The sequence below is a fragment of the Phyllobates terribilis genome, unplaced genomic scaffold (assembly GCF_046119375.1).
Source record: "Phyllobates terribilis strain yellow unplaced genomic scaffold, ASM4611937v1 Scaffold_9__5_contigs__length_417890890, whole genome shotgun sequence".
Classification (NCBI taxonomy): domain Eukaryota; kingdom Metazoa; phylum Chordata; class Amphibia; order Anura; family Dendrobatidae; genus Phyllobates; species Phyllobates terribilis.
Window position 1 is genome coordinate 335,309,005 of NW_027362769.1, and position 144,179 is coordinate 335,453,183.

A 144,179-nucleotide genomic window follows, 5' to 3' on the forward strand; every position below is an offset into this window, starting at 1 on the left:
CTATTTCTATCAGCCACAAATCCTGTTAATATCTGTTATGTACAGTTAATGTATTTGTCAGTCACTGACGTGACATCTGCTAATAGCTGAGGGTGATTAGGTTCAATTAAACTCTGTCTAGACAGTATTGATGTGACAGATCGCACACCGCCATCCACTTGACTTACACTCGAAAACAGACTCTTAATATAACAGAGTGCTGACAAAGTCAGAATGAAGGGCATAGAGTCAAGAAGTCTTGAAAATATTGGAAAACATGTGGTTAGTGAACACGTAAAGTGTATTTTCAAAACGAGAATCTTGGGTACAGTATATGCTCATTCACACATATGGACCTTCCAGTTACAGACAGAGCTCTCATCACAAACCCCTTTAGAAATTATAAAGACCTCAGCCTCCAAAAATCAGTCAAAATCTTAGAACCAATCAGTGAATGCAAATTAACTCTCTAAAAGGAAGAAAGTTGGCTCTCTTATTCCCAAAATTGGAGGTAGCTACCCAATAAGGCATATGTGTCAAACTCTGGCCCACAGGGTGGTTATATTTGGTCCGCGATACAAGAACAGCCACCCCTATGTGGGGTCCATAATTCTGTATGGAGGACTATGTGGGGCCCATTATACTGTATGGAGGACTATGTGGTGCCCATTATACTGTATGGAGGACTATGTGGGGCCCATTATTTTGTATGGAGGACTATGTGGGGTTCATTATACTGTATGGAGGATTATGTGGGGTCCATTATTCTGTATGGAGGACTATGTGGGGTCCATTATTCTGTATGGAGGACTATGTGGGGCCCATAATTCTGTATGGAGGACTATGTGGGGCCCATTATACTGTATGGAGGACTATGAAGTGCCCATTATACTGTATGGAGGACTATGTGGGGCCCATTTTTCTGTATGGAGGACTATGTGGGATTCATTATTCTGTATGGAGGACCATGTGGGGTCCATTATTCTGTATGGAGGACTATGTGGGGTCCATTATTTTGTATGGAGGACTATGTGGGTTCCATTATTCTGTATGGAGGACTATGTGGGGCCCATAATTCTGAATGGAGGACTATGTGGGCCCATTATACTGTATGGAGGACTATGTGGGGCCATTATTCTGTATGTAGGACTATGTGGGGTCAATTATCCTGTAAAATGGACTATGTGGGACCAATATTCTGTATGGAGGACTATGTCGGGCCCATCATACTGTATACTGGTTGGCCTGCGACTTTGTCCAAGTTTTTCATTTTGGCCTTCTGTGTATCTGAGTTTGACATCCCTGCAATAAATCAATATCCAACTCTTTCTCATGACTTTGAATATTTAGCCAATGCAGAGTATTTTCCAAAAAGTAAGTACCTTCGTCTGTATACAGCAGTTTCTATAGTCTCACCACTTGTTAATGTAGAGCATGATACTGATGAGATGCCTTTGACACAGGTCTACTTTTTCTCCTTGTTGAGACCACAGAGCTGATATAGAGATGAGTCTTAAAGGCCAGCCAATGGAAATTATCATCCAAGAGGAACAAATCTGGTTCTCCGATACTACCTAACAGACAGGCCAGAACCCTGAAACAGCAGTTTACAGATGGATGCCTTTTCCTTTTATAGAAGACTTCGATTTGCCTAAATATCCTAAATAATCAGGTAAGCTTATTAAAGAGTCGCTCATTGACTTGTAGGTAAGATACCTTCAATAGGTGCCACTAAACTGTCTTCTTCCTTCTCAGATGAAAGAGTTAGAGTAGGCAAGGGGTTAATGTCTTCAGGCCTGCAAAATCTCACAGGGTGTGGTAACCCTGCCATATCAATCATGTCACTCTCCACAAGGAGAAATTTTTCCTCTTCAACCCCAGTCAGAAGCCTCTCATACAGCCAAATCAGATCTCATGCTTAGCACTGACGAGGGGCAACACCCCAAAACACGTGGCATCAAATTGAGATTCTAGCTTGGATTTTATCCTAAGTCACGTGGCAAGGCTCGTTAAAGGGTCAGTATTGTCTTTTAGGATCGCTTTCATTAGGTGGCACTAGAGTTCAAGTCCACTTTCTGAAGAGACAATCTGCATATCTAATTCTCATGAAAGCACACTGAAATAAAGAAGCGATGAGGGGTGTAACGAAGGAGTGTAGACAAAGGGAGTATCTTCTACTTATTATGCAACTAAAAATGTTGCTATTTGCTATCATGTAATAAACACCTACATTAATGCATGGAACGCCTATATTCATAAAGGGTATAAATTTAATGAACACTCTGACATGCTTTGGAGATCATTGCAAATCACAAGCAGTGCATTTCTTATTCTCACCGGCTGTACTTTGAATCCTAGAGACTTCTGAGTTGGAGTAATGGCCGCTCAAATAAAAACTAACTGAAGTAGACAGGGTCGGACTGGGGTGTCTGGGGCCCACAGGGAGAACTGACTCTAGGGGCCCACCTACAGCAATATGCAAATATCTGTTATCCGCTATCTCTGTTATAGTGGAGCATTGACTGGCGGCTCCTGCACATCTACTGTGCGACTCTAACTGGGATGCACAGTTACGGTAGTTTGCATTAAATGGGTTATTTGGTTAAAACAAGTTATCACTAGTGTTGAGCATTCCGATACTGAAATATCGGGTATCGGCCGATATTCGCGGCATCGGAGTTCCGATACTGAGTTCCGATACTTTTACAATATCGAATACCGGAATCGGAAGTTCCCATAATGCCTGCGCTCTGCAGTGTCTCTGAAGGATGACAAGCTGGATGGCAGCGCTCAGCTGCGATCCAGCCTGTCATCAGAATGCCATCCCAGCGTGGGAGAATTCTCCTGCTCAAGCGCTGACATTACATTATCTCCCTTACATTACAATTAAATGGAATAGCAGGAATTAATATTTTTTTAAGACGTTAATGCCACAGCCATTGTGGTTGTGGCATTACAGTGGTTGCCCAAATCGATGGGAACAGTGCTCACGGTGAAACATGAAAAGCCGGCAATTCATCAGCGGCATATACCAGTACCCGACAATTTAGAACAGAAAGAATAGAGCTTCACACATAGATTAGATAGATAGAAACATGTCAGTCACATATATAAGAAGTACAGTGACAGTATTGGTTACTGTACTTGTCATTTAGTGTTAAAGGATTTATTTAAAAAAATAATAGTGTTTTCTTGCACCGTCTCTTTAAAAAAGCCGGCCGGCAATTCAACATCGGTACCCGACAATTTAGAACAGAAATATAGAGCATTACACATAGATTAGATAGATAGAAACATGTCAGTCACATATATAATAAGTACAGTGACAGTGTTGGTCACTGTACTTGTCATTTAGTGTTAAAATAAAGAATTTATTAAAAAAAAAATTGGCGTGGGGTTCCCAGTAATTTTAGTCTCTAGCGGAGGTTAAGCAGACGGCTGGGGCTGATGTTTGAAGCCTGGGAAGGGGGTAATACCCACGAAGCTTCCCAGGCTACTAATATCAGCCCCCAGCTGAATACCTAGCCTTTACTAGCTATTAAAATGGGGGACCCCAAAAGAAATGACGTGGGGTCCCCCCTATTTTAATAGCTAGCAAAGGCTAGGCAGACAGCTGGAGGCTGATATTAATAGCCCAGGAAGGGTGCCATGAATATTGGCCCCCTCCCAGGCTAGAAGCACCAGCCGTTAGCAGCGCCAGAAAAGGCGCATCCATAGGATGCGCCAATTCTGGCACTTAGCCTCGTTCTTCCCACTGCCCTGTAGCAGTGGCAGTGGGGTAATAGGGCTGGGGTTGATGTCAGCTTATAATGCCAGCTGACATCAAGCCCAGGTTAGTAATGGAGAGGCGTCTATAAGACACCCCCATTACTAACCCCATAGTCAAAGTTAAAAAAACCCATAAACACCCAGAATAAAGTCCTTTAATTGAAATAAACACACAATTCTTTATTGTTCTAAATTAAACCATACTTACGCCCATTCCAGCTGAAGCCAACGATCTCCTGCAATAAAAGTAAAATAATAAAGCAACATCATCCTTACCTTTCCATGGTTCCCAGGATGGCTTCAGTTCTGCTACATTCACATGACTGGCTGGATCGCAGCAGAAAGCTGTCATCCAGCCTGTCATGCCGCAGACACTGAGAAGCGCAGGCATGCTTGCGATCCTCAGTGTCTGGCTGTGACGGCATCCAGATGAGCCGACAATGAACTCAGCTCACCTCATGCACGTCACTGACAGCGTGGGAGAATTCTCCTGCGCATGCGGTGAGCGTGAGAGACTCGGCTCATCTGGATGCCGTCACAGCCTGACACTGAGGAGCGCAAGCATGCCTGCGCTTCTCAGTGTCTGCGGGATGACAGGCTGGATGGCAGCTTTCTGCTGCGATCCAGCCTGTCATCTCGATGTAGCAGAGCTGGAGCTGTCCTGGGAACCATCGAAAGGTAAGGATGATGTTGGTTTATTATTTTTCTTTTATTGCAGGAGATCGTTGGCTTCAGCTGGAATGGGCGTGATGGTAGGTATGGTATAATTTAGAACAATAAAGAATTGTGTGTTTATTTCAATTAAAGGACTTTTTTCTGGGTGTTTTTTTTTTTTAAATACTTTACTAGAAATTCATGGCGGTCATGTCTAATATTGGCGTGACCCCATGAATTTCGGGCTTAGGGCCAGCTGATAATGCCAAGCTGGCCCTAACCCCTTTATTACCCAGTGAGCCACCGCACCAGGGCCCTGGATGAGTTGGGTACAGCGCCAGAAGATGGCACTTCTATGAACGCGCCATTTTCCGGGGTGGCTGCGGACTGCAATTTGCAGCGGGGGGGGGCCCTGGAAGCTTGGGCCTCCCTGCGCTGCGGATTCCAGCCCCCAGCTGCCTAGTTGTACCTGGCTGGACACAAAAATAAGGCGAAGCCCCACTTACTTTTTTTTTTTAATTATTTCATGAAATTCATGAAATAATTAAGAAAAAAAGGGCTTCCCTATATTGTTGTGTCCAACCAGGTACAAATAGGCAGCAGGTGGTTGGGGGCAGCCCGTTCCTGCCTGCTGTACCTGGCTGGACACAAATATAGTGCGAAGCCCCACATCAATTTTTTTTTAATTATTTCAGGAAATTCATGAAATAATTAAAGAAAAAATGACGTGGGGCTTCACACTATATTTGTGTCCAGCCAGGTATAGCAGGCAGGAACGGGCTGCCCCCAACCACCAGCTGCCTATTTGTACCTGGCCGGACACAACAATATAGGGAAGCCCTTTTTTTCTTAATTATTTCATTTAGTCCATGAAATAATTAAAAAAAAAAAAAACGTGGGGCTTCGCCCTATTTTTGTGTCCAGCCAGGTACATCTAGGCAGCTGGAGGCTGGAATCTGCAGCGCAGGGAGGCCCAAGCTTTCTGCCCCCCCCCTCGCTGCAAATTGCAGTCCGCAGCCACCCCGGAAAATGGCGCGTTCATAGAAGCGCCATCTTCTGGCGCTGTACCCAACTCATCCAGGGCCCTGGTGCGGTGGCTCACTGGGTAATAAAGGGGTTAGGGCCAGCTTGGTATTATCAGCTGGCCCTAAGCCTGAAATTCATGGGGTCACGCCACTATTAGATATGACCGCCATGAATTTCTAGTAAAGTATTTTAAGAAAACACAACACCCAGAAAAAAGTCCTTTAATTGAAATAAACACACAATTCTTTATTGTTCTAAATTAAACCATACCTATCATCAAGCCCATTCCAGCTGAAGCCAACAATCTCCTGCAATAAAAGAAAAATAATAAAGCAACATCATCCTTACCTTTCGATGGTTCCCAGGACAGGTCCAGCTCTGCTACATCAAGATGACAGGCTGGATCGCAGCAGAAAGCTGCCATCCAGCCTGTCATGCCGCAGGCAGACACTGAGAAGCGCAGGCATGCTTGCGCTCCTCAGTGTCAGGCTGTGACGGCATCCAGATGAGCCGAGTCTCTCACGCTCACCGCATGTGCAGGAGAATTCTCCTACGCTGTCAGTGACGTGCATGAGGTGAGCTGAGTTCATTGTCGGCTCATCTGGATGCCGTCACAGCCAGACACTGAGGATCGCAAGCATGCCTGCGCTTCTCAGTGTCTGCCTGCGGCATGACAGGCTGGATGGCAGATTTCTGCTGCGATCCAGCCTGTCATGTGAATGTAGCAGAGCTGGAGCCGTCCTGGGAACCATGGGAAGGTAAGGATGATGTTGCTTTATTATTTTACTTTTATTGCAGGAGATCGTTGGCTTCAGCTGGAATGGGCGTGATGGTAAGTATGGTTTAACTTAGAACAATAAAGAATTGTGTCTTTATTTCAATTAAAGGACTTTATTCTGGGTGTTTGTGGGTTTTTTTTAACTTTGACTATGGGGTTAGTAATGGGGGTGTCTTATAGACGCCTCTCCATTACTAACCTGGGCTTGATGTCAGCTGGCATTATAAGCTGACATCAACCCCAACCCTATTACCCCACTGCCACCGCTACAGGGCAGTGGGAAGAGCGAGGCTAAGTGCCAGAATTGGCGCATCCTATGGATACGCCATTTCTGGGGCGGCTGACGGCTGGTGCTTCTAGCCTGGGAGGGGGCCAATATTCATGGCACCCTTCCTGGGCTATTAATATCAGCCCCCAGCTGTCTACCTAGCCTTTGCTAGCTATTAAAATAGGGGGGACCCCACGTCATTTTTTTTTGGGGGGGTCCCCCATTTTAATAGCTTAGTAAAGGCTAGGTATTCAGCTGGGGGCTGATATAAGTAGTCTGGGAAGCTCCGTGGGTATTACCCCTTTCCCAGGCTTCGAACATCTGCCCCAGCCGTCTGCTTAACCTCCGCTAGAGACTAAAATTACGGTGAACCCCACGCCAATTTTTTTTAAGAAATCCTTTATTTTAACTCTAAATGACAAGTACAGTAAGCAACACTGTCTCTGTACTTCTTATATATGTGACTGACATGTTTCTATCTATCTAATCTATGTGTGAAGCTCTATTCTTTCTGTTCTAAATTGTCGGGTACCGGTGTATGCCGCTGCTGAATTGCCGGCTTTTCATGTTTCACTGTGAGCACTGTTCCCATCGATTTGGGCAACCACCTCCCCCAATACATTCTACATTATTCTTAGTTGTTTTCCTTCATGTAGAATTAACCTACAAGGAAAGAAAGGGTTTATTTTCATTCCGATATTTGTGTCCCATTGACTTGCATTGGTTTCCGGTATCGGAATCGGCGATATCCGATACTTTTTGAGTATCGGCCCGATCCAATCCGATCCAATATTTCCTGATATCGGAAGGTATCGCTCAACACTAGTTATCACCGATCCATGGGATCCACAGGATCGGTGATCACTTATTGAACGTTTGGGTCCGAACATTGGAAACTGCACCGATCGGAAAAATGGGGAACGCTTATCCCTGACAGGACACTTATCCCCATTTTAAAATGCAGCGACAGGTGGGACATCTGACTGCAACCTCATTCATTCTCTTGGGGGCTTCCAAAAAAGAGCAGCGCTCACAGTCACTGAGGGAATGAATGGATCAGTGGTCGCATCTCACATGCCACTCCAGTCTAATGGGGAGAAAAGCTCCACATTCTGCCAATTGTGTCCCAGCAGTCAGACCCCCACCAATCAATATTATCACTGATCCTGTAGAGAGGTGATTACTTCTTTTCACCAGAGAACCCCTGTAAGTGCATCTCTGCCGCTCTGGTCCAAGTATTTAATCTCTAACGTCACGGCCCCACTATCAGTATTTGGTCAGTATTTGTTCTCAGGAGTGGGAGCCAAAACCAGGTGAGGAACAATCTGAGAAAAGGTAGAATAGAAACAAGTCACCAATTCTGCATTTATCTCCCACTCCTTGTTTTAGCAGCGACTCCTGAGAAAAAATACTAACCAAATACTAATGGTGGGGCTGTGGCCTAATGGAAAAAAATCTTTTCCTAGTCAATATCAGCAAGAACAAAATGACCGCCATACACAACACAGTTCACTATATCAACACCAATAATACCACATACAAAAGGGACAAATATCGCCACACCATGACTAGATGACATGTTACCACCACATAGTGACCGAATAATACCACATACAAGGAACAAATACTGCCACACCATGAGCAGACCACATATTACCACCCCAAAGTGACCAAATACTACAACACTGATCATGAATACAAATCACAATACTAACAACACTGTTATTACCACCAGCGACATTATACACAGGAGCTCTGTATATAGTGTCAGTGTACAGGTAATACAGTGATCACCAGTGACATTATACACTGGAGCTCTGTATATAGTGTCAGTGTACAGGTAATACAGGGATCACCAGTGACATTATACACAGGAGCTCTGTATATAGTGTCAGTGTACAGATAATACAGTGATCACCAGTGACATTATACACTGGAGCTCTGTATATAGTGTACAGGCAATACAGTGGTCACCAGTGACATTATACACAGGAGCTCTGTACATAGTGTATAGTGTACAGGTAATACAGTGATCACCAGTGATATTATACACAGGAGCTCTGTATATAGTGTACAGGTAATACAGTGGTCACCAGTGACCTTATACACAGGAGCTCTGTATATAGTGTCAGTGTACAGGTAATACAGTGATCACCAGTGACATTATACACTGGAGCTCTGTATATAGTGTACAGGTAATACAGTGGTCACCAGTGACATTATACACAGAAGCTCTGTATATAGTGTATACGTAATACAGTGATCACCAGTGACATACACAGGAGCTCTGTATATACTATATACACACGTGGTCAGAATTGTTGGTACCCCTCGTTTAATGAAAGAAAAACCCACAATGGTCACAGAAATAACTTGAATCTGACAAAAGTAATAATAAATTAAAAATCTATGAAAATGAACAAATGAAAGTCAGACATTGCTTTTCTGCTTCCATTGAATTTTTTAAAAAATAAACTCATGAAATCGGCCTGGACAGAAATGATGGTACCCCTGAAAATAATGTGACAAAAGGGACATGTTAAATCAAGTTGTGTCCACTAATTAGCATCCCAGGTGTCTACAATCTTGTAATCAGTCAGTGGGCTTGTATATAGGGCTACAGATACTCACTGTGTTGTTTGGTGACATGGTGTGTACCACACTCAGCATGGACCAGAAGAAGCAAAGGAAAGAGTTGTTTCAGGAGATTAGAAAGAAAATTATAGAAAAGCATGTTAAAGGTAAAGGTTATAAGAGCATCTCCAAGCAGCTTGATGTTCCTGTGACTACAGGTGCACATATTATTCAGAAATTTAAGATCCATGGGACTGTAGCCAACCTCCCTGGACATGGCCGCAGGAGGAAAATTGATGACAAATCAAAGAGACGGATAATATGAATGGTAACGAAAGAGTCCAGGAAAACTTCTAAAGAGATTAAAGGTGAACTTCAAGCTCAAGGAACATCAGTGTCAGATCGCACCATCCGTCGTTGTTTGATCGAAAGTGGACTTCATGGGAGACGACCAAGGAGAACACCATTGTTGAAAAAAAATAAAAATAAAAAAGCCAGACTGGAATTTGCCAAATTACATGTTGACAAGCCACAAAGCTTCTGGGAGAATGTACTATGGACAGATGAGACAAAAATGGAAGTTTTTGGCAAGGCACATCAGCTTTATGTTCACAGACGGAAAAATGAAGCATATCAAGAAAAGAACACTGTCCCTACTGTGAAACATGGGGGAGGCTGTTATGTTCTGGGGCTGCTTTGCTGCATCTGGCACAAGGTGTCTTGAATCTGTGGAGGGTACAATGAAATCTCAAGACTATCAAGGGATTCTAGAGAGAAATGTGCTGCCCAGTGTCAGAAAGCTTGGTCTCTGTTGCAGATCATGGTCTTGGACCAGGATAATGACCCAAAACACACAGCTAAAAACACCCAAGAATGGCGAAGAGGAAAACCTTGGACTACTCTGAAGTGGCTTCTATGAGCCCTGACCTAAGTCCTATTGAACATCTTTGGAAAGAGCTGAAACATGCCATCTGGAAAAGGCAACCTTCACACACGAGACAACTGGAGCAGTTTGCTCATGAGGAGTGGGCCAAAATGGCTGTCGAGAGGTGCAGAAGTCTCATTGACAGTTACAGGAATCGTCTGATTGCAGTGATTGCCTCAAAAGGTTCAACAAAATATTAAGTTAAGAAGAAAACCATCATTTCTGTCCAGGCCTATTTCATGAGTTTAATTTTTTTTTTAATTCTGTGGAAGCAGAAAAGCAATGTCTGACTTTCATTTGTTCATTTTCAAAAATTTGTAATTTATCAGATTCAAGTTATTTCTGTGACCATTGTGGGTTTTTCTTTCATTAAACGAGGGGTACCAACAATTTTGACCACATGTGTAGTGTAAGTGTACATGTAATACACTGACTCACCAGTGACGTCTCTAGGTGAAGTCCTTCATCTTTGCTTTTCTTATTCATCTGGCACAGACAGCCATCACTTCTTCCAGCCAGGAATCATCTCTGCAGAAAATAACACACAGTTACCAATAACTGATCTCTTCTAGAGAATATTCCCACTTTTCCCTCCCGACTTCTACACTATACCAGTTGAAGAAAAAAAGCAACATAGTGCCGTCCGGCACAGTAACAGGACCCCTCTTTTGTCCCATCCCAAGGAAAACAATTTCCTAAAAAGTAAATTATATTACAGAAGTAATAATGTAATAATAATAATTGGAATCTAAAGTAATAATGTTCCCCACTGGCCACCATAAACTAATAAAGTATGTTCCTCAATCTGGCCCCCAAACAGTAATTAAGTCCCTTGTCTAGCCAGGCACCCCTATATGTCCCTTCTGGCCCCCATTTGTCCAGTGTGAACCCTCCATATATTTATCTTAGCACACGTGTATCGAGCCTGCCCCCTCCCATATAGCCATCCTAGCCTCCCCCATGTGGCCAGCCTGCCCCCCCCACATATCCATCCTTGCCTCCATGTTTCCAGCCTGCCCCCCATATATCCTCCATGTGTCCAGCCTGCCCCCTACATATCCATCCTGGTCCCCATGTGTCCAGCCTCCCCCCATATATCCATCCTGCCCTTCCCTCCTGCATATATCCATCCTAACACCCCCCCATATATCCATCCAGGACTCCATGTGTCCAGCCTGCCCCTCTACATATCCATCCTGACCTCCATGTGTCCAGCCTGCCCCACCCATATATCCATCCTGGCCTCCATGTGTCCAGCCTGCTCCCCCTACATATCCATCCTGGCCTCCATGTGTCCAGCCTCCGCCCTGATATATCCATACTGCCCTTACCCCCTGCATATATCCATCCTGACACCCCCCATATATCCAGCGTGCCCCTCCATATATTTATGCTAGCCCACGTGTATCGAGCCCGCCCCCCCACATATCCATCCTAGCCCCCCATGTGTCCATCCTGTCGTCCCCCCCCATATAAACATCCTGGCCTCCATGTGTTCAGCCTCCCCCCCCCATAGATCCATCCTGGCCTCCATGTGTCCAGCCTGCCCCCTCCCATATATCCATCCTGGCCTCCATGAGTCCAGCCTGCCCCCCCATATATCCATCCTGGTCTCCATGAGTCCAGCCTGCCCCCCCATATATCCATCCTGGCCTCCATGTGTCCAGCCTGCCCCCCTATATATCCATCCTGGCCTCCATGTGTTCAGCCTTCCCCCCCCATATATCCATCCTGTCCTCCATATGTCCACCCTGCCCCCCATATATCCATCCTGGCCTCCATGTGTCCAGCCTGCCCCCCCATATATCCATCCTGGCCTCCATGTGTCCAGTCTTCCCCCCCATATATCCATCCTGGCCTCCATGTGTCCAGCCTGCCCCCCCATATACCCATCCCCCTTTGCCTGGGTCCAGCCAGGGCCCCTCCTTGTGTGTCCAGCCAGGGTTCCCCCTTGTGTGTCCAGCCAGGGTTCCCCCCTTGTGTGTCCAGCCAGGGTTCCCCCTTGTGTGTCCAGCCAGGGTTCCCCACTTGTGTGTCTAGCCAGGGTTCCCCCCTTGTGTGTCCAGCCAGGGTTCCCCCTTGTGTGTCCAGCCAGGGTTCCCCCATTGTGTGTCCAGCCAGGGTTCCCCCTTGTGTGTCCAGCCAGGGTTCCCCCTTGTGTGTCCAGCCAGGGTTCCCCCTTGTGTGTCCAGCCAGGGTTCCCCTCTTGTGTGTCTAGCCAGGGTTCCCCCCTTGTGTGTCCAGCCAGCGTCCCCCCCTTGTGTGTCCAGCCAGGGTTCCCCCATTGTGTGTCCAGCCAGGGTTTCCCCATTGTGTGTCCAGCCAGGGTTCCCCCCTTGTGTGTCCAGCTGGGCCCCCATTGTGTGTCCAGCCAGGGTTGCCCCTTGTGTGTCCAGCCAGGGTTCCCCCCGTGTGTCCAGCCAGGGTTCCCCCCCTGTGTGTCCAGCCAGGATCCCCCCTTGTGTGTCCAGTCAGGCTACCCCCTTGTGTGTCTGTCCAGCTGGGCCCCCCCTTGTGTGTCTGTCCAGCCGGGCCCCCCCTTGTGTGTCTGTCCAGCTGTGCCCCCCCTTGTGTGTTCAGCTGGGAACCCCCTTGTGTATTCAGCTGGGCCCCCCCTTGTGTGTCAAGCTGGGCCCCCGCTTGTGTGTCCAGCCAGGGTTCCCCCCTTGTGTGTCCAGCCAGGGTTCCCCCCTTGTGTGTCCAGCCAGGGTTCCCCCATTGTGTGTCCAGCCAGGGTTCCCCCATTGTGTGTCCAGCCAGGGTTCCCCCCTTATGTGTCCAGCCAGCCTACCCCCTTGTGTGTCCAGCTGGGCCCCCCTTGTGTGTCCAGCTGGGCCCTCCTTGTGTGTCCAGCCAGGGTTCCCCCCCTGTGTGTCCAGCCAGGATCCCCCCTTGTGTGTCCAGCCAGGCTACCCCCTTGTGTGTCTGTCCAGCTGGGCCCCCCCTTGTTTGTTCAGCTGGGCCCCCCCTTGTGTGTTCAGCTGGGCCCCCCCTTGTGTGTCCAGCTGGGCCCTCCTTGTGTGTCCAGCCAGGGTTCCCCCCCTGTGTGTCCAGCCAGGATCCCCCCTTGTGTGTCCAGCCAGGCTACCCCCTTGTGTGTCTGTCCAGCTGGGCCCCCCCTTGTTTGTTCAGCTGGGCCCCCCCTTGTGTGTCCAGCTGGGCCTCCCTTGTGTGTCCAGCTGGGCCCCCCCTTGTGTGTCTGTCCAGCTGGGCCCCCCTTGTGTGTTCAGCTGGGCCCCCCCTTGTGTGTCCAGCTGGGCCCCCCCTTGTGTGTCCAGCTGTTCCCCCCTTGTGTGTCCAGCTGGGCCCCCCCTTGTGTGTCCAGCTGGGCCCCCCCTTGTGTGTCCAGCCAGTGCGTCCAGACCATTACACACACGCGCGCGCACGCACACACACAACTCTTACCTTCCTGCGCTCCCGTGCGGTGTCCTCCTACTCCTGAGTTGCGAGCCTCCTTCACAGCAGGCGCATGACGATGACGTCATACGTCGGCCAGCGAAGGGAGACACGCAGCTTCAACAGCTTCACTGGGACGTGCGCCGCGGTGGTTCAGGTAATGAATGCTGCGTGCGCACGTCCCTGCATACACTGTGCCTGCGCTTTTAAAGGGCCCGTGCCCCTTAAAACCGCAGGATATTTTTTTGTTCTCTTCTCCCCCTCTCCTCTGCAGCAGGGGGCGGGGCCCACCGGGAAAATTCCCGGTATCCCGCCAGCCCAGACCGACCCTGGAAGTAGAGCCCCTTTATGTACTGAACACAGCACTCATCTACTCAAATAGCGCAACTATCATAGCTACAGTCTTTGAAATCATTGGGTGATAGTGAACTGCTAGGTCAAAAAGACAACTTTTTGTGTGTTATACTAGTTGGAGAGTAGAGTATTAGGAAGATTACGTTGCTCGTTTTTAAGGTTGAAGGTAGACTTAAGTCCATCAAGCTCAATCTATTGTATAAATGTGACAAAATGCAAAAATCCGCCTCCCAAGATAGTGTTGGTCATAACCAGTGGTATAGATAGTGGAGACACTTGGGCAGTGCTGTTTCCACAGCTGGTGTTGTGTGGTGCACCTCAGATGGAAGGGAAAGTCCAGGAGACGAAGAGAGCAGTAGAAATAAAAACACATGCATACTGTTACAATGAAAAAAGCTTTACAGTTACAATTTCTAACAGAGGCACAGGCTTCAAGGGAACCTGTCAGGTCCCCTGTTCCCCGTTGTCTACCTATCTAAATACCCTGCCTAAACAGTCCCTTTATTCCATTAAACGCATAAATAGATCTTTATAAAAAAGTATTTCTAAAGTCCATTTATGATCTATAAATGAACCTTTTGACTGGTCGATGAAGCGATACTGTCCCCAGACTAGTCGGCCCACTTAGCATGTTATCATGCCCCTGTGGGCATGTGTCAGGCAAGGTGTGGGAAAGACTAAGTGCAACACAAAGGGAAGAGGGGAAGGGAGCCCAGGCACTAGGGAAAGGAGGAGTGGAGACCTACTGGCTGATCTAATATCACCCTGTCTCCCCTATCGTCCCTATATTGGTTCCCCACCAATCGCCGCACAGGAACCTAAACCCTGTATTTCCCTAGAGCTTGGCTCTGGATAGGGAAGGGGAGGGGAGTGAGCACTAGTCAGTCCCCACTAACAACTAAAGACAACAAGGGAAGCAAACAGGGGGAAAAGTAACTTAGCTTGAGCCGACTTCAGAGAGATTACACCACACGTCCTCCTAGCACCAGAGGTGAAGTAGCAGACTGCAATAGCTCCTAGCCTTCACAAGGGAACATGTGAATATTACCAGCACCTCCCTGTAGCAAACAGAAAGTATTTAAACACACTGGCCTGGGTGTCAATTAGCAGGAGGGAGGTAGCCGCTGGGTCCTAGAGTGAGACAGATCTAAGAAGGTGTCTGTAATGACAAACGAAGAGATCTTCTGCAACCAATTGCATGGCGACTGTCTGTCACATCTGACACACCGTGACAGCGTGGTAACATGACTTACAAGCGCCGGCGTCATACAAACCTCACGCATGTGCGCGGCTTCTTTTCCTCACATCCTTGAGCCTCTAAAGCCGGGTATACGCGTCCTGGCATCAGAGAGGCACACTGCGCATGATCGGAAGTACAGTACACCCGGCTTCAGAGGCTCAATGTAGTGAGGGAAAGAATCTGCGCGCATGCGCAAGGTTTGTATAATGCTGGCAATGACGTCGGCGCTTGTAAGTCATGTTATCACGCCCACAGGGGCATGATAACATGCTAAGTGGGCCACCTAACATCCCATGGACAAGTCAAAGGCCTCATTTACATATCATAAACGGACTTTAGAAATACTTTTTCTAAAGATCTGTTTATGTGTTTAATGTAATACAGGGATTGTTATGCAGGGTATTTAGATATGTAGACACAACTGCTGGTGGTTCTGGTGGCACGGGGTCTCTTTAAATGTTAAAAAGCATTAGATACACTGGATGGTGGTGGGGTTCTCCTTCCATGGTTCACAGTAGGCTATCTCTCTCTAGTTCCTTGGGTATTCAGGGCTATATAGACACCCATATCTCCCCTCTACAAGCCAATTCCTCTCCAGTGGGTCTCAGCATCCGGGTCTCTACAGGAGTCATTGTCCATTAGAGTATTGTGGAAGCACAGCAGATATCATAGAATCGCGACCCCACCTTCTCCAACACTAGCGTAACACCCAGGTAGGAATGACAGCGTCATCATTGTCTTCCAATAGCGCTGAAGGAATTAGGTTAAAACTTCACCATAAGATGACTTAACTCCTACTCTGCTGTAACCCGGGGCTAGTGGCCTATTTATATCCTGAACCACAACCACTGGATAGAACTTTCTGTGGGATATATGTGCACTGAAAGGGGGTAAAAACATTAAAACCGCTGTCTACAGATGGAGGTTTTTCCCTTTTGGCTATCCAGTTGTTTGACAAGAACCACCAGTGTGTAAAAATACAATGTCCTACCATTTGAACCACAAAACAGCGCAAGCATTCAACAAAAGCAATTATGCTAGATGGGCCGGGAAAACATATGATATAAGGCTACTGCTGTACAAAAACCTATTGCACTCACTGCAGAGGAGCTAACATTCAGAGTTGCAGGTACGATGTATGTAATAACAATGCTTGCTTCCTGCAGGGGCAAAGCAGTGCAATTTCTACATGCAATATGGAGACCGTAAGCATGTTATAACATGCAAATAAACAATAAACTAGATTTTACTTTAAATATACATGTTGTGGGGAGGAGAGATATATTATCTAAGCCATAGGTCAGAGTGAGCAGCACAGGCGTAGATGCAGCGGAAAAGGACAGCATGTGGATCAACGAGGACCAGGAAAGCAGAGTATGCAGGACAGCATGTGACACAACTAAACTCAGCTGTCCTGTCCCTCCTCTTGCACTGACTCGTGCAGGAGGTTAGACCAGGAGATCAGGGCTGTCTGTCTGTCATACATCTCACACACTGAGAAACTCGCGCCAAGCTATGATGAGGGCATTTTCTTCTTCCCTTTGAGTTTAGTGACACAACTAAACTCAGCTGTCCTGTCCCTCCTCTTGCACTGACTCGTGCAGGAGGTTAGACCAGGAGATCAGGGCTGTCTGTCTGTCATACATCTCACACACCGAGAAACACGCGTCAAGCTATGATGAGGGCATTTTCTTCCTTCTCTTTGAGTTTTGTTACCTGCTTATGATTGGGCAACGTCATACAGGGAAAATAAGTACATGCCACCAGTGAAAACTACCTGGTAACACCCACTTGGACTTGAAAAGAAAAGTTAACTCATTAGGTGGCAAATATTTTAAAAGCAGGCAGAAGCTGGTGAGAAGATAATTAGCCAGCTGGCTAGAGCAGAGTCTTGAGGTAAATGACCCCAACTAACTCCTGCAAAAGCTTATGGTTGCATAGTGCTATATTTTCTTGAATACTCAGGAACACCTGGATAATTAAGTCGGCCTTAGAAGACCATGGGTGATGACAACAGAGAAAACTTGCCGGGTTACAGTAGTAACGCAGTGCAGAAAGAGCTGGCCATAGGAAAAAGGAGCAAGGCCCGGTGCTGGAGCCGGGACAAGTGAGTAAGAACACATAGTTTCCAAATGTCCCAAATTTCGAAAACTGCTGGCCCAAAATGGGTCTGACTTATTTAAATTACGCCCAGAATCGGACATTTGGGCTTAAACGTACCCATAAAGGTTTTTATGTTCTACTTATTCTGATTTACATTATCTTGGAGAGAGGGCTTCTCCCGGGTGAGAGCCGAGGAAGAGAAATGGCACTGAGTGTGAAGGGTGAAATGAGAATAGGTATAAAAGGAAATAAAATGTATATTACATAGATCATAAAGCATTAAATTATAAAAAGATTGAGATCTACCAAGGCATATTACCAACTTGAACAATAGGACTGAAGCCTTCCATTACCAGTACTCAGAGAGCCACCTGCTGGTTGAAAAGCATAGTGAGCACTTTTAAACATTAAAAATCAGCATTACTGACCATACCGAATTATTTGTCACAGCATATTACAGGTGGGACTTCAATAGGAAAAATCTGTATTAGTGAAAAGTGAATGTGCTAAATGCAAAAATGCCTTTTTCAGAAGTTAATTTATGGCAACTTTTGATACAAATCAAACGTCATTACAGCAGCAGACTGCATATTCAATTTACAGCATCCACAACATGAGAAATACATAAAGGTTCACATTATGAGGAATTGTATATATAGAAATGTATAATGAAAGCTGAGAATTGTATTGATGGATCCTCTGGGATTCTCCTGTTAGGAGCTGGTAAATTACATTCTTCTTACCCCATATCCTTATAGTGACCCTCCACCCTGGGACGGAAAAAGTGACTATACATTTGTCATGTATTATCACCCTACCTGAGCTTTCCATAAGCTTCGGTAATTTCACTCTAAAATATACAGTATATGCTGTGCATAAAACAAAGATGTCCAAGACTTGTGCTCTGGGCCAACATGGCGGCTCAGTGGTTCGCACTGTCGCTTTGTATCACTGCGTTCCTAGGTTCAAATCCAACCAGCAACATCTGCATGGAATTGTATGTTCTCCACGTTTTGTGGGTGTATTCTCACACTCCAAAAACAAGGTATAATCCCAAAAAAGTAAGGTATCCTCTATTCCAGCGATCCTAAGATATGAGACTGTGTAACCCAGGAACTAGGCACTGAAGAGCCCCTTCTTATAGGGGTTGTCCAGATGTGGGGTACAAGTCTGCAGTCATTCTACTTGACTGTAGATTTGTGAATCCTCACAGTAAGGATTCTCCGGTACCAGTTGCGTCACTGCAAATATGCAATTTGCATACATGTGGTCATGTGCCGACTAGACGTGCAATGTCTTGCTCAATTCAAGTGAACTGAGCGAGGCCTGACAAGTCTAGTCGGAATGTGGCCGGAAGTATGTAAATCGCATACTTGCTGAAGTCACATGACCACGCGCTCCTGGCACTGGAGAATCCTGACAGTGTGCAGTGTGCACACTGTGAGGATTCACAAGTCTGCAGTCACATAGATTGAATGCAGACTTTATCCACAAGCCTGGGCAACCCCTTTAGCCTGAAGCAGAGGTGCACTTGCTCAACCTCTGCTTCATTCATTGTCTATGGGACTGCCAGAGAAAACAAACCACAACTTAAACCCATTTAAGATAACTTAAAAAGCAAAAATTAAGTAATAAATAAAGTGCAAATAGAAAATGTCACTCTCAGAACCATTTTTACTGCAAAAAAACCCTCACAAAAGCCATGATAAATCAGCCCCTTAGGTTTTACTTCAATAGTTTTGAAAAGTGTCTGGACTATTAGCTACATTCTTATTAAAAAAGCACTCCTCCTCCCATCAAAGTTGTTATCCTCTTAATATATCGCAATCATATTATTATTTAGCAGTGTGTACTTACAATTGCTCATTTTGTCTTTTTACCCAGCTAATTTTTTCCTCTGCTCTATGTAGAAACTGGAAGTCTCTCTTCCCTGCATTTATTATTCCCCTCTTCATCTTCTGACTCAGCTGCTCCCTCCTCACCCCTGCCAGGGACTTTTGCAGTGATGACTCACACAGGGAAAATTGACCTCCTGTTTCTACATAGAGCATAGAAGGATTCACCTAGTCAGTTTTTAATCACGTGATATCGTAGACCTAATGGGAAATAGAAGAATTATCTGGGTAGAAAAGCAAAATGAGCAATTGTAAGTACTCAGTGCTATATAATATGATGACTGCAATATATTAAGAGGATAAAAATTTTGATGGGAGGAGGAGTGCTTCTTTAATCCAAAATGGCACTACTTTTGCAACATACCAATTTTTGCCGGGTTTCTGTGCCAGATTAGTAGAATTATTTTTCTCTTCTGACCGTCATAGAGTGTCTTTGGCTGAGAAGATGTATGTTTGGAGGCTGCGGACGGAAAAGAAGGAATGTCTCACTTAGTTCTGATATTTAACCTGCAGACTGATGTCAGTGTGTGAACCAGATGTGAATGTGGAATCCAAGAAAAAAAATATCTCAGGTGGAATTTTTCACAGAGTGTGTCAGCTGTAGCAATAGTAAGTAGTAAAGAGGATCAGTCACTTTCCATAAATATATTTTTTAAATCTGGTGTAAATTGTTGCTGCTCTCCTCAATCTGGTGATATTTTTCTTTTATTCTTATGTCTCTCTGTTCCTAAGATATGGCCCCTTTTCCCTGTATATAAATTTAGTCTTGTTAGCCAACTAGGCATAATCCTCAAGAAGACTCCTATAGAGAAGTTTTGAGGACCATGCCCACTTGGATATAAAAAAGACTCGATTTATATACATCAAGGAAGGGACCATATCTTGGGAATGGAGAGGAGTAGGAAAAAGAGGAAAAAAAATGCCAGAGAACAGCGGCATTTACCCCAGGAAAAAAAAATACATAAAATACATACAGTATTTATGGCAATGGACAGATCCTCTAGATTAATTCAACATACTCATAGTGTATAAACTCACTGGACTTAAAGGGGTTGTCCCACGAATAAAGTTCATTTTAATCAATAGATCTTGGAATAATAATAAGTTCCACAATTGGATGTGTTTAAAAAAAATGTTCCTGTGCTGAGATAATCTTATAAATGTGCCCCTGCTGTGTACTGTGTAATGGCTGTGTCTGACCGTGCAGGAACATGGTCTGATCATACCATATCTCCTGGGCAGGGGAGGAAGGAGAAGAGTATACAGACATTACAGCTTGGGATCGCAAATAATTATTTATTTGAGGTAAAACATTTTTTAAAAACAGGCAGGGAAATGCTATACCTCACAAAAAATATCAGCTGTGATCCCGTACTGTAATGTCTGTATCCTCTTTTTCTTCCTCCCCTGGCCAGGAGCTGTGGCATGATCAGACCATGTCCCTGTACGGTCAGACACAGCCATTACACAGTACACAGCCGGGGCACATTTATAATTATTCATGCTCCATCATGAACTTGAGCAGCTCTGCGGGGTCAGACACAGCCATTACACAGTACACAGCAGGGGCACATTTATAAGATTATCTCAGCACAGGAACATTTTTTTAAGACACATTCAATTGTGGAAATTATTATTATTCCAAGATGTATTTATTAAAATCAATTTTACAATTAACTTTGTTCGTGGAAAAAAACCTTTAATGGTGGCATTTCTCTGGCCCTACTAGTATATGATGGCCAATTCTGCCATGCCAGCTGTGCCAGTTTTGATTTTTCTTTCCACATTTTACGTAACTGCCTGATTACAGCATTTTATGAATCATTTTAGTGCATTCATTCCATTGGTGGAGGGGGGGGAATGAGGAGATTTATTAAAACTGGAGCTGTTGCCAATAGTAATCAGATTTCAGCCCGAATTGATTGTTATAGGCAATTGCCCCACTTTTTTGCACTACTTTTTATAACTCTCTTGTTGTCTTCTCGTGTATGTGTTATTTAATGGCTTCAGAACATACACTTCCATGGGCACATTACGGAGCTGTGCAGCGAGCACTTATTAAGGCAACACTATAGGCATCAGCCAAAGTCACAAATTGTAGCTCCTCGTGGGCATGTATGATGAATGTAGGAGGGGCTGTGTTTCTCCCCTCCGCTCTCCTTCCTCCGAGGAACTGTCAGCTGTGCAGTAAGAACAGCAGACGTTTCGCGCAGGGATTTCTTTGTACTCTGGAAGAGCTTCATACTTCTCGTTGACGGGAGAGAAATCAAAGTCTGCCACCTAGAAAGAGAGAAAACAGTTCATTATTAGACATTATATCTACTTTGCAGCCAATCAGTGCACACCAAAATAAGAAATGTATGTCAAGGCAAATAATTACACCAGTACTTAGCAAAATTTGCATCTAGATTTTAAAGTCCCAACGTATTTCATCCCTAAAACGCGTAGAAGCACGTTTTATAATACATATTAACGTAATCTCAGCTCTTTTGATCGTCCGGCTCCCTTTGAAGAAGATCTATGTGTCTGTTATAGCAAATAATTCTCATGAAGTATGAATTCTAAAACTTTTCTTAGAACTCTGCAATGTGCCGTCCCTTTCTTATTGCTCCTGGAAATGTATAAATATACTGACAACTGGGTGTTACTGTTCCTCTTGTCAAGGGGGTGTGTCCCTACATTGTCAGCACTGATTGGATGGTGTCAGCATCCTATCAGGAACTATATTACAGAGTTTGGCGTTATTCAGAGGGGTGTATTATACCTGTATATAGAGTGACTCCTGCTGTTTTCAGGAATAATTGCACCTACTATAATTTAACAATTCCAGGGCATCTTTTCATATAATTTGTTCCTTAGCTATTTTTCCAAGAACTGGATGAATACATTGATATCTAGGTGTTACCAGTTGGGGTGTGTTCTTACATACAGACACTATCCAATCAATGCTGACATTATCAGACTTCATAGGGACACACCCCTTTGAAAAAGAGAATGGTAACACCCAGTTGCCAATTTGTTCACATATTTTTTAGCAGGAATAAAAAAAGGAATACAGAAATCTATGAAAAGAATCCACAAAATTGTTATTTTAAGGGGAATGTTCAGGTGACAGATCTTCTACTGAACAGGATTATCAGCATCCGTAGTGAACTATGGTATATGATAATTTATGCTTTACAGCTCGTGCTTTCGGGAACATACCGTACCGTTTTACAGTAGCTTTGTTTCTGACCTACTGGAATTGAGGCAGAAAAAGGAGCAAATAATCAGTTTTTATAAAATGCCATCTTTATTACCACCCACATGAATTGTCGCCTCCAACCGATCCAGGACAAAGTGGGGAAAAATATGCAAACACCTCCCTCAAACTTCCATCAGTCTGTAAGGCTGAAGTTTGGAACTGCCTGTGCTCATTATAGAACAAGAGGTCCGGGAATTTTGTTATTTTAGCAAAATCTGACATATTGCTTCTCAATTTAACGCCTTCACTGATAGTCTTTGCCCATACTGCCAGCAGACGTACCATCACACAGATGAGAAGCCTTGGAGCAGGGGCGTACATAGAAATCACGGGGCCCCATAGCAGAAGCTCTAATTGGGCCCACCCTCCAAAAAAAATAAAATAATTATGTGTCTGTGACACAGACAAATATTTTATTTTTTTTTGTGGGGAGGGGCCCAATTAGAGCGGATCTCACAACTTTCCAGCCTTTACATAGTAATTTTTCTCCTGCTGAAGTCCTAGATCCCTCTTTCATTGACCCCAAGTATGATGCCAATAAAAGAGTCCCCCAAACACAGTATAATACCCCCATGGTGCATTCCTCCACATTAGCCTTCACATGCACAGTATAATGACCCTACTGTACCCCACCTCAACTCCCAACGCAAAGTATGGTGACCCCAACACAGTATGATCCCCCAACTGTGACTCCCACACAGCCCTCCATGCAGTATAATGGGCCTACATACAGTATAATGGCCCGCGCTAGCCCTCCAAACAGTATAATGGCCCCCACACAGCCCGCCAAACAGTATGATGGACCCCACACAGCCCTCCAAACAGTATGATGAACCCCACACAAACTATCACACCGTATAATTGCTTTCACACAGTATAATGGCCCCCCACATAGCCCTCAAAATATTATAATGGCCCCACATAGCCTTCCATATAGTATAATGCGCACCCCATAATCGTCCAGATAGTATAATGAACTTCCCATGGTCCTCCATAGAATATAATGCACTCTCCATAGTCTTCCATACAGTATATTACACACTCCATAGGGTAAAATGCAGCCCCCATATAGTATAATGCACCCCACATACTCACTGATTTTAAAATACCGTATATTTTAAATAAGCCGACCCGAGTATAAGCCGAGGTACCTAATTTTACCACAAAGAACTGGGAAAACTTATTGACTAGAGTATAAGCCTAGAGTGAGAAATGCAGCAGCTACTGGTAAATTTCCCCATCCTGGTATGTATGGCACCCCTCATCCCCCAATCCTGGTATGTATGGCACCCCTCATCTTCCAATCCTGGTATGTATGGCACCACTCATCCCCAATCCTGGTATGCATGGAACCCCTATTCCCCCAATCCTGGTATGCATAGCACCCCTCATCCCCAATCCTGGTATGCATGGCACCCTTATCCCCCAATCCTGGTATGCATGGCACCCTCATGTCCAATCATGGTATGCATGGCCTCCTCATCTCCCAATCCTGGTATGCATGGCCACCTCATCCCCAATCCTGGTATGTGTCACACTATAATAATACACTGCAGAGTGCCCTAGATGAAGCCGCACCTTCTACACGCAGAAAGACCCGACACAGACAACGGCAGCCCTGGCACACGATGCAAACACGTTTTCTTCAACGTTGCTCAAGGGGTGCTGAGCGTCAGTGGAGAAAATCTCTTTTAGCAGAGGACTTCATCCACTATAAATTCATGCTCAAAACCTATAACTCTGCCCTTCATCTGGCCAAACAATCCCACTTCACCACCCTCATCACTTCAATGTCCAACAATCCAAAACGACTTTTCGAAACCTTAAACTCCCTCCTGAAACCTAAAGCACAGGCCCCCACCACCAACCTCAGCGGGGAGGATCTGGCCACTTATTTCTTTGAAAAAAATCAACCACATCCATCAGGACATCTTAGCCCAATCTCCTCAGTGCCTGGATCCCCTTCCCTGCCGCACTTCAAGCTCACTTGCCATCTTTGAGCCTTTTACAGAAGAAGAAGTTACCCAGCTCCTCGCTTCTTCTCGTCCTACAACCTGCAACAGTGACCCCATTCCTTCACATCTCCTGCAGTCCCTCTCACCGGTGGTCACCACTCACCTGACTAAAATATTTAACCTCTCTCTTTCTTCAGGTATCTTTCCCTCCTCATTTAAACATGCCATCATAACCCCTTTACTTAAAAAGCCATCCCTGGACCAGAACTGCACGGCTAACTACAGACCTGTCTCTAATCTTCCTTTAATCTCTAAACTCCTGGAACGCTTGGTCCACTCCTGTCTAATCCGCTATCTCTCAGATAACTCTCTCCTCGACCCTCTACAATCTGGTTTCCGCTCCTTACACTCCACTGAAACTGCCCTCACTAAAGTCTCTAATGATCTACTAACAGCCAAATCCAAAGGTCACTGCTCCCTGCTGATTCTCCTGGATCTCTCTGCAGCATTTGACACTATGGATCACCAGCTCCTCCTCACTATGCTCCGCTCTATAGGCCTCAAGGACACCGTTCTCTCCTGGTTCTCCTCCTACCTCTCTGACCGCTCCTTCACTGTATCTTTTGCCGGCTCCTCTTCCTCTCCTCATCTTCTTACTATCGGGGTTCCGCAGGGCTCAGTCCTAGGCCCCCTCCTCTTCTCTCTATACACTGCCCCTATTGGACAAACAATCAGCAGATTTGGGTTCCAGTATCATCTCTATGCTGACGACACCCAATTATACACTTCTTCCCCTGACATCACCCCTACCCTAATACAAAATACCAAGGATTGTTTGTCTGCTGTGTCTAGCATCATGTCCTCCCTCTATCTTAAACTGAATCTCTCCAAAACTGAACTTCTTGTATTTCCCCCCTCTACTAACCTAACTCTACCTAACATCGAAATTACCTTGGAGGGTTCAACCATAACTCCCAAGCAGCACGCCCGCTGCCTTGGGGTCATATTCGACACTAACCTTTCCTTTACTCCCTATATCCGATCACTCACTCGCTCTTGTCACCTGCACCTTAAAAACATCTCCAGAATCCGATCTTTTCTCACTTTTGAAACTGCTAAAACTCTTACTGTCGCTCTTATTCACTCTCGTCTGGACTACTGCAACTCTCTTCTGATCGGTCTCTGTCTTACCAAAATTTCCCCTCTCCAATCCGTCCTGAATGCGGCAGCCAGGGTCGTATTTCTGTCCAGCCGCTTCACCGATGCCTCCACCTTGTGCCAATCATTACACTGGTTACCCATTCGCTACAGGGTCCAATATAAACTCATTGCTCTCACCCAAAAAGCTCTCCACAGTTCTGCACCACCTTATATCTCCTCTCTCTTCTCAGTCTATCGTCCTACACGTGCCCTCCATTCCACAAATGACCTAAGACTAACATCCCCCATAATTCGAACCTCGCACCTCCGTCTCCAAGACTTCTCTCGTGCTGCACCAGTTCTCTGGAATGCTCTACCCCAGACGACCCGATTGATGCCTAGCCCCGATGTCTTCAAGCGCGCTTTAAAAACCCATCTCTTTAAACAAGCCTACCACCTCAAATACCCAGTAAACTAACTTTCCCCTGTTCCCTCCTAAATACTATTCAGAATCTGCTCCCTACTGTTCATCTGTCTCTACACCCTCCATGCACACGATAACTGCACTCGGTAATTGAGTATTGCACTTGAACATACAGGCTGATGACCGGATCATACAGCTTTATATGATAATCCTGACTTATTATTATTATAATTGCCAGACCTGAAATAACAAGCACTTTCCACCTATTGTGTCCCCCATTTCCTTGTAGAATGTAAGCTTGCGAGCAGGGACCTCACTCCTGATGTAACTGTTTAAACTGTCTCACCTTGTATTGAATTTATTGTTTGTACATGTCCCCGCTTAATTGTAAAGTGCTGCAGAATATGTTGGCGCTATATAAATAAAAATTATTATTATTATTATTATTATTATTAATCCTGGTATGTATGGCACCTTCATCTCCAATCCTGGTATGCATGGCCTTCCTCATCCCCCAATCCTGGTATGCATGGCCCCTCTCATCTCCCAATCCTGGTATGCATGACCCCCTCATCCCCAATTTTGGTATGCATGGCCCCCCTCATCACCAATCCTGGTATGCATGGCCTCCTCATCCCCCAATCGTGGTATGCATGGCCCCCTCATCACCCAATCCTGGTATGCATGGCTACTCATCCCCCAATCCTGGTATGCATGGCCTCCTTATCCCCCAATCCGGTTATGCATGGCCTCCTCATCCCCCAATCCTGGGAGGCATGTCCCCCCTCATCCCCTGATCCTGGTATGTATGGCATCCCTCATCCCCCGATCCTGGCATGTATGGCACCCCTCATCCCCCAATCGTGGTATGTATAGCACCCCTTATCTCCCAATTCTGGTATGCACGACCTCCTTCATCCCCCAATCCTGGTATGTATGGCACCCCTCATCCCCAATCCTGGTATGTATGGCAACCCTCATCCCCCAATCCTGGAATGTATGGCACCCCTCATCTCCCAATCCTGGTATGTATGGCACTCCTCATCCCCCAATCCTGGTATGCATGGCCTCCTCATCTCCCAATCCTGGTATGCATGGCACCCCTCATCCCCAATCATGTTATGTATGGCAACCTCATCCCCCAATCCTGGTATGTATGGCACCCCTCATCACCCAATCCTGGTATGTATGGCACTCCTCATCCCCCAATCCTGGTATGCATGGCCTCCACATCCCCCAATCCTGGTATGCATGGCCTCCTCATCCACCAATCCTCTTATGCATGGTACCCCTCATCTCCCAATTCTGGTATCCATGGCACCCCTCATCCCCCAATCCTGGTATGAATAGCCTCCTCATCTCCCAATCCTGGTATGCATGGCACCCCTCATCCCCAATCCTGGTATGTATGGCACCACCTCATCCCCCAATCCTGGTATGTATGGCACCCCTCATCCCAATGTTGGTATGCATGGCCTCCTCATCCCCCAATCCTGGTAAGCATGGCCTCCTCATCCCACAATCCTGGTATGCATGGTACCTCTCATTCCCAATCATGGTATGTTTGGCAACCCTCATCCCCCAATCCTGGTATGTATGACACCCCTCATCACCCAATCCTGCTATGTATGGCACCCCTCAATCCTGGTATGCATGGCCTCCTCATCCCCCAATCCTGGTATGCATGGATTCATCATCCCCCAATCCTTGTATGTATGGCACCCCTCATCTCCCAATCCTGGTATGCATGGCACCTCTCATCCCCCAATCCTGGTATGCATGGCCTCCTCATCGCCCAATCCTGGTATGCATGGCACCCCTCATCCCCAATCCTGGTACGTATGGCAACCCTCATCCCCCAATCCTGGCATGTATGGCACCCCATCATCTCCCAATCCTGGTATGTATGGCACCCCTCATCCCAATGTTGGTATGCATGGCCTCCTCATCCCCCAATCCTGGTATGCATGGCCTCCTCATCCCCCAATCCTGGCATGCATGGCACCCCTCATCCCCAATCATGGTATGTATGGCAACCCTCATCCCCCAATCCTGGTATGTATGGCACCCCTCATCACCCAATCCTGGTATGTATGGCACCCATCATCCCTCAATCCTGTTATGCATGGCCTCCTCATCCCCCAATCCACGTATGTATGGCACCCCTCATCTCCCAATCCTGGTATGCATGGCCTCCTCATCTCCCAATCCTGGTATGCATGGCACCCCTAATCCTCAATCCTGGTATGTATGGCAACCCTCATCTCCCAATCCTGGTATGTATGGCACCCCCTCATCCCCCAATCCTGGTATGTATGGCACCCCTCATGCCAATGTTGGTATGCATGGCCTCCTCATCCCCCAATCCTGTTATGCATGCCCTCCTCTTCCCCCAATCCTGGTATGTATGGCCCCCTCATCCCCAATATTGGTATATATAGCACCCTTTATCCCCAATTCTGGTATATATGGCACCCCTTATTCCCCAATCTTTGTATGTATGGTACCCCTCATCCCCCAATCCTAGTATGCATGGCCCCATCACCTCACACATAAAAAATAAACACATACTCACCTTCCTTCCTCACCTCTGCTCCAGCGCTGCGTCCTGTTCTGCTGCAGCAGCTCATGTCAGCATCTGAGCAGCGTATGGCATCACTGCCATGTGCTTTCAGACGCTGATGTGAGCTGACGGCATATTCACTCCTCTCCACGCCGGGACTATGGGCGTGGAGAAGAGTGAATATGCATTCTCTTTAGTAGCGGGCACTGTTAGCGGAAGATGCGGCTCAGCGCTCCTTCATGCTCGCTACTAAAGAGAATGAATATTCATTCTTCTCCACGCCCATAATGCCGGCGTGGAGAAGAGTGAATATTCATTTCCCTTTAGCAGCGGGCACACGTGGTAGCTGCAGCAGCGGTACTGCGTGTGCCCCGCTCCTCCGCCACTGCAACCTCCCCACCACCCCGGTAAATAGAATACTCACCTATCCTCTTTGTTCCCTCGCTGCTTCGGGCCCCCAGCTCATGGGCCCCACAGCAGTCACGTGGCCTGCCGCCATTGGTGGTACGCCACTGGCCCAGAGCCTGCACTGCAAGAAGACCGCTAATCAGTAAAGCAGAACTTCCACCTTGGGGGTCGTCTTGTGTCATCACATTATCGGGCCATATGTACCACTTGGGAAATGAGAAAGTTTGGGAGAATGGTGGCTGACTGGAAAGTCCTTCAGAAGTTAGTGAACATTGCAGAACCGACATTTACACCAGTAGTGACTGGGAACAGAGATAGAGTTTGACACATCCGTTCCCACTGGTTTTGGATGCAAAGCCATCAAAGACAGATGTATCATGGGAGTCTAATATGCTGGGGTAGGGGTCCTCTTTTTTGGAACCATCTCACACTAGTTAATATTTGATATCCATGAAGATTTACCATGCTGGGAACGTGGCTGATCTCACCATTCAGACATCCGTTTTTCGTTTATGTGTCCTATCCACGTTCTTCACCGATAGAACTCGTACCCATTTCAGTCTATGGGGATGTTCACATGTCTGTGTTTTTTTCAGGAACTGCGAGTCCTGAGATATGTCCAATTTTGATGCTCGTCATGGATTAAAAGCATCCATACAAATACGAATACATATGAAACTGCTCGGCCGTTACAATCAGTTGTGCGGGTGATACAGCCATTCCTCTGCAAAATCAAGTGGTGACTGTTCAATTAGCAATTTGAAAACCAAAGCAGCCAGTAGCCCCACTGCTCCGCCTGGTCTTACCCTTAAAGGGGTATTCCCATCTCCAAGATCCTATCCCAATATGCAGTAGGTGTAATAATAATCATATTAGCAAATATCTCCAATAAGAAATGTAGTATAGTACTTCTGATTTGCTATGTCTCTTTCCTCATGTGCAGGGCATTGCAGGTGCTTAGGTATCCATGGTTACAGCCAATTATATAGTGACAGTTATCTTGTTACTAGTGGTCATAACCATGGATACTTAAGGTCTTGCAATGCCCTGCACATGAGGAAAGAGACATAGCGAATTAGAAGAACTATACCACATTTCTAATTAGAGGAATTTGCTAATATTATTATTATTACACCTACTACATATTGGGATAAGATCTTGGAGATGTGAATACCCCTTTAATGGTCGCAAGCAACAATCAGTTATCATAACTTAATTTATGGACATCTATGGTTTGATTTCTTTGCCTGTGTGGGTTGGATTGGTTGTTTACCGACATTTGGTGACAATTCATGTATCTGGCAACATCGTCTTTGGCATTGAAATTATCTATCACTTGTGGATAAGGTACTTGCACTTTATTGTCTGCACATGGACTGTCTGCATTCATTGTAGATGTGGGTGAGATTACTGTGCAGATGACATACGGCAATTTCTATGTTGATATATTAATCAAATATCTACTATATGCTTGAATAGTCCTCAGCATACTATCTCCATCAGGTATTGCACTATATAAACCTGTATGGGCTTATATTTGTTCTTTATATCTATCAGTATAGGACCCACTACTATATTGCAGTAAAACCTTTATGTCCACACGATCCTGCTCTTTTTGAACTAGGGAATATCATTGGTATCACTTCTCATGATATACTGTCATCTCATGTTACTTGTGTTACCTCTTTTTGAGGCTACTGCTGTTTTTAAGATATATTTTAATTATTTTTTAATAAAATATACAAGTGCTTCTCATTAAATTAGAATATCATCAAAAAGTTAATTTATTTCAGTTCTTCAATACAAAAAGTGAAACTCATATATTATATAGAGTCATTACAAACAGAGTGATCTATTTCAAGTGTTTATTCCTGTTAATGTTGATGATTGTGGCTTACAGCCAATGAAAACACAAAAGTCATTATCTCAGTAAATTAGAATAATTAACAAAAAACACCTACAGAGGCTTCATAAGTGTTTAAAAAGGTCCCTTAGTCTGTTTCAGTATGCTCCACAATCATGGGGAAGACTGCTGACTTGACAGATGTCCAGAGGGCAGTCATTGACATACTCCACAAGGAGGGTATGCCACAAAGGGTCATTGCTAAAGAAGCTTGTTGTTCACAGAGTGCTGTATCCAAGTATATTAATGGACAGTTGAGTGGAAGGAAAAAGTGTGGTAGAAAAAGTTGCACAAGCAACTGGGATAACCGCAGCCTTGAAAGGATTGTTAAGAAAAGATCATTCAAAAATGTGGGGGGGATTCACAAGGATGGACTGCTGCTGGAGTCATTGCTTCAAGAGCCACCACACACAGACGTATCCAGGACATGGGCTACAAGTGTCGCATTCCTTGTGTCAAGCCGCTCATGACCAATAGACAACGCCAGAAGCGTCTTACCTGGGCCAAGGAGAAAAAGACCTGGACTGTTGCTCAGTGGTCCAAGGTGTTGTTTCAGATGAAAGTAAATTTAGCTTGGAAATCGAGGTCCCAGAGTCTGGAGGAAGAGTGGAGAGGCCACAATCCAAGCTGCTTGAGGCCTAGTGTGAAGTTTCCACAATCAGTGATGGTTTGGGGAGCCATGTCATCTGCTGGTGTAGGTCCACTGTGTTTTATCAAGACCAAAGTCAGCACAGCCGTCTACCAGGAAATTGTACAGCACTTCATGCTTCCCTCTGCCGACAAGCTTTTTGGAGATGGAAATTTCATTCTCCAGCAGGACTTGGCCCCTGTCCACACTGCCAAAAGTACCAACACCTGGTTTACACACAACAGTATCACTGTGCTTGATTGGCAGCAAACTCGCCTGACCTTAACCCCATAGAGAATCTATTATAGAGAATCTATGGGGTATTGTCAGGAGGAAGATGAGAGACACCAGAGCCAACAATGCAGGCGAGCTGAAGGCTGCTATCAAAGCAACCTGGGCTTCCATAACACCTCAGCAGTGCCATAGGCTGATCACTTCCATGCCACTTTGCCACATTGATGCAGTAATTGATGCAAAAGGAGCCCCGACCAAGTACTGAGTGCATTTACTGAACATACATTTCAGATTTTAAAAACATTTTTCAAGCTGTTGTTATAAAGTATTCTAATTTACTGAGATAATGACTTTTGTGTTTTCACTGGCTGTAAGCCATAATCATCAACATTAACAGAAATAAACCCCTGAAATAGATCACTCTGTTTATAATGACTCTATATAATATAGGAGTTTCACTTTTTGTATTGAAGAACTGAAATAAATTAACTTTTTGATGATATTCTAATTTTGTGAGAAGCTCCTGTATCTCTCTCTCTCTCTCTCTCTCTCTCTCTCTCTCTCTCTCTCTCTCTCTCTCTCTCTCTCTCTCTCTCTCTCTCTATATATATACAGTACAGACCAAAAGTTTGGACACACCTGCTTTTTTTCTTGCCATAATACAAATTCTAACCGTCTATTCAGTAGAACTATGAGCTGTGTATCCACCTGACTTCTGCACAACACAACTGATGGTCCCAACCCCATTTATAAGGCAAGAAATCCCACTTATTAAACCTGACAGGGCACACCTGTGAAGTGAAAGCCATTTCTGGTGACTACCTCTTAAAGCTCATCAAGAGAATGCCAAGAGTGTGCAAAGCAGTCATCAAAGCAAAAGATGGCTACTTTGAAGAACCTAGAATATAAGACATATTTTCAGTTGTTTCACACTTTTTTGTTAAGTATATAATTCCACATGTGTTAATTCATAGTTTTGATGCCTTCAGTGTGAATGTACCATTTTCAAAGTCATGAAAATACAGAAAAATCTTTAAATGAGAAGGTGTGTCCAAACTTTTGGTCTGTACTGCATATATATATATATATATATATATATATATATATATATATATATATATATATATATATACTACGGTCATTTCTCCAAAGTGTCCCAGAAGCTGTTTAACATGTTGCACTTGTTCCTATGAGCAGCGTTTCTGATGTTGTCTCCAATCAAGCACTTGTGGGACATCATTGGTCGGCAATAGCAAAGGAAGCTGCCAGCAGCGGATCTTTATGATTCAGCCAACTGCTTTCAGTGCGGCAGAACATTCCTCAGACAACCATTACTAACCTCAATGGTAGAAGCCAAGGCTATAAGTGCGGGGATTTTTGTGTGAGGCTCCCATATTCCACACTAAATAAATGGAGATGTCTTCAAAATTTCGATTCCATTTTTTCATCATTTGCCTAACATTACCATGTCTATCCATTCTGTGATTTCTAGAATTCCACGAGTTTTCCTTCTTGGTGTTGCAATTTCAACATTCAGGAATATACAGGGTGGTCCAAAAGTAGAAGGACAGAAAGTGTAATAAGGTTATGAAGGGGGAGATTTATCAATCATGGTGTAAAGTGAAACTGGCTCAGTTGCCCTTAGCAACCAACCACATTCCACTTTTCATTCCTCACAGACTGTTTGGAAAATGAAAGGTGGAATCTGATTGGTTGCTAAGGGCAACTGAGCCAGTTTCACTTTATACCATGATTGATAAATCTCCCCCTTCATAACCTTATTACACTTTCTGTCCACCTACTTTTGGACCACCATGTATATACACTGCTAAAATAAATAAAGGGGACACTCAAATAACACATCCTAGATCTGAATGAATTAAATATTCTCATTGAATACTTTGTTCTGTACAAAGTTGAATGTGCTGACAACAAAATCACACAAAAATCATCAATGGAAATCAAATTTATTAACCAATGGAGGCCTGGATTTGGAGTCACCCCCAAAATTAAAGAGGAAAAACACACTACAGGCTGATCCAACTTTGATGTAATGTCCTTAAAACAAGTCATAATGAGGCTCAGTATTGTGTGTGGCCTCCACGTGCCTGTATGACCTCCCTACAACGCCTGGGCATGCTCCTGATGAGGTTGCGGATGGTCTCCTGTGGGATCTCTTCCCAGACCTGGACTAAAGCATCCGCCAACTCCTAGACAGTCTGTGCTGCAACGTGATGTTGGTGGATGGAGCGAGACATGATGTCCCAGATGTGCTCAATCGGATTCAGGTCTAGGGAACGGGCGGGCCAGTCCATAGCTTCAATGCCTTCATCTTGCAGGAACTGCTGACACCCTCCAGCCACATCAGGTCTGGCATTGTCCTGCATTAGGAGGAACCCAGGGCCAACCGCACCAGCATATGGTCTCACAAGGGGTCTGAGGATCTCATCTCGGTACCTAATGGCAGTCAGGCTACCTCTAGCGAACACATGGAGGACTGTGCGGCCCTCCAAAAAAATGCCACCCCACACCATTACTGACCCACTGCCAAACCGGTCATGCTGAAGGATGTTGCAGGCAGCAGATCGCTCTCCACGGCGTCTCCAGACTCTGTCACGTCTGTCACATGTGCTCAGTGTGAACCTGCTTTCATCTGTGAAGAGCACAGGGCGCCAGTGGCGACTTTGCCAATCCTGGTGTTCTGTGGCAAATGCCAAGCGTCCTGCACAGTGTTGGGCTGTGAGAACAACCCCCATCTGTGGACGCTGGGCCCTCATACCACCCTCATGGAGTCGGTTTCTAACAGTTTGTGCAGATACATGCACATTTGTGGCCTGCTGGAGGTCATTTTGCAGGGCTCTGGCAGTGCTCCTCCTGTTCCTCCTTGCACAAAGGAGGAGGTAACGGTCCTGCTGCTGGGTTGTTGCCCTCCTATGGCTCCCTCCACATCTCCTGGTATCTGCTCCATGCTCTGGATACTGTGCTGACAGACACAGCTACCCTTCTTGCCACAGCTCGCACTGATGTGCCATCCTGGATGAACTGCACTACCTGAGCAACTTCTGTGGGTTGTACTGTAGACACCGCCTCATGCTACTGTACCTCTAGGGGTGAGAGCAATGACAAAATGAAAAAGTGACCAAAACAACAGCCAAAAAGGTTGAGAACAGAGAAATGGTCTGTGGTCACCACCTGCAGAACAACTCCTTTATAGGGGGTATCTTGCTAATTGCCGATCATTTCTACCAGTTGTCTGTTCCATTTGCGCAACAGCAGGAGAAATTGATTCACAATCAGTGTTTCTTCATAACTGGACAGGTAGATTTCACAGAAGTGTTATTGACTTGGCGTTACATTGTGTTATTTAAGTGTTCCCTTTATTTTTTTGAGCAGTGTATATATATATCTACTATATAATTGTCTTATCCCGTCTGTCTGTCTGTCTGTCTATCTGTCTGTCTGTCTGTCCAGGAAATCCCGCGTCGCTCATTGGTCCGGCGGCGGCCAATCAGCGCCGCGGGATTTCAGAAAAAAGATGGCGGCCATTAGCGGCTCATCTCCTGGCCGGTACCAGCAGAAGGACCCCGACAGCCGGACCTATCTGCGGGACGGAGATGCAGCTGGGAGATGAGCGGCGCGAAACGCTCATGTCCCGGCCGGTAGCAGCGGAAGGACCGCCGGCGTCGCTGACATCCATGCGGAAGGGAGGACCGGGGAGCGGCGCTGCGGGTCGGGATACTTCTGCTGCGAGCGCCCGCTCATGTCCCGGGTTCTCGCAGCGGAAGTAGCCGCACAGGCAGCGCCGCTCCCCGGTCCTCACCAAGACGATTCGATGATTGGTCGCGGTCTTTGGACCCGACCAATCACTGATCTTAGCGCAAAAGTTAAACACCGCTGTGCTGATTGGTCGCGGACGCTGCCCGCGACCAATCACCGATTTGGGCGCCAAATTTAAATATCGGCCGTGACCAATCAGCACAGTAGTGGTTAACTTTAGCCGCAAGATCAGTGATTGGTCGCGGGCCAAGAAAGCGACCAATCACCGATTTGTGCGGCACATTTAAATAGCGGCCGCGACCAATTGGATGTCAGCGCCGCTCCCCGGTCCTCCCTTCACACCCTTGCCGCATGGATGTCAGCGGCGCTGCCTGTGCGGATACTTCCGCTGCGAGAACCCAGGACATGAGCGGGCGCTCGCAGCAGAAGTATCCCGACCCGCAGCGCCGATCCCCGGTCCTCCCTTCACACCCTAGCTGCTGATGTCCCCACAGTATCCGCATGGTGTTACAAAGATCCGGACATTTGTGTTAAAAATCGCTGATTGGTCGCTGGCGGTGCCCGCGACCAATCACCGATTTGGGCGCCAAATTTAAATATCGTCCGCGACTAATCACCGATCTTGGCTCCACATTTCAACACCGCTGTACTGATTGGTCGCGGCCGCTATTTAAATGTGGCGCCCAAATCGGTGATTGGTCGCGGGCAGCGGCCGCGACCAATCAGCAGAGCAGTGTTTAACTTTAGCGCCAAGATCACTGATTGGTCGCGTGCGGAGAGCGCGACCAATCAGCGAATCGTATTGGTGAGGAGCGGGGAGCGGAATCGTATTAGTGAGGACCGGGGAGCGCCGCTGCCTGTGCGGATACTTCCGCTGCGAGAAGCCTGGAGATGAGCGACTGCTCGCAGCAGAAGTATCCCGACCCGCAGAGCCGCTCCCCGGTCCTCCCTTCACACCCTAGCCGCTGATGTCCCCACAGTATCCGCATGGTGTTACAAAGATCTGGACATTTGTGTTAAAAATCGCTGATTGGTCGCTGGCGCTGCCCGCGACCAATCACCGATTTGGGCGCCAAATTTAAATATCGGCCGCGACCAATCAGCACAGCGGTGTTTAAATCTGGAGCCAAGATCGGTGATTGGTCGCGTCCGATATTTAAATTTGGCGCCCAAATTGGTGATTGGTCGTGGGCAGCGCCAGCGACCAATCAGCGATTTTTAACACAAATGTCCGGACCTTTGTAACACCATGCAGATACTGTGGGGACATCAGCGGCTAGGGTGTGAAGGGAGGACCGGGGAGCGGCGCTGCCTGTGCTGATACTTCCGCTGCGAGAACCAGGGACATGAGCGGGCGCTCGCAGCAGAAGTATCCCGACCCGCAGCGCCGCTCCCCGGTCCTCCCTTCACACCCTAGCCGCTGATGTCCCCACAGTATCAGCATGGTGTTACAAAGGTCCGGACATTTGTGTTAAAAATCGCTGATTGGTCGCTGGCGCTGCCCGCGACCAATCACCGATTTGGGCGCCAAATTTAAATATCGGCTGCGACCAATCACCGATCTTGGCTCCACATTTAAACACCGCTGTACTGATTGGTCGCGGACGGTATTTAAATGTGGCGCCAAAATCGGTGATTGGTCGCGCCCAGCGTCGGCGACCAATCAGCACAGCGGTGTTTAAATGTGGAGCCAAGATCGGTGATTGGTCGCGGCCGATATTTAAATTTGGCGCCCAAATTGGTGATTGGTCGCGGACAGCGCCAGCGACCAATCAGCGATTTTTAACACAAATGTCCGGACCTTTGTAACACCATGCTGATACTGTGGGGACATCAGCGGCTAGGGTGTGAAGGGAGAACCGGGGAGCGGCGCTGCGGGTCCGGATACTTCTGCTGCGAGCAGTCGCTCATCTCCAAGCTTCTCGCAGTGGAAGTATCCGCACAGGCAGCGGCGCTCCCCGGTCCTCACTAATACGATTCCGCTCCCCGCTCCTCACCAATACGATTCGCTGATTGGTCGCGCTCTCCGCACGCGACCAATCAGTGATCTTGGCGCTAAATTTAAACACCGCTCTGCTGATTGGTCGCGGCCGCTGCCCGCGACCAATCACCGATTTGGGCGCCACATTTAAATAGCGGCCGCGACCAATCACCGATCTTGCCGCCACATTTAAACACTGCTGTGCTAATTGGTTGCGGACGCCAGCCGCGACCAATCAGCGAGCTTGGCGCCAAATTTAAACAACGCTCTGCTGATTGGTCACGGACGCCAGACGCGTCCAATCAGCGAGATTGGCGCCAAATTTAAACAACGCTCTGCTGATTGATCGCGGTCGCTGGCCGAGATCAATCAGCAGTATTGGAGCAAAATTTAAACAACGCTCTGCTGATTGGTCGCGGCCGTCAGCCGCGACTAATCAGCGATTTTGGCGCCAAACTTAAACCCCGCTCTGCATCGCTCTGCTGATTGGTCGCGGTCGCCGGCCGCGACCAATCAGCAGTATTGTCGCCAAATTTAAACACCTCTTTGCTGATTGGTCGCGGCCGTGACTAATCAGCGATTTTGGTGCCAAATTTAAACACGCTCTCCATTCCTCACTAACACCGTTCGCTGATTGGTCGCGGCCGCCGCCCGCGACCAATCAGCGATTTTGGCGCCAAATTTAAACACCGCTCTGCTGATTGGTCGAGGACGGCGACCGCGACCAATCAGCAGAGCGATGCAGAGCGGGGTTTAAATTTGGCCCCAAAGTCGCGTCTGATGGCCGCGACCAATCAGCGGAGCGTTGTTTAAATTCTGCGCCAAAATCGCTGATTGGTCGCGGCCGGCGGCCTCGACCAATCAGCGATTTTGGCGCCAAATTTAAACCCCGCTCTGTATCGCTCTGCTGATTGGTCGCGGTCGGCGGCCGCGAGCAATCAGCAGTATTGGCGCCAAATTTAAACACCGCTCTGCTGATTGGTCGCGACTAATCAGCGATTTTGGTGCCAAATTTAAACACGCTCTCCAGTCCTCACTAACACGGTTCGCAGATTGGTCGCGGCCGCCGCCCGCGACCAATCACCGATATTGCCGCCAAATTTAAACACCGCTTTGCTGATTGGTCGCGGTTGCCTAACGCGAACAATCAGCGATTTGGGCGCCAAATTTAAACACCGCTCTGCTAATTGCGCCCCGTCGGCCGCATAACTATTCTAGAATACCCGATGCGTTCGAATCGGGCCACCATCTAGTATATATATATATATATATATATATATATATATATATATATATATATATATATATACATATATACACACACACATACATATAAATATTTATATATACATGTACTGTTTATACAGATCAAGCTATATTGAGTTGGCCATCAAAACTGTAGAAAAATACCAGGCCGCCCTGTGTGTAATCACACATAACCATATGGACGCTCGTCATCATAATCTCTCCCCAGAAACAATCTATACTAATTAATTGTAGACCCAGTAGAAAATACAGTGCAGTCCCATGTTGGCCAGTATAACGTGTCACCTGCAGCGATGCCCTCACCTTGCCACCATGAACAATACTATGCATCCTGGCTTTCATATTTCAGATATATGTTTCATCTTTTTGTGTGTTCTTTGTAGCTTTGTTGCCCGGAGGAGACTGACGTCAGCCCAGTTTAATTTCATTCCTGCTGCTTTCTATACGTCCGTACAAAAGTCCTTTCTTTGCAGACCCCCATCTCTTCCGTACATCACACCATGAGTGTAAATTAGCTTCTGTTCCTGTGAAATGTCCATCTCATTCATTTCCCCTGAAACGCGTGGTGCTAGGTATTGTACCTGCCTTCATCTGCAGCCGAGAATATCAGGACAGCGTTGTCTCACGAAACATCAGTAATTATCGGCAAAACCAGAATGTCCTCTCGTAACAACATGTCCTGAACACCATGGGGGCACGTCTATGGGGAGCAACAAAGGACCGGGACGGATAGCAAGCCACCAAATTGTTTCCTGTGCCAGTAATTCCCCTCAATTTATGTGTAGGATCTGAGCATTGGAGCTCATTTTGCCTTATTTCCCTTAGTCGGTGGTCTTTCTGATTGCAGAATGGAGAAACCACGCACACAAACAAAGCACAGAGGGTTTTCAGGTAGTCGTGAGTCCTGCTGTAAATTGGGCAGAGACGGTCAATGGTCGGGAGTAAATAAATGATGAACCAGGGCTCATACCCCATTCTCCCCACCTATTGACTTGCGTTTCTTGACCACACATAAATATTATGGATCTTCAGGATCCAACATCCAGGGGTTATTCACCGTTTACTAAGTCGCAGTTCACACAGACATCATGTTCATACATGACGACGCATGCACAATGCACAGGACTGATTTACTTTCTCGGTTCTCCATCTTTTTGAGATACAGTAATGTGGGGGAGGATATGCACAAACAGATATAATCTATGGAAGGAAATAGGGCAGTGATGACACCATTGGTGGGAAACCATATATCTATTCAGATCAACCCTATTCTTTGTTTTTCCGTAAAAAAAAGGGGATAAAAAAACCTGCATTGTGGTTTCCAGCCTAATTTTACTATTAAAGGGCATCTGTCAGTAGGATCAATGGGGAACAATGTGTCACCCCTAGCCTTCCTCCATGGACCATAATGTAATTAAGCCTCCATTAGCATTCCTTGTCTTTCATCTGGTGGGGGAATGTGTGTCTTTGTTTCTCTCCGCAGGAGGTCTCCCTGATACACAACCTTAGACTGGCAGGAGACAAGACTTCAGGGATCTTCTTTTACCCCTCCAGGTGTTTAATGGAACAGTCTACCCAACCAGTGTGCTGATCCCAAGAAGAACATAGAAAAGGAAAGACACATGTTTGGGTTCTGTTTGTTGGTGCTACGTCTTGGTCTTGGAAGGTCTAGGATCTGCTGCTGAGGCCAGATCCTGGTGCCACTACATGGACATTTACAGACTGGAGATCATCTACCATGTACTATTGTCACCCACTTTTGGATATCCTACCTGGATTTGAGGAGCTATTTTGAGGACCAGTGTTGTATTTTCCTTGGTGTCGAATTACCGGGTGGTGCCCCTGGATTTGTTCCTGTTGTGGTGTTACAGACTCTTGGGAATTATATCTACTGTATGTTTGGTGGAATATTCTCCTAGTCCCAATAGAGGTCTTTTGGATGGTTCCTGGTCTATCACACACCCCATCACACAACCCTCCTAAGCCGTCTATATGGGCATGGATGTCATAGAAAGTTGAATAAAGTGATACCTTGATATCTGCGATCCGATGTCTTATTCCAGAGAAATCAACATTTTTCTCAATGTGTAAATGAGCCGTTAGGATCTATGGGCCGGACATAGATCTCCCTGAGAATCTGCCTCCAGAGATTATTGTAAATGAAGGGGGCGTTACCAGTGTGAGAAATGTAATGACTGACAGTCTTCTCTCTTGCTCTACACGTCTCATACCGGTAACACTCACTTTCATTAAAAATAAGCTCTTGGATGGGTTTGAATGATAGGGGTCTGACCACTAGGACCCCTGCACACAGACGAGCATCATATTTCCATCACTGACTACTCAAGCACAGTGGCTTGCTCTCCGCTTCTGCAGCTCAGTCCCATTCAACCTGTTCTTCCATGAAAAGTCATATCACACAAGCACATGTCAAGTCAATGGACAACCATGTAAAATATGTCCGTACAGGTCAAGTGCTGACATACACCACATTTATAGGAAGGCCTTTATTCTATCAGTATGATATTGGATTGTCAGAAGACAATTGACTACCCACAAGAAACCAACAGAAACCAACTCCAACACTCAATATTAGGTGTCTGGCCCTTTACAGTTAAGTTTTAATAATGCCCTATGTTCTTACATAACTCTAGGTACCCCAATACTTACTCCTGCATTTCAAGGCCCCCTAATGACCCTGGCTATGTGGACTACAGTGGTTATCACATCCATAACTAAAAGATGGTGACGGCACATGGTTTACCCATGGGAATATTTCCCCGGCTGCATGCGGAGGGGCTGCCAGTGGCTGCGAAAATTTAGCAAATGCACAGATATAGGAGGTTCTGCAACCGCCATCTGCTCATGTGCTGAGAGCTTCCGGTCACTTTCGGCACAGATCCCGAGCTACGGACAGGATCACTGCCGCTGTCCACAAATTCAATCCAAGGTCAGCACAGGGGAAGGTAATGGGGTACTGAACATGACTGAGAACATGTTGGTTTAGATCATTTAAAGAGAATATGTCATATCCCATCTGAGAGCAGCATGATGAAGGGACAGAGATGCTGATTCCAGCGATGTATCACTTATTGGGACGCTTGCTGCAGTTTTGATAAAATCACAGTTTTCTTTACTGCAGATCCAGCAGTTCTCTGAATGCTGAGCTGCAGATAACCCCGCCCACACCACTGATTGGCTGTTTTCTGTGTACACTGTTTATAGGAAGAAAGCAGCCAATCAGTTGTGGGGGCGTGGTTATACAGAGCTCATGAATACGGAGGACTACTTGGTAGCTGGATTACTTGTGATAATTGCTTGCTGATAAAACTGTGATTTTATCAAAACTTCAGCAAGCAGCCCAGTAAGTGACACATCACAAGAATCAGGGTCTCTGTCTCTACATTATGTTGCTCTCAAATTAGGTGACAGATTCACTTTAAAAATTTGGAAAGTGGTAAACCCACCAAGACGCCTTGACTATATTTTTGTCACTATTTGTGAAATGCATGCAAAGTACAACAAAGAACCACATTAACGGTCAATCATGTATACCTATCACACCCTTTCATCATCATTTGTCTGGAGCAGAGGTCCCCATGGTCACCACCTACAGATGGTTAGCACCCTTTGAAGAGCTGCGCTAAACCTAAGGCCATGTTCCCACGTAGCATAAATGCTGCATTTATTTTTTGTGCTGAAAATTCTCTGTATTTAAAAGTTCAAGCAAAGTGGCTGTAATTTCATGAAAACTCGTGGCCTCTGTGCATTTAAAGATTTTATTGAACAGTGTGGTTTTTGTGCTTTTTTTCCTTTTACGCTTCTGAAAAATAACAGGATAAAAAAGCTTTTTGCATTTTTAGGTGAAGAATCGCAGCAGGTCTGCACTAAAAAAAACACATTTTAAAATGTACAAAATTCATAAAAAACAGCAGCAAAAATGCAATAATCAGAGCAGAAATCTGCAGAAAAAAGCACTAGAAAAAAAACGGCATTTCTGTATGTGGGAACATAGTCTAAATAAGGAGAAATCATACAAAGATGTGACCGAGTGACAAGGCTTTTACCCTAGAGTTATTGTTTTATAAGGGTTGTCTCATCTTCTATCTTCTGGAGTGCGACATTCTCCTGCACCGTGACCACCTGCTTGCCGGGGGGCTGTGCGCTCCTGAAGAGTCACAATTTGGAGCAGCGACATGATCGAGCCGCTGGACTTCCCGGGAGATGATGGCTGTGTTATTCAGCCATCAGCTGAAGCCCTGCTATGTATAGCACAAGCGATCGGATAATCACAGCTTCAAGTCCCCTAAGGGGACTTACAAGTACAGTGAAAAGTGGAAAAAAAATGTTTTCAAAAATATAAAAAATATATATATATATATATATATACAGTACAGACCAAAAGTTTGGACACACCTTCTCATTTAAAGATTTTTCTGTATTTTCATGACTTTGAAAATTGTACATTCACACTGAAGGCATCAAAACTATGAATTAACACATGTGGAATTATATACTTAACAAAAAAGTGTGAAACAACTGAAAATATGTCTTATATTCTAGGTTCTTCAAAGTAGCCACCTTTTGCTTTGATGACTGCTTTGCACACTCTTGGCATTCTCTTGATAAGCTTCAAGAGGTAGTCACCGGAAATGGTCTTCCAACAATCTTGAAGGAGTTGAAGGAGATGCTCAGCACTTGTTGGCCCTTTTGCCTTCACTCTGCGGTCCAGCTCACCCCAAACCATCTCGATTGGGTTCAGGTCTGGTGACTGTGGAGGCCAGGTCATCTGGCGTAGCACCCCATCACTCTCCTTCTTGGTCAAATAGCCCTTACACAGCCTGGAGGTGTGTTTGGGGTCATTGTCCAGTTGAAAAATAAATGATGGTCCAACTAAACGCAAACCAGATGGAATAGCATGCCGCTGCCAGCAAAGCACCCCCACACCATCACACCTCCTCCTCCATGCTTCACGGTGGGAACCAGGCATGTAGAGTCCATCCGTTCACCTTTTCTGCATCGCACAAAGACACGGTGGTTGGAACCAAAGATCTCAAATTTGGACTCATCAGACCAAAGCACAGGTTTCCACTGGTCTAATATCCATTCCTTGTGTTCTTTAGTCCAAACAAGTCTCTTCTGCTTGTTGCCTGTCCTTAGCAGTGGTTTCCTAGCAGCTATTTTACCATGAAGGCCTGCTGCACAAAGTCTCCTCTTAACAGTTGTTGTAGAGATGTGTCTGCTGCTAGAACTCTGTGTGGCATTGACCTGGTCTCTAATCTGAGCTGCTGTTAACCTGCGATTCTGAGGCTGTTAACTCGGATAAACTTATCCTCAGAAGCAGAGGTGACTCTTGGTCTTCCTTTCCTGGGGTGGTCCTCATGTGAGCCAGTTTCTTTGTAGCGCTTGATGGTTTTTGCAACTGCACTTTTGCAGTTTGCCCAATTTTTCGGACTGACTGGCCTTCATTTCTAAAAGTAATGATGGCCACTCGTTTTTCTTTACTTAGCTGCTTTTTTCTTGCCATAATGCAAATTCTAAGAGTCTATTCAGTAGGACTATCAGCTGTGTATCCACCTGACTTCTGCACAACACAACTGATGGTCCCAACCCCATTTATAAGGCAAGAAATCCCGCTTATTAAACCTGTCAGGGCACACCTGTGAAGTGAAAACCATTTCCGGTGACTACCTCTTGAAGCTCATCAAGAGAATGCCAAGAGTGTGCAAAGCAGTCATCAAAGCAAAAGGTGGCTACTTTGAAGAACCTAGAATATAAGACATATTTTCAGTTGTTTCACACTTTTTTGTTAAGTATATAATTCCACATGTGTTAATTCATAGTTTTGATGCCTTCAGTGTGAATGTACAATTTTCAAAGTCATGAAAATACAGAAAAATATTTAAATGAGAAGGTGTGTTCAAACTTTTGGTCTGTACTGTGTGTATATAAAAGTTCAAATCACCACCTTTTTGCGCCCATTAAAAATAAAGCAATTAAAAAAATAAAAAACACACATATTTGGTATCGCCGCGTTCAGAAAAGTCTGATTTATCAAAATATAAAATAAATTAATTTGACCGATAAACGGCGTAACAAAAAAAAAAAGCCCAAATTATGTTTTTTTTGGGCTGCACAATATTGCAATAAAATGCAATCAAAAGGCGATCAAAGCATCGCATTTAACCTAACATGGTATCAGTAAAAATGTCAGCTCAGCCTCATAGCCCGAAAAATGAAAGCGGTAAGGGTCTCGGAAAATGGCAACATAAGCAAAATTTATTTTTACAAGTATCCAAATTTTTTTTTTACCTCTTGAATAAAAAAAAACAACCTATACATGCTTGGTATCCGCATATTCGTACTGACCTGGGGAGTCATAATGTCAGGTCAGATTATCACATAGTGAACATGGCAAAAAAAAAATTTGCACTTTTTTTTGCAATTTTGACGCACTTGGAATTTTTTTTCCCGTTTTCCAGTGTGTCATATGATAAAATGAATGGTGTCATTCAAAAGTACAACTTGTCCCACAAAAAAAACAATCCCTCATATGGCTACGTGGACGGAAAAGTAAAGTTATGGTTCTTGGAAGAAGGGAAGGAAAAAAAGGAAACGAAAAATCAGAAATTGACCGCAGCGTGAAGGGGTTAATTTAGTCTCAAGTTCTAGCAGAATTATGACCATTATTTTGTTCAGCTGGATCTATATCATACAGTGGGGGCTGTTGGGGGGAGCTGTATAATATATACAGCTGTTTATTGATCCTTAGACTTTCCTTGGCGGCTAATGCGCAGTTCTCTGTGTGTTAAGAGATCCGCTCTGTATAATCTGTACCATGTAGATCCCATTATCTGACAACTCGGACATAAAACAGATCCAATGTCCTCTATACAAGATCCCCTAAAGCAGCTAATAATGACCCAGGAACTTACCTCCACCAATGACTTCTGGTGAGCGCTGTGATTGCCGGCTCGGAATAAAGTATAGAAGATGACGCCAATGGCGATGGCAATGAATGCACAACATGGGAGTACAAACCAGACTGGGTGCACACCTGTGGGAAAAAAGCATGGAGGTAGGACAGACCGTTCTATGATGTTAGAGACACTTAGATTACAAGCACATGCGTATCCGCCTGAGAAAGCGCAGCGAAACCGCCACAAAAAATGAGCATAATGCACAGAACGTCTTTTGCTACTTCTTTTTACTGCCTCTGGGTTCAGAAACCATGAAGTGGTTAAAAGAAGTTTAAAGGGAATCTGTCACCCCCTGGGAGATATCAGACCTCTAGTATGGCTCATAGTAGAGGTCTGATTGCAGAGAAATCTGTTTTTATAAACTCTGTTGTGCACAGGCTTAGTGTCAGGGGAACGCAAAGAAATTCCCACCTATGTGCTTATTATTTCCCCAAATCCTCGCCTATGTGATTAATTACAATATTCCCCCATCCCCTGCATGTCACAGGGCCCTGTGACGTGCGCTAGTCTCCATCACCTCCCGGGTAAAGCGCCGATCACATAGAGCGCGCTTTGCTTCCTCCCGGCCCCGTCTCTCTGTGATCTGCGCCGCAGGGTTCTATTGCGCAGGTGCCGAGGAGTCAGTGACTTCCCGGCGCCTGCGTAATAGAACCCTGCAGCGCAGTGCACATGCAGACGGGGCCGGGAGGGAACAAAGCGCGCTCTATGTGATCGGCGCTTTGCACATGCCTGGGAAGTGAGGGTGATTCGGATTTTTAAACAAAAAATGATCTGATTTTTTAGTTGTGTTATGGGACAAGATATCACAGCTGTGTCAGGTTTGACAGACAGTCATTCTGGGTCCGGCTGTAGAAGGTCGCAGCACTTGGCCTTGCAGACACATTCTTGATCCTTTCATCATCCCTCTTCCTTTAGGACCCAGTGGTGATCTCCACCTTCTGCTGCTAATTGACACATCCTTGCTGGATCTTTAAATACCCTCAGTTTCTCCAGAGAATCACAGGTGATAGAGTACATTCCTCTGTTCATGTCTGGAGTTTTAACAGTTGGCTAGATTCTTCTTGGAGTTCCTTTGTGGATTGTAATCGTGATCTCTCAGGTGTCTTCTCAAAGCTAAGTGTATCTTCCCTTGTCTGTTTCCCTTGTTTGTCTTCAGCTGTAGTGGGACTGACTAGTGCTCACCCCTCCCCCATCCTTTCCTAGGGCCTACCTCTAGGGACAACCAGGGCTAAGATATCCTCCTCAGCGATAGGTGAGGAACCTATTTAGGGACGATTGGGGAGTCGGGGTGTTGTTAGATCTTCCTAGGGGTCTCCACTCTCCCTTTCCCTAGTTGCTGGGCTTCCCCCCTTTTCCAGTCATCATACGCTGGGTCCTTCCCATACATAGCACAAAATAAGACCATTCAATATTTTGATCACTGCTATAATGCACTGCAATACTTATGTATTGCAATGTATCATTCCAGTCTGTGAAATGGGAATCCTCTCATAAGGCTGGGGGTCACACAACCGTATTTTCTCAGATTTTGCTAATCTCACTCTGATCACAGTTTGGTCAGAGTGCGATCAGATTTTCTTGGAGAAGAAAAAAAATTTCTCCATTCTGTCAGTGCGCAGAAATCACACCGCACTCAGATGTCATCTGAGTGCAGTCCGATTTTTTCCATGGACTCATTGACTTGCGTGCGATCCGAATATTGGATGCAAATTGGGCACGCTGCAATTTTTTTTCCCCCGGACAGACTCTGTCGGAGAAAAAAAATAGGTCATGTTCACGGATGGTGTTCTGCACAAGCCCTAAACTAAAGATGGCATACCAGAAAAAGAGCACTGACCGTTTTCAAACTTTAACATATTTATACTACATGTAGAAATTAACTGATTATTTGTAGATGGCACAGACGCAACTAGGATATCATATATGTATATTGATCCACTAGGGTATGATATTAACACGAATCCATTATCCATTTATTGCCCGTTTCCTACCTGTAGATGTGACCGTGATGCTCTGATGTCCTAATAATTTGCTGACTTCATTCTGAGCTTTTACGCTCAAGCAATACTGGCCGGCAGATCTGAAGTTATGTTTTATAATGACGGCAGTTCCATTTATCACCTGTGGGTGGCACTCTTCTCCATCCAGAGAGACACAGTCGGACTTGATGAGCCAGCAGACTGTCAGAGGAGGACTGAAAGATGAAGGATGGTGTCATCTATTACATCTCAATCACGTCACTTTAAAGAAGACAACCCCTTTAAGGGATGGTTATACTTTTATAGCCATATTTTGTTACTCTAATGCATTTTAAAATGTAAGTATTTCCTGATTAATCTTGAAAAAAAACACTCTCCTGTTGTGTGACCACAGCTCCTATACAGACTTATGTGTTTCCATGGACTGACTGACTGTAATAACTTGCTGATCGGTTGGAGCCCCCACCAGTCTTGAGAATGGGACTCTGAAATGCTGTATTGGAGAGGTGGCCGCACACGTGTCATTGCTCTGTTCATTCTCTATCGGACTCTCTGGAAAATGTGCAGTCCTCCGTTATCTCAGGTAGTCCAATAGAGAATGGAGGGGCTATGCTCATGCGCAGCCCCCGCTTTATTCCATCAGGGCATGTCAGAGCCGCGGTCTCAGGGTCAGAATATTACTTTACCGCACATATAGGGATCTGTTCTTACTTTGTTTATAATTTATGACCCCGATTCATCAATTGTGAAGAACTCTGGGGTAAAACTGTTTGAAATGTTGCAAAATTGTCAGCAACTTCAGACAACTTTTTGAAAAGTGGTCAGAACTTAACCCAAATGGGATATTGGCCGAGCGCATCCATCAAATTCATCATAATTTACCTCACAAAAGTGGCATAAATTATAACAGAAATGTACCCCAGTGCCTGACTTGAGTATCTATATATATAATTGTCTTATCCCGTCTGTCTGTCTGTCTGTCCAGGAAATCCCGCGTCGCTCATTGGTCCGGCAGCGGCCAATCAGCGCCACGGGATTTCTGAAAAAAGATGGCGGCCGTTAGCGGCTCATCTGCCGGACGGAGGTCAGTGGCGATGCAGCCGGGAGATGAGCGGCGCTAGCAGCACAACTACCCCGACCGGCGCCGCTGACCTCCATGCGGCTAACGTTGGAAGATCAGCGGCTTGGCCCGCTGATCTCCCGACAGCAAGTGTGAACGGAGGACCGGGGAGCGGCGCCGCCGGTCGGGATGCTTCTGCTGCGAGTAGCCGCTCATCTCCCGGCTTCTCGCAGCAGAAGGAGCCGCACAGGCAGCGCCGCTCCCCGGTCCTCACTAATACAGAGCCGCACAAGCAGCGCTGCTCCCGGGCCCACACTAATACGACGCTGATTGGTCGAGGTGGCCGGCCGCGACCAATCAGTGAGATGGGCGGCAAATTTAAACGCCGCTCTGCTGATTGGTCGCGGTGGCCGACCGCGACCAATCAGCGAGATGGGCGGCAAATTTAAAAAGATGGCGGCCGTTAGCAGCTCATCTGGCGGACGGAGGTCAGCGGCGATGCAGCGGGGAAATGAGCGGCGCTAGCAGCACAACTACCCCGACCGGCGCCACTGACCTCCATGCGGCTAACGTCGGAAGATCAGCGGCTTGGCCCGCTGATCTCCCGACAGAAAGTGTGAACGGAGGACCGGGAAGCGGCGCCGCCGGTCGGGATGCTTCTGCTGCGAGCAGCCGCTCATCTCCCGGCTTCTCGCAGCAGAAGGAGCCGCACAGGCAGCGCCGCTCCCCGGTCCTCGCTAATACAGAGCCGCACAAGCAGCGCCGCTCCCGGGCCCACACTAATACGACGCTGATTGGTCGCGGTGGCTGGTCGCGACCAATCAGCGAGATTGGCGGCAAATTTAAACGCCGCTCTGCTGATTGGTAGCGGCCGGCCACCGCGACCAATCAGCGAGATGGGCGGCAAATTTAAACGCTGCTCTGCTGATTGGTCGCGGTGGCCGGCCGACCGTGACCAGTCAGTGAGATGGGCGGCAAATTTAAATGCCGCTCTGTTGATTGGTCGCGGCCGGCCACCACGACCAATCAGCGAGATGGGCGGCAAATTTAAACGCCGCTCTGCTGATTGATCGCGGCCGGCCACCGCGACCAATGAGCGAGATGGGCGGCAAATTTAAACGCCGCTCTGCTGATTGGTCGCGGTGGCCGGCCGGCCGCGACCAATCAGCGAGATGGGCGGCAAATTTAAAGCCGCTGTGCTGATTGGTCGTGGTGGCCGGCAGTGACCACTCAGCGAGATGGCCGGCAAATTTAAACGCCGCTCTGCTGATTGGTCGCGGTGGCCGGCCTCGACCAATCAGCGAGATGGGCGGCACATTTAAACGCCGCTCTGCTGATTGGTCGCGGCCGCCGGCCGACCGCAACCAATCAGCGAGATTGGCGCCAAATGTAAACACCGCTGTGCTGATTGGTCGCGGCCGCCGGCGACCGCTACCAATCAGCGATTTTGGCGCCAAATTTAAACAGCGCTCTGCTCATTGGTCCCGGCCGCCGGCCGGCCGAGACCAATCAGCGCGATTGCCGGCAAATTTAAACAACGCTCTGCTGATTGGTCGATTTTATCGCCAACTTTAAACAAGCTCTCCGGTCCTCACTAACACAGTTCGCTGATTGGTCGCGGCCGCCACCAGTGACCAATCACCGATATTGCCGCCAAATTTAAACACCGTTTTGCTGATTAGTCGCGGTTGCCGGCCGCGACCAATCAGCGATTTTGGCGCCAAATTTAAACAACGTTCTGCTGATTGCGCCCGGTCGGCCGCATACATATTCTAGAATACCCGATGCTTTAGAATCGGGCCACCATCTAGTATTTCAAAAGCAGCTTGAAGATGTGATAAATTTATTATGAGTTGCATGCTTCTTAAAGGGGTCGTCCAGCCTTAGGGTACAAGTCTGAAGTCACTCTATGTGACTGCAGACTTGTGAATCCTCACATTGCTCGCACTGCATGCTGTGAGGAATCTCCCGTGCTGATACTGGGCGTGTGACCACATATATGTGATTTCCATACATGCGGTCACATGCCGACTGGACGTGCACAGCCTAACTCAATGCAAGTGTATTGAGCGAGGCCGGACACAGTCTAGTCGGAATGTGGCCGCATGTATGCAAATCGTATACATACATTCACATGACTGCTCGCTCCCATCTCCGGTGAATACTCATAGTGTGCAGTGCGCACAATGTGAGGATTCACAAGTCTTGTACCCTAAGGCCGGACAACCCAATTAATGAATTTGGCACATCTTACTCCATCGCTCGCATCATCAAGGCTGGCGTGCACAACATGAGTCCTGATGAATTGGGGTCTATGTTCGGGGTATGTCCTGGAATACTCCCAACACATGTGCCGGATGTACACACTTGGCGTATCCTGAAGGAATGTAATTTTGATATACCGCGGGCGAGTATGTGTCAATATACTCATTTTTTTTAGCAGTGATCTATACTATTTTCTCTAGAGGTATAAAAAAAGGATCTCTGTTAATGGGGTCTTCTGGCACATATACCAGTGTGCGGCTATAGAGTGGCATACTTCACAGCCTTTCGTTGGAGGTATACGTCAAGAGCCTAAAAATGGAGTGAGAACAGATTAAGCAGAAAACTGTCCCTATCGGGGTGTTACTTTACTGTACAGGGGTTTCCACCATTTTTCAGTCATTTTTACAGCAGTGTCATATGTGCTTGGAAGCCACGAGACCTGCAAATCTGGAAGTATGACATTTCATCTATGCCCTTTACTTCTTCCTTCCTCTTCTGCCATCCGTCAGGCGGTGTGCATGTGACATAAAACAATCCTCTGATGACCTGCAGTGGCGGTATACTGATTATTATACACAAGGCATGCAGGGCCAAGTATGACCCACACGCTGGCTTTTAAAGGGGCACAATATCCAAGAACCCTACCAAACAAGTGTCATCATATGACATGCACTAGAGTACAGAAAAAAGATTTCAGGACCCTTGTCCATTGATCACATCACTAGTCCGTGTCTGCCATGCCACAGCCCTTTGCACCTCCTATTATCTGCTGCATCCCCTGCGCCTCTTCTAAATAGAAAGCCACAACAACGTCATGCGTGCGCCGTGCCGCAATATAAAGACATAATGAAGCCTAATAATCAGAATAGACACTGGGGATGCTACATGTAAAAAGTTTCTGGTACGGTGGCCAGTGTATGTGTGCACGGAGAATAAAATCCACAGCATGTCAATTACTCCTACAAATCTCACCACCGCAGGTTTCCCTTCTTGCAGTGTGCAGCAAACCTCTTAGGCCACGTTTTTATGTTGAGTATTTGGGGAGTATTTTACCTCAGTATTTGTAAGTTAAAATGATGAGTGGGTGAAAAATGCACAAAAATCCACAATGAAAACCGCAGTGGATTCTAAGGCCACGTTCACACATTCATTATTTGGTCAGTTTTTTACCTCAGTATTTGTAAGCCAAAACCAAGAGTGGAACAATCAGAGGAAAAGTATAATAGAAACAAGTCACAACTTCTGCATTTACCACCCACTCCTGGTTTTGGCTTACAAATACAGAGGTAAAAAACTCACCAAATACTTAATGTGTGCACGTGGCCTGAAAATTCAAGGAGTTTTCATTGTGGAAATGTAAAGCCACGTGCACATGATGAGTATTTGGTGAGTTATTTACCTCAGTATTAAGAACAGATATAACTAAGCACATCAATATAATGGCAGCCCCGGACCATCAGGAGGGGAATACATGGCATTACCATGCATTAGCTATTCCTCTCCTGAAGGGTTATTTGGCAGGAAAAGAAGCTGTTCTGGAGGAGCTCCGTAGGAAGATGGGGCAGGATGGCGCCTTGGCCTGCCTATAGCGATGCCTGAGCGGACTGCTGGATGATGTTCCCGGGTCGAGCGCCAAGTGAACGGAGACCAAGAAGCATGGGAGGAAGATGTCATCAGAGCTGGGCCAGAAGTCACGATGCCATCAGCGGGCGGCGCGATCATGCGCACTGGGTCCCGGAACAAGAGAAGAAGAGTTCTTTACTCTCTGCCACCGGACCTCGAACGCAGTGGGAACGCAGAGGTGCAGATGACACCCTGCCACATGAAAGGACCAGGTCGGCCTCAGTTGACCACCGGCTGGTTGAAGCCATCGCTGGTCCTGGGTCTGCCAGTCTACAAGCTGAAGGACCAAATGAAAATGAGATCTTCAGGCAGGATCTGGTCCACTAGGACCTATCCGAAGGCGGTGAGTATAGCCCCTGTAATGTACACCTCCCCTACACGTTAGATCAAATTTCACAAGTGTTAACTTCCTTAAAAGACATGCTCCAACCCAGAGCAGAATGTGCAGGGCCAGACAGTCAGTCCTCCAGGTTCCTCAGGGGTGGTGGAAGTATGGAGACACCTAGATGAAGACCTGGAGGGTAGGAGAGCAGGAATCCATAGTGACCCCGGTAGCGTCAGGGGTTAAAGAGGTGGGCGAAGAATGCTAGGAGGAAGCTTTGGTCTGTACAGTCTCACCCCTGGGATATCATTTGCCCATAGCAATCATAGAAAAAATGTGGCGTAACGAGTTACATATTTGATCATTACTGCCGGTCTCCAAAGAATTTTTAACAAGGCTAGAGAAGAGCGAAGATAGACGTAGACCTATAGCTAAGTCATTTACCAACTTTCTGTATTTACGCTAGTGTAATGGGCGAGAGATTCCCAGGAAAATACTCCGGGTTGTTCCAGCATATAGAAATAGTGCTGGAAGATTATAAAAATTTTGGTCGTCTGAGCTGGTATTTCTACGACGAGAATTTTAGACAAAAATTGTCAGTTTTATCCATCCCTCAAATGGGGAGTCAAAGACGTGGGCTTACGGCTTAATGTAATGTTACCTAGTAAGTCGGCCAGTGTGCAGCGTCAAACCCCAGCTCAGGCTACCTTTAGAAAAGGTACATGGTTTGCATTTAATGAGGCACAATGCAAGTGGTCTAATACCTGTAAATATAAGCATGAGTTCTCCTTTTGTGGGGGGACGCATCCAATGGCCAGGAACTTTAAAAAAATCAACCGTGGCAGGCCAGCCCTCCGCAAAAGAATACTTTAATAAGAGCATGGACGCTGGTAACATTGGAGAAAATGAGACCATGGCTAGAGCGGTACTGTGAAGACCCGGGGTCTTCCGTGGGCGTAACACTACTCAGATAACACAGGGGGAGGGTAAAACAGCGTGGCAATACTTTATTGAACCACAAAGCGGACAATAAACACATAGAACAGTCCCAGCAAATACCAAAGATGGTACAACATTACACAGTCTCACCCTTTTTTCTCCGGCCGCCTGGGATAGAGCAGTTGCGACTTTGGAGACTTCCAGGGCCGACTATCTCAAGCAGTGGCTCCCTGCTTCTGCCGGGCCCCCACAGAGAGAAGGTAGCAGCAAGCTTAGGAAGCTAGCAGTCCATCGAGGTACAAGGCCAGGAGACCCGAGGGTCCCAACCTGGCCTCTCCAAGAGTTTCCATAGAGCCAGATGACCGGCGAGTCCAAATCTGGCTTCTCCGAATGTCTCCATGAGTTCCAGGCGACCGGTGGGTCCCTCCTGCGACCCCAAACAACATATCCATGGGGCCAGGTGACTTCCTTGTCCCACGCTCGTCTCCCCAAAATGTATCCATGGTCTCTCTGATGGTCAATGGAGCAGATCCGTATCTTTCCAGTCAGGGCCGTACCCTTAGGCTGAAATCATGTAAAATCCAAATCAGCGTCTCTGTGGATGGATCTGCCATGCTATCCATCTACTTTCCTGAAGGATGTCTTTCATTCTCCTTGTAAAGTCTTTCTGGTGCTCCTTGATTCTGCTTCCCAAGTGTGACTGCTGCAAAAACACATGTCCCTTCTGCTTCTCTGGGCTCAGCCCCCTGAATGGCAGGACTGCTCTCACCCTCCCCCCAAAAGCTAAGTGTGCATTAGTGGAGGTATCTTTCTCAGGTCAAAGGCATCACCTGGGTCTACATGTGAGACTCCCTGTGGTGAAGGCTCCACTGGATCTTCTTTCAACACTTACACAATGGGCCTAGATGATTTTTGAACAATGGTTAGCGGCTCCTGAGATACCAATGAGATTAGTGGAATGGTGGACACATTACAAGTTAAATTAGTGTACATTAACTGGCGAGCAAGCAGAACATTAATAAAACACAGCCAGCAATCTCTAATAAAACACAAAAAGGTATTTCTCTTGGATTAACAAATCTAATCGTCTGGCTAATTAAGATTTTAAGTTGTATCGTCACAGGTACCCAAACCGCAAGATGGCTAAGCTAATAACTGTTGGTCTTTCGGACGGGTTCATGATTCCTCAATTTTCTGAGGTAGGGTGCACATGGGTAGATAACTTAGAATCAGTGGAGCTACACCCTGAGGTGGTGGAAAACAAAATAGAGAAGAAGTCAATAGCTAGAAGAGTGGCGCGCTCCTTTAGGGAGTGCCCATTTGTCAACCTCCGCCTTTAACCTCTGGGGGTAGTTCCAAAGAAAGAACCAAATTCGTTTTGGTTAATTCATCATTTGTCGTACCCATATGGTTCGTCATTAAACTATAGCATTAATAATAGCTTGATATCAGTAACATATACGTATTTTGGTAAGGCAGCAGAGATAGTTAAAGATTTGGGCCTGGGGCACTTTGAAGCATTTTCATCATTTATTGAATGGGTAACAGCGGTTCGGTGTATGAAAGGTGGGTTACCCCACTATCTAGATCATACATGTCAAACTCTGGCTCGTGAGCCAAATCTGGCCAGTAGGGTGGTTTTATTTTGCCAGTGACATCAGAACCACCACCCCTATGTGGGGCTTGTTATTCTGAATGCAGGACTATGTGGGGCCCATTATACTGTATGGAGGACTATGTGGGGCCATTATTCTGTATGGAGAACTATGTGGGGCCCGTTATTCTGAATGGAGGACTATGTAGGACCCATTATACTGTATGGAGGACTTTGTGGGGTCCATTATTCTGTATGGAGGACTATGTGGGGTTATTATACTGTATGGAGGACTATGTGGGGCCATTATTCTGTATGGAGGACTATGTGAGGCCCATTATTCTGTATAGAGCACTATGTGGGGCCATTATTCTGTATGGAGGGCTATGTGGGGCCCGTTATTCTGTATAGAGGACTGTGTGGGGTCCATTATTCTGTATGGAGGACTATGTGGGGCCATTATTCTGTGTGGAGGACTATGTGGGGCCCATTATTCTGTATGGAGGACTATGTGGGGCCCGTTATTCTGTATGGAGGACTTTGTGGGACCCAATATTCTGTATGGAGGACTATGTGGGGCCCATTATTCTGTATAGAGGACTATGTGGGGCCATTATTCTGTATGGAGGACTGTGTGGGGCCCATTATTCTGTATGGAGAACTATGTGGGGCTCATTATTCTGCATGGAGGACTATGTGGGGCCCATTATTCTGCATTGAGGACTATGTGGGGTCCATCATTCTATATGGAGGACTATGCGAGGCCCATTATTATGTATTGAGGACTAAGTGGGGCCCATTATACTGTGTGGAGGACTATGTGGGCAAAGTTATCAACCACTGAGGATCTTTGGACACTCCTTTATTCACTGAGCGGAATGGAGAGCACAATAGCGGTGTTAGGGGGTCTTCTGATGTGAAGTGAGAATCTTTTGTTTCTGCATTAGAGGACAAAGATGGGACGGCCTGATGGATCAAGTGACTCTGATGTGCGATAGAGCTCCAGCCCATCATCGTGCACCTAGGAGGAATCGACATTGGGAAGCCGGGCACGATTGAGCTGTTATTTAAAATGAAAATACATTTATTGGAATTAAGGAAGCTGCTTCATGGTGTTAAGATCGTATTTTCCATAATTGTGTCCAAACTACTCTAGTTCAAATCAAAAGATTTAAAATTTTGTGAACTAAGGGGCAAGGTTTCTCCTTGTGACAAGCCAAGTCTGGCATGCTAGTATGAGGAGACTTAAACGCCTTGCAAGTTCCTCTGGGAAATTAAATATGCAAATTAGCTCTTCAGAGAGGAACGCTGCTAGAACTCTAGCGCCACCTATTGGAAGTAGCTATGCTAAAAGTCAATATCGACTCTCTAACGAGCCTAACAATATGACTTAGGATAAAAGCCAAACCAGTGTTTCGGGGTATTGCCCCTCGTCCGTGCAAAGTATGAGATCTGATTTGGCTGGGTGAGAGGATTAAGACTGGGATCTAAGGGTTAAGGTTTCTCCTTGTGGAGAGTGTGAAAAAATTCGGAAGAGGTTGAACAGGTCAATGTGTAAGTTTATGCCAACAATTGGTGGTTTTTCTTCCAGACACGTTGACTTAGAAGTTGGTGTGCCGGGCCTTTTTCGGCATAACTGGGTACATTTATCTGAAAAAGGCAATATTTAACTTGAATTTGCAGGCGATGGTAGAGATGGCCCTCGGTGGGGCGAGGCAAGATGACCAAGTGGGTCAACTGTTCAGGGAACTGAATGGACAACAGGTATTGTAAAGGGTAACTGGGCTTGAGCTTTGTCTAAGCGGGTTTTTTGGTTTTAATAAAGAATAGATTGTTACATGAGCCGCCGAAGTTTGGTTACCTATGTATTTAAAGAATCTTAATAAAGACCGTGGAAAGATATTTTCACTAAGTCAACGTGTTCTGTGTAGTTATTATTTAAATTTATCTTTAGATATGGATATATTAAACGTTTTTTTATTAATATGACGAGTAATGCCATAATTCACTACTATCATTCCATGTTGCTTATGTGTCTATAGTCAACACTATGAGCTGATAATGTCGCTTGTTTGTGTACATCATATAGACAGAACCGGTGATTCCAGTCCATCTACTGTACATACGCTACATGGAGAAGGAGAAAAGTATTGGACCTCCTCCACATTACACCTACTCTTTACCACCACCCAATCTAGATCCACGGCCATTAATATTGAGTGGGGTCCTCCTGTGCAGCTATAACAGCTTACAAACTTCTGAGAAGGTTTTCTACAAGATTTTGAAGGTGTCTGTGGGAATTTTTGCTCAATCATCCAGAAGAGCATTTGTGAGGTCAGACCCTGATGTTGGAGGAGAGGCTGGCCTCACAATCTCCGTTCTAGTTCATCCCAAAGGTATTGAGGTCTCGTCTCTGTGCGACCGGTCATGTTCTTCCACATCAAACTCCCCCAACCAGGTCTTTATGGAAGTTGTGCACTGGGCACAGTCATGGGGAACAGAAAAGGGTCTTCCCTAAACTGTTCCCATAAAATTGGAGGCTACAATTGTCCAAAATGTCTTGATATGCTCAACTATTAAAGGGAACATGTCACCTTCAGAATGCGATTTACCTCCAGATATGGGGCTAATCTGCAGATAAATAGAGCTTAAATTATGTCTGACAAGTTTACTGGACCACAGCTACAGGGAGAAAGTGGAGTTCTATTATCCCTGCAGCCGCTTAAGTGAAATTGAGTGAAAGGGTCGACCCCAGAAAGACAAGCCCATGGCGTTATCCTCCTCCACCAAACTGTACAGCGGGCACAATGCAGTCAGGAGGGTAAGGTTCTCCTGACATTCACCAAACCCAGACTCCTCCACCAGATGTCAGACAGAGAAGATTTGTCACTCTACACATTTCCACTGCTTCACAGTCCAGTGGTGATGGCCTTACACCACTCCACCTGACGCTTATCATTGTGCTTAGTGATGTAAGGCTGCATGCATTTGTTCGGCCATGACGGCTCCCGGCGGGGGCGCAGTATTTGTGCTGATGTTAGTACCAGAGGAGGTCTGGACTCTGCAGTTATGGAGTCAGAGTGCTGGTGACTTGTCTGCCCTCTGCTCCTCAGCTCTCGGCCCCCCCGCTCTGTAATGTTACGAGGTCTCCACTTCGTGGCCGAGTTGCTGCAGTTTCTCAATAATATCACTCACAGGTGATGGGGGAATGATTAGGAAGGAAAAAATGTCATGACCAGACTTGTTAGCTCCTATTACAGGACCGCGCTGGTATCAGTGAGCTCTTTACCAATAGCAATTCTGTCACATGTTAGTAAAGGCAGACGGCATGGAGGGGAGCTAGAGAATATACCTCAGGTGGAGCGAGGGGCCAGATGGTATACACCAAGGGTGAGTGCCAGATGTTATACACCGGGGGGAGGGGCTGGATGTTATACACCAGGGAAGCTGGATGTTATACACCGGGGGGAGAGGTGGTGCCACGTGGAGCCGGATGTTATACACTGGGGGGAAAGAGGGGCTGGGTGTTATACACCGGGGGGAGCAAGGGGCCGGATGTTATACAACGGGGGGGGGGGGGGGGCGAGGGGCTGGATGTTATACACCGGGAGGGGGGGGGATTTTGGGCGAGAGACTAGATGTTATACACCAGGGTGGGCGAGGGGCCGGATGTTATACACCGTAGGGGATGGGGGCGGATGTTTGACACCGGGGGGTGCGAGAGGCTGGATGTTGTACACGGGGTGGGCGAGGGGCCAGATGTTATATACCGGGGGAAGCGAGGAGTCGAATGTTATACACTGGGGGTGATGGCCCGGATGTTATATACTAGGGGCGAGGGGTCGGATGTTATACACCGGGGGCAAGGGGTTGGATGTTAAACACCGGGGGAAGGGGCCGGATGTTACACAGCAGGGGCCGGAGATAATACACCAGGGGCGAGTGGTTTGATGTTATACACCGGGGGCGAGAGGCTGGATGTTATACATCGGGGGCCAGATGTTGGATGTTATACAACGGGGGCCGAATGTTATACACCAGGGCGAGGGGCCGGATGTTACACAGCAGGGACCGGAGATAATACACCAGGGGCGAGTGGTTTGATGTTATACACCGGGGGCGAGGGGTTGGATGTTATACATCGGGGGCCAGATGTTGGATGTTATACACCAGGGCGAGGGGCCGGATGTTACACAGCAGGGACCGGAGATAATACACCAGGGGCGAGTGGCTTGATGTTATACACTGGGGGCGATTGGCTGAATGTTATACATCGGAGGCCAGATGTTATACACCAGGGCGATTGGCCGGATGTTACACAGCAGGGGCCGGAGATAATACACCATGGGCGAGTGGCTGGATGTTATACACCGGGGGCAATGAGACTTTTCTCCATATTGTATGTTTGCACAATAAGACATCAGTAACTGATGTGTTTGGATGCCAGGACTAGCACTTTGTCGGACAGCAGTGGGTGTAATCAGAAGGTTCTTTTTCCCTATATACGATGCTTTCTAATATACTTTCTGATCTAATTTCTACCATTTTTAAGATCTTTGATTGCTGCCAGTGAAAAATATCTACAAAACCAAGTCATAATATGAAGTTTCTGTACACAGAAACCACATTTCCAACCTAGTCAGGAGTTGTCCACCTCTGGGGACATTTTTGTTCCCTCTTAAATGTATATATTTGGGGCTAAAATCATTTTTGCAATTGGGTTTCATTAAAAATGTTGCACTGTTTGGCTCTTTGTTTTCTGCACATTCAACTTTCATGTGGTCTGTGGTCATAAATCAGCTGAGAGGAGCTCAGAAAACACAGGTAAAGGAGTTAGAAACTCTCCCATTGAACATCAGAATGCGTTCACTGTCAGATGCTGAGTTAACCCATTCTACAGCCAGCAATAGACAGCGCAACATAGAAGCTATAGATCTGAAAGGGTGCAACATTTTAATGAAAAAGCAAAAAAATAAAAATGTTGCCAAAAATACATGCATTTAAATAAGAAAAAAAACTGTCCCCAAAGGTTGACAACCCCTTAAACTCACACTTACCTTCCAAAGATGTGCAGGGACATGCTGACGTTCTGCCCGGTGGTGGTCTCTCTGGGGCCAGCTATGGCGATACTGCTTATCACATCTGGAAACCAAAAAACAACACCGGTAACTTTCTGTGCACACCAAGGACGTAGTAGTATTGGGTCCAGTATAATAAATACAATGCTGCCTTAATAGCGATAGTACATGAAACAGAACTTTGTATTAAAGCCTTAAAGGAACACTAAACACAGGAAATTATCATAAAATCTAAAAATATCCCGGCGATATCTCCCAAATCTCATTTTCTTTGATCCTATCCTGTTTCATATCACAATTATGACTGATGAATATATAAGGAATCTTCTCCTTGTGTCTCAGGAGCTCAGCCATGTCCTACTTCCTTTTCATTACTTTCCTGGGTCTGGCAGCAAGACAACTGGCTGCAGAAGGAGCCTCCCCCCTCTGCCTTGTGTGAAGCAAGAGCCTCCACCCTCTGCTCGGTCTGCAACAGTAGCCTCCACCCTCTGCTTTGTCTGCAGCAGGAACCTCAATCCTCTATCCTGTCTGCAGCAGAAGCCTTCACCCTCTGCCCTGTCTGCAACAGTAGCCTCCACCCTCTGCCCTGTCTGCAGCAGGAGCCTCCCACCTCTGCCCTGTCTGCAGCAGGAGCCTCCCACCTCTGCCCTGACTGCAGCAGGAGCCTGCCACCTCTGCCCTGTCTGCAGCAGGAGCCTGGCACCTCTGCCCTGTGTGCAGCAGAAGCCTGCCACCTCTGCCCTGTCTGCAGCAGGAGTCTCCCCCCTCTGCCCTGTCTGCAGCAGGAGCCTCCCACCTCTGCCCTGTCTGCAGCAGGAGCCTCCCACCTCTGCCCTGTCTGCAGCAGGAGCCTCCCACCTCTGCCCTGTCTGCAGCAGGAGCCTCCCACCTCTGCCCTGTCTGCAGCAGGAGCCTCCCACCTCTGCCCTGTCTGGAGCAGGAGCCTGCCACCTCTGCCCCGTCTGCAGCAGGAGCCTGGCACCTCTGCCCTGTGTGCAGCAGAAGCCTGCCACCTCTGCCCTGTCTGTAGCAGGAGTCTCCCCCCTCTGCCCTGTCTGCAGCAGGAACCTTCCCCCTCTGCCCTGTCTGCAGCGGAGCCTCCCCCCACTGCCCTGTCTGCAGCAGGAGCCTCCCCCCTCTGCCCTGTCTGCAGCAGGAGACTCCCCCCTCTGCCCTGTCTGCAGCAGGAGCCTGCCCCCTCTGCCCTGTCTGCAGCAGGAGCCTGCCACCTCTGCCCTGTCTGCAGCAGGAGCCTCAATCCTCTATCCTGTCTGCAGCAGAAGCCTTCACCTCCTGCCCGGTCTGCAACAGTAGCCTCCACCCTCTGCCCTGCCTGCAGCAGGAGCCTGCCCCCTCTGCCCTGTCTGTAACAGGAGACTCCCCCCTCTGCCCTGTCTGCAGCAGGAGCTTTCACTCTCGGCCCTGTCTGCAGCAGGAGCCTTACCCCTCTGCCCTGTCTGCAGCAGGAGCATCTACCCCCTGCCCTGTCTGCAGCAGGAGCCTCCCACCTCTGCCCTGTCTGCAGCAGGAGCCTGCCACCTCTGCCCTGTCTGCAGCAGGAGCCTCAATCCTCTATCCTGTCAGAAGCAGAAGCCTTCACCTTCTGCCCGGTCTGCAACAGTAGCCTCCACCCTCAGCCCTGTCTGCAGCAGGAGCCTCCCACCCCTGCCCTGTCTGCAGCAGGAGCCTCCCACCTCTGCCCTGTCTGCAGCAGGAGCCTCCCACCTCTGCCCTGTCTGGAGCAGGAGCCTGCCACCTCTGCCCTGTCTGCAGCAGGAGCCTGCCACCTCTGCCCTGTCTGCAGCAGGAGCCTCCCCACTATGCCCTGTCTGCAGTAGGAGCCTCCCCACTCTGCCCTGTCTTCAGCAGGAGCCTCCACCCTCTGTCCTGTCTGCAGCAGGAGCCTGCCACCTCTGCCCTGTGTGCAGCAGAAACCTGCAACCTCTGCCCTGTCTGCAGCAGGAGTCTCCCCCCTCTGCCCTGTCTGCAGCAGGAGCCTTCCCCCTCTGCCCTGTTTGCAGCAGGAGCCTCCCCCCTATGCCCTGTCTGCAGTAGGAGCCTCCCCACTCTGCCCTGTCTTCAGCAGGAGCCTCCACCCTCTGTCCTGTCTGCAGCAGGAGCCTGCCACCTCTGCCCTGTGTGCAGCAGAAACCTGCCACCTCTGCCCTGTCTGCAGCAGGAGTCTCCCCCCTCTGCCCTGTCTGCAGCAGGAGCCTTCCCCCTCTGCCCTGTCTGCAGCAGGAGCCTCCCCCTACTGCCCTGTCTGCAGCAGGAGCCTCCCCCCTCTGCCCTGTCTGCAGCAGGAGCCTCCCCCCTCTGCCCTGTCTGCAGCAGGAGCCTGCCCCCTCTGCCCTCTCTGCAACAGGAGACTCCCCCCTCTGCCATGAATGCTACAGGAGCCTCCACCCTCTACCCTGTCTGCAGCAGGAGCCTCCGCCCTCTGCCCTGTCTGGAGCAGTAGCCTCTACACTCTGCCCTGTCTGCAGCAGGAGCCTTTCCCCTCTGCCCTGTCTGCAGCAGGAGCCTCCCCCCCTTTGCCCTGTCTGCAGCAGGAGCCTCCACCCTCTGCCCTGTCTGCAGCAGGAGCAACTCCCCTCTGCCCTGTCTGCAGCAGAAGCCTCTTCCCTCTACCCTTTCTACAGCAGGAGCCTCCACCCTCTACCCAGTCTGTAGCAGGAGCCTCCCCCCTCTGCCCTGTCTGCAGCAGGAGCCTTCCCCCTCTGCCCTGTCTGCAGCAGGAGCCTCCACCCACTACCCTATCTGCAGCAGGAGCCTCCACCCTCGGCCCTGTCTGCAGCAGGAGCCTCCCCCCCTCTACCCTGTCGGCAGCAGGAGCCTCCCCCCTCTGCCCTGTCTGCAGCAGGAGCCTCCCTTCCCTGCCTTGTCTGCAGCAGGAGCTTCCACCCTCTACCCTATCTGCAGCAGGAGCCTCGACCCTCTACCCTGTCTGCAGCAGGAGCCTCTCACCTCTACCCTGTCTGCAGCAGAAGCCTCCCCCTCTGCCCTGTCTGCAGCAGGAGAGTTCCCCCTCTGCCCTGTCTGCAGCAGGAGAGTTCCCGCTCTGCCCTGTCTGCAGCAGGAGCCTCCCCCTCTGCCCTGTCTGCAGCAGGAGAGTTCCCCCTCTGCCCTGTCTGCAGCAGGAGCCTCCCGCCTCTGCCATGTCTGCAGCAGGAGCCTCCCCCTTCTGCCCTGTCTGTAGCAGGAGTCTCCCACCTCTGCCCTGCCTGCAGCAGGAGCCTCCCCCCCTCTGCCCTGTCTGCAGCAGGAGCCTTCCCCCCTCTGCCCTGTTTGAAGCAGGAGCCACCACCCTCTACCCTATCTGCAGCAGGAGCCTCCACCCTCGGCCCTGTCTGCAGCAGGAGCCTCCACCCTCGACCCTGTCTGCAGCAGGAGCCTCCCCCCTCTACCCTGTCTGCAGCAGGAGCCTCCCCCCTCTGTACTGTCTGCAGCAGGAGCCTTCCACCTCTGCCCTGTCTGCAGCAGGAGCCTGCCCCCTCTGCCCTGTCTGCAGCAAGAGAGTTCCCCCTCAGCCCTGTCTACAGCAGGAGCCTCCCCCATCTGCCCTGTCTTCAGAAGGAGCCTCCTCACTCTGCCCTGTCAGAAGCAGGAGCCTCCCACCTCTGCCCTGTCTGCAGCAGGAGCCTCCACTCTCTGCCTTGTCTGCAGCAGGAGCCTCTCCCGTCTGCCCTGTCTTCAGCAGGAGCCTCCACCCTCTGCCCTGTCTGTAGCAGGAGCCTCCCCAGTCTGCCCTGTCTTCAGCAGGAGCCTCAACCCTGTGCACTGTCTGTAGCAGGAGCCTACCCCTCTGCCCTGTCTGTAGCAGGAGCCTCCACCCTCTGCCCTGTCTGTAGCAGGAGCCTCTCCCGTCTGCCCTGTTTTCAGCAGGAGCCTCCACCCTCTGCTCTGCCTGTAGCAGGAGCCTCCCCCTCTGACCTGTAAACAGCAGGAGCCTCCACCCTCTACCCTATCTGCAGCAGGAGCCTCCCCCCCTCTGCCCTGTCTGCAGTAGGAGCCGCCACCCTCTGCCTTGTATGCAGCAGGAGCCTCCACCCTCTGCCCTGTCTGCAGCAGGAGCCTCCACCCTCTGTCCTGTCTGCAGCAGGAGCCTCCACCCTCTGCCCTGTCTGTAGCAGGAGCCTCCCCCCTCTGCCCTGTCTTCAGCAGGAGCCTCCTCCCTCTGCCCTGTCTGCAGCAGGAGCCTCCCCCACTGCCCTGTCTTCAGCAAGAGCCTCCACCCTCTACCCTGTCTGCAGCAGGAGCCTCCCCACTCTGCCCTGTCTGCAGCAGGAGCCTCCCCCTCTGCCCTATCTTCAGCAGGAGCCTCCCCCTCTGCCCTGTCTTCAGCAGGAGCCTCCCCCCTCTGCCCGGTCTTCAGCAGGAGCCTCCACCCTCTGCCCTGTCTGCAGCAGGAGCCTCCCCCCTCTGCCCTGTCTTCAGCAGGAGCCTCTACCCTCTACCCTGTCTGCAGCAAGAGCCTCCCCCCCTCTGCCCTGTCTGCAGCAGGAACCTCCACCCTCCACCCTATCTGCAGCAGGAGCCTCCACCCTCGGCCCTGTCTGCAGAAGGAACCTCCCCCCTCTACCCTGTCTGCAGCAGGAGCCTCCCCCCTCTGCCCTGTCTGCAGCAGGAGTCTCCCTCCCCTGCCTTGTCTGCAGGAGGAGCCTCCACACTCTACCCTGTCTGCAGCAGGAGCCTCCCACCTCTGCCCTGTCTGCAGCAGAAGCATCCCCCTCTGCCCTGTCTGCAGCAGGAGAGTTCCCCCTCTTCCTTATCTGCAGCAGGAGCCTCCCCCCTCTGCCCTGTCTGCAGCAGGAGCCTCCCCCTCTGCCCTGTCTGCAGCAGGAGAGTTCTCCTTCTGCCCAGTCTGCAGCAGGAGCTTCCCGCCTCTGCCCTGTCTGCAGCAGGAGCCTCCCCCCTCTTCCCTGTCTGCAGCAGGAGCCTCCACCCTCTGCCCTCTCTGCAGCAGGAGCTTCCCACCTCTGCCCTGTCTGCAGCAGGAGCCTCCACCCTCGGCCCTGTCTGCAGCAGGAGCCTCCACCCTCTGCCCTGTCTGCAGCAGGAGCCTCCACCCACTACCCTGTCTGCAGCAGGAGCCTCCACCCTCTAGCCTGACTGCAGCAGGAGCCTCCACCCTCTGCCCTGTCTGCAGCAGGAGCCTCCACCCACTACCATGTCTGCAGGAGGAGCCTCCACCCTCTATCCTGACTGCAGCAGGAGCCACCACCCTCTATCCAGACTGCAGCAGGAGCCTCCACCCTCTAACCTGTCTGCAGCAGGAGCCTCCATCCTCTGCCCTGTCTGTAGCAGGAGCCTCCCCCGTCTGCCCTGTCTACAGCAGGAGCCTCCACCCTCTACCCTATCTGCAGCAGGAGCCTCCACTCTTTGCCCTGTCTGGAGCAGGAGTCTCCACCCTCTACCCTGTCTGTAGCAGGAGCCTCCACCCTCTGCCCTGTCCACAGAAGGAGCCTCCACCCTCTGCCCTGTCTGTAGCAGTAGCCTCCACCCTCTGCCCTGTCTGCAGCAGGAGCCTCCACCCTCTGCCCTGTCAGTAGCAGGAGCCTCCCCCCTCTGCCCTGTCTTCAGCATGAGCCTCCCCCCTCTGCCACGTCTGCAGCAGGAGCCTCCCCCTCTGCCCTGTCTTCAGCAGGAGCCTCCACCCTCTACCCTGTCTGCAGCAGGAGCCTCCACCCTCTGCCCTGTCTGCAGCAGGAGACTCCCCCTCTGCCCTATCTTCAGCAGGAGCCTCCACCCTTTGCCCTGTCTTCAGCAGGAGCCTCCCCCTCTGCCCTGTCTTCAGCGGGAGCCTCCACCCTCTGCCCTGTCTGCAGCAGGAGCCTCCCCCCTCTGCCCTGTCTTCAGCAGGAGCCTCTACCCTGTCTGCAGCAGGAGCCTCCCCCCTCTGGCCTGTCTGCAGCAGGAGTATCCACCCTCTACCCTATCTGCAGCAGGAGCCTCCACCCTCGGCCTTGTCTGCAGCAGGAGCCTCCCCCCTCTACCCTGTCTGCAGCAGGAGTCTGCCCCCTCTGCCCTGTCTGCAGAAGGAGCCTCCCTCCCCTGCCTTGTCTACAGCAAGAGCCTCCACCCTCTACCCTGTCTGCAGCAGGAGCCTCCACCCTCTGCCCTGTCTGCAGCAGGAGCCTCCCACCTCTGCCCTGTCTGCAGCAGAAGCCACCCCCACTGCCCTGTCTGCAGCAGGAGAGTTCCCCCTCTTCCCTATCTGCAGCAGGAGCCTCCCCCCTCTGCCCTGTCTGCAGCAGGAGCCTCCCTCCCCTGCCTTGTCTGCAGCAGGAGCTTCCACCCTCAACCCTGTCTGCAGCAGGAGCCTCCACCCACTACCCTATCTGCAGCAGGAGCCTCCACCCTCGGCCCTGTCTGCAGCAGGAGCCTCCCCCCCTCTACCCTGTCGGCAGCAGGAGCCTCCCCCCTCTGCCCTGTCTGCAGCAGGAGCCTCCCTTCCCTGCCTTGTCTGCAGCAGGAGCTTCCACCCTCTACCCTGTCTGCAGCAGGAGCCTCGACCCTCTACCCTGTCTGCAGCAGGAGCCTCTCACTTCTGCCCTGTCTGCAGCAGAAGCCTCCCCCTCTGCCCTGTCTGCAGCAGGAGAGTTCCCCCTCTGCCCTGTCTGCAGCAGGAGAGTTCCACCTCTGCCCTGTCTGCAGCAGGAGCCTCCCCCTCTGCCCTGTCTGCAGCAGGAGAGTTCCCCCTCTGCCCTGTCTGCAGCAGGAGCCTCCCGCCTCTGCCATGTCTGCAGCAGGAGCCTCCCCCTTCTGCCCTGTCTGTAGCAGGAGTCTCCCACCTCTGCCCTGCCTGCAGCAGGAGCCTCCCTCCCTCTGCCCTGTCTGCAGCAGGAGCCTTCCCCCCTCTGCCCTGTTTGAAGCAGGAGCCACCACCCTCTACCCTATCTGCAGCAGGAGCCTCCACCCTCGGCCCTGTCTGCAGCAGGAGCCTCCACCCTCGGCCCTGTCTGCAGCAGGAGCCTCCACCCTCGGCCCTGTCTGCAGCAGGAGCCTCCCCCCTCTACCCTGTCTGCAGCAGGAGCCTCCCCCCTCTGCACTGTCTGCAGCAGGAGCCTTCCCCCTCTGCCCTGTCTGCAGCAGGAGCCTGCCCCCTCTGCCCTGTCTGCAGCAAGAGAGTTCCCCCTCTGCCCTGTCTACAGCAGGAGCCTCCCCCCTTTGCCCTGTCTTCAGCAGGCGCCTCCTCACTCTGCCCTGTCAGAAGAAGGAGCCTCCCACCTCTGCCCTGTCTGCAGCAGGAGCCTCCACTCTCTGCCTTGTCTGCAGCAGGAGCCTCTCCCGTCTGCCCTGTCTTCAGCAGGAGCCTCCACCCTCTGCCCTGTCTGTAGCAGGAGCCTCCCCAGTCTGCCCTGTCTTCAGCAGGAGCCTCGACCCTGTGCCCTGTCTGTAGCAGGAGCCTACCCCTCTGCCCTGTCTGTAGCAGGAGCCTCCACCCTCTGCCCTGTCTGTAGCAGGAGCCTCCCCCGTCTGCCCTGTTTTCAGCAGGAGCCTCCACCCTCTGCTATGCCTGTAGCAGGAGCCTCCCCCTCTAACCTGTAAACAGCAGGAGCCTCCACCCTCTACCCTATCTGCAGCAGGAGCCCCCCCCCCTCTGCCCTGTCTGCAGTAGGAGCCTCCGCCCTCTGACCTGTCTGTAGCAGGAGCCTCCACCCTCTGCCCTGTCGGTAGCAGGAGCCGACACCCTCTACCCTGTATGCAGCAGGAGCCTCCACCCTCTGCCCTGTCTGCAGCAGGAGCCTCCACCCTCTGCCCTGTCTGCAGCAGGAGCCTCCACCCTCTGCCCTGTCTGTAGCAGGAGCCTCCCCCCTCTGCCCTGTCTGCAGCAGGAGCCTCCTCCCTCTGCCCTGTCTGCAGCAGGAGCCTCCCCCTCTGCCCTGTCTTCAGCAAGAGCCTCCACCCTCTACCCTGTCTGCAGCAGGAGCCTCCCCACTCTGCCCTGTCTGCAGCAGGAGCCTCCCCCTCTGCCCTATCTTCAGCAGGAGCCTCCACCCTCTGCCCTGTCTTCAGCAGGAGCCTCCCCCCTCTGCCCGGTCTTCAGCAGTAGCCTCCACCCTCTGCCCTGTCTGCAGCAGGAGCCTCCCCCCTCTGCCCTGTCTTCAGCAGGAGCCTCTACCCTCTACCCTGTCTGCAGCAAGAGCCTCCCCCCCTTTGCCCTGTCTGCAGCAGGAGCCTCCACCCTCCACCCTATCTGCAGCAGGAGCCTCCACCCTCGGCCCTGTCTGCAGAAGGAACCTCCCCCCTCTACCCTGTCTGCAGCAGGAGCCTCCCCCCTCTGCCCTGTCTGCAGCAGGAGTCTCCCTCCCCTGCCTTGTCTGCAGCAGGAACCTCCACACTCTACCCTGTCTGCAGCAGGAGCCTCCACCCTATACCCTGTCTGCAGCAGGAGCCTCCCACCTCTTCCCTGTCTGCAGCAGAAGCCTCCCCCTCTGCCCTGTCTGCAGCAGGAGAGTTCCCCCTCTTCCCTATCTGCAGCAGGAGCCTCCCCCCTCTGCCCTGTCTGCAGCAGGAGCCTCCCCCTCTGCCCTGTCTGCAGCAGGAGAGTTCTCCTTCTGCCCTGTTTGCAGCAGGAGCCTCCCGCCTTTGCCCTGTTTGCAGCAGGAGCCTCCCCCCTCTTCCCTGTCTGCAGCAGGAGCCTCCACCCTCTAGCCTGACTGCAGCAGGAGCCTCCACCCTCTGCCCTGTCTGCAGCAGGAGCCTCCAACCACTACCCTGTCTGCAGCAGGAGCCTCCACCCTCTATCCTGACTGCAGCAGGAGCCTCCACCCTCTATCCAGACTGCAGCAGGAGCCTCCACCCTCTAACCTGTCTGCAGCAGGAGCCTCCATCCTCTGCCCTGTCTGTAGCAGGAGCCTCCCCCGTCTGCCCTGTCTACAGCAGGAGCCTCCACCCTCTACCCTATCAGCAGCAGGAGCCTCCACCCTCTGCCCTGTCTGGAGCACGAGTCTCCACCCTCTACCCTGTCTGTAGCAGGAGCCTCCACCCTCTGCCCTGTCCGCAAAAGAAGCCTCCACCCTCTGCCCTGTCTGTAGCAGTAGCCTCCACCCTCTGCCCTGTCTGCAGCAGGAGCCTCCACCCTCTGCCCTGTCAGTAGCAGGAGCCTCCCCCCTCTGCCCTGTCTTCAGCATGAGCCTCCCCCCTCTGCCACGTCTGCAGCAGGAGCCTCCCCCTCTGCCCTGTCTTCTGCAGGAGCCTCCACCCTCTACCCTGTCTGCAGCAGGAGCCTCTGCCCTGTCTGCAGCAGGAGACTCCCCCTCTGCCCTATCTTCAGCAGGAGCCTCCACCCTCTGCCCTGTCTTCAGCAGGAGCCTCCCCCCTCTGCCCTGTCTGCAGCAGGAGCCTCCCCCCTCTGCCCTGTCTTCAGCAGGGGCCTCTACCCTCTACCCTGTCTGCAGCAGGAGCCTCTCCCCTCTGCCCTGTCTGCAGCAGGAGTCTCCACCCTCTACCCTATCTGCAGCAGGAGCCTCCACCCTCGGCCTTGTCTGCAGCAGGAGCCTCCCCCCTCTACCCTGTCTGCAGCAGGAGCCTGCCCCCTCTGCCCTGTCTGCAGCAGAAGCCTCCCTCCCCTGCCTTGTCTACAGCAAGAGCCTCCACCCTCTACCCTGTCTGCATCAGGAGCCTCCACCCTCTGCCCTGTCTGCAGCAGGAGCCTCCCACCTCTGCCCTGTCTGCAGCAGAAGCCACCCCCTCTGCCCTGTCTGCAGCAGGAGAGTTCCCCCTCTTCTCTATCTGCAGCAGGAGCCTCCCCCCTCTGCCCTGTCTGCAGCAGGAGCCTCCCTCCCCTGCCTTGTCTGCAGCAGGAGCTTCCACCCTCAACCCTGTCTGCAGCAGGAGCCTCCACCCTCTACCCTGTCTGCAGCAGGAGCCTTCCACCTCTGCCCTGTCTGCAGCAGAAGACTCCCCCTCTGCCCTGTCTGCAGCAGGTGAGTTCCCCCTCTTCCCTATCTGCAGCAGGAGCCTCCCCCCTCTGCCCTGTCTGCAGCAGGAGCCTCCCACCTCTGCCCTGTCTGCAGCAGGAGCCTCCACCTCTGCCCTGTCTGCAGCAGGAGAGTTCCCCCTCTGCCCTGTCTGCAGCAGGAGCCTCCTGCCTCTGCCCTGTCTGCAGCAGGAGCCTCCCCCCTCTGCCCTGTCTGCAGCAGGAGCCTCCCCCCCTCTGCCCTCTCTGTAGCAGGAGCCTCCCACCTCTGCCCTGTCTGCAGCAGGAGGCTTCCCCACTCTGCCCTGTCTGAAGCAGGAGCCACCACCCTCTACCCTATCTGCAGCAGGAGCCTCCACCCTCGGCCCTGTCTGCAGCAGGAGCCTCCCCCCTCTACCCTGTCTACAGGAGGAGCCTTCCCCCCTCTGCCCTCTCTGCAGCAGGAGCCTCTCACCTCTGCCCTGTCTGCAGCAGGAGCTTCCCCTCTCTGCCCTGTCTGCAGCAGGAGCCTTCTGCCCTCTGCCCTGTCTGAAGCAGGAGCCACCACCCTCTACCCTATCTGCAGCAGGAGCCTCCACCCTCGGCCCTGTCTGCAGCAGGAGCCTCCCTCCTCTACCCTGTCTGCAGCCGGAGCCTCCCCCCTCTGCCCTGTCTGCAGCAGTAGCCTTCCCCCCTGCCCTGTCTGCAGCAGGAGCCTCTACCCTCTGCCCTGTCTGCAGCAGGAACCTCCACCCGCTACCCTATCTGCATCATAAGCCTCCACCCTCTATCCTGACTGCAGCAGGAGCCTCCATCCTCTGCCCTGTCTGTAGCAGGAGCCACCCCCTCTGCCCTGTCTGCAGCAGAAGCCTCCACCCTCTGCCCTGTCTGTAGCAGGAGCCTCGACCTTCTGTCCTGTCTGTAGCAGGAGCCTCCCCCGCCTGCCCTGCTTTCAGCAGGAGCCTCCAACCTCTGCCCTGTCTGTAGCAGGAGCCTCCCCCTCTGCCCTGTCTACAGCAGGAGCCTCCACCCTCTACCCTGTCTGCAGCAGGAGCCTCCCCCTTCTGCTCTGTCTGCAGTAGGAGCCTCCCCCCTCTGCCCTCTCTGTAGCAGGAGCCTCCACCCTCTACCCTGTCTGTAGCAGGAGCCTCCACCCTCTGCCCTGTCTGGAGAAGGAGCCTCCACCCTCTACCCTGTCTGTAGCAGGAGCCTCCACCCTCTGCCCTGTCTGCAGAAGGAGCCTCCACCCTCTGCCCTGCCTATAGCAGGAGCCTCCACCCTCTGCCCTGTCTGCAGCAGGAGCCTCCCCCTCTGCCCTGTCTTCAGCAAGAGCCTCCACCCTCTACCCTGTCTGCAGCAGGAGCCTCCCCACTCTGCCCTGTCTGCAGCAGGAGCCTCCCCCTCTGCCCTATCTTCAGCAGGAGCCTCCCCCTCTGCCCTGTCTTCAGCAGGAGCCTCCCCCCTCTGCCCGGTCTTCAGCAGGAGCCTCCACCCTCTGCCCTGTCTGCAGCAGGAGCCTCCCCCCTCTGCCCTGTCTTCAGCAGGAGCCTCTACCCTCTACCCTGTCTGCAGCAAGAGCCTCCCCCCCTCTGCCCTGTCTGCAGCAGGAACCTCCACCCTCCACCCTATCTGCAGCAGGAGCCTCCACCCTCGGCCCTGTCTGCAGAAGGAACCTCCCCCCTCTACCCTGTCTGCAGCAGGAGCCTCCCCCCTCTGCCCTGTCTGCAGCAGGAGTCTCCCTCCCCTGCCTTGTCTGCAGGAGGAGCCTCCACACTCTACCCTGTCTGCATCAGGAGCCTCCCACCTCTGCCCTGTCTGCAGCAGAAGCATCCCCCTCTGCCCTGTCTGCAGCAGGAGAGTTCCCCCTCTTCCTTATCTGCAGCAGGAGCCTCCCCCCTCTGCCCTGTCTGCAGCAGGAGCCTCCCCCTCTGCCCTGTCTGCAGCAGGAGAGTTCTCCTTCTGCCCAGTCTGCAGCAGGAGCTTCCCGCCTCTGCCCTGTCTGCAGCAGGAGCCTCCCCCCTCTTCCCTGTCTGCAGCAGGAGCCTCCACCCTCTGCCCTCTCTGCAGAAGGAGCTTCCCACCTCTGCCCTGTCTGCAGCAGGAGCCTCCACCCTCGGCCCTGTCTGCAGCAGGAGCCTCCACCCTCTGCCCTGTCTGCAGCAGGAGCCTCCACCCACTACCCTGTCTGCAGCAGGAGCCTCCACCCTCTAGCCTGACTGCAGCAGGAGCCTCCACCCTCTGCCCTGTCTGCAGCAGGAGCCTCCACCCACTACCATGTCTGCAGGAGGAGCCTCCACCCTCTATCCTGACTGCAGCAGGAGCCACCACCCTCTATCCAGACTGCAGCAGGAGCCTCCACCCTCTAACCTGTCTGCAGCAGGAGCCTCCATCCTCTGCCCTGTCTGTAGCAGGAGCCTCCCCCGTCTGCCCTGTCTACAGCAGGAGCCTCCACCCTCTACCCTATCTGCAGCAGGAGCCTCCACCCTTTGCCCTGTCTGGAGCAGGAGTCTCCACCCTCTACCCTGTCTGTAGCAGGAGCCTCCACCCTCTGCCCTGTCCACAGAAGGAGCCTCCACCCTCTGCCCTGTCTGTAGCAGTAGCCTCCACCCTCTGCCCTGTCTGCAGCAGGAGCCTCCACCCTCTGCCCTGTCAGTAGCAGGAGCCTCCCCCCTCTGCCCTGTCTTCAGCATGAGCCTCCCCCCTCTGCCACGTCTGCAGCAGGAGCCTCCCCCTCTGCCCTGTCTTCAGCAGGAGCCTCCACCCTCTACCCTGTCTGCAGCAGGAGCCTCCACCCTCTGCCCTGTCTGCAGCAGGAGACTCCCCCTCTGCCCTATCTTCAGCAGGAGCCTCCACCCTTTGCCCTGTCTTCAGCAGGAGCCTCCCCCTCTGCCCTGTCTTCAGCGGGAGCCTCCACCCTCTGCCCTGTCTGCAGCAGGAGCCTCCCCCCTCTGCCCTGTCTTCAGCAGGAGCCTCTACCCTGTCTGCAGCAGGAGCCTCCCCCCTCTGGCCTGTCTGCAGCAGGAGTATCCACCCTCTATCCTATCTGCAGCAGGAGCCTCCACCCTCGGCCTTGTCTGCAGCAGGAGCCTCCCCCCTCTACCCTGTCTGCAGCAGGAGTCTGCCCCCTCTGCCCTGTCTGCAGAAGGAGCCTCCCTCCCCTGCCTTGTCTACAGCAAGAGCCTCCACCCTCTACCCTGTCTGCAGCAGGAGCCTCCACCCTCTGCCCTGTCTGCAGCAGGAGCCTCCCACCTCTGCCCTGTCTGCAGCAGAAGCCACCACCACTGCCCTGTCTGCAGCAGGAGAGTTCCCCCTCTTCCCTATCTGCAGCAGGAGCCTCCCCCCTCTGCCCTGTCTGCAGCAGGAGCCTCCCTCCCCTGCCTTGTCTGCAGCAGGAGCTTCCACCCTCAACCCTGTCTGCAGCAGGAGCCTCCACCCACTACCCTATCTGCAGCAGGAGCCTCCACCCTCGGCCCTGTCTGCAGCAGGAGCCTCCCCCCCTCTACCCTGTCGGCAGCAGGAGCCTCCCCCCTCTGCCCTGTCTGCAGCAGGAGCCTCCCTTCCCTGCCTTGTCTGCAGCAGGAGCTTCCACCCTCTACCCTGTCTGCAGCAGGAGCCTCGACCCTCTACCCTGTCTGCAGCAGGAGCCTCTCACTTCTGCCCTGTCTGCAGCAGAAGCCTCCCCCTCTGCCCTGTCTGCAGCAGGAGAGTTCCCCCTCTGCCCTGTCTGCAGCAGGAGAGTTCCACCTCTGCCCTGTCTGCAGTAGGAGCCTCCCCCTCTGCCCTGTCTGCAGCAGGAGAGTTCCCCCTCTGCCCTGTCTGCAGCAGGAGCCTCCCGCCTCTGCCATGTCTGCAGCAGGAGCCTCCCCCTTCTGCCCTGTCTGTAGCAGGAGTCTCCCACCTCTGCCCTGCCTGCAGCAGGAGCCTCCCTCCCTCTGCCCTGTCTGCAGCAGGAGCCTTCCCCCCTCTGCCCTGTTTTAAGCAGGAGCCACCACCCTCTACCCTATCTGCAGCAGGAGCCTCCACCCTCGGCCCTGTCTGCAGCAGGAGCCTCCACCCTCGGCCCTGTCTGCAGCAGGAGCCTCCACCCTCGGCCCTGTCTGCAGCAGGAGCCTCCACCCTCGGCCCTGTCTGCAGCAGGAGCCTCCCCCCTCTACCCTGTCTGCAGCAGGAGCCTCCCCCCTCTGCACTGTCTGCAGCAGGAGCCTTCCCCCTCTGCCCTGTCTGCAGCAGGAGCCTGCCCCCTCTGCCCTGTCTGCAGCAAGAGAGTTCCCCCTCTGCCCTGTCTACAGCAGGAGCCTCCCCCCTTTGCCCTGTCTTCAGCAGGCGCCTCCTCACTCTGCCCTGTCAGAAGAAGGAGCCTCCCACCTCTGCCCTGTCTGCAGCAGGAGCCTCCACTCTCTGCCTTGTCTGCAGCAGGAGCCTCTCCCGTCTGCCCTGTCTTCAGCAGGAGCCTCCACCCTCTGCCCTGTCTGTAGCAGGAGCCTCCCCAGTCTGCCCTGTCTTCAGCAGGAGCCTCGACCCTGTGCCCTGTCTGTAGCAGGAGCCTACCCCTCTGCCCTGTCTGTAGCAGGAGCCTCCACCCTCTGCCCTGTCTGTAGCAGGAGCCTCCCCCGTCTGCCCTGTTTTCAGCAGGAGCCTCCACCCTCTGCTCTGCCTGTAGCAGGAGCCTCCCCCTCTAACCTGTAAACAGCAGGAGCCTCCACCCTCTACCCTATCTGCAGCAGGAGCCCCCCCCCTCTGCCCTGTCTGCAGTAGGAGCCTCCGCCCTCTGACCTGTCTGTAGCAGGAGCCTCCACCCTCTGCCATGTCGGTAGCAGGAGCCGACACCCTCTACCCTGTATGCAGCAGGAGCCTCCACCCTCTGCCCTGTCTGCAGCAGGAGCCTCCACCCTCTGCCCTGTCTGCAGCAGGAGCCTCCACCCTCTGCCCTGTCTGTAGCAGGAGCCTCCCCCCTCTGCCCTGTCTGCAGCAGGAGCCTCCTCCCTCTGCCCTGTCTGCAGCAGGAGCCTCCCCCTCTGCCCTGTCTTCAGCAAGAGCCTCCACCCTCTACCCTGTCTGCAGCAGGAGCCTCCCCACTCTGCCCTGTCTGCAGCAGGAGCCTCCCCCTCTGCCCTATCTTCAGCAGGAGCCTCCACCCTCTGCCCTGTCTTCAGCAGGAGCCTCCCCCCTCTGCCCGGTCTTCAGCAGTAGCCTCCACCCTCTGCCCTGTCTGCAGCAGGAGCCTCCCCCCTCTGCCCTGTCTTCAGCAGGAGCCTCTACCCTCTACCCTGTCTGCAGCAAGAGCCTCCCCCCCTTTGCCCTGTCTGCAGCAGGAGCCTCCACCCTCCACCCTATCTGCAGCAGGAGCCTCCACCCTCGGCCCTGTCTGCAGAAGGAACCTCCCCCCTCTACCCTGTCTGCAGCAGGAGCCTCCCCCCTCTGCCCTGTCTGCAGCAGGAGTCTCCCTCCCCTGCCTTGTCTGCAACAGGAACCTCCACACTCTACCCTGTCTGCAGCAGGAGCCTCCACCCTCTACCCTGTCTGCAGCAGGAGCCTCCCACCTCTTCCCTGTCTGCAGCAGAAGCCTCCCCCTCTGCCCTGTCTGCAGCAGGAGAGTTCCCCCTCTTCCCTATCTGCAGCAGGAGCCTCCCCCCTCTGCCCTGTCTGCAGCAGGAGCCTCCCCCTCTGCCCTGTCTGCAGCAGGAGAGTTCTCCTTCTGCCCTGTTTGCAGCAGGAGCCTCCCGCCTTTGCCCTGTTTGCAGCAGGAGCCTCCCCCCTCTTCCCTGTCTGCAGCAGGAGCCTCCACCCTCTAGCCTGACTGCAGCAGGAGCCTCCACCCTCTGCCCTGTCTGCAGCAGGAGCCTCCAACCACTACCCTGTCTGCAGCAGGAGCCTCCACCCTCTATCCTGACTGCAGCAGAAGCCTCCACCCTCTATCCAGACTGCAGCAGGAGCCTCCACCCTCTAACCTGTCTGCAGCAGGAGCCTCCATCCTCTGCCCTGTCTGTAGCAGGAGCCTCCCCCGTCTGCCCTGTCTACAGCAGGAGCCTCCACCCTCTACCCTATCAGCAGCAGGAGCCTCCACCCTCTGCCCTGTCTGGAGCACGAGTCTCCACCCTCTACCCCGTCTGTAGCAGGAGCCTCCACCCTCTGCCCTGTCCGCAAAAGAAGCCTCCACCCTCTGCCCTGTCTGTAGCAGTAGCCTTCACCCTCTGCCCTGTCTGCAGCAGGAGCCTCCACCCTCTGCCCTGTCAGTAGCAGGAGCCTCCCCCCTCTGCCCTGTCTTCAGCATGAGCCTCCCCCCTCTGCCACGTCTGCAGCAGGAGCCTCCCCCTCTGCCCTGTCTTCTGCAGGAGCCTCCACCCTCTACCCTGTCTGCAGCAGGAGCCTCTGCCCTGTCTGCAGCAGGAGACTCCCCCTCTGCCCTATCTTCAGCAGGAGCCTCCACCCTCTGCCTGTCTTCAGCAGGAGCCTCCCCCCTCTGCCCTGTCTTCAGCAGGAGCCTCCACCCTCTGCCCTGTCTGCAGCAGGAGCCTCCCCCCTCTGCCCTGTCTTCAGCAGGGGCCTCTACCCTCTACCCTGTCTGCAGCAGGAGCCTCTGCCCCTGCCCTGTTTGCAGCAGGAGTCTCCACCCTCTACCCTATCTGCAGCAGGAGCCTCCACCCTCGGCCTTGTCTGCAGCAGGAGCCTCCCCCCTCTACCCTGTCTGCAGCAGGAGCCTGCCCCCTCTGCCCTGTCTGCAGCAGAAGCCTCCCTCCCCTGCCTTGTCTACAGCAAGAGCCTCCACCCTCTACCCTGTCTGCATCAGGAGCCTCCACCCTCTGCCCTGTCTGCAGCAGGAGCCTCCCACCTCTGCCCTGTCTGCAGCAGAAGCCACCCCCTCTGCCCTGTCTGCAGCAGGAGAGTTCCCCCTCTTCTCTATCTGCAGCAGGAGCCTCCCCCCTCTGCCCTGTCTGCAGCAGGAGCCTCCCTCCCCTGCCTTGTCTGCAGCAGGAGCTTCCACCCTCAACCCTGTCTGCAGCAGGAGCCTCCACCCTCTACCCTGTCTGCAGCAGGAGCCTTCCACCTCTGCCCTGTCTGCAGCAGAAGACTCCCCCTCTGCCCTGTCTGCAGCAGGTGAGTTCCCCCTCTTCCCTATCTGCAGCAGGAGCCTCCCCCCTCTGCCCTGTCTGCAGCAGGAGCCTCCCACCTCTGCCCTGTCTGCAGCAGGAGCCTCCACCTCTGCCCTGTCTGCAGCAGGAGAGTTCCCCCTCTGCCCTGTCTGCAGCAGGAGCCTCCTGCCTCTGCCCTGTCTGCAGCAGGAGCCTCCCCCCTCTGCCCTGTCTGCAGCAGGAGCCTCCCCCCCTCTGCCCTCTCTGTAGCAGGAGCCTCCCACCTCTGCCCTGTCTGCAGCAGGAGGCTTCCCCACTCTGCCCTGTCTGAAGCAGGAGCCACCACCCTCTACCCTATCTGCAGCAGGAGCCTCCACCCTCGGCCCTGTCTGCAGCAGGAGCCTCCCCCCTCTACCCTGTCTACAGGAGGAGCCTTCCCCCCTCTGCCCTCTCTGCAGCAGGAGCCTCTCACCTCTGCCCTGTCTGCAGCAGGAGCTTCCCCTCTCTGCCCTGTCTGCAGCAGGAGCCTTCTGCCCTCTGCCCTGTCTGAAGCAGGAGCCACCACCCTCTACCCTATCTGCAGCAGGAGCCTCCACCCTCGGCCCTGTCTGCAGCAGGAGCCTCCCTCCTCTACCCTGTCTGCAGCCGGAGCCTCCCCCCTCTTCCCTGTCTGCAGCAGTAGCCTTCCCCCCTGCCCTGTCTGCAGCAGGAGCCTCTACCCTCTGCCCTGTCTGCAGCAGGAACCTCCACCCGCTACCCTATCTGCATCATAAGCCTCCACCCTCTATCCTGACTGCAGCAGGAGCCTCCATCCTCTGCCCTGTCTGTAGCAGGAGCCACCCCCTCTGCCCTGTCTGCAGCAGAAGCCTCCACCCTCTGCCCTGTCTGTAGCAGGAGCCTCGACCTTCTGTCCTGTCTGTAGCAGGAGCCTCCCCCGCCTGCCCTGCTTTCAGCAGGAGCCTCCAACCTCTGCCCTGTCTGTAGCAGGAGCCTCCCCCTCTGCCCTGTCTACAGCAGGAGCCTCCACCCTCTACCCTGTCTGCAGCAGGAGCCTCCCCCTTCTGCTCTGTCTGCAGTAGGAGCCTCCCCCCTCTGCCCTCTCTGTAGCAGGAGCCTCCACCCTCTACCCTGTCTGTAGCAGGAGCCTCCACCCTCTGCCCTGTCTGGAGAAGGAGCCTCCACCCTCTACCCTGTCTGTAGCAGGAGCCTCCACCCTCTGCCCTGTCTGCAGAAGGAGCCTCCACCCTCTGCCCTGCCTATAGCAGGAGCCTCCACCCTCTGCCTTGTCTGCAGCAGGAGCCTCCACCCTCTGCCCTGTCTGCAGCAGGAGCCTCCACCCTCTGCCCTGTCTGTAGCAGGAGCCTCCCCCCTCTGCCCTGTCTTCAGCAGGAGCCTCCTCCCTCTGCCCTGTATGCAGCAGGAGCCTCCCCCTCTGCCCTGTCTTCAGCAGGAGCCTCCACCCTCTACCCTGTCTGCAGCAGGAGCCTCCCCCCTCTGCCCTCTCTGCAGCAGGAGCCTCCACCCTCTGCCCTGTCTTCAGCAGGAGCCTCCCCCCTCTGCCCTGTCTTCGGCAGGAGCCTCCCCCCTCTGCCCTGTCTTCAGCAGGAGCCTCCACCCTCTGCCATGTCTGCAGCAGGAGCCTCCACCCTCTGCCCTGTCTTCAGCAGGAGCCTCCCCCCTCTGCCCTGTCTTCAGCAGGAGCCTCCACCCTCTGCCCTGTCTGCAGCAGGAGCCTCCCCCCTCTGCCCTGTCTTCAGCAGGAGCCTCCCCCCTCTTCCCTGTCTGCAGCAGGAGCCTCCACCCTCTAGCCTGACTGCAGCAGGAGCCTCCACCCTCTGCCCTGTCTGCAGCAGGAGCCTCCAACCACTACCCTGTCTGCAGCAGGAGCCTCCACCCTCTATCCTGACTGCAGCAGGAGCCTCCACCCTCTATCCAGACTGCAGCAGGAGCCTCCACCCTCTAACCTGTCTGCAGCAGGAGCCTCCATCCTCTGCCCTGTCTGTAGCAGGAGCCTCCCCCGTCTGCCCTGTCTACAGCAGGAGCCTCCACCCTCTACCCTATCAGCAGCAGGAGCCTCCACCCTCTGCCCTGTCTGGAGCACGAGTCTCCACCCTCTACCCTGTCTGTAGCAGGAGCCTCCACCCTCTGCCCTGTCCGCAAAAGAAGCCTCCACCCTCTGCCCTGTCTGTAGCAGTAGCCTCCACCCTCTGCCCTGTCTGCAGCAGGAGCCTCCACCCTCTGCCCTGTCAGTAGCAGGAGCCTCCCCCCTCTGCCCTGTCTTCAGCATGAGCCTCCCCCCTCTGCCACGTCTGCAGCAGGAGCCTCCCCCTCTGCCCTGTCTTCTGCAGGAGCCTCCACCCTCTACCCTGTCTGCAGCAGGAGCCTCTGCCCTGTCTGCAGCAGGAGACTCCCCCTCTGCCCTATCTTCAGCAGGAGCCTCCACCCTCTGCCCTGTCTTCAGCAGGAGCCTCCCCCCTCTGCCCTGTCTTCAGCAGGAGCCTCCACCCTCTGCCCTGTCTGCAGCAGGAGCCTCCCCCCTCTGCCCTGTCTTCAGCAGGGGCCTCTACCCTCTACCCTGTCTGCAGCAGGAGCCTCTCCCCTCTGCCCTGTCTGCAGCAGGAGTCTCCACCCTCTACCCTATCTGCAGCAGGAGCCTCCACCCTCGGCCTTGTCTGCAGCAGGAGCCTCCCCCCTCTACCCTGTCTGCAGCAGGAGCCTGCCCCCTCTGCCCTGTCTGCAGCAGAAGCTTCCCTCCCCTGCCTTGTCTACAGCAAGAGCCTCCACCCTCTACCCTGTCTGCATCAGGAGCCTCCACCCTCTGCCCTGTCTGCAGCAGGAGCCTCCCACCTCTGCCCTGTCTGCAGCAGAAGCCACCCCCTCTGCCCTGTCTGCAGCAGGAGAGTTCCCCCTCTTCTCTATCTGCAGCAGGAGCCTCCACCCTCTACCCTGTCTGCAGCAGGAGCCTTCCACCTCTGCCCTGTCTGCAGCAGAAGACTCCCCCTCTGCCCTGTCTGCAGCAGGAGAGTTCCCCCTCTTCTCTATCTGCAGCAGGAGCCTCCCCCCTCTGCCCTGTCTGCAGCAGGAGCCTCCCTCCCCTGCCTTGTCTGCAGCAGGAGCTTCCACCCTCAACCCTGTCTGCAGCAGGAGCCTCCACCCTCTACCCTGTCTGCAGCAGGAGCCTTCCACCTCTGCCCTGTCTGCAGCAGAAGACTCCCCCTCTGCCCTGTCTGCAGCAGGTGAGTTCCCCCTCTTCCCTATCTGCAGCAGGAGCCTCCCCCCTCTGCCCTGTCTGCAGCAGGAGCCTCCCACCTCTGCCCTGTCTGCAGCAGGAGCCTCCACCTCTGCCCTGTCTGCAGCAGGAGAGTTCCCCCTCTGCCCTGTCTGCAGCAGGAGCCTCCTGCCTCTGCCCTGTCTGCAGCAGGAGCCTCCCCCCTCTGCCCTGTCTGCAGCAGGAGCCTCCCCCCCTCTGCCCTCTCTGTAGCAGGAGCCTCCCACCTCTGCCCTGTCTGCAGCAGGAGGCTTCCCCCCTCTGCCCTGTCTGAAGCAGGAGCCACCACCCTCTACCCTATCTGCAGCAGGAGCCTCCACCCTCGGCCCTGTTTGCAGCAGGAGCCTCCCCCCTCTACCCTGTCTACAGGAGGAGCCTTCCCCCCTCTGCCCTCTCTGCAGCAGGAGCCTCTCACCTCTGCCCTGTCTGCAGCAGGAGCTTCCCCTCTCTGCCCTGTCTGCAGCAGGAGCCTTCTGCCCTCTGCCCTGTCTGAAGCAGGAGCCACCACCCTCTACCCTATCTGCAGCAGGAGCCTCCACCCTCGGCCCTGTCTGCAGCAGGAGCCTCCCTCCTCTACCCTGTCTGCAGCCGGAGCCTCCCCCCTCTGCCCTGTCTGCAGCAGTAGCCTTCCCCCCTGCCCTGTCTGCAGCAGGAGCCTCTACCCTCTGCCCTGTCTGCAGCAGGAACCTCCACCCGCTACCCTATCTGCATCATAAGCCTCCACCCTCTATCCTGACTGCAGCAGGAGCCTCCATCCTCTGCCCTGTCTGTAGCAGGAGCCACCCCCTCTGCCCTGTCTGCAGCAGAAGCCTCCATCCTCTGCCCTGTCTGTAGCAGGAGCCTCGACCTTCTGTCCTGTCTGTAGCAGGAGCCTCCCCCGCCTGCCCTGCTTTCAGCAGGAGCCTCCAACCTCTGCCCTGTCTGTAGCAGGAGCCTCCCCCTCTGCCCTGTCTACAGCAGGAGCCTCCACCCTCTACCCTGTCTGCAGCAGGAGCCTCCCCCTTCTGCTCTGTCTGCAGTAGGAGCCTCCCCCCTCTGCCCTCTCTGTAGCAGGAGCCTCCACCCTCTACCCTGTCTGTAGCAGGAGCCTCCACCCTCTGCCCTGTCTGGAGAAGGAGCCTCCACCCTCTACCCTGTCTGTAGCAGGAGCCTCCACCCTCTGCCCTGTCTGCAGAAGGAGCCTCCACCCTCTGCCCTGCCTATAGCAGGAGCCTCCACCCTCTGCCTTGTCTGCAGCAGGAGCCTCCACCCTCTGCCCTGTCTGCAGCAGGAGCCTCCACCCTCTGCCCTGTCTGTAGCAGGAGCCTCCCCCCTCTGCCCTGTCTTCAGCAGGAGCCTCCCCCCTCTGCCCTGTATGCAGCAGGAGCCTCCCCCTCTGCCCTGTCTTCAGCAGGAGCCTCCACCCTCTACCCTGTCTGCAGCAGGAGCCTCCCCCCTCTGCCCTCTCTGCAGCAGGAGCCTCCACCCTCTGCCCTGTCTTCAGCAGGAGCCTCCCCCCTCTGCCCTGTCTTCGGCAGGAGCCTCCCCCCTCTGCCCTGTCTTCAGCAGGAGCCTCCACCCTCTGCCATGTCTGCAGCAGGAGCCTCCACCCTCTGCCCTGTCTTCAGCAGGAGCCTCCCCCCTCTGCCCTGTCTTCAGCAGGAGCCTCCACCCTCTGCCCTGTCTGCAGCAGGAGCCTCCCCCCTCTGCCCTGTCTTCAGCAGGAGCCTCTCCCCTCTACCCTGTCTGCAGCAGGAGCCTCCCCCCTCTGCCCTGTCTGCAGCAGGAGCCTCCACCCTCTGCCCTGTCTGCAGCAGGAGCCTCCCCCCTCTGCCCTGTCTACAGCAGGAGCCTCCCCCCTCTGCCCTGTCTTCAGCAGGAGCCTCCGCCCTCTGCCCTGTCTGCAGCAGGAGCCTCCACCCTCGGCCCTGTCTGCAGCAGGAGCCTCCCCCCTCTACCCTGTCTGCAGCAGGAGCCTCCCCCCTCTGCCCTGTCTGCAGCCGGAGCCTTCCTCCCCTGCCTTATCTGCCGCAGGAGCCTCCACCCTCTCCCCTGTCTGCAGCAGGAGCCTCCACCCTCTACCCTGTCTGCAGCAGGAGCCTCCCACCTCTGCCCTGTCTGCAGCAGAAGCCTCCCCCTCTGCCCTGTCTGCAGCAGGAGAGTTCCCCCTCTTCCCTATGTGCATCAGGAGCCTCCCCCCTCTGCCCTGTCTGCAGCAGGAGCCTCCCACCTCTGCCCTGTCTGCAGCAGGAGCCTCCCCCCTCTGCCCTGTCTGCAGCAGGAGAGTTCCCCCTCTGCCCTGTCTGCAGCAGCAGGAGCCTCCCCCCTCTGCCCTGTCTGCAGCAGGAGCCTCCCCCCTCTGCCCTGTCTGCAGCAGGAGCCTCCCCCCTCTGCCCTGTCTGCAGCAGGAGCCTCCCCCCTCTGCCCTGTCTGCAGTGGGAGCCTTCCCCCCTCTGCCCTGTCTGAAGCAGGAGCCTCCACCCTCTACCCTATCTGCAGCAGAAGCCTCCACCTTCGGCCATGTCTGCAGCAGGGGCCTCCTCCCTCTACCCTGTCTGCAGCAGGAGCCTCCCCCCTCTGCCCTGTCTGCAGCACGAGCCTTCCCCCCTGCCCTGTCTGCAGCAGGAGCCTCCACCCTCTACCCTGTCTGTAGCAGGAGCCTCCACCCTCTATCCTGACTGCAGCAGGAGCCTCCACCCTCTACCCTGTCTGCAGCAGGAGCCTCCACCCTCTGCCCTGTCTGCAGCAGTAGCCTCCCCCTTCTGCCCTGTCATCAGCAGAAGCCTCCACCCTCTGCCCTGTCTGTAGCAGGAGCCTCCCCAGTCTGCCCTGTCTTCAGCAGGAGACTCCACCCTCTGCCCTGTCTGTAGCAGGAGCCTCTCCCTCTGCCCTGTTTGCAGCAGGAGCATCCACCCTCTTCCCTGTCTGTAGCAGGAGCCTCCACCCTCTGCCCTGTCTGAAGCAGGAGCCTCCCCCGTCTGCTCTGTTTTCACCAGGAGCCTCCACCCTCTGCCCTGTCTGAAGCAGAATCCTCCATCCTCTGCCCTGTCTACAGCAGGAGCCTCCACCCTCTACCCTATCTGCAGCAGGAGCCTCCTCCCTCTGCCCTGTCTGCAGTAGGAGCCTCCCCCCTCTGCCCTGTCTATAGCTGGAGCCTCCACCCTCTGCCCTGTCTGTAGCAGGAGCCTCCACCCTCTGCCCTGTCTGCAGCAGGAGCCTCCACCCTCTACCCTGTCTGTAGCAGGAGCCTCCACCCTCTGCCCTGTCAGCAGCAGGAGCCTCCACCTTCTGCCCTGTCTGTAGCAGGAGCCTCCACCCTCTGCCCTGTCTGCAGCAGGAGCCTCCACCCTCTGCCCTGTCTGCAGCAGGAGCCTCCACCCTCTGCCCTGTCTGCAGCAGGAGCCTCCACCCTCTGCCCTGTCTGCAGCAGGAGCCTCCACCCTCTGCCCTGTCTGTAGCAGGAGCCTCCCCCCTCTGCCTTGTCTTCAGCAGGAGCCTCCCCCCTCTACCCTGTCTGCAGCAGGAGCCTCCCCCTCTGCCCTGTCTTCAGCAGGAGCCTCCACCCTCTACCCTGTCTGCAGCAGGAGCCTCCCCCCTCTGCCCTGTCTGCAGCAGGATCCTCCCCCTCTGCCCTATCTTCAGCAGGAGCCTCCACCCTCTGCCATGTCTTCAGCAGGAGCCTCCCCCCTCTGCCCTGTCTTCAGCAGGAGCCTCCCCCCTCTGCCCTGTCTGCAGCAGGAGCCTCCCCCCTCTGCCCTGTCTTCAGCAGGAGCCTCCACCCTCTACCCTGTCTGCAGCAGGAGCCTCCCCCCTCTGCCCTGTCTGCAGCAGGAGCCTTCCCCTCTGCCCTGTCTTCAGCAGGAGCCTCCACCCTCTATCCTGTCTGCAGCAGGAGCCTCCCCCCTCTGCCCTGTAGGCAGCAGGAGCCTCCCCCGTCTGCCCTGTCTTCAGCAGGAGCCTCCACTCTCTGCCCTGTCTGTAGCAGGAGCCTCCACCCTCTGCCCTGTCTGCAGCAGGAGCCTCCCCCGTCTGCCCTGTCTTCAGCAGTAGCCTCCACCCTCTGCCCTGTCTGCAGCAGGAGCCTCCACCCTCTGCCCTGTCTTCAGCAGGAGCCTCCACCCTCTGCCCTGTCTGCAGCAGGAGCCTCCACCCTCTGCCCCGCCTGCAGCAGGAGCCTCCCCCTCTGCCCTGTCTTCAGCAGGAGCCTCCCCCCTCTACCCTGTCTGCATCAGGAGCCTTCCCCCTCTGCCCTGTCTGCAGCAGGAGCCTCCCCTCTGCCCTGTCTTCAGCAGGAGCCTCCACCCTCTATCCTGTCTGCAGCAGGAGCCTCCCCCCTCTGCCCTGTCTGTAGCAGGAGCCTCCCCCCTCTGCCCTGTCTGCAGCAGGAGCCTCCCCCGTCTGCTCTGTCTTCAGCAGGGTCCTCCACCCTCTGCCCTGCCTGCAGCAGGAGCCTCCCCCTCTGCCCTGTCTTCAGCAGGAGCCTCCACCCTCTATCCTGTCTGCAGCAGGAGCCTCCCCCGTCTGCCCTGTCTTCAGCAGGAGCCTCCACCCTCTATCCTGTCTGCAGCAGGAGCCTCCACCATCTATCCTGTCTGCAGCAGGAGCCTCCCCCCTCTGCCCTGTCTGCAGCAGGAGCCTCCCCCGTCTGCCCTGTCTTCAGCAGGAGCATCCCCCCTCTGCCCTGTCTGCAGCAGGAGCCTCCCCCGTCTGCCCTGTCTTCAGCAGCAGCCTCCACCCTCTGCCCTGTCTGTAGCAGGAGCCTCCCCCCTCTGTCCTGTCTGCAGCAGGAGCCTCCCCCGTCTGCCCTGTCTTCAGCAGGAGCCTCCACCCTCTGCCCTGTCTGCAGCAGGAGCCTTCCCCCTTTAAGCTTAAAGTGACTGAGCTACAATCAGCCACAAGGCAAAAGTGGAAATGAGCAGTAGAAGATTAACTCCTGAGTAATTGGCAGGATTTCTACAAAACTTAACAAAATAACAATATATCAATAATTAAAATATAAAAATTAAAACAACATTGGCTGCACTAACATCTAATTCACTAATGTGTACCCATCTTTAAGTTCTGGTGCAAATTTGTGTTTAAAGCATGTTTCCACTACTATGAATCAGTGAGGCATTTATTTTTAAACATTATTTTCTGTGATTAGTGTTCCTTTAACAAGGCCCTCACTACCTGCATTAAAGGGGTATTTCCATCTCAGAGATACTATCCCAATATGTAGTAGGTGTAATAATAGTAATATTAGCAAATACCTCCACTTAGAAATGTAGTATAGTTCTTCTGATTCGCTATGTTGCTCACCCCATGTGCAGGGCATAGCAGTAGCTTAGGTATCCATGGTTACGAACACTCATATAGTGACAGTTAGTTAGTTAGACAGCTCTTAGTGGTCATAACCATGGTTATCTAAGGTACTGAAATGTTCTGCACATGGGGTAAGCGACATAGCTAATCAGAAGAACTATACTACATTTCTATTTGGAGGTATTAGATAATATTATTAATATTACAACTACATTTTCTCCTAATAACCTGATTTTAAGTGCACTGTCTAAACGTCCGACTCCAACCTCCAGAGTCCAAACTCATCAGAGGTTTAAAGGGGTGTTCACCTCTCTGACATTGCAGGGACCAATATCTATCTCAAGAACAGTGCCCTGTCATGGAATGGATCTATCGGAGCCTCTTTAAGATAGCCATACACCTTAAATAGCTGTGTACGTCTTGACTTCTTCCCCATATACATTATTAGGATTATGCTGCTGCCAGATACCTTGACTGTGACTTATCTTTAGAACAAAAGGATTGGACATATTGAAATTTAATATGCCTGATCCTTCTTTCTCTCAAGTCCGTGGTGATCAGCTGATCCCGCCTAAACCAGCAGGTTGGACTACCATTCATCTAATTTGTATTGCCACCTTGCTGTCACTGCTCTGACCCTTCACCATGCTTTGTACTGCTGTTCAGCTTGATCAGATGGGCTTCTGTGTGTAACCACAAGGCCTGGACATAACCATATCAGTGCACAGAAAGCTGATCCCCCCCAACAATATATCCGTCATTAGTAAGAACAAGTTCTGCCAAATGAGGGATCAGGACCCCAACAACATGCACCTTGTAAGGTTAACATGGCCGTGAAGTTCCCGGTCTTTCTCTCAGGGTGTCTTTGGTCATTGGCATCATGTAGATGAGCAGTAACAAGAAGGGAAACGTTGAAATTTCCAGGTGAAGAATAGTTATGACGAACAAAAGGATCCGATGTTAAAACCGTGGATCTGTGGTAAGAAAACACAGACATTATATATACATATATACATCCAGTATATACAGATAGTCCAGCAGAAGACCCTGGTGGACCTATCTAGACTTGCACAAGATCGATCTTCCTACAGATCGTTCATCCATCAAGTCGTCATGACTCATCCATTTTTAAAAAGTGAGCGAGGCGACTTTTCTGACTTTTTTATGCACTGACTCTATGCAATGTAAAGTTTGACAAAGTCACTGGTAAATTACTGGATGGGAGATATGTATCACTGAGGTTGTTAGCTTCAGTTATATGAACCTAGGAAAATTCTCCAGTACACTAAGTGCTCAGAGGGGTTAATCTGCCATTTTAAGGGCTAGGTTTTTATGTGAATAGCTGGAGAGCGAATGGGAGGCTGTTCACCATATCTCCACCACGAGGTGCAGGGTCAAGTTCATGAGCCCTTAAGTGGATGGGAAACTGTAAGTACAAAGTTTGTCTTCTGTTTCTCATCCATTTTACACGGATCTGCACAGAATTTAATGGCCATTTTTGATCCGCAAATCGGATGAGAATAGGACAAGCTCTGAGGCTCACAGACCAATGTGTTTATGGCTCAATGAAAATCTATGGGTGTCACGGGTGTATCAGGTTTGACAGACAGTCGTTTCGGATCCCCTCCCTACATGGGGCCTAGCTCTAGGGTCAGCCAGGGCTAAGGTTTCCTGCTCGGCAATAGGTGAGGAACCTATTTAGGGACGATAGGGGAGTCAGGGTGTTGTTAGACCTTCCTAGGGGTCTCCACTCTCCCTTTACCTAGTTGCTGGGCTTCCTCCCTTTTCCCGTCGTCAGTCGCTGGGTCCTTCCCTTACCTAGCATGACAATGGGTCAGTGTGCTGTTCAGGTCAGCACTAGAATGTGTCATGTATCATATGAATGTGTGAATGTGGCCTTATTCTGTATTCTGTCATCACAAACCTGCCATCAAAGATCCATTCATAGGTGAACGCAGCTGACTTAAAGAAGTCACTTGGGTCGTGGATGAGGAAAGATAACATCACGCTGCTGTCTGTGGCCAAGATGAAGCCCAGTCTCTCGTGCGTGCCGTTACCGTCTGCTTGTGACGCTGCGAGACGCCCCACGATTCCTCCTGCACATGGAAACACTCTGTCAGTCAAAGTAAATCATTAACAGTATAATAAAAGCATCACAACCTTGTAATGTACTTTGGTACAAAGAGCGTGGCAATAAGTTCGAAACGCGTCACTCTCTGTGCCACCATTTTGGATGTAATTTTTATCATGGATATGGAATAAAAGTGTCTTTTTTTTACCGGGAACTGGAATAAACCTCAATTATTTTTTACACTTTGGTAATAATGCCTTGGTAAATGGAAAAAATATTTTTTCTTTATTTCTATTTTTTTTACGTTACCGGTCCTGACCAAGTCCTAATTCCACACAATGTCCCATTGTATCAGTGTGCGTAAAGCTGGGGCCACAGAGATAAAAGATCTGTTACATCACAGCATAGTCAAGTAAATGGGGTTCCTTGCACTAAGTTGCAATGTAGAAGCAGTGTACAGCGACTGTTGGCAGCGCCATCTGTGTCGCGGGCAAAGTCGCTGTGTAGCCTGAACCTTATGGTCCTTTTACTGCCCCAGAAGCAAAGAGGGCCCCTATGCAAGAACAATATATGGGCCCTTTGCAGTCCATTAGCTCATCATAATGCACATGCACCTGCTTTGGAGGTAGCAGTGGCCCCTTTATATCCTGGGCCCCTGCGAGGCTGCACCAATGTTGTGTCTGCACCTGAACTGCCCGGATGAGCGGCAAATAGCAATATAGGATCATTTTACATGCGCCAATCATCATGAAGGAGCAAACTGTATATAGACAAGCAATCATTACTGTGAATTCTCCCCTTCATACAGTCTATCGTTGTGAGTGATGATGTGATCAGCCGCCAATTGAGTGATTACTTGTTTGCCTGTTGATTGCAGGATTTGTTCCTGATCATCGGCCCGTATAGAAGAACTTTAAAGGGAACCTGACAGCGGATACATGCGGCCTGATCCACGGGCATCATGTATCAGAGAGAGGCTACATGATTTCTGCCAAAAAAGTTTCCCATCTCCAAGATCCTATCCCAATACGTAGCAAGTGTAATAATACTATTAGCAAATACCTCCAATTAGAAATGTAGTATAGTTCTTCTGATTCACTATGTCTCTTTCCTCACGTGCACGGCATTGCAGGACCTTAGATATCCATGGTTATAACCACTAGCAAGTAACTCACTAACTGTCACTGTATCAGTGGTCATAACCAGGGATACCTAAGGTCCTGCAGCATGAGAAAAGAGACATAGCGAATCAGAAAAACTATACTACATTACTATTTGGAGGTATTTGCTGATATTATTATTACACCTACTACATATTGGGATAGGATCTTGGAGATGGGAATACCCCTTTAACTCTGAAACGCTGCAGTGGACGTAGACAGAGACCTGTTTTATCCAGGGAAGGGGGGGGGGGGGCAGAAACTGCCAGGGACCCACCTGTCCAACTAGTCCCCAGAGGCTATTAAAATGCCGCATTGTTTCAGAGTTAAACATATAGGGCAATGAAATCTTGCTGGAGGTCTTTGCAGTTAATCGAAGGTTTTTGGACACCTGGCTCTTCAGGAATTGGGTGGCAGCCGATGACAGCTTTCTCTTTCTCCCACGCACAGGTTCCGATAACGTTCCAGTGTTCCGATAACTTCCCAGTGTTCCGATAACATCCCAGAGTTCCGATAACGTCCCGGCGTTCCAATAACTTCCCTGTGTTCCGATAACTTCCCAGTGTTCCGATAACTTCCCAGTGTTCCGATAACGTCCCGGTGTTCTGATAACTTCCCTGTGTTCCGATAACATCCCAGTGTTACAATAACGTCCCTGAGTTCCGATAATGTCCCTGAGTTCCGATAACTTCCCGGTGTTCCGATAACGTCCCAGTGTTACAATAATGTCCCCGAGTTCCGATAACGTCCCTGAGTTCCGATAACTTCCCGGTGTTCTTATAACGTCCCGGTGTTACGATAATGTCCCTGAGTTACGATAACGTCCCTGAGTTCCGATAACTTCCCAGTGTTCTGATAACTTCCCAGTGTTCCGATAACTTCCCTGAGTTCCAATAATTTCCCAGTCTTCTGATAACTTCTCAGTGTTCCGATAACTTCCCTGAGTTCCAATAACTTCCCAGTGTTCCGATAACTTCTCAGTGTTCTGATAACTTCCCTGAGTTCCAATAATTTCCCAGTGTTCCGATAACTTCCCAGTGTTCCGATAACATCCCGGCGTTCTGATAACTTCCCTGTGTTCCTATAACTTCCCAGTGTTCCGATAACTTCCCAGCGTTCCGATAATTTCCCGGTGTTCCGATAACATCCCTGAGTTCCGATAACTTTCCGGTGTTCCGATAACGTCCCGGTGTTCCGATAATGTCCCTGAGTTCCAATAACGTCCCTGAGTTCCGATAACTTCCCGGTGTTCTGATAACTTCTCGGTGTTCCGATAACTTCCCAGTGTTCCGATAACTTCCCTGAGTTCCAATAACTTCCCAGTATTCCGATAACTTCTCAGTGTTCTGATAACTTCCCTGAGTTCCAATAACTTCTCAGTATTCCGATAACTTCTCAGTGTTCTGATAACTTCCCTGAGTTCCAATAAATTCCCAGTGTTTCGATAACTTCCCAGTGTTCAGATAATTTCCCGGTGTTCCGATAACTTCCCAGTGTTCCGATAATTTCCCGGTGTTACGATAACATCCCTGAGTTCCGATAACTTTCCGGTGTCCCGATAACGTCCTGGTGTTCCGATAATGTCCCTGAGTTCCAATAACGTCCCTGAGTTCCGATAACTTCCCGGTGTTCTGATAACTTCTCGGTGTTCCGAAAACTTCCCAGTGCTCCGATAACTTCCCTGAGTTCCAATAACTTCCCAGTATTCCGACAACTTCTCAGTGTTCTGATAACTTCCTTGAGTTCCAATAACTTCTCAGTATTCCGATAACTTCTCAGTGTCCTGATAACTTCCCTGAGTTCCAATAAATTCCCAGTGTTTCGATAACTTCCCAGTGTTCCGATAATTTCCCGGTGTTCCGATAACTTCCCAGTATTCCGATAATTTCCCGGTGTTTCGATAACTTCCCAGTGTTCCGATAATTTCCCGATGTTCCGATAACTTCTCAGTGTTCTGGTAACTTCCCAGTGTTCCCATAACTTCTCAGGGTTCTGATAACTTCCCAGTGTTCCGATAATTTCCCGGTGTTCCGATAACTTCCCAGTGTTGCGATAACTTCCCGTTATTGCAATAACTACCCAGTGTTCCAATAATTCCCCGATGTTCCGATAACTTCCCAGTGTTCCGAAAACTTCCCAGTGCTCCGATAACTTCCCTGAGTTCCAATTTCTTCCCAGTCTTCTGATAACTTCCCAGAGTTCCGATAACTTCTCAGTGTTCTGATAACTTTCCAGTCTTCCGATAACTTGCCAGTGTTCCGATAACTTCCCAGTGTTCCGCTAATTTCTCGGTGTTACGATAACTTCCCAGTGTTCCGATAATTTCCCAGTGTTCCGATAACTTCCCTGAGTTCCAATAACTTCCCAGTGTTCCGATAACTTCCCAGTGTTCCGATAACTTCCCAGTGTTCCGATAATTTCCCAGTGTTCCGATAACTTCCCTGAGTTCCAATAACTTCCCAGTCTTCTGATAACTTCCCAGTGTTCCGATAACTTCTCAGTGTTCCGAAAACCTCCCTGAGTTCCGATAACTTCCCAGTGTTCCGATAATTTCCCGGTGTTCAAATAACTTCCCAGTGTTGCGATAACTTTCCGTTGTTGCGATAACTTCCCAGTAACATCTCAGTGTTGCAATAACTTCCCAGTGTTCCGATAACTTCCCAGTGTTGCGATAACTCCCCAGTGTTGCGATAACTCCCCAGTGTTCTCATAACTTTGAACTTGTGGACTCTCCTTCCATCTGTATTGCTAGGAACATCCATTGCCTTTCTATCTTTTTATAACCATGTCCTTCTTTATATAAGGCAACAAACTCGGCATTTAACTTTTTTGGATCACTCTCTTGCCATATTTCTAACATGTAGTCAAACGTCACAGTCACTAACCTCCCTCCCAGCCAGTCCAGATAATTTGCTTATTTTTATCCCTAGCAGAGCTGATGTAATTAGTTAATGCTTGAATGCTTGAGATAACTCCTGATTTGTTCTTATGGGGGATTCTATTCGGTGGAGTTAAATAATTTAGAGACTGCAGTAATCAGTAAAAGTGGCATTTTGTGCTAAATTTGGAGAAACCACTTGTTATATTAGTTTTGTTGACCTTTTTACATTGTTCTTGTTTCATTGGTTTGTTGCAAACAGATAGGGTCTAAAGGGTAACGTTTCTCCTTGTGGAGAGTGGCAAGCCAGGCCTGGCATGTCAGAGTGAGGAGACTTATAGTCCATACATTAAATATACAAATTGTCTCTTCAGAGAGGAAGAGGACTAGAATGCTAGCGCCACCTATTGGAAGCAGCGGCTCGTTAAAGAGTCGATATTGAATTTTAGAATCGCTGCTTCCAATAGGTGGCGCTAACAGATGAAAAAATGTATAAACTTTGCTAATAAACTGAATTTGAATAATTTTAATTGCAATTCTACATAACTGGAGGGGTCATCAGGCGTCTAGAGACAAGAGGATGGATAACATGGATTTGGCGTCTTTGGGTCGGCTCTTTGGTCCATGTACCTGGGTGTAAGGTGATTGATCCTATTGACTGACAATCTTATGTACATGGGGTCTGATGACTGTCCCTTAAAGGGTTGTCCCAGAGTTGAAAACTGAAGGCATTTTGCTAGGATATGCCATACCTTTGTGATCGATAGGGGTCCAACTGCGGGGTACTGGAACTGATCCCTCATAGTAAGGTGTTCTCGGCCACCAAATATGTAGGGATATGAAGCATGACCCCATTCATTTGAGGTTGCCATTAGCCCTGGAGGCCACATATGAGGACTGTAGTACTATACGACATACCAGTGCCAAACCACTGCCTGTAATATACACACGGTCAACCCTGTAACATGGAGAGAAGCGTTGCCTACTTGTAACCAGGAGTTGGGTGGTGTTTCTTGCGATGGGTTCACACGTGGCGCAGTGTCTTTCTGTCACCCAGACTGATATGGGGTAGGACCCCGGAGATTCGCACTGCAATGTAATAGCGGAGCTGGATTCTCCCTGCGAGCGGTGTGTGAGCCACAGAGGGTTGTAGATCCAATGGAAATGATACAGTCCAGGGTCTGCTACCAGACTCGTGCTGCCATTTGCTATCAGTAAGCTGGCATTTACAGTTGCCTCTGCACCGGATGTTATAGGGCCATCTGAGGAAACCATCAGGAAGTAGGATTCATCTAGAAGTCAATAAAGAAAGAGGTTAAGAGATACTAATGACTTACTTATAGCCAAAGCTGACAGACAATTCTGTGTACTCCTCCTTCTTGACCTGTCCTCTGCCTTTGACACAGTTGACCACTGCCTCCTACTACAGATCATCTCTTCCTTTGGCGTCAAAGACCTTGCCCTATCCTGGCTCTCCTCATACCTCTCTAACCGCACATTTAGCGTAGACCAACTCACACACAATCTCCATCATCCCGTCGACTCTCTGAGGGAGTACCTCAAGGCTCCGTCCTAGGACCCCTAATCTTCTCCATCTATACCCTTGGCCTCGGACAGCTCATAAAATCCCATGGCTTCCAGTACCATCTGTACGCTGATGACACCCAGATCTACCTCTCTGGCCCAGATGTCACCTCTCTGCTGTCCAGAATCCTAGCATGTCTAGCAGCCATATCCTCCTTCTCCTCTCGCTTCCTCAAGCTCAATGTGGACAAAATTAAAATCATCATCTTTCCCCCATCTCGCATATCTTCCCCACCTGATCTATCTATCACAATAAATGACATAACACTTTTTCTTCTGTACCGGTAGTCCGCTGCCTTGGAGTAACCCTCGACTCTGCCCTGTCCTTCAAACCCACATCCAAGCTCTCACCACCTCCTGTCGCCTCCAGCTCAAAAATATTTCCAGAATCCATACTTTCCTCAACCCTCAATCTACTAAACTTCTTGCGCATGCCCTCATTATCTGCCCCCTGGACAACTGCAACATCCTCCTCTGTGGCCTCCCTGCTAACACTCTCACACCTCTCCAGTCCGTCCTCAACTCTGCTGTGCGACTGGTTCATCTCTCTCCTCACTACTCCTCTGATCCCACCCTTTGCAAATCTCTTCATTGGCTCCCATTTCCCCAGCATATCCAATTCAAACGACTAACACTGAACTACAAAGCCATCCATAACCTCTCTCCTCCGTACATTTCTGAACTAATATCCCGATATCTTCCCAAGACCACCTCCTCTCCTCCACACTTATTCGTTCCTCACCCAATCGCCTCCAAGATTTCTCTAGAATATCCCTCATGCTCTGGAATTCTGTGCCTCAACACGTCCGACTAGTCACCATACTCGGATCCTTCAGACGGGACATGAAAACCCATCTCTTCAAGAGAGCCTACAGTCTACCATGACCCAGCTGCCTCCTCAACACCACTGGAGCTGCTGCCTCACCAACACTGGACCTGCTCCTCACCAACACCGGAGCTGCTGCAACCCCCCACCTACTGTCTCCTTCCCCATTCCTGTAGACTGTAAGCACGCAAGGGCAGGGTCCTCTTCCCTCTGTACCGTTCTATCATTGTTAGTTAGTTTACCGTAAGTGATTTCTGTATTTTGTATGTAACCCTTTCTTATGTACAGCACCATGGAATCAATGGTGCTCTATAAATAAATAATAATAGTCAGTGATTATCCTCCATTAATATCTACATTTGGTCATCAGATAATAAGCCCCTATTGGGAGGACAGAGCGGCTGTTAAACCCGGGTATATTTGGATTATTGTCCATTGCCCATGAATCCACTCTTTCAAGGGATGGTACGTTATTCCCTATCCATAGGACAGGGAATAAATTACTGGTTACTGGGGGTCTTACTGCAAGGACCCTGAGAACGGGGCTCGGGAAACTGGGCTCTGCAGAACCTCTTATTAATTGGAGGCTCTGCACTCCATTATGGCAATCCTATAGACAATGGATGGAGAGAAGATTGAGCATGTGCACCTCTGCTTCAACATAGGGTTGATGAGTCTGGTTCCAAGAGATTACTGGGGGTCGGACCCTCAGCGATTAGTAAGCTAGCCACTATCTTATGGATTGGGGATAACTTACTATCTTGGGAATATCCCTTTAAGGCTGCTTGGTGTATATTGTACATCTAGCGTATACACCGGGAAAATCAACCAGCGTATAGTATAGAATGGATGTATCCATAGGCTCCTAAACTCTGGACATACCCCATTAGAGCAGGGGTGGGGAACCTCCTTCTCGGAATGCTGAGCTCTGTATAACCCCGCCCACACCACTGATTGGCTGCTTTCTGCGTGCATAGACAGAAAGCTGCCAATCAATGGTGGAGGGTGGGGTTATACATAGGGAACTGGTAGATCTGCAGCAGAAAAGACTGTGATTTTGTCAAAACTGCAGCAAGCAGCCCAATAAATGACACACCGCTGAAATCAGGGTCTCTGCCCCTACACGTTTATGTTCTCGGATTACATAGCAAAAAACTGCTGACAGATTCCCTTTTAAGTTATACGGACGTGAATCTTTTTCCCTGCATATCTTAATCTTCTAATATATGTCACGCTATAGGTTCATAATTATACATGAGTCTGAATGCAGTATAATCCATGTACGGGAACGGTCGCGGGTCTCTAAACCCAAACTCGACGGCCTCATAAAACCTGTTGGGCGCTAATGCAGCCCTATTTTAATAAATCTGTCCCCTTATTCCAGTAGTGTTACCTTCTATGTATACAATGTGTATACAGGAGCCGACGAGAGGACGCAGGCGGTGTAATAAGGCTCACTGGGGTGTGGTTGAAAGTACTGGGGGGAGGGGTAATTTTGGGGGAGTAAACACCCGCCGGACTAGTCCGCATATTGTCTGCGTGGAATATGCGTTGATTTTGCACAAAGAGATGAATTTATATAATGCAGGAATAAAGCTGTACACCCTAAGGGTGGCGGTCTGGGGGCCTGACAGGTTCCCTTTAATGAAAAATTCCCTAAAAATGGCAACAGAAAAATGATCCTGCGCATAACAATGACAGCTGTGATATTCCCAAACCAGGCCGAAATATGCAGCAAAATGCCAATGAAATCTGACCCACATCCCCGGCCCTGGGGGGAAGAATATTTTTAATTATCCGATCTTACGTTACTTAGATTTTGACCACATAAATACCATTGTATGACATAGAGATACAGCAATGTCTGCCCCTACAATAGACCCGACGGCCAGCAATGCATCCTGCTGGTATCAATGGATTACTTACGTCCAAATGTGGCAGCAGTCAGGAAGAGAAAGCAGTGGATGACAGGCGTGAAGCTGGATGAGGCCATGACACCTCTGTGGGCAGCAGGGAAGCTCAGGAGCAGCTCTTTGTGCAGTCACATAATATGACAGCATCACCTTCCTCCTCTGTACCAGGGTGCTGGAGCCCTCTGCTGGAAGTAAATGGAACTGCACAGGGACATTGAGACATACAGTACAAACAGGGCTCCTTGTAATAACTTTTATTTTTTTATTTTTTACTTTAATATGCTGCAGTGAGGTTCCCATCGCATAATCTTGCTGATCAGCTTTTAAAAAAGTTAGTTAATTTACTTAAAAAAATAAAAAAAAATCAATTGAACTGAATTATACTACATACATAAAGTAATGATGGTACTGCCAATGGTAACGCAAGGGCAAGGTAAAGCAATAGTAAGGCTGATCAGTCATAACATTGACACCACCTGACCTGACTAATATTGTGTAGGTCCCCCTAGTGACCTAAAACTGCTCTGATCTATCAAGGCATGGACTCCACCAGACCTCTAATGGGTCCCGTGATATCTGGCACCAAGAGCAGATCCTGGAATATGGAGGCTTCCTGCCTTGCAGCATTCAGGTTTATATGTCCCCTTGGGCCCCTCTTCACTTTTGATCTTTCCTGCTTGCCTTCCAATATCTTTAACTTTTTTAATTTTTTGCTTCATGCAGTCGCATCAGGACTTGTCCTTTTGAGGTCCAAGCTGTAGTTTTTACCATCACCATTTTGGGGCCCGTACGACTTTCTGATCTCTTTTTGCTTCGTCTTTATGGGAGGTGAAGTGGCCAAAAAAAAACGCAATTCTGTTATATCAATTTTATTTTTCATTTTGGCATTCACTTTCTGGCTTAAATATTATATTTTATTACTTTAAACATATATTCAGTATGCAGTGATACTTAATATGCAAATTTATTTATTTTTAATATTTTTATTTGTTTTTTTTGTATGTTCTTCATTGGCCCATCCAATGGGACTTTAACCTGCGATCCATCGATCGCTTACACACTGCACTGCTATGCTGTAATCGTTCCCATACTCTTAAATGCCGATGTCACTACTGACACAGCGTCTAGGGAATGCAGCTAAATTTGATTGCAGCATTAAGGCCTCAGCCTCACTATCAGTATTTTTCATCAGGAGTGGGAGCCAAAACCAGGTGAGGAACAATCAGAGAAAAGGTCTAATAGAAACAAGTCACCAATTCTGCATTTATCACCCACTCCTGGTCTTGGCTCCCTCTCCTGAGCAAAAATACTGACCGAATACTGACCAAATACTGATAGTGGGGCCATGGCCTTACACTGTATAACACAGCCGGCATCCATGCTGTAAGAAGCAGGCCCAGCTCCTGCACCTGCTACATACATGTAGTGCACAAATATGGCCCGTATCATGAATGAAACTTTGGGCTGAATGTCCGCCTCTCCATTCCATATAGTGGACCCTGGCACATGCCCAGGTTCTGACACCAGCCTTGACAGATGGGGCGTGTTCTTCCAGCACATCTCACAGATGGTCGATCAGTTTGAAGTCTGAGGAACCTTAAATCCTTTGTCATGATCCTCAATTAATTTCTGAGCATTTTTTCAGCGTGGTATGGCACATCATTTTCATGCAAGCTGAGGGAAGGAACAAGTGTACAATGACGGGAAGACGGGGAAGGGAACCCAACAACTAGGGAAAGGGGGAGTGGAAACCCCTTGGCAGATTTAATATCACCCTGACTCCCCTATTATCCCTATATAGGTTCCGCACCTATCGCCAAGAAGGAAACCTAATCCCTAAATGTCCCTAGAGCTTGGCCCTACATAGGGAGAGGATGGGGTGAACACTCAGGCCCCACTGTAACTAAAGACAAAAAGGTAAACAAACAAAGGGGATACACTTAGCTTGAGAAGACACCAGAGAGATAACGCCAACTGTCCTCCAAGGGAAGTCCAAAAAGAAACTAGCCGACTGCTAGTACTCCAAGCCTGGACAGAGGAACATAGAACTATCACTGGCGACTCTCTGGAGACACTGAGAGTTTTTAACTACCGAGCAAGAGTGTGTCAATTAGCAGCAGAAGGTGGAGATCGCTGCTGGGTCCTAAAGGAAGAAGGATATCACTACACTACAGAGATGAGAGGATCAAGAAGGCGTCTGCAATGCCAAGCGCAGTGACCTTCTACAGCCGAATCTAGAGCGACTGTCTGTCACACTTGATACACCCGTGACAATCATCCTGCTAAAAGAGGTCTCTGCTTCCATGAAGGGGGGTAATCAGTCTGTACATTGTTTAGGTAGGTGATATAGGTCACATCCACATGAATGCCAGGATCCAAGGTTTGGCAGCAGAACATTATCCAGTGCAGCCTCCTCCCTATAGTGCATCCTGGTGCCATCTCATCCCCAGGTAAGTACAATTCAGAAGCTGACGCAATGGATGATTGTAAAGATGTCACTCATGAGTGGACGATGGGTTTGACTAATGGATGTAGTGATATTTTCAATTTTCTCAGATAGCATAATCGTAGAAATCCTGCTTTGAAAATAGTTGATTTCCACTGGAAGTCTCAGAGAACAGATGATGTCGGGGGAAATAAGGATTGGGTGGTTGGAATTCATTCTCCTGAAGCTTTTGTTTGGTGAGGAGATGATTGCCAGCTGAAGATTCCTCATATAGAAACACAGGAAGGCTTGGCCAAGCTGTGCGTTGTGTATTCAGGACACGGAGAGATAGATGTCAACTGAATGATCGTTTGGCCGACAGCTTCTAATGGGTATGATCAGCTTTAGAGTGAGCTTGTTCATTATGGTGGCCAAAGGCTAGATTGGGTTGTCCATTGCAGGAGAGGCTATAGGCTGGATGCCAGGAAGTTTGGCATGAGGCTTGCAGAGACCCTTCACGGTGCAGCATCGGTTTGGAGAGACCTATTAGCCTCAAATTGCTAAGCAAGACCCAGCCATAGCGGGCAGACTGGAGACTACTCAACAATCCTCTTAATCAAGAGTGTACTGAACATACAAGTCATCATAAAGTTTTTTTCATTTCACATACAGCTGCTGAGACCCCCCCCTAATCCGGAAAGACCTGAAGTCCCCTCCATGAATGGAGCACCAATTCTAAAGCGAATGGTACCATGGTCACCAATAATGTCCACTGTGACATTTACACAGGTGGCTTTGGGAATCCCCGTTCTTGAGAATGGTGGGGGTCTCAGCAGTTAGACCACCCTGCAGTCATACAATTATATCCTCTCTTGCGGACAGGTGAAACATAGCAGATTTGGAAAATTTGCGTCTAAAAAAAAAGTGTCACATCACCGAATAGTGTGAATATACTCAAGATTTGCAGAAAATAGATACTGATCGGCCAAAATCACAGCCCAAGGTCACATCTTATGTTTGGGGTACATTTTCCTGAATCAGGTCACAACATACTTTTAGCGATGCCCTCTAGAAACATTGACCGATCTGTGTTCCCCACAACCGCACCTCATTTTCAGGTTATGCAACTCCACCCATCCTAAATGTTTTTAGATGCCAGGGCTCCGCTCATCTATTGATGGGGCAACCCAACATCACATACAAAAAAGACATCCAGTGAGGTTGGCCAGGTGTCTAATATTTTTGTTCGCTTTCTGAAAAGTTGCCAAAATTGACAACGGCACCACTTTACAAGAAGGGGATCCACAAAAAAAAAGTTTACTGCTCATGAAACATTGTGATGCATTTCAGAGAAAAGGTATAATAGAAACAAGTCACCAATTCTGCATTTATCACCCACTCCTGGTTTTGGCTACCACTCCTGAGAAAAAATACTGACCGAATACTGATAGCGGGGCCGTGAAAATCCAGCACTTATTTTACAGTGTGAATAAAAACATAGACTTTTATTGAAACATCCGAATTAAAATCGACGGAACATTAAAAAACAGGACATCCTGGGGATAGGAGAAAAACACCTAATCGGCATTTGTGTTCCATGAATAAGAACCGCACACTTCATTATAGAGATGAGCTAACCAACTTAAAAGTTCGGGGTTCGTACCAGGCAGTTTGTCCGGTGCTTCTCGCCGAACACGGACTTCTCCTGGAAGTCCATTTGAAATGTTCTGAGTTCTGGGAAAAGTACGTTGGAGAGAGAGAGAATTTTCTAGCTCAAAAGTTCGGGTCCCCATTGTTTTCAATGGGGTTCTGGTTCTGGTTCAAGTTTGGGTACAGTTCTGGTAACGGAACCGAAACCGAACTTTGAAATAAAGTTCGGGTTGGGTACCAGAACCTGAATTTTCACGCTTCCGCTCATCCCTATTCACTAACTTTCTATTCCCAATGTCTACACTAAACCAAGGTCGGAGAGGTCTCCTATTTCTTGTGCGTTTTCTGGGAAAGTTGTCAACGACACCATACAAGACAAGGGGATTACCCCCCAAAAGAACAAGTCTAAACAATGTGAGGAAGCAGATACAGCACTCCCAGACCCCAGAGATCCCTCCCGTCAGGGCGCAGAGTCAGAACGGGTGTTGGTAGTCCCAGATTAGCTCTACAATGCAGGCAGCAGGCAAAATTTCCCCTGTAACTGACCCTAATTTGCCAGCCTCAGTTACATTGGAAATCAGCAATTAAATTAAATATATATTGAATTACCTCCCCACCACTAAAGATCTTTTATCACCTTATGGAATGTGCAATGTATTAATTAAATGAAAAATTATGATTTCTGTGAAGTGCTGTGGAATTAATGGCGATATATAAGCGAGTAAAATAAATAAATAATACAAAAATAAAGAAAAAAAATTCTAAATTAAAAAAATAACAAATCAAAGCCCGCTAATCCGTACAGCTGTTTGTAGCCACTCTGAACCCCCTCCCCCCAACTGTTCGACATATAAAAATAATTGTTACCCAATTTAGAATATATTTTAGTGGCAAAAATGAAAATGTGGAAAAAAAAACACGAAAAATAAGCCACGTATTTCATTTTTTTGCTTCGATACTTCCCCTCAAAATGAAAAAAAATATAAAAATGACATAAAAATAAGGTTCAATCAGGGTTAGAGATGAGCGAGCATGCTTGGATAACTCCTTACCTGAGCATGCTCGCTTATGCCAAGGTATCACGAGAAAAGGGGACGTACTAAACTGCAAAACTGCATATTGGGATGATGGGATGATGGGCTGCAATGCTAGACTCGACCACTAGATGGCAGCACATTATTCAAATGCAGATCAGGAGATGACTTCTGGCCTTGATACTGGATTAGAAGAAGCTGCAGTTTTTAACTCTTGACCTGTAATATAGAAAGAAATCAGAGGGAATTCAATGGAAATACTAAAATGAATCAGAACGTCCACACGGCTGGATTAAAGTTTAATAATAGAACCAGGAAAAAAGATTGTAACTATTTGGGATTATGTGTAGAATATCGGGGTTACACACGCCGGGTGATATATCTCATCAACATCTCATAGGAATATGGGTATAACTATTGTTCTGTATGGGGATTATGGCTAAAACATCACAAATGCACATGCCCAGGAACATATTTCATCTACTTCTCATAGGAATATAGGTATAATTATTGTTCTGTATGGGGATTATGGCTAAAATATCACAAATACACATGCCCAGGAACATATTTCATCTAATTCTGATAGGAATATGGGTATAACTATTGTTCTGTATGGGGATTATGGGTGAAATATCACAAATACACATGTCCAGGAACATATTTCATCTACATTCAATAGGAATATGGGTATAACTATTGTTCTGTATGGGGATTATGGGTGAAATATCACAAATACACATGCCCAAGAACATACTTCATCTACTACTCATAGGAATATAGGTATAATTATTGTTCTGTATGGGGATTATGGGTGAAATATCACAAATACACATGCCCAGGAACATACTTTATCTACTTCTCATAGGAATATGGGTATAACTATTGTTCTGTATGGGGATTATGGGTGAACTATCACAAATACACATGCCCAGGAACATACTTCATCTACTTGGCGACAATACTGCTGATTGGTCGCGGCCGGCGACCGCGACCAATCAGCAGAGCGATGCAGAGCGGTGTTTAAATTTGGCGCCAAAATCGCTGATCAATCAGCAGAGCGTTGTTTAAATTTTGCGCCAATATTGCTGATTGATCTCGGCCAGCGACCGCGATCAATCAGCAGAGCGTTGTTTAAATTTGGCGCCAAGCTCGCTGATTGGTCGCGGCTGGCGTCCGCGACCAATTAGCACAGCAGTGTTTAAATGTGGCAGCAAGATCGGTGATTGGTCGCGGCCGCTATTTAAATGTGGCGCCCAAATCGGTGATTGGTCGCGGGCAGGGGCCGCGACCAATCAGCAGAGCGGTGTTTAACTTTAGCGCCAAGATCACTGATTGGTCGCGTGCGGAGAGCGCGACCAATCAGCGAATCGTATTGGTGAGGAGCGGGGAGCGGAATCGTATTAGTGAGGACCGGGGAGCGCCGCTGCCTGTGTGGCTACTTCCGCTGCGAGTACCCGGGACATGAGCGGGCGCTCGGAGCAGAAGTATCCCGACCCGCAGCGCCGCTCCCCGGTCCTCCCTTCACACCCTAGCCGCTGATCTCCCCACAGTATCCGCATGGTGTTACAAAGGTCCGGACATTTGTGTTAAAAATCGCTGATTGGTCGCTGGCCCTGCCCGCGACCAATCACCGATTTGGGCGCCAAATTTAAATATCGGCCGCGACCAATCACCGATCTTGGCTACACATTTAAACACCGCTGTGCTGATTGGTCGCCGACGCTGGGCGCGACCAATCACCGATTTTGGTGCCACATTTAAATAGCGTCCGCGACCAATCAGTACAGCGGTGTTTAAATGTGGAGCCAAGATCGGTGATTGGTCGCGGCCGATATTTAAATTTGGCGCCCAAATCGGTGATTGGTCGCGGCCAGCGCCAGCGACCAATCAGCGATTTTTAACACAAATGTCCGGATCTTTGTAACACCATGCAGATACTGTGGGGACATCAGCGGCTAGGGTGTGAAGGGAGGACCGGGGAGCGGCGCTACGGGTCGGGATACTTCTGCTGCGAGCAGTCGCTCATCTCCAGGCTTCTCGCAGTGGAAGTATCCGCACAGGCAGCGGCGCTCCCCGGTCCTCACTAATACGATTCCGCTCCCCGCTCCTCACCAATACGATTCGCTGATTGGTCGTGCTCTCCGCACGCGACCAATCAGTGATCTTGGCGCTAAAGTTAAACATCGCTCTGCTGATTGGTCGCGGCCGCTGCCCGCGACCAATCACCGATTTGGGTGCCAAATTTAAATACCGGCCGCGACCAATCAGTACAGCGGTGTTTAAATGTGGAGCCAAGATCGGTGATTGGTCGCGGCCGATATTTAAATTTGGCGCCCAAATCGGTGATTGGTCGCGGGCACCGCCAGCGACAAATCAGCGATTTTTAACACAAATGTCCGGATCTTTGTAACACCATGCGGATACTGTGGGGACATCAGCGGCTAGGGTGTGAAGGGAGGACCGGGGAGCGGCGCTGCGGGTCGGGATACTTCTGCTGTGAGCGCCCGCTCATGTCCCGGGTTCTCGCAGCGGAAGTATCCGCTCAGGCAGCGCCGCTAACATCCATGCGGCAAGGGTGTGAAGGGAGGACCGGGGAGCGACGCTGACATCCAATTGGTCGCGGCCGCTATTTAAATGTGCCGCACAAATCAGTGATTGGTCGCAGTCTTGGCCCGCGACCAATCACTGATCTTGCAGTTAAAGTTAACCACTACTGTGCTGATTGGTCACGGACGCTGCCCGCGACCAATCACCGATTTGGGCGCCAAATTTAAATATCGGCCGCGACCAATCACCGATCTTGGCTCCAGATTTAAACACCGCTGTGCTGATTGGTCGCGGCCGATATTTAAATGTGGCGCCCAAATCGGTGATTGGTCGCGGGCAGCGTCGGCGACCAATCAGCACTGCGGTGTTTAACTTTTGCGCTAAGATTAGTGATTGGTCGGGACCGAAGACCGCGACCAATCATCGAATCGTCTTGGTGAGGACCGGGGAGCGGCGCTGCCTGTGCGGGTACTTCCGCTGCGAGAACCCGGGACATAGCGGGCGCTCGCAGCAGAAGTATCCCGACCCGCAGCGCCGCTCCCCGGTCCTCCCTTCCGCATGGAGGTCAGCGACGCCGGCGGTCCATCCGCTGATACCGGCCGGGAGATGAGCGCCTCGCGCCGCTCATCTCCCGGCTGCATCTCCGTCCCGCAGATGGGTCCGGAGGTCGGATTCCTTCTGCTGTTACCGGCCGGGAGATCAGCGCCTCGCGGCGCTCATCTCCCGGCTGCATCGCCGCTGAGCTCCGTCCCGCAGATGAGCCGCTAACGGCCGCCATCTTTTTTCAGAAATCCCGCGGCGCTGATTGGCTGCTGCCGGACCAATGAGCGACGCGGGATTTCCTGGACAGACAGACAGACACACAGACAGACAGACAGACGGGATAAGACGATTATATATATAGATTTATCCCAAATAGTCATGCAAAATACCACATTTGAGGAATTTCCCATAATAATATGTATATAATTGTTCACCTACATGGTAATTCAATGTGAAATATTATATTTACAGAGGCCAAATAATTTTGCAGCTTTGTTTGAAAAAATATCTTTAAAAACTTGTGGGCACCTAAGCTCCATCTTCTATATATATAATCGTCTTATCCCGTCTGTCTGTCTGTCTGTCTGTCTGTCTGTCTGTCTGTGTGTCTGTCTGTCTGTCCAGGAAATCCTGCGTTGCTCATTGATCCGAAAGCAGCCAATCAGCGCCGCGGGATTGCTGAAAAAAGATGGCGGCCGTTAGCGGCTCATCTGCGGGACGGAGCTGAGCGGCGATGCAGCCGGGAGATGAGCGCCGTAAGGCGCTCATCTCCCGGCCGGTAACAGCAGAAGGAACCAGACCGCCGGACCCATCTGCGGGACGGAGATGCAGCCGGGAGATGAGCGGCGCGAGGCGCTCATCTCCCGGCCGGTATCAGCGGAAGGACCGCCGGCGCCGCTGACCTCCATGCGGAAGGGAGGACCGGGGAGCGGCGCTGCGGGTCGGGATACTTCTGCTGCGAGCGCACGCTATGTCCCGGGTTCTCGCAGCGGAAGTACCCGCACAGGCAGCGGCGCTCCCCGGTCCTCACCAAGACGATTCGATGATTGGTCGCGATCTTCGGACCCGACCAATCACTGATCTTAGTGCAAAAGTTAAACACCGCAGTGCTGATTGGTCGCCGACGCTGCCCGCGACCAATCACCGATTTGGGCGCCACATTTAAATATCGGCCGCGACCAATCAGCACAGCGGTGTTTAAATCTGGAGCCAAGATCGGTGATTGGTCGCGGCAGATATTTAAATTTGGCGCCCAAATCGGTGATTGGTCGCGGGCAGCGTCCGCGACCAATCAGCACAGTAGTGGTTAACTTTAGCCGCAAGATCAGTGATTGGTCGCGGGCCAAGACCGCGACCAATCACCGATTTGTGCGGCACATTTAAATAGCGGCCACGACCAATTGGATGTCAGCGCCGCTCCCCGGTCCTCCCTTCACACCCTTGCCGCATGGATGTCAGCGGCGCTGCCTGTGCGGATACTTCCGCTGCGAGAACCCGGGACATGAGCGGGCGCTCGCAGCAGAAGTTTAAATGTGGCAGCAAGATCGGTGATTGGTCGCGGCCGCTATTTAAATGTGGCGCCCAAATCGGTGATTGGTCGCGGGCAGGGGCCGCGACCAATCAGCAGAGCGGTGTTTAACTTTAGCGCCAAGATCACTGATTGGTCGCGTGTGGAGAGCGCGACCAATCAGCGAATCGTATTGGTGAGGAGCGGGGAGCGGAATCGTATTAGTGAGGACCGGGGAGCGCCGCTGCCTGTGCGGCTACTTCCACTGCGAGAAGCCTGGAGATGAGCGACTGCTCGCAGCAGAAGTATCCCGACCCGCAGCGCCGCTCCCCGGTCCTCCCTTCACACCCTAGCCGCTGATGTCCCCACAGTATCCGCATGGTGTTACAAAGATCCGGACATTTGTGTTAAAAATCGCTGATTGGTCGCTGGCGCTGCCCGCGACCAATCACCGATTTGGGCGCCAAATATCGGCCGCGACCAGTCAGCACAGCGGTGTTTAAATCTGGAGCCAAGATCGGTGATTGGTCGCGTCCGATATTTAAATTTGGCGCCCAAATTGGTGATTGGTCGCGGGCAGCGCCGCGACCAATCAGCGATTTTTAACACAAATGTCCAGACCTTTGTAACACCATGCGGATACTGTGGGGACATCAGCGGCTAGGGTGTGAAGGGAGGACCGGGGAGCGGCGCTGCCTGTGCGGATACTTCCGCTGCGAGAACCCGGGACATGAGCGGGCGCTCGCAGCAGAAGTATCCCGACCCGCAGCGCCGCTCCCCGGTCCTACCTTCACACCCTAGCCGCTGATGTCCCCACAGTATCAGCATGGTGTTACAAAGGTCCGGACATTTGTGTTAAAAATCGCTGATTGGTCGCTGGCGCTGGCCGCGACCAACCACCGATTTGGGCGCCAAATTTAAATATCGGCCGCGACCAATCACCGATCTTGGCTCCACATTTAAACACCGCTGTACTGATTGGTCGCGGACGCTATTTAAATGTGGCGCCAAAATCGGTGATTGGTCGCGCCCAGCGTCGGCGACCAATCAGCACAGCGGTGTTTAAATGTGGAGCCAAGATCGGTGATTGGTCGCGGCCGATATTTAAATTTGGCGCCCAAATCGGTGATTGGTCGCGGGCACCGCCAGCGACCAATCAGCGATTTTTAACACAAATGTCCGGACCTTTGTAACACCATGCGGATACTGTGGGGACATCAGCGGCTAGGGTGTGAAGGGAGGACCGGGGAGCGGCGCTGCAGGTCGGGATACTTCTGCTCCGAGCGCCCGCTCATGTCCCGGGTTCTCGCAGCGGAAGTAGCCGCACAGGCAGCGGCGCTCCCCGGTCCTAACTAATACGATTCCGCTCCCCGCTCCTCACCAATACGATTTGCTGATTGGTCGCGCTCTCCACACGCGACCAATCAGTGATCTTGGCGCTAAAGTTAAACACCGCTCTGCTGATTGGTCGCGGCCCCTGCCCGCGACCAATCACCGATTTGGGCGCCACATTTAAATAGCGGCCGCGACCAATCACCGATCTTGCTGCCAAATTTAAGCAACGCTCTGCTGATTGGTCGCGGACGCCAGACGCGTCCAATCAGCGAGATTGGCGCCAAATTTAAACAACGCTCTGCTGATTGATCGCGGTCGCTGGCCGAGATCAATCAGCAGTATTGGCGCAAAATTTAAACAACGCTCTGCTGATTGATCAGCGATTTTGGCGCCAAATTTAAACACCGCTCTGCATCGCTCTGCTGATTGGTCGCGGTCGCCGGCCGCGACCAATCAGCAGTATTGTCGCCACATTTAAACACCTCTTTGCTGATTGGTCGCGGTCGCCGGCCGCGATCAATCAGCGATTTTGGCGCCAAATTTAAACACCGCTCTGCTGATTGGTCGCTGCCGCCATCCGCGACCAATCAGCGAGATTGGTGCCAAATTTAAACAACGCTCTGCTGATTGGTCGAGGCCGGCGACCGTGACCAATCAGCAGAGCGATGCAGAGCGGGGTTTAAATTTGGCCCCAAAGTCGCTGATTAGTCGCGTCTGCCGGCCGCGACCAATCAACAGGGCGTTGTTTAAATTTTGCGCCAAAATCGCTGATTGGTCGCAGCCGTCAGACGCGACTAATCAGCGACTTTGGGGCCAAATTTAAACCCCGCTCTGCATCGCTCTGCTGATTGGTCGCAGTCGGCGGCCGCGACCAATCAGCAGTATTGGCGCCAAATTTAAATACCGCTCTGCTGATTGGTCGGCCGCATACCTATTCTAGAATACCCGATGCGTTCGAATCGGGCCACCATCTAGTAATAAATGAATACCTATATGTACATTTATATTACAGCGTCAAATAGGCTAAGTAATTTCCTTTTACAGCTTCGTAATTCTGCATTCAATGGCGCTGTAATAAGTCAGTATAGGCTGTTTATTGTCTCTACTAGATGGTGGCCCGATTCTAATGCATCGGGTAATCTAGAATATGCATGCGGCTGACCGGGCGCGACTAAGCAGCGAAGCAGTGTTTAAATGGGTTGTGCACTACTTTTAATTAACCACCCAATGTATCCCCTCGGTGCCCCTAATGAATTTTGTCATTACGTCATGTTGTCAATCCTGCTTGTGACAACATCGCTGACGACGCACAGCCAGCACGTAATTCTCCCGCCTGCAGCCGGATCTTGCTTCCGTTTACATCACGACTATTTGCGTCTGCAGCCAAGGGTCTGCTGTTTCGCGCACCACAGTGAATGACGGGCTGTGGGCGGGGTTATCCCACATCGTGTCACATCCAGCATCCACAGCGCAGTCTGTCAATGTGGTTTGTATGGCTCCGTCATTCCTCTAATCCTGGTTTGTATGGCTGACTGTAACGGGTCTGGGAGGTGGAACCTCTGAGCTATTATACAAAGGGGCAGTCTTTGTAAGGAGGCAGGTGGCTCCCAGGGAAGGCGGGAAGGTAGATACGGCAGGTGACAAGAACAGTCTCAGGGTAGAAGGACAGAACGGACACGGCAAGTGACGGGAACAGTCTCTTGACAGGCGGGTGGTCACGGCAAGTGACAGCAGAGCCTCCAGGCTAGCAGGCAGGTAACAGGTGAGCGCTCCCAGGTGAGCGGGCAAGAGTCTCTGGACAGGCAGGTGGTCACAGCAAGTGACGGCAGAGCCTCCAGGTAGGCTAGCAGGCAGGTAGCAGGTGAGCGCTCCCAAGTGAGCGGGCAAGAGTCTCTGGACAGGCAGGTGGTCACAGCAAGTGACGGCTAAGCCTCCAGGTAGGCTAGCAGGCGGGTAGCAGGTGAGCGCTCCCAGGTGAGCGGGCAAGAGTCTCTGGACAGGCTGGAGATCACAGCAAGTGACGGCAGAGCCTCCAGGTAGGCCAGCAGGCAGGTAGCAGGCGGGCGCTCCCAGGTGAGCAAGCAAGAGTCTCTGGACAGGCAGGTGGTCACAGCAAGTGACGGCTAAACCTCCAGGTAGGCTAGCAGGTGAGCGCTCCCAGGTGAGCGGGTAAGAGTCTCACGGCTGGCTGGCAGGTAGTCACGGCAAGTGACGGCAAAGCCTCCAGGTAGGCTAGCAGGCAGGTAGCAGGTGGGCGCTCCCAGGTGAGCGGGCAGACTGATCCATAGACAGACTGGCAGGTGCTGGTAGGCAGACTGTCAGACCGCAGGAATGCAAGCAGATAGACAGGTATCAGGCAGGAATCAAGCAGGATTCTGGCAGGTAACTGGCAGGTATCTGGTAACGGGACCTGAGGGCTGAAGCAGAGTTGATAGGCTTTGCAACAACATTGCTCGGGCACCTCCATTTTGGAGGAGGTGCCTTATATATAGTGAGATCCTCCGGCCATTGGCCGGGGACTCCTTAGGACGGCGCGCGCGGCCCCTTTAAGAGAGGCCCTAAGTACAGTGGCCGGGAAGCAGCGCGAACTGCCAGCAGAGCGGGAGGAAGACGCCGGGCACGAAGCGGAGAGGTGAGGGGAACGGCGTCCCTGCCTAGCAGGAGGCAGGGACGCCGACGCTACACTGACTTATTTTGAATTGTACGCCTTCCTCATCTTAGCTTGTATGGGCTGCTTATCCTGGTTTGGTATGACTTTCTCATTCCCCCATCTCTACAGCACAGTTAAAAAACTAAACCCTAATCCTCCCCTTGTTTCCTTTCTCTGCTCCAGCGCTGTCTGTCCTGTTTTCAGCAGCTCCTCGCAGGATGTGAGGCACAGCACGCACTCTCAGATACTGCTGTGATTAGCTGCTGTCTGTAGATTCGCTGCTTTCCACGCCGGGACTAAGTGCGTGGAGAGGCACAAATCTGCATTCACTTTAGTAGCACATGCTGCAGATGTCGCTATGAAGATTTAACAATAATACAATGAATACACAAAATAATACTTTATTAACTATTATTGGTTATAGAACTTAATACAACTGAACAAAATTATTAAACAGATTATCAAAATATATAAACTATTCCATGAATATGTAACAATATTTTACAATAAATCATCGGACAAAAGAAGTACGACCCTAGAATATATTTCTTAACAATATCAACCTAAAATATTTTTGTACACAACATTTTTGGTGAATACTTTTGGACTATCTGTAAGCAACTTTCCTTGTAAATGGGTATCCAAAACTTGCACCTTGACATTGGATCTCATTTTAACTCTTGAAAATGCAACATAGAGTTGTCCATGACCAAAAACGGGCTCCGGTAAATATATGCCAACACGGTGTAGAGTTTGACCTTGTGACTTGTTTATTGTCATGGCAAATGCTGGTTTTACTGGAAACTGTCGACGTCGAAGCCTAAATGGAAGACCGGTGTCTGAAGGACATAAATGAACACTTCGTCTCCTTTCGCAGATCCAGTGATCACTGTTTGTTACGGGTCTGGGAGGTGGAACCTCTGAGCAACTATACAAAGGGGCAGTCCTTGTAAGGAAGCGGGTGGCTCCCAGGGAAGGCGGGCAGGTAGTCATGGCAAGTGACAGGGACAGTCTCTGGGTAGAAGGGCAGGAGGTCACGGCAAGTGACGGGGACAGTCTCTGGGTAGAAGGGCAGGAGGTCACGGCAAGTGACGGGGACAGTCTCTGGGTGGAAGGGCAGGAGGTCACGGCAAGTGACGGGGACAGTCTCTTGACAGGCGGATGGTCACAGCAAGTGACGGCAGAGCCTCCAGGTAGGCTAGCAGGCAGGTAGCAGGTGAGCGCTCCCAGGTGAGCGGTCGAGAGTCTCTGGACAGGCAGATGGTCACGGCAAGTGACGGCAGAGCCTTCAGGTAGGCTAGCAGGCAGGTAGCAGGTGAGCGCTCCCAGGTGAGCGGGCGAGAGTCTCTGAACAGGCAGGTGGTCACGGCAAGTGACGGCAGAGCCTCCAGGTAGGCTAGCAGGCAGGTAGCAGGTGAGCGCTCCCAGGTGAGCGGGCGAGAGTCTCTGGACAGGCAGGTGGTCACGGCAAGTGACGGCAGGGCCTCCAGGTAGGCTAGCAGGCAGGTAGCAGGTGAGCGCTCCCAGGTGAGTGGGCAGGCAGAGCCATAGACAGACTGACAGGTGATGGAAGGCAGACTGTCGGACCGCAGGAATGCAAGCAGATAGACAGGAAACAGGTAGGTATCAAGCAGAGATCCGGCAGGTAACTGGCAGGTATCTGGTAACGGGACCTGAGGGCTGAAGCAGAGTTGAAAGGCTTTGCAACAACATTGCTCGGGCACCTCCATTTTGGAGGAGGTGCCTTAAATATGGGAGGTCCAACGGCAATTGGCCGGGGACTCCTTAGGACGGCACGCGCGGTCCCTTTAAGAGAGGGGGAGAGCGCGCGCACGCGCCCTAAGCACACTGCCGGGGAAGGAGTGCGTGCCGGAAGCAGCGGGGAGAGAAGCGCTGGAGGACGCCGCGCCAGAAGCGGGGAGGTGAGAGGGACGGCGTCTCTGCCTAGCAAGGGGCAGAGACGCCGATGCTACACTGTTGCTTGAATTATGTGGGAATGGAGTCCAGTAACAATAAGGCGAGTTCCATTACATAGACCATTTCTTGTATTTAGATTCCGAAGCAACATTACGATTGCTCCAACTTTAAGTTGTAGTCTGTGGGATGGCATTCCTGATGGCGTAACACTATTTAAAAATTCAACTGGATAATGCTCTCGTTCATCTTCATTGTTGACATCCACAGAATCATCACTTTTGTACAATTTATACTCTCCAGGCATTCTATTCATTACACGGGAATTTAGCAGAGCTACGTCATCGTTCTTGGGACAGAGAATTGCATAGGAAGAGGCCCTCTCAACACTGCTTTGGTCGTTCACATCTATTTCAACGCGTTGTCCAAAAACATCACTTACGATGCAGTCAGTGCACAACATGTCTTCTGGTATTTCAATAATGTCTTCTCCAAGGTTATAATCATTGCTAAGTTCACCATTACCAAGTTTCAGAAGCCAGTTGCTGTACTCTGGGTCAGAAGATCGCATGTTGTTAATTAGTTGTAGTTTATTAAACTCTTTCCAAAGGTCTGACATTTTTAAGGTTGACTCGATAATATTTGTTCTTGTTCCATTCAGTACAACTGGAAGGCATTGCCTAAAATCTCCGCCAAGGACAAAAACTTTACCTCTAAAAGGAATTTCATTTTTTTCAGCAATATTTGTAGTCATAACTTCACGCAGAAGTCTGTCAATTATGCTCAAAGCATATTTGGGCGCCATGGTGCACTCATCAAGTATCAAAAGATTTGCACTGTTCAACTGTTTTCCTGCAAATGTGTCTTGTTTGATTCTGGAAACGGAGATTTTATTGACCGGAACTGGTATCCCAAAGAGTGAATGCATAGTGCGACCTCCTCTTAAAAGGTTTGCTGCAATACCTGTTGTAGCCGATGGCAATACGACTTTTCCTAACCCTCTAACATGATGCATTAAAACTTCCTAGAGGTATGTTTTACCGCTGCCTCCAGGACCGTCAATAAAGAAACATTTTGGCGTTGGATCGGCTTGGTTTTCTACAGCGCTCACAATAGTGTCATATGCAATCCGTTGTTCTTCATTTAAGGAGTTTTTCTTCTCTGTTGCCAACAATAATTCATAAGCTTCATCATACTCTTGAATTTGTGCAACTTGACTTGCAGGCTGTGGCAAATTAAAGTCTGAAAACGTTTTTCCATGCAGTAGTAGGACATTTTGGACATCTTGCATAGCATAAGATTCGCAATTGTGACAATTTCCACTTTTGTTGTGAAGACGTAAGCAGTAATCTTCAATTATATGTTCTTTGACATTTTTCCAAAGTTGAGCCGGATTTGTAGGCGGTCCAAAGACACAAATGTAGGCAAACAATTTATGAAGTTTCTTAGGCATATGTAGGGTAACTGCGTCTTCTAAAGTAAGTGTCCACATAGTATCATCCAATAGAAGTCCGAAAGCCAAAGCTGCAGCTTTAAATGTATCGTGCAATACTCCATTAACTGTTTTCAAATCTTCGTAACTTCTAGCTCCTTTGACATGCAGTAGTAACAGCCGAAGGCAATATCTTTCTTGATCCTTGACACTAACAGTATACATGCGTCCAATTATTCTGCTAAGTCCTCGTTGTCTTGGCTTCCAAGTTTTATTCCAAGCGTAATGCTCTGGAATCTCTCGATACAAATATTGCCTTGCGTCTTCGTCATGTTGGCTCAGCAAAAACCATTCCATTAATGTTGACGTTGTGCTTAAATTTTTGGAGACATCTTCGACTTGAGCATTTTCAAAGAAATAAAGCTGCTGTTGATTTGGTAAATGAATAGCTAAACGTATAATGGCATGGGACTGTGAATGCATTGGAAATGCAAATATTCTCCAAGCAGCTTCTGGAGCACTGACATATCTTGAGTCAACAAACCGTGATGATTCATCGTGATTGACTGTTTTTTGTTGTATTTCGACGTTAGCTTTGTCATGCCGCCTGTAGATGTACTTGAAAAGATATTTAACACTTTTTATTGAAGCGCAGATTTCAACGTTGATGTGACAGTTGTAGCGTTTTAATAAGTACGGGTTGTATGGAACTATCCATGAGTTATTTATAATCTTTTTGTTGTGTACAATGTTATCAATCAGTTGTCTCCGGTAGGATGGGTAGCCATCCAAATCTTTAACAGTGTGCTGTTTCAACTGCTTTGGAAACGCTTTTGTACACTTTCCGTTTTCCATGCATGGACTTTTTGGATTTGCTACACCGCATGGGCCATGAACCATATTACAGATTACAATATTATACAATTCAGGATACTTTTCTTGGTTAGGAATTTCAGCCCACACTATGTTGTCAATTTCGTCCTCCGTGCGAAACTTGGAATCCGCGTCTAAAATAATTAGTATATGCGCATGTGGGAGACCTCGTTTCTGAAACTCTATGACGTGCACCATTACTACGACTGTTCCAAAAAGGCCTTTTTTGATGTCTTTAAAAAGGCTGCTGAGTTTTAGTCGAAATACGCGTGCAACTAAGTCCGGCCTGTGTTCAACTTGCTGCCAGGGTTGTAGATTTTCTGTAATTTCCGGCCATTTAGGATTACAGGTCATTGTTAAAAAAATGTCAGGTCTTCCATACTTTGTTACTATTGCCTTTGCATCTTGATAACGCTGTTGCATGTTGCGGGGGCTACCTTCAAAGGACGACGGGAGAATTACTGTTTTTCCAATTGGAATTCCTTTTTGAATGGATTGTTTTTGCAAATGTTCTTGAAGAACGCAGTAGTCTTCAACTTTAAGTTGTTTTTGGTTCCTTCGTATGAAATTGAGCCGATTTGCTTCAATTTTAACGTATGCGTCTACTAAGTACTGTTGTGTCAGTTTCCCACCGTTTAAAATAGGATTGAAGTAATTTCGCACAGACAGAAGAAAACTGTAGTACTGTAGTTGTGTAATTCTTCTTGAAGTTCCTTGCTGGTGTAGGTTTTCATGCCACCCTTGATCACCGCTTGGAAAGATTAGCGGATACAGAAGAGCATCAAGGTTGCTGTGCAAAATGCTAATCCGTTGTGTTTTAGGAACGAAAGGGTTGTTTTTGTCTGGCTTAAGATGGACTAATATATCTCTTTGAAAAGGAGGCTCTCAATCATCGTTTTGAAAAACAACTGCGACCTCACTTACACGTGGTTTGTTGTAACATCGGGGATCTTGTTGACGTTCTTGTTTAATGGCCATGATAATAGAAGGCATTTCCGTCCCATTTTGTATAGCTCTCTGTTCCTCCTCAGCTTCAACGTCTTTTAGCATGCGATATGCAGCAGCAAATGGGCTGATTGTTTGTAAATGTACGGCAATTAGGTTCATCAGTTCTGCATTACACTTTTCATTTTCTTTTCGGTTCATCCTTTGTTCTGTAGCCTCATTTGGATCAAAGATGTATAATTGTGCAAATGTTGGTGGCTGTCCTAGTTCTGGGTGAAGTGTTCCAGTGCGGTGGTAGATCTGGCCATGAATTTTAAAACAATACGGTCTGAATCCAGGGGGCGGTGAAATGTTGGCACCAAGTGAAGCAAACGCATGAGAAGTGTTGATACTTCTGATATTTTCCATAAAATTTCTACTGTGTTCATGCGTTCCTTTCATCAACTGCTCAAACAGATCTGAGTAGTGACATCTTCGTAGCATCACTTTTCCTTTTTGGCAGCACTTAGTAAACTGATTGTCAGATGGTTTTTCCTCGATAAAATTCATAGATTCGTATTTTGAACAAACTACATTCATCTTCCCACAGTAGTGTTGAATAATTATTAGTGTTGAGCGAGCATGGTTGTGGGCATTACAGTGATTGGCTGGCCGCACAGCGTCACCTCGAGTATTTAAAACCGGGCGCCGCCATCTTGGACACAGTCGCTCCGGATTAGACAGTGTAGGGACATCGCTGCTGATTTAGGGAGAGATATAAACTGCGAAATAGTTAGTGTAGGGTCTGTAAAGGCTGCCAGAACAAACAAACAGTCCTTTTCAGGACTAATATCCATCCCAGATACCAGGCAGGCTGGCTGTATAGGAGACACAGTGGTTATTCCAGCAAACGCTGCATTACAGTCCTGTGTGCTCCTGTTGCTGAAATTGCTGGACTTAGCACCAGGTGTCGGGGGCCAGGAAAAATCCTTTTTTTTCATCTAAATCCTCCTTTTTTTTCCTCCTTCACACTGTACAAATACCCGTCTTATTAACCTTTTGGTTCCCCCCCCCCCCCCAAAAAAAAAGCGTGTCTCTGATTTTTCAGACACAAATATAACTGCTGAAAATAGTCTGGTGTAGGCTAGAGAAACAGAAGTGTTGTTTTGCACTTCCACGGTTCAAACCTCTGTATTATCCATTTTGGGCCATTTGTATCTAAAAAAAAAACAGTTTGAGTGTGTCGCTCACTGTTCAGCCGCAAATATCTCTATTTAAAAAAGTGTGGTATAACCCAGTAAACAATAACTGTGGTTTTGCCATCCCACGGTAAAAAATCTCTATTATTCAGCTTTTGGTAGTTTTTTCCGTAAAGAAAAACAGTAGTGTCTCCTGACTGTTGTGACACAAAAATATATCTGTTGAAAATAGTCTTGTGTAGGCCCAACATCCCAGTGTGGTTTCGCAGTTCCACGGGTCAAATCGCTGTACTATCCAGTTTTGGGCCTTTGGTATCTAAAAAAAAAGCAGTTTGAGTGTGTCGCTCACTGTTCAGCCGCAAATATCTCTATTTAAAAAAGTGTGGCATACCCCAGTAAACAATAACTGTGGTTTTCCTCTTCCACGGTTCTAATCTACTCTTTGTTACCCTTTTTCCATTGATAGTGCAAGTGTAAGCTATTTTACTTCATTTACAATGGGCAAGGCGCGTGGCAAGGGACGTGGAAGTAGACGTTCTGGTGATGGTTCGTGCAGAGGACGGGGCCGTGGCCAAGGTGAAAATGTGACACAACCAACAGCCACATCTTCTCGCTCCCACTTCTTGACCGAATTACTAGGGAAGCACAGAACAACACCAGTATTGAGAACTGATCAGTGTGAACAGGTTATTAATTGGATAGCAGATAATACTTCCAGTTACCTGGGCACCACCACCTCCGGTCTGTCTTCCACACGGTCAACTCTTAGTAGCCGTGAGTCTCGACCGCATACTCCTCCTCACCCTGATGCTCCTTCCTCCCACCATGCCGATTGTTGTCAGACAGCAAGTGATCCCACACTTGGACACTCTGAAGAGCTGTTCACTGGTCCATTTCCATATTTGGGCCCCTCGCCTGATACGCTTGAAGTGGTGGAAGAGGAGATCCCATGTTGCGATGCCCAAATATTTGAACAGCCACGGCCACAGGAAGTCGACGTTGGCAATCTGTCACAAGAGGTGGACAATGATGAGACACAATTGCCAGGAAGTGAGGAGGAGGATCGTGGTGCGCAAGTGGAAGAGGAGGAGGTGGTGGATGATCTAGTAACTGACCCAACGTGGAAGGAGGACATGCAGAGTGAGGCCAGCAGCACACAGGGGGAGGGAGGCAGAGTACCCCAACAGGCAGGAAGAAGCAGTGTGGTGGCCGCAGACAGAAGGCAGGCAACCGTTCCCCGTAACACCAACACGAGGGACGTTGCCAGTACAAGCAGTAGGTCTTCCAGAGTCTGGAATTTTTTTAAAGACTCTGCTGATAACCCCAAAAAGGCCATATGTTCCACCTGCCATGCCAGCATCAGCAGGGGTGACAAAACTACCAGCCTGACCACCACCAGCATGATCAGGCACATGGCAGCAAAGCACCCGACTTTGTGGGGCGAAACCCAGGGTCCTCGACCAGTGTCAGCGGGTGTCACCACTGCTTCTTCCACTGTTGTGCGTGCAATAGAACCCCCTGTTGTGTGTGCAAGGCAATCCCCTGTCCATACTGCATGTAAAGATGCCCCCTCCTCTCAGTCTTCACTTGTTATGGCAGTTTCTCAAGAAGCAGCATCAACGTCCACGTCCCACCGCAGCGTTCAATTGTCCATATCCCAGACCTTTGAACGAAAGCGGAAATTCGCAGCTAACGCCCCACAGGCCACAGTCCTAAATTCGCACATTTCACGACTGCTTGCGTTGGAAATGCTGCCTTTTAGGCTGGTGGAGACGGAATCCTTCCACAATGTTATGGCGGTGGCTGTCCCTCGGTACTTGGTCCCCAGCCGACACTATTTTGCCCGGTGTGCCATCCCCGCACTACACAAGCACGTATCCCAAAGCATCTGCCCTGCCCTCAACAACGCAGTTACTGGGAGAGTCCACCTGACAACGGACACGTGGACAAGTGCTTGTGGCCAGGGACGGTACATCTCTCTGACGGCACACTGGGTAAACATAGTGGAAGCCGGGACCCAGTCGGACCTTGGGACGGAACACATCCTCCCAACACAGAGGATTGCGGGCCCTATGTCAGTCAGAGTTGCCCCCACAGTGTACAGCTCCTGCGCATCCTCCTCCTCCTCATGTTCAGCCTCCATCTCAGATATCACCACATCAATTACAAGCTGGAAGCATTGCAGTACTGCCTCCGCCAAGCGGCAACAGGCTGTGCTGAAACTCATAAGCTTAGGTGATAAACCTCACACTGCTTGTGAGTTGTGGACAGCTGTGAAAGAGCAGGCAGATCTGTGTCTGAGACCGCTGAACCTACATCCCGGCATGGTCGTGTGTGACAATGGCCGTAACCTGGTGGCGGCTCTGAGACGAGGTGAGATCACACACGTACCATGCCTGGCTCATGTGCTTAACCTCGTGGTTCAGCGGTTTCTTAAATCGTACCCCGAGTTGCCAGATCTGCTCGTGAAAGTACGCCGCCTGTCAGCTCATTTTCGCAAGTCGGCTACAGCTTGCGCCGCCCTTGCTGTGTTGCAGCAGAGTTTGCAGCTACCAGCACACCGACTGGTGTGTGATGTCCCCACATGTTCGAACTCTACCCTCCACATGTTGCAAAGGATTTGTGAGCAGAAGAGAGCAGTTGTGGAGTACCAGCTGCAACAAGGCCGTCGATATTCAGGTCAGACTCCACATATAAGAGCTCAGGAGTGGACCTGGATGTCTGACATATGTACCATGCTGACAAACTTTGAGGAGGCCACCAAGATGGTGAGTGGTGATGATGCCATCATTAGTGTCAGCATCCCACTTGTCTGTCTTTTGCAACGCTCTCTGCAGAGAATTAAAGAGGAGGCATTGCAGCCAGAGTATGAGATGGATCAAGAAGCCGTAGCGGGAGATTACACACAGCCCAGCCTAATCTCATCCTAACGTGCATTGGGGGACAGTGAGGGAGAGGAGCAGGAGGAGGAGGAAGAACAGGAGCTGCTATCATGCGTTGTAGACGGTAGTACCTGTACAAGTGTCATACCGTCGGTTCAGCGTGGGTGGCCTGAGGACAGGAGGGAAGAGGAAGAGGAGGAGGAGAGCATGGTCAGTCGTCATCTTGGTGAGGACACGGCAATCTTGCCCGTTACCAGTCTGGCACGCATGGCTGACTTTATGTTATGCTGCCTTAACCGTGACCCTCACGTTGTCAAAATGTTGGGTGACAGTCATTACTGGTTGGTGACACTTGTAGACCCCCGCTACAAGGAGAACTTTCACTCTCTTATTCCTGAGGTGGAGAGGGCTACAAAAATGGGGCAGTACCAGAAGGCCCTTGCTGCAGAACTCTTAAAAAAATTCCCATCTGAACACGCTAGCGGCAGAGGTCACAGTTCGTTGCCCAACCAAGGCGTACAGGCGAGAGAGATGCAACTCCAATCCAGCAGAGGCAGGGGAACACTGTCAACATTCTGGGACAGTTTTCTGACACCCGCCCAGCTTACAGGCCCTGAGGCGCGGGGTACTCTCACAAGGAGTGGAAAGTTTCAAAAGATGGTAAGGGAGTACCTTGCCGACCGTACCAGCGTCCTCCGTGATTCCTCTGTGCCTTTTAATTATTGGGTATCCAAGCTGGACACTTGGAATGAACTCGCTCTGTACGCCTTGGAGGTCCTGGCCTGCCCTGCCGCTAGCGTGTTATCGGAGCGTGTTTTTAGTGCCACTGGGGGAAGTATAACTGATAAGCGCACTCGCCTGTCAACTGACAATGCTGACAAGCTGACCCTTATCAAAATTAACAAGGGCTGGATTGGGCCAGACTTCTCATCACCACCAAATGACAGCAGAGTAACATAAAGTCAAATCCACTGTGTTATTTTGGGAGGTGTATTCACATGCACCGCTTCACACCCACACATGGGTATACGCTTCCTCATTTCGGCTGTTTTATCTTCTTCTCCTTATCCTCAGCCTCCACCACCACTATACCACCAGGGTGCCAGCACTGCAAGTTCCTCCGTCCTTATTTTTGGCAGCTTTGCTTGCAAGGCATAAGCAAATACTATGGGACACCCACTCCCCAATAATGGGACTTATGTTTGTAATATGCTGTACTGCATGGCTCTTGTAAGGGGCATTGCAAGTTGCTCCGTCCTAATTTTTGGCAGCTTTTGCTTGCAAGGCATAAGCAAATACTATGGGACACCCACTCCCCAATAATGGGACTTATGTTTGTAATATGCTGTACTGCATGTGACGCGCCCCCTGGGCCGTGTGTACACGTGTGTGGGATACCCGGTGCCGGGTCTCTGGGGTCTGTAGTCTCCGTGGCGGTGACCCGGTCCCGTGGCTCAGGCTGGTCAAACCAGTGGCAGTCTTTCTTAGGTTTTGAGGTTAATTGTCCGACTGCGCCACCTGTGGATTGCGGTCAGGGAGTACCACCGCTGCGAGGCAGACCGCTGAGGCTGGTGTTGTGTGCGCAGCAGAGAATGGGATAACTCCCCACGGGACGAGTATAGCCTTAGGGCAGTGAGTGTGGATGATGGGGGTGATGGTGCACGAGCGCAGCAGGAACGACTCAGAGTCTTTGCAGTGCAGTTCAGGGTCTTTACTGATGATTATAAGGTAAACCCTCCCGGGAGTACTGGCTAGCATAAGAGGCCTGGTCAATCTGTGAGCAAGCAGGAGTTCCCCTGGCCAGGTGGAGTTGTAGGCCTACCCGTTTGTCTGCACTCTTCCTGGCTACCTTGCTGTAAGCGGTATACACAGAAAGGCCTTCATTTTTTATATGGTCGTGGCAAAACGCCAACTAAAAGATACATGGCTTATAATTACCACAAGCCTACTCAACATTAGATATAATAACAGGAGAAGCAGAGTACATATAGGCATAAAATCAATATAGCTTTATTAGATACCAAATATAAAAGCAGCCACAAAAAGTGGCGACATAGAATAAATAATAGGTTACAAAGTGCAGCACATAGTAATGTGTATACAGAGTATATATACCAGAAAAAATTCCCTCAAAGAGAAGGAAGAAGGAGAGGCAAGCACAAAGAGTACAAATGGCATACACCATACATATGCACAAGTCCGCACAGGTGTACAGGTGAGTATACAATGTCAATACAAATACAAATATCGCTTACCAATTACAAATATAGATGAAGGTAATAGATAGGCCAAGGGCCAGGAGAACTAAAGGTACCAGGTGGCCCAAATAGAGCCTCGAAGCGCGTTTCGCCCCTTAGCTGAGGGCTTTCTCAAGAGGCCTCTTGAGAAAGCCCTCAGCTAAGGGGCGAAACGCGCGTCGAGGCTCTATTTGGGCCACCTGGTACCTTTAGTTCTCCTGGCCCTTGGCCTATCTATTACCTTCATCTATATTTGTAATTGGTAAGCGATATTTGTATTTGTATTGACATTGTATACTCACCTGTACACCTGTGCGGACTTGTGCATATGTATGGTGTATGCCATTTGTACTCTTTGTGCTTGCCTCTCCTTCTTCCTTCTCTTTGAGGGAATTTTTTCTGGTATATATACTCTGTATACACATTACTATGTGCTGCACTTTGTAACCTATTATTTATTCTATGTCGCCACTTTTTGTGGCTGCTTTTATATTTGGTATCTAATAAAGCTATATTGATTTTATGCCTATATGTACTCTGCTTCTCCTGTTCTTATATACTTGCTGTAAGCGGGTAGAAGTAGCCCACGTCCCTGAGTGTACCGTGTAGTGCTCACCCGTATGGCTGGTGACTTGGGGCCTTCTGTTAGCCTCCGCTCCACGACGGCGGTGCTGGTCCCTTGCTTGTGACTGAGCCTCCGGGCTTCTATGGCCAGAGGACCTGAAATCCCCTGCCGGCTGGTTTCTGCTGCTGGATATATAAGTCCTCACAGCCTCGGACTCCTGTGTCTGGTTCCTATTGTCTTCTGCCAGGGCGAGCTCTGCTCAGCTTCCAGCCCCTGGTCTTTAGCTCCTAGTTCCTACAGAGCTCCTTGCTGTTACTTTACCTTGCTCTCACTCTGACTCTGACTGTTCTCTGACTCACTCAACCCCGCCCCAGATCCAGTTTATAAGGGCAGAATTCTCCCCTCCCAGGACTGGGGCAGGAGGATGTTGCATGTTTAAGGGATCCTGACCAGGAAACCTCCCACTTGCTCTCCGACGTAATATCTCTATTACTGTGGTGACCAGACTCCTGGGGTGCCACACATGGCTCTTGTAAGGGGCATTGCAGTTCCTCATAATTTTTGGAAAGCCTTCCATTCACTGCTTAGGCCAACAGTGCACAGGAGACCCAGTTGCTATAAATGGAAAAAAAGGTTTAGTTAACACCCTCTGACCTCCATGTAATTTCCAAGGGGCATTGGAGTGCCTCGAAATTTTTGGTAGGCATTGCACTCACTGTATGCCCTATAACTGTGTAGCCGAACTGCTCCTTTTGTTACAGAAACATATCCTACAAGACATATCTGGTTGACTGGCCTGATATTGATGTGAATGGTCCCTGTTCCTCCTGCTCTTTCTCCTTTGCCACTACCTCATCCATTATTTATCACCTGAAGCTTTGTTTTAACGGGAGTCATAGAAGTTGGATAGTAGCAGGAAAACATCCAGCAATCCTCGGAGGAGGTAGGATATGCGCCAAAACGCTGACCACCTCAGGCCTAGCCGCTACTACATACATGCGCTTGCATTACAACAAAACAAAGCAGATGCTAACTTCTATCATCCTCATCATGCTCCTCACCTTGGCACTCTCAACTCCCCTGATGGAGAAGCCAGGGCCCACCGGAGGAGTCTGATAGTCCGGTGGGCTCGGCCAATGCTGCCCTAAAGCAGGCCAGGCTAAGAAAAGTGTGGGAAAGGTTACCGGGACAAATAGGGGTGGCTGGGGACCGAGTATGGACACCCGGCCACCCCCTGGAGGCTGGGGAGCAAGCGGGGACACCCGGCCACCAGGCGGCTGGGGACTGAGTATGGATACCAGGCTGCCGACACAGCCATGGCATGGTGGCCAGATTCCGCCTCCACATGCCTAAAAGGCCCAATTTAAAGTGCAAGCAAGCAAGCAGTATGGTATTGCAGCCTGGGGGTGGGTGGGTGGCAGGCTGCATATTTGCGCTTGCATTGCAAGGAATGGGAGAGGTACAATTGAACACTGCCCTGGGACAAGGACTTGAATGGGGATAGTTTCAAGTCTGCAACGACAGGTGCAAGGTGGGAGGCATCTTCGCATGTACCATGAACAGGGGTTTGGCATGCACACACTACAGCGGAATAGGCTCTCCTTCCCACTAAATGCACTGGGGAGGGCACAGGTAATGTTTTGGTATATGCGCTTAATCTTATGTATAAGGCACACCAGGACAAATAGGGGCGGCTGGGGACTGAGTATGGATACCTCGCTGCCGAAGCAGCCATGAGGTAGTGGCCAGCTTCGGCCTCCTCCAAACTAAAAGGCCCCATTTCAAGTGCAAGCTAGCAGTATGGAATTGCAGTCTGGGGGTGGGTGGGTGGCAGGCTGCACACTTACACTTGCATTAAAAGAAAACATAGCAGATGCTAACTTCTGTCATCATCATCATGCTCCTCACCTTGGCACTCTCAACTCCACCGATGGAGAAGTCAGGGCCCACCGGAGGAGTCTGGTTCTCTGGTGGGCTTGTCCAATGCTGCCTAAAGCAGGCCGGACTAAGAAAAGTGTGTGGGGGGATGTTCCAAGGAGAAATAGGGGCGACTGGGGACCATTTATGGACACCCGGCTGCCCCCAGGCGGCTGGGGACCGTGTGTGGACACCCGGCCGCGGGGCGGCTGGGGACTGAGTATGGATTCCAGGCCGCCAACACAGCCATGACGTGGTGGCCAGATTCCGCCTCCACATGCCTAAAAGGCCCAATTTCAAGTTCAAGCAAGCAAGCAGTATGGTATTGCAGCCTGGGGGTGGGTGGGTGGCAGGCTGCATACTTGCGCTTGTATTGCAATGAATGGGGGAGGTACAATTGAACACTGCCCTGGGACTAGAACTTGCATGGAGATAGTTGCAAGTCTGCATCTTCTGATGCGGCAAGGATCACTTATGATGGGCACACTTTTAGACAGTGACCTGGGAGTCAGAGAAGCTTCCAGGGGTCTTCCCCATGCTGTTCCCATGTCTTTTCAGCACTTTATGCATGTGTCACACAGCACATGGCCAGATAAGGTTGTAAAATGTTAAAATGACATTTCCCGGTGAATGCATTTGTCATAGTTGAAAACAATACAAAAGTGCAAAAACGCATAAAAAATGCTACTTGTGAACATAGCCGAAGGTGTGGAGGAGTATTTTTGTTTTTGGTCATTTATTTTAACTTATACACAAGTCTTTTCCCTGGAAAGGATGTTCCTTAACATATTTCACAGGAAAAAAGTTTCACTTTCGTTTTTGAACGTTTTATTGTGAGCCCGTGAAAGTGACTTAAGACCTCTGACCACGTTGTTGACAGCAGTGACCTGGGGGTCAGAAATTCTTCCTGGGGCAATCCCCATGCTGTCCCCATGTCATTTGAGCATTGTCACTATCGTTTTGGGCACTTGTTAGGCTTTTAAAAGACTGCCGGGGGTGCCACCGCAAAAATGATCGAGTGTCCCATAGACTAACATTGGACTCGTTGCTCGGGTCGAGCACCCGAGTATCACGGCGAGCTTGGCCCGAGCTTCAAGCACCCGAGCATTTTAGTGCTCGCTCAACACTAATAATTATAGTTTCATTGTCTGTTACGTAACGTGCAAGTTGTTGAATGTTCTGCTGGGTTTGCCTTAGTTGGTAGAGCATTCGTTTTTGATAAATTTGTCGATCGTGTTGTTCTCGGTTTGTCCTGGATTCTGGAGATTCATTCAGACGACATTGACTATGGGATTCCGCATCGTCTTCCTGTCTAGCCGCAGTGTGTTGCGGTGTTTCCCATTCCCGACGTTGTCTGTGAGATTCCGCATCCTGTGCTTGTCTGGCGGCAGTGTCTTGTGGCGTCTCCTGTGTCCGACGTTGTCTGTGAGATTCCGCATCCTGGGCATGTCTGGCAGCAGTGTGTTGCGGTGTCTCTTGTTCCCGGCGTTTTTGTTGAGATTCTGCATCGTGGGCTTGTCTGGCGGCAGTGTGTTGCGGTGTCTCCTGTTCCCGGCGTTTTTAGTGAGCTTCCGCATCCTGGGCTTGTCTTGTGGCAGTGTGTTGCGGTGTCTCCTGTTCCCGGCGTTTTTGGTGAGATTCTGCATCCTGGGCTTGTCTGGCGGCAGTATGTTGTGGTGTCTCCTGTTCCCGGTGTTTTTGTTGAGATTCTGCATCCTGGGCTTGTCTTGCGGCAGTGTGTTTCGGTGTCTCCTGTTCCCGGCGTTTTTTGTGAGATTCGCCATCCTGGGCTTGTCTGGCAGCAGTGTGTTGTGGTGTCTCCTGTTCCAGGCGTTTTTTGTGAGATTCGGCATCCTGGGCTTGTCTGGCGGCAGTGTGTTGCGGTGTCTCCTGTTCCCGCCGTTTTTTGTGAGCTTCCGCATCCTGGGCTTGTCTGGCGGCAGTATGTTGTGGTGTCTGTTGCTCTCGACGTTGTCGTTGTCTTGCTGCTTCTGCTGCTTTTTGGTCTTCCTCCGTGGTGTATTTTCGCTTACGACCCATTATAAAACAGGAAACGTAAAGAAGTATCTCTTCAGCGCGCTGTCACTGCCAGAACGTGTTCAGTAAACCTGACTGAAGTCCCTCGCACAGTGTGACTGAAGTCCCTCGCACAGTGTGACAGAAGTCCCTCGCACAGTGTGACAGAAGTCCCTCGCACAGTCTGACTGAAGTCCCTCGCACAGTGTGACTGAGAAAACCTGCTCAGTACGTTATGAGCAGCTTGTGAATCACATGACCACATGGGCGGAGTTAGCCTTGCTATCTCCCGAAGGTGGCGTAGATATTTGAAATGTTGCGGTAATTGGCTGTAGAGCGTGTATAAATTTGGCGCGAAAATCTGTGATTGGTCGTGGGCCAAGACCGATCCGATGTACCGTTCCGGTTCTACGGCCCCTGGAACGGAGCGCACGCTGGCTGTCAGAGCCAGGTTTAGTCCGGTCACATGGTTTCCTCCATTGAGTTCAATGGAGGAGCTGCATCATGGGACTAGTCCCAGCACTATGACAGCCAACACGTGCTCCATTCCAGGGGCCGTAGCACCCGAACGGTACATCGGATTGAAGCGCCTCTGGTCTCATTATGCTCTGTGTCAGCAGGTCAATGCAGGTCTGCTGACAGAAGCAAAGATGATTTTGAGGTGGCAGATTAAATGGCTTTTACAACTGCAGCATGTCTTTCTCTATACATGGAGAGATCCAGCTCAGGATGGTCACCTGACCATTACCAAAGCAACATCTTAAGGGAAAAGTTACAAAGTTACATATATTAGACGCTATGACTAGCCTCTCAGTGACCCTCCCAGGATGAAGGAGAATCTGCCTACATTCTTAAACTGAGTTTTCTTTCTCTGACCATTGTACCAATCTAATGGCGAACAAACCATATTTAAGAGACAAGAAGGATGACCTTACAAATCAACAGGTTATTGACCTGATTGAAAAGGTAGCTAGAGGAGAAATTCCAGAAGAACTAATTATGCATGGTCCACCAGTGACTCCCAAAGGAGGAGAAATTTACATCTTTGTGCCTCTAAATAGTCTTCAAGAAAATGATTATTCAAGAGATCAATACAGATGGATTTCAAGAGGAAACAACAAGCAGCGCAAGTGGTATGTGGAAACACAACTCCAAAAAAGGTAGGTTTCTAAATCATTTTTCCATTGTGAAAGGGAATTTGCAAAAATCAGTGCAAAACAAAGCTGACTGTAAAAATAAATCAGTTTGTCTTTTTTTTGTCATATTTTGCTTCAGTTTATCTGTAAAGACCAACTGTGACCAATTATTTTTTTATGTTACTACAGTGGTTGACCTTGTATTTTGCACCTACAGTTCCACATATTAAAGCTTCTGTTCTGCACCGCACGTCAGTGACGAGTGTGACCATGAGCCAGAATTTCAGCCTCGACACAGGCTGCCTGTGTTGGGCCAATGCTAATCAGGAAGGCGTTGCTGCATTGCATTACTCATGTCTTGCTATGACACCCGCACTGAGCTGATGCATTAGCATCAACTCAGTGCAGGCCCAACCGCGAAACCTGTGTGAGGCAGCCTGATTCTAATTTCATGGGAGGCACTGCATCGCATTACGCTGATGCACTGTCAGCTGTAACATACCTGGTAGCGTCCTTGCATAGTGGTCCATCTCCCACTGTGCAAGAGCGCGCACTTGATCTCCAGTCCAGTCTGCTAGCCTGGCTTCCCTCCATGCTGTCTGTTTGCCTCTGTTTCTGCTGCTTAAGGGCGGCGCCCGATCACTTCCTGTTTCTTGTACCTGCTGCGGGCACACCCCTTGTGCGTCCTCAGCCTATTGCTGTCTGTCACCTGGTATTTAACCCAGCTGCTCCAATGAATCCCTGCCTGAGCATTGTGTTTCATTCAGTGTGCTCTTTCACTCTGAATGTGCCAGGTCCCCTTCTGTGTTTGCTTGCCTGCCCTTCCTGGAGGCTGTATTTCCAGGCCTGTCTGAACACACTCCTTGCCTGTTCGTTCCGCCTTCTAGGGGCCGCATACCTAGACCCGCTCCTGTATCTTGTCTGTCCTGTCTGAATACGCTCCTAGCCTGTTCCTCCCGCCTTCTAGGGGCTGCATAACTAGACCCATTCCTGTATCTTGCTACTGTGTCTGTTCTTGTCTGTATACTCTTCTAGCCTGTTTCCTGTGTTTCTCTATGTCCGTACCTTTCCTTTTTCTGCAGAGTCTGAACTCGTACCTAACTCCTGCTCGTTGTCACTGTACTTCCGTTTGTGAGTTAGTGGTCCACTCGCTACTTCACTGTAAGTACCCTGTGGGTATCTGGTTCTGCCTTTCCCTTGCTGCCTGTTCCGTGTGTACTGAGCCCTGTCCCCCCTGCTCTGCCTTGCTCACCGCTCCGGCGGTTCTAGCCTGCTCTGCCTTGCTCACCGCTCCGGCGGTTCTAGCCTGCTCTGCCTTGCTCACCGCTCCGGCGCTTCTAGCCTGCTCTGCCTTGCTCACCGCTCCAGCGGTTCTAGCCTGCTCTGCCTTGCTCACCGCTCTGGCGGTTCTAGCCTGCTCTGCCTTGCTCACCGCTCCGGCGGTTCTAGCCTGCTCTGCCTTTGCTCACCGCTCCGGCGGTTCTGGCCTGCTCTGACCCTTTGCTCACTGCTCCGGCAGTCTTGCTCCGCTCTGACCCTTTGCTCACTGCTCCGGCAGTCTTGCTCCACTCTGACCCTTTGCTCACTGCTCCGGCAGTCTTGCTCCGCTCAGACCCTTTGCTCACTGCTCCGGCAGTCTTGCTCCGCTCTGATCCTTTGCTCACTGCTCCGGCAGTCTTGCTCCGCTCTGATCCTTTGCTCACTGCTCCGGCAGTCTCGCTCCGCTCTGACCCTTTGCTCACTGTTCCGGCAGTCTCGCTCCGCTCTGACCCTTTGTTCACTGCTCCGGCAGTCTCGCTCCGCTCTGACCCTTTGCTCACTGCTCCGGCAGTCTCGCTCCGCTCTGACCCTTTGCTCACTGCTCCGGCAGTCTCGCTCCGCTCTGACCCTTTGCTCACTGCTCCGGCAGTCTCGCTCCGCTCTGACCCTTTGCTCACTGCTCCGGCAGTCTTGCTCCGCTCTGATCCTTTGCTCACTGCTCCGGCAGTCTCGCTCCGCTCTGACCCTTTGCTCACTGCTCCGTCAGTCTCGCTCCGCTCTGACCCTTTGCTCACTGCTCCGGCTGTCTCGCTCCGCTCTGACCCTTTGCTCACTGCTCCGGCAGTCTCGCTCCGCTCTGACCCTTTGCTCACTGCTCCGGCAGTCTCGCTCCGCTCTGACCCTTTGCTCACTGCTCCAGCAGTCTCGCTCTGCTCTGACCCTTTGCTCACTGCTCCGGCAGTCTTGCTCTGCTCTGACTACTCTTGCTCACTGCTCCAGGCGGCCTCGTCCTGCTATACTCTTGCTCACCGCTCCAGGCGGCCTCGTCCTGCTCTACTCTCGCTCACCGCTCCAGGCTTCCTCGTCCTGCTCTACTCTCGCTCACCGCTCTAGGCGGCCTCGTCTTGCCCTGCTCTCGCTCACCACTCTGGGCGGCCTTACTCTGCTGTGTTTGTTCGCCACATCTGTGGTTCTGTTCCTGAGTCCCAGTGTGTACTGGGTCCTATCCCGCCTGTGTTCCTACCTGCTAGTGCCTCCCTGTCTGCACTCTAGCCGTGCTTGCCTGTACCCCCCTGCCTGCATACCCACCTGCCTGCATACCAGTCGTGCCTGCCTATACCCACCAGTCTGTGTGCCAGCCTAACCAGTCTGTTCTTGTATTCCCCTGTGTGGGTCAACAGCCGTGTCCGGGGTCTGTCCTGGAGTAGCACCTGGTCCCTCTGCTCGGTTCCCCCTTGGTGCACTGGCGTCGTATGCCGTCGTGCGACCCTGGTCGGATCGGGTGAATACCTAGTTACGCCCCTCCAGGCATTCACTCTCCGGCACGGTCCAGTGGAATCACACGCACACGCCGCTCAGCCTGGGCGTGTGCATTACAGCATGGTCAGGCCATGGTTCCCGTTGAGCCCCACGGCCTTTGCTCTCTGAGACGTTTTCCAGCGAATACGTGCATTAAAAATAAATTAAAAAATATATATATATTTTTTTTCTTTAGCTGAGTTCCAGGCGAATTACGCAACCATCCAGATGGATCTTTCCGCACTTATTCCTGCGGATCCGCCACGGTACTATGGGGATCCAAGACAGAGTCGTGCATTTGTGGAGCAATGCATGTTACACTTCAAGTTCTACTCTCTTTGTTTTCCCACCGATCGGGCTAAGGTGGGATTCATGATGTCTTACCTAGCGGGTGATGCCTTGAAATGGATCACCCCCCTATGGGACGCTCAGGATCCTATCGTCCTGGACATAATGGCCTTCCTGGTGGCCTTTCTAATGGTCTTCGATGTTCCTAACCCGGAGGCTCCTGCTGAAGCTTCACTTCCTAATATCCCGGAGCAGCCCCGATGGGTAATGTGTGTGGGTAGCGCACTAGTCCTCCTGCCCGAAGAGAATACTGCCCATCCAGAATCCACACAGGTTGACTACGCTCTTCAGAATACTTCTCCCAACCTAAAGAGGCAGTCCAGACGTGCTAGGCGTAGAGGCAAGCCGTCACGCCTGGGTCTGTCCTCCCAAAGACCTCCTGATCCCAACCTTGAAGTCCCTGCTGAAGCTTCATTTCCCTGTATCCCGGAGCAGCCCCTACGGGTAATATGGGTGGGTAGCGCACCTGTTCTCCTGCCCGAAGAGACTTCTGCCCACCTAGAATCCTCCGGGATACCACCTGATGACAAATGGAGAGAGACTTCCCTACACCCGGTACCCGATACATCGTCCGCTCCGTCCTGTGGGCCTGACAATGGGTACCTCAAAGCGGTAGTTAACCCCGAGTCTCTACACCCCTCCGACCAGGCGGAGGACCTCCAGTTGTCTCCAGAACCCTTCGGGGTGCTACCTGGTAGCAAATGGACAGAGTCTTCCCTATACTCTGTACCTGATACCTCGCCCGCTTCGTCCTGTGAGTCCGACCTAGTGTACTCCGAAGCAGAGGTTATCCCCGAGTCTCTACACCACTCCAACCAGGCGGAGGACCTCCAGTTGTCTCCTGAACCCTTCGGGGTGCTACCTGATAGCGAATGGACAGAGACTCTCCTATACTCGGTACCTAATACCTCGCCCTCTTCTTACTGTGAGTCTGACCTAGTGTACTCCAAAGCAGAGGTTATCCCCGAGTCTCTACACCCCTCCGACCAGGCAGAGGACCTCCAGTTGTCTCCTGAACCCTTCGGGGTGCTACCTGATAGCGAATGGACAGAGACTCTCCTATACTCGGTACCTAATACCTCGCCCGCTTCTTCCAGTGAGTCCGACCTAGTGTACTCCGAAGCAGAGGTTGCCCCTGAGTCTCTGCACTCTTCCGACCCGGCGGAGGTCCCCCAGTTGTTTCCTGAATCCTCCGGGGTACCACCTGATAACAAAGAGACAGTGACTTTTCTACACCTTGTACCTGATGCCTCGCCCATTTCATCCTGTGGGCTTGACAAGATGTACCCCGAAGCAGAGGTTATCCCTGAGTCTCTGCACCCCTCCAACCCGGCGGAGGGCTTCCAGTTGTCTCCTGAACCCCCTGGGGTGCCACCTGATAATAAGTGGAGAGAGACTTCCTTGTGTGCTGTCCCTGGTACTTCACCCGTTTCGTCTGTTGCTGAGGATGGCTGGATAGGAGGTAGCATCCTAGCTACCCAGAGGAGACCAGTTTTTCCGGTGGACTGTGGAAGTTATCTCCTTGAAGTGAAGGATTGGCCCTCGAATTCCCTGCGGAACATTCTGGCAGGCCTGAAGAAGAGAGGGCGTAAGGGGGGGTACTGTAACATACCTGGCGGCGTCCTTGCATAGTGGTCCATCTCCCACTGTGCAAGAGCGCACACTTGATATCTAGTCCAGTCTGCTAGCCTGGCTTCCCTCCATGCTGTCTGTTTGCCTCTGTTTCTGCTACTTAAGGGCGGCGCCTGATCACTTCCTGTTTCTTGTACCTGCTGCGGGCACACCCCTTGTGCGTCCTCAGCCTATTGCTGTCTGTCACCTGGTATTTAACCCAGCTGCTCCAGTGAATCCCTGCCTGAGCATTGTGTTTCATTCAGTGTGCTCTTTCACTCTGAATGTGCCAGGTCCCCTTCTGTGTTTGCTTGCCTGCCCTTCCTGGAGGCTGTATTTCCAGGCCTGTCTGAACACGCTCCTTGCCTGTTCCTCCCGCCTTCTAGGGGCTGCATATCTAGACCCGTTCCTGTATCTTGCTACTGTGTCTGTTCTTGTCTGTGTACTCTTCTAGCCTGTTTCCTGTGTTTCTCTATGTCCGTCCCTTTCCTTTTTCTGCAGAGTCTGAACTCGTACCTAACTCTTGCTCGTTGTCACTGTACTTTCGTTTGTGAGTTAGTGGTCCACTCGCTACTTCACTGTAAGTACCCTGTGGGTATCTGGTTCTGCCTTTCCCTTGCTGCCTGTTCCGTGTGTACTGAGCCCTGTCCCCCCTGCTCTGCCTTGCTCACCGCTCCGGCGGTTCTAGCCTGCTCTGCCTTGCTCACCGCTCCGGCGGTTCTAGCCTGCTCTGCCTTGCTCACCGCTCCGGCGGTTCTAGCCTGCTCTGCCTTGCTCACCGCTCTGGCGGTTCTAGCCTGCTCTGCCTTGCTCACCGCTCCGGCGGTTCTCCTGCTCTGCCTTTGCTCACCACTCCGGCGGTTCTGGCCCGCTCTGACCCTTTGCTCACTGCTCCGGCAGTCTTGCTCCGCTCTGACCCTTTGCTCACTGCTCCGGCAATCTTGCTCCACTCTGATACTTTGCTCACTGCTCCGGCAGTCTTGCTCCGCTCTGACCCTTAGCTCACTGCTCTGGCAGTCTTGCTCCGCTCTGACCCTTTGCTCACTGCTCCGGCAGTCTCGCTCCGCTTTGACCCTTTGCTCACTGCTCCAGCAGTCTCGCTCCGCTCTGACCCTTTGCTCACTGCTCCGGCAGTCTCGCTCCGCTCTGATCCTTTGCTCACTGCTCCGGCAGTCTCGCTCCGCTCTGACCCTTTGCTCACTGCTCCGGCAGTCTCGCTCCGCTCTGACCCTTTGCTCACTGCTCCGGCAGTCTCGCTCCGCTCTGACCCTTTGCTCACTGCTCCGGCAGTCTCGCTCCGCTCTGACCCTTTGCACACTGCTCCGGCAGTCTCGCTCCGCTCTGACCCTTTGCTCACTGCTCCGGCAGTCTCGCTCCGCTCTGACCCTTTGCTCACTGCTCCGGCAGTCTTGCTCTGCTCTGACCCTTTGCTCACTGCTCCGGCAGTCTCGCTCCGCTCTGACCCTTTGCTCACTGCTCCGGCAGTCTTGCTCCGCTCTGATCCTTTGCTCACTGCTCCGGCAGTCTCGCTCCGCTCTGACCCTTTGCACACTGCTCCGGCAGTCTCGCTCCGCTCTGACCCTTTGCTCACTGCTCCGGCAGTCTCGCTCCGCTCTGACCCTTTGCTCACTGCTCCGGCAGTCTTGCTCTGGTCTGACCCTTTGCTCACTGCTCCGGCAGTCTTGCTCCGCTCTGACCCTTTGCTCACTGCTCCGGCAGTCTCGCTCCGCTCTGACCCTTTGCTCTGTGCTCCGGCAGTCTCGCTCCGCTCTGACCCTTTGCTCACTGCTCCGGCAGTCTCGCTCCGCTCTGACCCTTTGCTCACTGCTCCGGCAGTCTCGCTCCGCTCTGACCCTTTGCTCACTGCTCCGGCAGTCTCGCTCTGCTCTGACCCTTTGCTCACTGCTCCGGCAGTCTCGCTCTGCTCTGACTACTCTTGCTCACTGCTCCAGGCGGCCTCGTCCTGCTCTACTCTTGCTCACCGCTCCAGGCGGCCTCGTCCTGCTCTACTCTCGCTCACCGCACCAGGCGGCCTCGTCCTGCTCTACTCTCGCTCACCGCTCTAGGTGGCCTCGTCTTGCCCTGCTCTCGCTCAGCACTCTGGGTGGCCTTACTCTGCTGTGTTTGTTCGCCACATCTGTGGTTCTGTTCCTGAGTCCCAGTGTGTACTGGGTCCTATCCCGCCTGTGTTCCTACCTGCTAGTGCCTCCCTGTCTGCACTCTAGCCGTGCTTGCCTGTACCCCCCTGCCTGCATACCCGCCTGCCTGCATACCAGTCGTGCCTGCCTATACCCACCAGTCTGTGTGCCAGCCTAACCAGTCTGTTCTTGTATTCCCCTGTGTGGGTCAACAGCCGTGTCCGGGGTCTGTCCTGGAGTAGCACCTGGTCCCTCTGCTCGGTTCCTCCTTGGTGCACTGGCGTCGTATGCCTTCGTGCGACCCTGGTTGGATCGGGTGAATACCTAGTTACGCCCCTCCAGGCATTCACTCTCCGGCACGGTCCAGTGGAATCACACGCACACGCCGCTCAGCCCGGGCGTGTGCATTACATCAGCCACAAAATTAGCATCAGGCTGCCTCACACTGGTCTTGCAATAGCGCCCGCACTGAGCTGATGCATAAACTCAATGCAGGCGCCAGCCATAGCGAGACCTGAGTAATGCAATGCGACGCAGCCCTCCTGATTAGCATTGGCTCAACACAGGTGGCTATTGTGAATGCTGAAATTGCCGTTTCGCACCCACAGCTACCAGAATGCAGCTTCTGGTCCACATCGTACGTCAGTATTGTTAGGTTAGGTTCGCACCCGCTTTAGTTCACCCTTAAGACCAGAGGGTTACAACTCCATTCTTTACGGTGAAGTAGCGGAGCGTTACTAATCTCCATTGACTTGGATTGATAACACAAGTGGCACGAATGTACACAGTTATAATAATGGTCACCGGACAACAGACGCATCAGGACTGAAGTTTCGGTCGTTATTCGTGAGCGGCCAAGTGACGATTATCCAAAACGTTATCCAAACGTTAAAAATTCCATAGATTTGCATATATACGGTAACCAATCTAGTTTTCCCACTATTTCACTGGTACGGATATCCATCTGTGCAAGCCCTCTGACAGCTCGCTGCCGGGCCGATCTGGACCGGCAGAGAGTTGTCCCGCACTGGCCGGCACCCACCTGCCTCCCCTCGCAGTTTAAAGTACTCACCGGCTCTGTCGGGTCCTCTCTGGGAGGCAGGGATGGCCTCTCTGCCTCTCGTTGCAGGGGAACCCCGCCTTCTTCTGCATTGGTCAGTTGGTGCAGTGACATGGAGGTGGATGGGTGCCGACGGGTGCATGGCAACTCACTGCCAGGCCGACCTGTCAGTGGAGCGAATGGGTGGTGATGAGCTCCCCTCCCTCATCCAATCACAAGAAGGTACTGCCTGTGATGTTAGATCTATAAAGTGCTGACGGAACCGGCAAAAGAGCCAGCTTTGTGCAGGCCTTATGCCATAGCTATCTGGAAGGGCCATAACGAGCCCGTCCATGAGTGCAAACTCAGCCTAACTGACATACGATGTGGACCGGAAGCCACAATCTCTGGAGTTGCGGTAGCAAAATACAAGGTAAATAGTGACATTAAAAAAACAAACAAAGAAAAAAACATGGCTAGCATGCTGATAGATGCAGCTAACCAATGGTGAAAAAAAAGATTTTGGTGACAGTTGCTCTTTCAGTTTTTATTAATTATAAAAAAAAAAAATGGTGATTGAACATCCCACCATCTTAACCCCTTCAGCCAAATGCCTGTTTTCACCCAAATGCCCAGGCCATTTTTTGCTAATCTGACCAGTGTCACTTCATGTGGTAATAACTCGGGAACGCTTTTACCTATCCAAGCCATTCTGAGATTGTTTTCTCGTGACATATTGTACTTCAAGCCAGTGCTAAATGTGAGCCACTGTATTATACCTTTCTGTATAAAAAAAATACAAAATACGCAAAAAATTTTGAAAAATTCGCAATTTTTTAACTTTGAAATGCTCTGCTTTTAACAGAGTCATGTGTGCCATGACCCCGAGCATTTATGGGAGTTGTAGTCTCCCATGAGCTCGGGTACACAGTCGCGTTCCCCCTAGCGGTGGTCATCCATCCACCGCGTTCAGCGGGAGCAAGCTCCAGGACTTTTGTGGGTCACGCTGCGGTGGCGGGAGCTGGCACCACAGTGCGACCTGCATCATTAGGCTGCTGGGACGACTGGGCAGCCCTCCACCGAAGTCCCAATAATTGGGCCAAACCCTTTAAACGGACTGTTACCATTTGATCAACACAACATGCATAGCATTTTGAATGTGCAAAATAACTTATGACAGACAATGTTTTACTGTCTCTTTAGTTCTCATCTGAAAAAAGATGTTTGTTTAACATTATATTTCATTTTTTCCCAGGTATGGCCATACATGACTGGGCCACACAAACATATAAAAGTTATACAATATCTTGGAGATCATTCTGTAAATTTTCCAACCCCTCATGGAAATTCAAAATCTAACCGTTTTTTCATACCGTCCACTCCATCGCTATTAATAAAATGTAGAGAACATTACTCCAGTGCTCCAAAACACACATACTCAAAATTGCATAGTGAGGCATCTGCAGGAGGAGATGATGGAAGAGCAGCAGTAAATCGCCCAAGAAATCTAAAACAAGTACAGAATGTTCACTATTCAGAAATTATCAGACGCAAAATTGGTAAAGATTAAATTTTTAGTACAATACAGCTGGCAGAACTAACAGATTTTGTAAGACATGTCACAATATATCCAGATCTTGTGGTGTTTGCGTAGTCAAAAGAGTTACTGGATTTTGGAAAAGAGTTAATAAAAAGTGCCTTACAAGACATCGAAATAGAACAAATATTTGCCTATGACACCACCTTTAACCTTGGTGATTTCTACATGTCAACTTTTGTCATGAGAAATACAATGTTGGAGAAAAATCCAATATTTCCAGTAGCTTTTATGGTTCATGAAAGGAAGTTTCAAAAATACCATGAACTCTTCATTGGAGAACTTGTTAATCAGTTAAATCTAAAAGACATCAAAACTATTCCATATGTGACTGATCGTGAAAAAGGAATTCTTAATGCTGTGAAGAAAGTGGCACAATCTATTTCACTTGTGTTATGTGAAAATCACATTTTGAGAGATATTGAATATTGGGTGAAGTCTGCTAGAGGAAAAAACGATGACATAAAGGTATTGAAGGATCATGTAGAACAGCTTAAAGATTCTGAAAGTGAAGAAGAATGGAGGAACAAATATGAAGAGTTCAAAATACTGTGGTCGCACTTTTTCGCTGAATATTTTGAACATAATTTGCATGAACACATATTCAAATTTGCAAGCAGGTTCTATACTAAGAAGTTTGCAGCATTTCAAGATAAAGGGTCAACAAATAATGTAAGTGAAAGCATGAACAAAATTTTGAAAAATGCCACAGATTGGAAAGAATTGTCTTTGGACTGCCTTCTATTGTGCTTACTCCATTTACAATTGTTTTATGCTTATGAGTTCGAAAGGGCTTACTATAGTCTAGGAATGTATCACTTGAAAGCAACATTCAAGAAATTGCAGAAAGTCCCAAATGAGTACACAAAATTCCCATCTAATATATATAATTGTCTTATCCCGTCTGTCTGTCTGTCCATCTGTCCAGGAAATCCTGCGTCGCTGATTGGTCCGGCCGCGGCCAATCAGAGACGCGGGATTTCAGAAAAAGATGGCGGCCGTTAGCGGCTCATCTGCCGCATGGAGGTCAGCGGTGATGCAGCCGGGAGATGATCGGCGCCAGTCGGTCATCTCCCGGGTGCTAGCAGGAGAAGGATCCCGACCGGCGGCGCCGCTGCCCTCCATGCGGCTACCGTCGGGAGATCAGCGCCTAGGGCCGCTGATCTCCCGATGGCAAGTGTGAAGGGAGGACCGGGGAGCGGCGCCGCCGGTCGGGATACTTCTGCTGCGAGCAGCCACTCATCTCCCGGCTCCTCGCAGCGGAAGTACCCGCACAGGCAGCGCCGCTCCCCGGTCCTCACTAATCAGCGATTTTGACGCCAAATTTAAACCCCGCTCTGATTGGTCGCGACCGCCGGCTGCAACCAATCAGCGATTTTGGCGCCAAATTTAAACAGCGCTCTGCTGATTGGTCGCGGTCGCCGGCCGCGACCAATCAGCAGTATTGGCGCCAAATTTAAATGCCGCTCTGCTGATTGGTCGCGACCGCCGGCCGCGACCTATCAGCGATATTGGCGCCAAATTTAAACACGCTCTCCAGTCCTCACTAACATGGTTCGCTGATTGGTCGCGGCCGCCAGCGCTGATACAGCGATCGTGATTGGTTGGCTGCAAACTGCTGCGAGCAGCCAGCCAATCAGGCATGCGGTCTCAGTGCTGTGCTCCGATTTTTCTCAATTGTTGGAGCGCAGTGCTGAGACCGGACTCCGGAGTTGCGGCGGGTCAGAAGCGGTGAAGGAGCATGAGGAGACCCGGCATCGTGGGTCCAAAAAGCATCTGGAGGACGGCGTGGAGCTGAAAATGACAGGTAAGTAAAAAGTACACTGACTCTTTAAACAGATCAAAAACAAGGAAGACTGATATTTTTAGCCTGGAATCCAGAATTTTACAAGTAATTTGTATTTTATGGGCGCTTTAGACTTTCATTATTTTCCAAAAGTGCCCATAAAATACAGTGTAGAGTGTATAAAGGCTCTGAATTGGCATAATGTGTGTTCTGTACATCAGGAACGAATGTGCTGAACATAGGACTTTTTGATGGTGGCACAGCTAAACTGTGCAATCAGGGAGGCAGTGAGGGCAGAGGGAGAGGGTTGGGTAGGTCTGCCCACCTCCAATCCCTATTGCAGTGGAGAGGGAGGATGATATCTGTGACCTATGTCAGGCAGACATCATCCTCCCTTGATGTCCACCCCTCCACATGAGTGTTCCGGCAGAGGTCAGAATTCTCTTGAAGAAGTAGAAGGAAATATGCCATGCACTGGACCCAGGTTTCCGACGCACAGCAGAGGATGACAGTGGCAGCACAGAAACGGACACACAAAAAAAAAAATCTGCCCTGTATAGCGGGGAACAATATGAAAGTTTCCATTCCCATTCAAGTGAACCTGGATGGAAAACAGGCACATAAGATTCAATTATGCCTTGCCTACTGACTAAGAAGCAATACCGAGTCCTATATCAGACATGTGAACGTAAGCAGGATCATTTATTGTTCCATGAAAGCTATTTTGTTGTATTTGTTATGATGGCCTTTGTATTAACCTAGAGACCAGTATACACTAAAACACATGTTCCATTTCCAAATTTTTGGGTTAAGATAAAACCTATTATTTTATTAAAAGTTGTTTAAAAAAAATTCTATATATCTCAATTAAAAGTTATTGATGTCAACAAACCAAAGTAACCAATAAAACCCTCCAAAAGATCCAACATCCTATAAAGAGCAATGTGTTGAGAATAATATAGGTATATAAGCAAAAAGTATGGTGCAAGACTGCTCATCTCTCTGACATGGCCAGCCTATCTAATAAGGAGCTATGATGCCAGGGCTCACATCTCCCAGGGGTGGGAGAAGTCAATGGACATGTAATCCTGTCAGATGCAAATAGGTTACAGGATCTGTATATCCATGGCATTCTGACCATAACCCCATATAGAATAATAAATATGTAACACCTGCACATGGAACTGTCAGATCAGCTACTGGTATACTGGGACTTACAGACACTAAGAAGAGCTTTGCAGCTGCTGTTAAACAGGGACTTACAGACATTAATTGCTTTTCCCCTGAGCTGCGGTGGACTACAATTCCCAGGGACCCTTGTTTCAGTCAGATGACACAGCCTGGAAGGATAGAAGGAGAGAGAGTGGATTGGAGGAGGAGGGACGTGGGGGAGGGAGCTGGGCAGGAAGTGAAAGAAAAAGTTCAGAGGAAAGAGAGCTTGGCAGCTTGCTGTGAAAGACGGAGCGCTGTGGATTTGTATTCCTCTATGCTGCAGTGTTGTCGTCCCCTCTGATATACCCGCGCTGCTGGAGAGAGCGCGGCCTTGTCACCCTGTGAAGCAAGTGACATCAAGGACTCGGAGAGTTCTGCCGGCACTCCCACCATATAAAGGGCTGAATCCTGCCGCCCCCAGCTGGTGTCCAGGGAAACATACGACCGTTTGAGACGCACCGTGAGTGCCCTTCTGAGACTTGTGGTTCTACCAGCACTATTTACACGGGTGGCGTAGTCGAACATTAAAACCACAAAACCCTATAAAGACTGCCACTGGTTTGACCACCCTGAGCCACGGGACTGGGTCGCCGCCACGGAGACTACCACCCCCAGAGACCCGGCTCCGGGTAATCCACACACGCGCGTACACCGGCCCAGAGGGCGCGTCACAAGCATGTTCCCGCTGGCTCAATAAAAAAAACAACTGTGTTCCGAGCGCCGCTCCCAGGTCTTGCCGGGCACATATACAGCCGCTGTGTTCAGTTCCCTGAACTAAGTGCATCTTGTCGACTTAGCTCTATGCCAAGTTGACAAATTGCTCTGCAGGGCGCATGCGAGAGCGCCAGGAGTGACGGTGAGGCGACCGGGGTCAGCAACATGGGCTGGATGGGGCGGCAGTTGCCAGCTGTACAAGCGCTGGGTGGGGGCAGAGTTTTCTGGTGGAGGGACAGTGACGGCCAAACGCGGGGGTGTGACTGCTGGGCTGGGGGTGTGATAGCTGGGTGTGAGGCAGCTACATAGTGACGCGGTGCTGATGTGCGGCTCAGCGCCGCATTATTATGTTGCAGCCCACCAATTTTGCCAGCGGGGATAGCCTCTGGCTGCGGCCTAGGTCCCATGGCCGGTGCCTTGCCCCATTCGAATGAACGAGCCTGCAGTGGTAAGTAAATATGACATTTATTTACCCATGTAGGCTCATCCAGGCAAAAGAAAATTGAAAGGGTAATTTTTAATGAAATTTGCTGTCTTTTGTACCATTATTCCCTCACTAGAGTGGCAGGCACAGAAGGTGCCATATTTTTAATAGAGGAGGGACAGGGACAGAGAAAAAGCTGATAATTGTTTTGCCAAGTACTGAAAGGTAGGCCAATGGCAGACCTGCTTGTCACATAGCTAGAATAGTGTAGGGGCTGTACATCATAAAGTGCAATTTAAGGCCTTTTTTACATGGACATATTTCACGAGTGTATTTTTACGCCACTGCTTGTTTTGCCTAATAAATACGCAATCACTTCTGCGTGAAATATGCATATATTTGGAATGCACTTCTGGTTTTGGCTAACAAATGCCTGCGTGAAATATGCCCATGTGAAAGGCCTAGCCTACGCTTGCGTTGGGCATGCGCCATGACACTTGTGCAACGCTCTCCACAAGCTAAAAAAATAAATAAACGCTTGCCAGATGCTCCAAAAAAAAAAAAAAACATGCTGGCGTCTCCATAGACTTTAATGTATTTTGTATCCTGGGACTTGTGGTTCCACGAGCCCTCCGCAAGTTATTCCCTATCCACAGAATGGGAAATAACCTGCAGAGACCTGAGGAGTGCTTGTGGTACTGACCTACTCCCCATTTCTGTCTGCTCCTTGACTTCGGAATGCATAACTATACGGCCTACTATGCGCAGCCCACTGAAACCCCCCCCCCCACTTACTATAAATAAAAACCACCACACTGTGACATTGGATATAATGGCCACAGCAGCCTCATTTATTATATATCAGCATGTAAACATAAATAACATTAATTAACATTAAATTAACTCTGAAAAAGGAGGAGGGGAATTGAAGGCCCCACCATTTTGGAGAAAAAACTGCAACAAACAGCTCCACCATGCCACCCCCAGCCGCACCACAACCGACCCAGGGGGACCCAGCTGACTGTTGCCCATACATTTTGAAAAACTGCAACAAACAGCTCCACCATGCCACCCCTAGCCGCACCGCAACCGGCCCAGGGGGACCCAGCTGACTGTTGCCTATCCAGAAATGTCCCGCTGAGACCTCGCTCAGTAGGGACCCGTTTTAAATTTTAACACCCGCTTAACACCGATGGGAGTCACCCATCAGTGCAGTGGGCTCCCCCGTCCTCCTTCGATGTAAGCAACCACCTTCAAAACCCCCCTCCTTTTCCGCCATAGCGAGCAGGCATGACACCTTATGCCTGAGAGTCCCGCCATACCAAAAGTGCCTTTTCAACTCCCTCCATCAATGCTAATGCCCACATATCTATGCCAATATCATTCAAATGGACCCCATCAGAACGCAGAAATTCCCTAGACGGAACTTCCAGATCCCGATGACGAATCACAACCCCCCCATGCAGAGCAATGAATCGGAAACCTTCCTATTCACCTTGCTCCGAGCTTTATTTATCCTTTCAACTGACCTGGCGTGTCACCATGCCAGGCGTGCGACGATGTCCAACCATACGAGCACTAATCCCGCATAGGTTTCCAAAAGCCTCAGGCAGTCAAACTTGACATCACGGATCAAGTCTCTAGACGACCTGGAGCCCAAGTCATTCCCACCCGCATGCAAAACGAGTATATCCGGGGGCCTATCCAAATTAGCATAAAAATGAAATTCGGGCATTACCCGGCTCCACAGAAAACCCCTGATACCGATCCACCGAACCATCACAACCTCCTTCGTTATGCCCAACTGGCGCCCCGCCGGTCTTGCATCGGCCCGAATGGAACCCCAATATACATACGAGTGACCTAACACCCAGATCAACCGAGGGGTCCTGAAACATAGAACAAGGGGGGGGATGTAAAAAAGAAAAGAAAATCATTTCCAAATAATAACGCTATCAAAAAATTGGGGGAAAATCTTATAACATATGAGGCCGGACATAAGACCGATACCTCGCCGACTCCCAGCGACCAATTTTTTTCACAGCTTTAACCCCCAAACCCCAGCGAGCAGCCTCAGTGGCAGCCCCAATCCGAAACGGATGAGAACCAAACTCCAAACCATTCAGACCACAAGTAGCTAAACCCCGCCTGAAGATGGTAATAAACTGATACACCGATAATGCAGATCCATCTTGATGTAGCAAAAAGGCACCCGATGATGGACCTCTCACCTCCAAAAATGCAGAAACCCATCTCACCGGGCATTCAAACAAACCGTCCACAGCCCACAATTCCACCAAACAACCCTTACCGGCTGTATCGGTTTTTGACTGCCTCAAATAACACCGTACTGCCTCCTCCGAGCACACTACATCCTGTGATAACAGCCCGCCATGACACTTAACATTCCTGCTCACCAATTCGCTTATCCTAAATGCCCCAAAAAACGCCAGAACAAAGGCCGCCCCAAATAGCCGACATTCATATTCAGAACTACACACACCGCTAAGGCAACGCAAAAGTTGACCCAGTATTTCAAACGATACCGGGCGCCGCCAATCTCGTACCGGATAGCTCCTCCGAAATGCCTTCATCGCCTGGCGAACCAAGAAATCCTTGGTAAAGTCCCTCCAACCACTTAACTTAAAGAAGGCCAAACCTGCTAACCTACCAGCTACAGCTGAGCCCGATAAACCCTCCTGAAATGCCCTGCCGATCATATACAACAATAAATAGGGACGGTCCGCTTCCGTCACCTGCTCACCTGCTGACTCCTCTAGCTCCTGCCAAAAATGCCATGCAGAAACATATCGAGACCAAGTACTGGGGTTAACAGAACACCTCACCAAATTCAACGCTGCACGGACACTAGATCTCACAACCACCGGGGCAATCGGTCTCCAACTGCTCCGCGTCCGGCGCCAGTTCCCGAAAACGATCCCACTGGAAGCGAGACAGTGCGTCAGCTATTGAATTCTGAACACCCGGTACATGAACAGCACAAAACCAGACATTAAAATCCCAACACCTGAGCACTAGATGGCGCAAAAGAGACAGAACCGGCAATGAAACAGCTGACAAGTTGTTAATACAATGCACTACACTCGAGTTGTCACAGAAGAAACGCACTTTCTTGTTCCTCAGCTCAGAGCCCCAAACCTCCAAAGCCACCACAATAGGAAACATTTCCAGCAATGCCATGTTTCTTGTCAATCCTTCCATGATTCCGGACACTCTCCCACACACCATTTTCGACCGAAATAGGCCCCAAAACCATAAGAACCTGACGCGTCTGTAAACAAAACCAGATCCACATTAGAAACGACTTGATCCATCCAAACCGACCTGCCATTATAAGATTGAAGAAAATCCGCCCAAATGGACAAATCCGCCTTGTGTTCCGAATTCAATCTTACAAAATGCAACGGATGTTTAATGCCTGCTGTCGCCTGAGCCAACCTACGTG

The 144,179-nt window shown here is 50.5% G+C and overlaps 1 protein-coding gene across 1 annotated transcript; it reads right to left on the reverse strand.

Annotated features, from left to right (window-relative positions):
• Positions 1-17,584: 17,584 nt before the first annotated feature.
• On the reverse strand, positions 17,585-96,461 carry TMEM130 (transmembrane protein 130). Its single transcript, XM_073648013.1, has 8 exons — positions 96,294-96,461; positions 92,944-93,249; positions 87,773-87,944; positions 86,662-86,822; positions 60,303-60,387; positions 47,455-47,657; positions 45,419-45,540; positions 17,585-21,240 (listed from the first exon to the last, which is right to left on the reverse strand). Exons 1-8 carry the CDS (start codon positions 96,358-96,360, stop codon positions 21,049-21,051), a joined length of 1,308 nt encoding a protein of 435 aa, XP_073504114.1. The 5' UTR covers positions 96,361-96,461; the 3' UTR covers positions 17,585-21,048.
• Positions 96,462-144,179: the final 47,718 nt, after the last annotated feature.

Excerpts from the sequence above, each read along its gene's own strand:
- TMEM130 (XM_073648013.1), bottom strand. The coding sequence starts at position 96,360 with ATGGCCTCATCCAGCTTCACGCCTGTCATCCACTGCTTTCTCTTCCTG. Across the intron at positions 93,250-96,293 it reads GACTGCTGCCACATTTGGAC|ATGAATCCTACTTCCTGATG; the intron begins GTAAGTAATCCA and ends ATTGACTTCTAG. Across the intron at positions 21,241-45,418 it reads ACCAGAAGTCATTGGTGGAG|GTGGCAGACTTTGATTTCTC; the intron begins GTAAGTTCCTGG and ends CTCTCTTTCTAG.